General features: G+C 34.1%; 3 protein-coding genes, 1 non-coding gene and 1 pseudogene across 6 annotated transcripts in view; 4 read left to right on the forward strand and 1 right to left on the reverse strand.

The window, feature by feature from the left end:
- The first annotated feature begins 13,280 nt into the window (after positions 1-13,280).
- Positions 13,281-87,693, forward strand: LOC145278251 (RNA cytosine C(5)-methyltransferase NSUN2-like). The gene is made up of 18 exons (XM_080130540.1): positions 13,281-13,306; positions 16,644-16,751; positions 20,716-20,821; positions 23,396-23,467; positions 27,669-27,753; positions 30,593-30,651; positions 36,404-36,456; positions 39,496-39,570; positions 43,456-43,586; positions 45,917-45,990; positions 46,147-46,274; positions 52,375-52,481; positions 56,331-56,520; positions 58,128-58,223; positions 64,668-64,803; positions 66,117-66,197; positions 69,821-69,959; positions 87,455-87,693. Exons 1-18 carry the CDS (start codon positions 13,281-13,283, stop codon positions 87,691-87,693), a joined length of 1,905 nt encoding a protein of 634 aa, XP_079986666.1.
- Positions 21,936-22,052, forward strand: LOC145278360 (5S ribosomal RNA; annotated as a pseudogene).
- LOC145278491 (U2 spliceosomal RNA) lies at positions 24,047-24,244 on the forward strand. Its single transcript, XR_013868370.1, has one exon. It is a non-coding gene; the product is annotated as a U2 spliceosomal RNA (small nuclear RNA).
- Positions 87,694-100,448: 12,755 nt separating the features above from the next.
- On the reverse strand, positions 100,449-126,702 carry LOC145277977 (uncharacterized). The gene is made up of 4 exons (XM_080130115.1): positions 126,496-126,702; positions 111,467-111,611; positions 107,027-107,146; positions 100,449-101,148 (listed from the first exon to the last, which is right to left on the reverse strand). The coding sequence occupies exons 1-4, from the start codon at positions 126,550-126,552 to the stop codon at positions 100,499-100,501; spliced, it is 972 nt and encodes a 323-aa protein (XP_079986241.1). The 5' UTR covers positions 126,553-126,702; the 3' UTR covers positions 100,449-100,498.
- LOC145277976 (tyrosine-protein phosphatase non-receptor type 2-like) overlaps positions 122,050-129,815 on the forward strand; it is a 175,083-nt gene continuing 167,317 nt past the window's right edge. Inside the window, exon 1 of one of the 3 annotated variants that reach the window (XM_080130111.1) lies at positions 122,050-122,542. The gene's annotated coding sequence lies outside the window, so the exon portion shown is untranslated. Of the gene's footprint in view, positions 122,543-125,001; positions 125,380-125,979; positions 126,185-129,815 lie in introns of those variants that run through there. The other 2 variants (XM_080130113.1, XM_080130114.1) reach the window with 2 other exon arrangements.

Consider the following 129,815-nt stretch of genomic DNA (forward strand, 5'->3'; position numbering starts at 1 on the left):
TTTCATTTCACACGAATGCACTTGATGTGGCTGGGAGTGTTCTTATGTAGGCTTTGTATCGGAACACCTCCAATAAGTATAGAAAATTGATAATCGGAAAAATCTGGTTAGAGAAGCGACAGTCTGATGTTTAACAAAAATATCCTTATAAAGCTTAACATCACAAGTGCATTTGAGAATTTATTTATTTATTCTCCTCTTTCTTAGTTGTTGTTTCACAATGTTTCGGCCAACTCTTCTTCTGGCCTTCATCAGGTGGTAACCGCGATGGGATAGGAACTCTGAATCTCCTAACTGCATTCTCAGCAATTACTGCCATCCATAGTTGTCATCTCACCATGTTTTTGGCCAAGTAAGCCTCTGGCCGACTTTGGGTAGGATTGAAACCGCCATCTTCAAACAAAGGCCAGAGGAATAGTTGGCCGAAACGTGAAATAACTAAGAAAGATGAGGATAATAGTCCGCAATAAATAAATAAATTAATAAATAATACTCATCTCAATGAATTCCAATTAAAATATATATGCATTTAAGAAGTTTTATCACCACACAAGCAAGAGGGGCCCGGCATATAAAACCGACAGTAGGTTCTTTTATAAGATCGGTGCATTCAAAATGAATGTTTTCCAATTGAACCGTGATACTTGACTTTTGGAATGTAAACATTGATTCAAGCCATTATATAAAAATTTTATACCATCAAAAGTAGGTTAACTACAGTGCAAAGCAGATTACAATTCATTGTGGACTAAGTCACTGCGAGAAGGCATGTGAAGCTTCTTCCTGGTGCATGGAAGTGGATTTCTAATTAGAGTAGGCAATCAATTGATTTGATTAGCAATACACATGGATGACAAAACGCTTTGGATAATCAGATTTCAAGGGGTTCTGCTAAAATAGTTATATTTTATAAACCAAAGCGCTTTTTTTCAAAATACCACCATTTTGTTCGGAAATTAATATACTTTCAAATGAATTAATAAATGATAACGTACATTATATTTTTAAAAAGTTTAATAAAATGATAAAACATCGTTTTCGGTAAGATTTTGTAAAAAAAAAAAAAAAAAAAAAAAAAACCCTGATTTGTAAACTTTTGAATTTTGAAACTAGCCAGAAGGAATGTCAATTTTAATATTTTTGGGTGTCCGAAATATATTTGATTACTCATTTTTTTGTTATGTTAAAAAAAGATTTTAATATGACGAATTTGGAAAATTTCGAGAAAAAAATTTCCTCGGACACCCACTTTTAAATAAAACAATCTTTTGATTATGTTTATATTTTCGTCTTGTGTTTTTAGCAGATTATTACTGAATGAAAAGTAATCTATCCGATCAAAAAAAAAAAAAATGCAAAATCGATATTTCAATATTTGTCGGAGGTGTTCAGTTACGGAACAAAAACAGTAGAAAAAGACATTTAATTTCATTAAAAATCAAATTCATTCAAAATTTGTGAATAATTTTTCAACTTTAGCAAAAAGTTTTTTTGGTACTTCTATAGTTTATCGCCAAAAATGGAGACGCCATTTTTTCAGGCACCTGTCATTAAAATCAGAGGGAGAAATCAGTATTTTAAACTATGAGCGAAGTAGGAAATAAATAATAAAAAAAAAATTACAAGTGTTTTATTAAAATTGTATTTTCTTAAAGACTTTTCAATAAATGTCTTTACAATTATATTTTCATTTTTATACAATGTTTTGGTTTTCAAATGTCGCTTGCTCAGTTTAAACAATTATGAATGTCATTTTCATTTTCTGTTTTTAATTAAAAAAAAATATAACCAAAATTGTATTTTCAGTACTAGCAGAGAGACCCGAGATTGAATGAGGAGCAACAAATGTTACATGCTTCAAATATTTTTAGTGTCATCAAAAATTGTGAAATGGACCTTTTTTTTTTTTTTTTTTTTTTTTTTTTTTTTTTTTCAATCAAATCAATTGATTGCCTGCACTGGTCAAGAACTACTATTGATTTTATAAAATTGTTTATGTATAATGGCTTGAATTAAAGTTTAACATGATAGTCAAGTATCATTGGTCAATTGTGCTCTATACAGAAACATTCATTTTGAACGATTGAGACAGCCTAAACATTTTACACAATCTCATTATCTCTCGAAAAAACCTGAAAGTGCAACTTTGACTTTTCATTGTATCACAACTTATCAGTGCGGCTAGACCAACGTCTTTACCCAGCCGTGGATCGAACCTACAACCGTCACGATGATAGTCAGCAGTTCTCACTATCGCACCCTGAATCAGTGCCGTAAATATATATATATATATATATATATATATAGCCTTGTTTGGATATGTAAAACAATTTCTAACAAACTATTCTGTTAATTTTAAGCCTACAGGCTTGAAAATTCGAATGTAGGGTATTCGAACCTGTGGAACAAATTCATTTTCGTTTTTAGTCAGAAAAATAGCTAAGATGTTAAAATTGAAAAATTGGCATGCATAGTTTGACACAATCTTTGATTTACGCATGTTCAATTATACTTTTACGTTTTGCTGCGTTAATTTGTCAAGTTTTGATATGCACGTGTTAAGTCAGATGTTAGCAAATATTGCTAAAGATCTAAACATTTTGGTTTCGATTCTAGCTGATGGCACCCAAGTAATTCTTTTTTCTTTAACTTTTAAAATCACTACTATATATTGGGTACAATATGATAATAGAGAATTGGCTCTATAATAAGAAACATGAAATTCAGATAAATTAAAATATTTAAATGTATTTTATGACTGGGCAACGCCAAGCAGAATGCTAGTAAATCAATAAAGACAAAAAAAAAAAAAAAAATTGGATTATGTAAAAACAGACAGAAACCCAATTTGATAATATGGCAAAAATTTTGTTCCTTAAATTTTTAATTTGTATTTTTGGTTCCCCGATTTATCGGAGAGGGACCTATGTTTTCAGTGGCGTATGTCTGTTAGTCTGGACAATTGCCAGATAACTGCCCATTAGTTTTTCCTAAAATTTTGCCACAAATTGTATTTCATTAAATAGATGTGCAGATTAAAAAAAAAAAATTTTTTTTTTGCGGAAATTCCTGTTGCATCCCCAGGGATCAAAAATGACACGTTTTGCCCCATAACATTTGATCCATTAGATTTTTCTGAAACTTGGCCAAAATGTGGAGCCCATTGTTCTTAATATAAATCCAGTATGGGTGAACCTGGCAAAATTCTGGTTCGTGCCCCTGGGGACTTCCAGTGCTGAAAACGCCCCTTTATGTGGCTCTTTTTTTTTCATATTTCTCAAAAACTTGATATGTCTGACTATACAGTGGCTTTTCACGGTGGTCAACTCAAATATACATGTGTTAAGGCCTGAAACTGCACCGTTATCAATTTACACTGGGATTCGGCATCCCTGAGGGCTGAAGAGGTCAAAAATGCCCCAAAATGGTCAAAGATTACACTTTTTGCCCCATAGTGTTTGATCCATCCATTAGATTTTTCTGTAACTTGGCCAAAATGTGAAGGCCATGGTTCTTAATATAAATTCAGTATGGTTGACCTTGGCAGAATTCTGGTTCACATCCCTCTGAGATTTGGGGCTAAAAAAAACATGCCTTTTTGGAGCCCCCTTTTTTTTTCTTTTTTTTTTTTTTTTTCATATTACTCAAAAACTTGATATGTATGTCTATATAGTGATTTTCCATGGTGCTGAATTCAAATCTACAAGTCTTGGAGAGGGGGAGTGCGTATTTGAACAACCAAAATGAGAGCAATAGCCTGAATAATTCAATTAATACAAAAAATAATTACCAATCCTCATCTCAAAAATATATGCACATCCTGTCATTAGGATACTTTTTCCCTACAAGTAAACCCTAACTTAATATTCAAAATCACATAACATTCACAGCTCAAATAAGATCTCCTCAGTATGGCTAACTAACCCACAGTGGCTTATACAAGAAATTGTGAACCTTCAAATGATTTTTTTTTTTTCCCCTATAGCACAAAGCTGGATACTCCATCAGACTAGGTGAATTCTTGTCCTGGAATCCAGTGATACCAAGAGACCTGGAGAAAGAAAAATTAATACTTTTAACTTCTTTACTAACTCAACAGTTAAGACAGTAAAGGAGATTCAATGGAATATTCGAAGATCTATGTATCTTTTTTTTACGCGCGTGCAGTGTCAGTCATAGATGAGTAGATTTGTTTATGGCGCGCGCACGCATAAAAGATGGCCGCCAAAGAATACAATGCATAATACAACTTTTTATATCTCAATAACTACTTATTTCTACAAAATTTCAATGCGATTTTCGTATTCAGCATAGTCGAAAACCTATAAAAGTTGTCATTTAAAAGAAAATTGTGGAGGTGAACCTAATCTGAAAATTTACCAAAATAATTTTATAAAATGTATAGCCTACAATGTATTGTGGACTAAATCATTGTGGGGAGGCATGTGAGGTTTCCTCTGGTGCACTGCGATGGATCCTCAACTAGAGCAGGCGATCAAACGACTTGATTAAAAAAAAAAAAAATGGACGGTTTCACAAATTTTGATGACAATAAAAATATAGGCGTATGAAACATTCGTTGATCATCATTCAATCTCGGGCAATGCAAGTAAAGAATAAAGTAAACTTGCTGTTTAATAGCATCAAGTGATGTTTTAGTATCATTGTGTTTGCTTTCTCTCTTTTCTCTTTATCTTCTCTCTTTTATATAAATAAAACAGATGTATGTATATCTGTCTTTGTGTAAATATTTAACCAATAAACTCTTAAACTACTGATCACATAACACTTAAATTAACAGGAAATAGTAATCATACACCAAGAATGGTTTATAATGAATAACTTTGTTGTTTGGATGGAAAACGTACAGAAGTCGGCAAATTGAAATGTAAAAATGCTCATTTCAACTTGCCAACATTTTTATTTCTTTCTGTGCATGCCCAAATTCAATTCATTTCTTTAGAGCATTTTATAAATCTTTCTAACCTATCTCTCGATAATTACATTGGTAGGAGACGCAGCTGGAGTGCTAAATGTTTTGGTTTCGATGGTAGCTGATGGCACTCGAGTTATTTTATTTTTAAGTTTTGAACTCACTACTATATATTAGGTACAATATAATATTCAATAGAGAATTGGCTCTGTAATAATACATACGAAATATGCATGAATTAAAAGCATATGTTACAAGTCGGCAATGTTAGACGCCCAATGTTAGCTAGACTGGCTAGTTTTCGATAAATATTAACAACCTTAAAATTTTGCTCTGGTATGGAGGATTCAAATAATGAAAATCTAAAACCAAGCTTAGCTTTGGTCCTCATAATCGCTCTCTCTTCTCCATCTGGCCCCAGTTGAAATAAATGGCTCTCGTCTTGGGAAGAACTCTCTTCACAAGTTTCTGGGACTGACCTTCACTCCTGATCTGAAATGGAACACCTACATAAGATGTGTTGCCAAGGCCACTGGGAAAATGGTCGGATCATTCTACTGCTCCAATAAGTATCTTACTGCCGATGTAAGAGTCAAGTATGTCCTAAAATGATGTACTGTTGCCGCATCTGGACAGAGGCTGCTCTGCATGCCCTATCTTGGTTTGATAGTTCAAAACTAGTTTTGAAACCTAGTAGGTGATGCCCTTTTCCCTTCCATGCAGCCTCTTTCCCCACAAGAGACAGTGTGAGTCTGTTTCTGCTCTATCATTATTTTCATGGCAGGTGCTCATCTCAGCTCCAATCTGTGGTCCTTCCTTGCTAAACTTTCACAAAAACACTAAACTAGTTACAACCACGATCAACAATTTCTTCCACTCTCTATTTGTGCCTAAATCTAAATGCAGATTCTATGAACAAAGCTTCTTTCCTAGAACTGCCCGCCTGTGGAACACTGTTCCACGAGCCCGTTTCCTGGCCGATTACAATATGGTAACCTTCAAGTCCAATGTAAAGAAGTTCTTATTGAGCTATCCCCTTAAATAATCCAAATTCTACCCAATTTATACCATTAACGATTGTAATGCTGCTTTACATTCATTAACCTTTGTCCTCCATTCGCCTCTGGGCCTTGATAAGTGGTAACTCCCTTGTAAAAAAAAAAAAATTAAAAAAAAATAGAAAAATAAATTTTAAATGTAAACAGTTAAAAAAAACAATCTTTCACTTTTTTATGTATAAAATTCATGAGTAAAAAAAAAAATATTAAAACATAATATAAATCTCGTCTGTCTGTATGTATGTTTGTATGTCTGCCTAAAACTTCGAAAGAGACAACGGATTTTCACGAGATCAGTATCATTTTGAAGCTCGACCCTTTGGACTACAAATATAAAAAAATTGGCTAAAAACATTAATTCTTTGTCTCTCAACTGGGCACTTTTCTACAGGGAGAGGGTCGCTTTTTTTTTTTTTTTTTTTTTTTTCCCCCCCCCCCCCGATATTTTCGAAAGTCATCCCCTCTTTTTGATTGACTAGCCTTAATTTAAACATTCGTCACTTCTGGTTTGGCGATGGGCGCAACAGCAAAGACGTCACTTTTTCACATTCTTTTTCTCCAGGTTTGAGCCAGCCTGCCTGCCTACTACTACATTTTTTTTTTCTCAACACACACCTCCAAACACCCGGGTACCCAGGCTGCGTGCCAATCTCTGACTCCCGGCCCCAGTACTCGTTACCGGAAGTGACGTCACCAAAGGAAGTTATGTCATGAGATAGTCCATTAATCCCATGGAGGGGGTGTCTCCAACACTATCACTTTCCAAAATTTACTACTTTAAATCCTTGAAACATTAATTTAAGATAATAAATATTGCATCCATAACATTTTCATAATAAATATTGCATCCATAACATTTTCATAATAAATATTGCATCCATAACATTTTCATAATAAATATTGCATCCATAACATTTTCATAATAAATATTGCATCCATAACATTTTCATAATAAATATTGCATCCATAACATTTTCATAATAATAATAATAAATATTGCATCCATAACATTTTCATAATAATAATAATAAATATTGCATCCATAACATTTTTATAATAATAATAATAAATATTGCATCCATAACATTTTTATAATAATAATAATAAATATTGCATCCATAACATTTTTATAATAATAATAATAATAATAAATATTGCATCCATAACATTTTTATAATAATAATAATAAATATTGCATCCATAACATTTTTATAAACACTAAAGTCTCATTTATTTATTACTAGCCTGGGTGCCCAGCGTTTCCGGGTGTTTAGAGATGTGTATTGAGTAAAAAAAAAAAGTGTTAGTAGTCAGGCAGGCTCGAACCCATACCGCGAAGGAGGAAAAGAATGTGAAAAAAAAAGTGATATCTTTGCCGTTGCGTCCACCGCCAAACTGGAAGTGGCAAAGGCTAGTCAATTGAAAAGAGGGGATGACTTTCAAAAATATAGGCAAAAAAAGCAACCCCTCCCTGTAGAATAGTGCCCAGTTGAGAGTGAAGGAATTAATGTTTTTAGCCAATTTTTCTATATTTGTTGTCAGAAGGGTCGAGCTTTAAAACTATACTGATCTCGTGAAAATCCATCGTCTCTGTCGAAAGTTTTAGGCAGAGATACATACATACATTTAAACAGACAGGTGAGATTTATATTATAGACTAGCGGAGGTGCCCGGCGTTGCCCAGGTGTTTGTAGGTGTGTATTGAGCAAAAAAAAAAAAAAAAAAAAAAAAAAAATGGTGATAGTATGCAGGCAGGCTCGAACCCGTGACACGAAGACGGAAAAGAAAGTGAAAGAAAACCTGTCATTTTACCGCTACGCCATGACGTGACAGGAAATGAAAGGCGTTCAAATTTAGCGATGTCAATCAAAAAGTTGACTTGCAGAAATAAATAGTTAAGTGAAGGAGTTCACGCAGGCGCAGAAATGAACGGCTGGCTTTCTGCCATTTTATTTATTAGTTTCCTCATGATGTTGGGGAAAACCAGCGTTCAAATTTAGCGATGAAATCACGCACTTAAATCTGATGTAGGCCAATTAAGCTTTCAGCTTTCTGCCATATTTGGTTTCCCCCACAATGTTGGGGAAAACCAGCTCCCCAAAAAGGGGGGAACTCTGGCAGTGTCCAAATGAATAGTAATTGTTTGATATGAAGGGTTTCCCCACGTTGATCAAAGCTGATTGCATTTTTGGACATCCCGGCCGGGAAGGCCAGGTGAATGTATTCGCTTCAATCAGTTTTGCTTTATTTATATGTAAAAGACAAACAAACATTGGAAAGGACGGGACAGAGGGAATTTTTTAAAAGTCGATCAAAATAAATCTAGAGATGATGTCTGTTTGCAAATCTGAGATATTATAATCTAGGAAGTATAAGGAAACTTCTCCAAGTTGGTAATTTCTTGGACATACAAAAACGCTTGCAGCTGTTTTGCCTTTTATATATATATATATATATATATATATATATATAGAGAGAGAGAGAGACTAGCAGGGGTGCCCAGGGTGTTTAGAGGTGCAAAAGAACAAAAAAAATGTTTAAGTAGGCAGGCAGGTTCGAACCTGTGACACAAAGGCAGAAAACGTGAAATTTTACCACTATGCTACGACGACAAAGTGAAAAGCGTTTAAATTTAGCGATGTCAATGAAAAGCTGTTGACTGACTGATAATTAGGTCAGGAGTCGGCGAAGAAATGAAATCTCACTGTATTTATTTTCTTCACCACGAGGTCGTTACCAGCTCCCAGGTGTCCGAATGAATAGCAGTTGTCTGGCATGAGGGGTTTTCCACACACTGGATGCCCGGCCGAAAAGATTCCTATGCTTTCAATTTAGTTTTGTTTTTACACCAAGAACACGAACAAACACGCAAGAAGACAGAAAAGCAGGAATTTTATAAAATAAGTCTCTCAAATAAAAGACAGACGACCTTTCGTAAATCATAGATATTATAATCTAGGGAATATATAAAAACTTCTAAGAAGTGGTCCCCCCCCCCCCAAGCACCCCCTCAAAAACCTTTGCCGGACATACAAAAAAATTGCACACGCACACATTTTCGCTTTTATATAATAGACTAGCAGGGGTGCCAGGCGTTGCCCGGAGTGCTTGGAGGTGTAAAAGAAGCAAAAAAAAAAAAAAGTGTTAGGCAGGCAGGTTCGAACCCGTGTGACGCGAAGGTGGAGAACCTGAGATTTTACCATTGCGCTATGACGACCGTCCCTTAAAAGCTGTTGCCTCACTGATTATTAGGTTAGGAGTCGGTGAAAAAATGAAATCTCTTGTATTTATTTATATATATATATTTTTTTTTTTTTTTTTACTACGAGGTTGCTCCCAGGTGTCCACTAGACATCCGTGGCACGAAGCTGGAAAACTGCCTTCGCTGTCGTTAGTTTCGCTTTTTTATACAAAAAACACAGGACCACAGGATAGCGTGACTTTTATAAAATAAAAGTCGCTCAAATAAAAGATAGACACGGCCTCTTTCATAAATTGGAGATATTATAATCTAAGGAGTATATAAAAAGATGTAAGAATTAGTGATCTCCCCTTCTCAAAAAAAGCCTTTGCCGGACATACAAAAAAAATTGCACACACACACACATTTTCGCTTTTATATCATAGATGGAAATTGCTTCAGACAAGACTTGAAGCCACTTCATGTAAGGAGCTAATAAGAACAAAAAATAATTATTGCAAAGACAGGCGATGCCTGTTGACCTTAGTCTGGAAAAGACCAACGTTATGTTGGAGAACAGCAGTCAGCAGGAAGAAGAGAGCTCTACAAGCTTGCAGGAAAGAAACTTGTACTGGAATAGGAAGCTGTATTATAATGCAGTATCAAAACAGCAAATTGATGGAGACCAGTAGACCAACAAGTCAAATGAGCTGGAACAAAAGAAGCAGGAAATAGATCAGACAATTCTGAAGAATACATGCCATAATAGTATTTATACAAAAGACCGACACTAGCATATCATGTCTGTGAGAGAGGTTGTAGAAAAGAAAAGGGTAGAGCCAACCAAATTTCTGCACCCTCAGATTGGATAGATTCATCAGCCCAAATATGACAACTATCTACAGTTATAACAGTTTGGTCATTTTAATATCTTTTAAATCAATTTGATTTTTCACTTTAAGAAGTTTAAATTGCGAATTGATTTCTTTTTTATCTCGATTACTTGTTGAAAATAAGCTCAATCTCTGTAAAGAAAAGAATGCAAAATGTTTGTCCTGGAAATAAAACAATATTCCAAAAAAGAACTATTTGGAATATTAAAATCAAAATAATCATTGAATTAAAACAACAAATAAATAAAATGTCCTTTTTCAAAACCAATATGCAAATTAGTTAACCTTGCAACTGATCTTGCATGTACATAAACAGTATACATAAAAATATGGTGTCTTGTTTAAAGTTAAATTAACTAACTTGCAATATGGGTTTGATATTTATCGTTATTGCGAGAAAATTGACTTGATATTTGCATTTATTCAAAGACAGAAAAATAAAAACTCAAAACTTTTTTTTCTAAAATATAAAAAAAAATTTTCTTTGTTTTTGTAATTTAGAAATATGAAGAGGTGGGGGGGGTCTTTTTTTAAAAAAAAATTAGAAAGATGAGGGGAGAGGAGAGAGGGGAGCTTTTCTCCTTTATGGCAAATGTAATAGGCATTATATATGACACGCCGATTCTTGCTAGATCACTCGAGTTAAAGCAACATTGAATCTGGTCCGTACCACATGAGTGATCATATGGGGAATACCAGTATGTAGGAGAAAAGATACAAAAATCAGGGATTCTGCAGTTGAGCCAAAAAACGATTAAGAAAAAATAAATATCAACAAATAAATGGTACCATAACCAATAAAAGTTACTTTTATACCTACCCAATTCATTTTTTTTTTTTTTGTGTGTGTCTTTTAAGTAGTTTTAAATACCTTTTTTTTTTCCATCTCAAACTTGAAATTTTTATGAGATGTTAGCCAACAAAGATGGACGCCACATTCTTCATGTATCAACAGCCATCCTTGTTGGCTAACATCTCATAAAAATTGAATATTTAAGATGAAAAAAGAGCGTTTAAAACTACTTAAAAACATACAAAGAAAAAAAAATGATCTAGATCGGTAGAAAAGTACCTTTTTTATTGGTTATGGTAACATTTATTTGTCATGGAGGAGAATTGGTCCCTTCAAATACGTTAAGGCTTCTGGTGCATTTTGTCAATTTGTCAGCAGTACTTCTTTGCCGTAATCGTTTCGTCCAGATTCAAGAAGCTGTGTTGAATGAGACCGGCCACAGATCACCAAACAGTCACCATAGCCATTTTTTTGGTACAATTTCGGTTTCGGGAAGTGTTGTGGGGCTTCTCCGGCATCCAACTACTCTTCCGAACATTGCATCACACGTCACAATCCGCTCGAGAAATGGGTCGTTTTTGTTGTGCAGAAGTAGAAGGCACCTCAAAACAACAATTTTTTTGATTATCGTCGTACGTTCCCGATTTATCCAAGTTTTTTGATTTCCTTATTTGCTTTAAATGACGAACGACTGTTGAGTGGTCGACCTCGAGTTCAACAGCAACTTCTCGTGTGCTTTTGCGAGGATCAGCTTCAATTAAGGCTTTCAAATATTCGTTATCACCTGCAGTCAGCTGGCCGCAACCATCTTCATCTTCAAGGCTCTCATCACCATTGCGAAATTTCCTGAACCACCTTAGTGCCACACGTTTGTTAGTGGTTCCTGGGCCAAACGCATCATTGATATCACAAGCTTTCTTGGCAGCTTTTTGGCTTAGTTTGAATTGGAACAAGAAAATAGTGTGGATTTGAATTTTGTTCATGCTGTCGAAAAGCCCGCAAAAGTAAATGAAGAGATTGAGAACGGTAGCGAATAACACGATTCGATAGAGCGAAAAACGCGCTTCAAAATGCTATGTAACATGGCCAAATATATCAACGAATTAATTCAGAAATCATGTATAAAAGTAAAAAAGTAACATATGTGAGAAAACAATATTGTTTTTGCACCATAATATTTACTATTTATCATTGGAAAATCGACCGATTATCAAAGGCCAATTTTTTTTTTTTTTTTTTTTTTTTGTTACATTTTCACCCCAAACAAGGCACATTGTCACTTTGGTGTAGGAGGCTACTATCAGGGGCAACAACTACTGGGGTACTATGTAGGGATTTGGGCAGCAAGATGTCGGTTCACGTTGCACTTTAACTTCTGCACGTCAGTACAGTTGGGAAAGCAGTGACCTGGAATGGAATTCCAAAGTCTAGCTGTTCTGGGGAAGAAACTATTGGAGTAGAAAGATCTTTTACATCTAGGGATCTCTACAGTGTGGGGGTGGGATTTAGCAGCCTGTCAGGTTTGTCGAGGGTGTCTACATCATGGGGGCACAAGTGCTTGCAGTTCATCAGAGCATTCATCATTAAAATACTTGTAGAACAGGCAGAGGGATGCAACATTTCGTCGATGGGACAGAGGCTGAAGCTTAGATGCCAGTTCAGGGCCTATCAGATTTGCGACTCTCTTTTGAACCTTGTCAAGGAGCGAGGGACTAGTAGCAGATGCACCAGCCCAAATATGATAGCAATACTCCATACATGGGCGAATGGTGGCCTTATAGAGGTACAGGATACTTTCGGGTGTTAGTAGTTTTCTAGCACGATAGAGAGAGCCCACCTTCCTTGCAGCGGCCCTGGCAATACCTTCAATGTAATTGTTTCAACTCATGGATGTAATTATGTTGAGTATTCTACCAGTGATACCGTATGATCTATTTTTCCTGAGGAGACCCTCATGCCATACCCTGTCAAAAGCCATAGATATATCTAGAGCTACTGCTCCACCCTTCCCCGCTTTGTCCAGTGAATGGTAATCAGTAATTGGCCAATTTGCTCATCAGTGTATCCCTAGTTGTAAGTTTTTGATGGTAGCTGAGATACTTGATTAGAATCTGACTAAAATCTGACTGAATAAGTGCGTTAAATTTTGGAAAGTTAGTAGGTGATGGCTCTATGGTGCTTCAATCCCAAAATCTTGGAGGCTAGAAATAATTAAAACCGTGTCAAAGTTTTGTTTACAAAAAATGTTGCAGACTGCTTTCCCCAAATGGATTTCCTAACTTCTTGAACTTTCCATAAGCTATTTGTCTTACCTGAACTGTCATTTTAAATATGTTTTTTTTTTTTTTTTTTTTTTTTTTTTACATTATATTTCAGAATGGCCATGAACGTAAACAAAATTACAAACTGACAATAAGGCATAATGAACTTTTCCAAAAATATTATCAGGTATGTTACACTTTATTCTGTTCTTCTTTTGAACTGGGTTATTTCTCTGATGCTCGTCATTATTTTTTTATGTCTTTTTTTCCACAAAATGGAAGAGAAAATTAAAATTTAACTTTATTAACTATATTCACCTTATAATGCTAAGTGCCTAGAAAAAGGGTATCAAGTTCCATTTTTTTAGGTGCTACCCAACCGAGAATTGAACCTCGACCATTATCTTGTTCCAATTTAAGCATACCTATTTTGCTGATTGCAGACACATATACTAGCTGATCACACGCACGCACACATATACTAGCTGATCACATGCACACACATAAACTAGCTGATCACAATGATCACATGCACACGCACACATAAACTAGCTGATCACATGCACACACATAAGTCAGAAAGAGTGGCAATCTTGGTTGAAGTGAGTGTCCCTAATGATGGAGATTTGAACAGAGCTGAAAGAGAGAAACAGGCCAAATCCAAGGTAGCTGATCAGCGGCTTGGATCCCACCAGTTTTGACAAATAACAAATAGAATCCTGAACAGAAGTGTGCGTTCTATCCCAACCATTATCAATGGACCAGAGGTCATCTCGTCAGCGTCAGACAAGGCCAAACTATTTGCAAAGAACTTTGCAGCTAATTCTACCCTATGCGACGAAGGCCATCAACTCCCCATATTTCCTCCTATAACACAGAACAAGCTAGGTAACATACAAATATCCGTGCATGAGGTCGCCAAGCTAATAAAGAACCTAGATTCCAGTAAAGCAACTGGCCCTGATGGCATCCCAATTATAGTGTTAAAAAAGCTTCAACCAGAACTTGCTCCCATACTTACGAAACTATTTAAGCGCTGCCTTAAGGAGAAGTGCTTTCCGACTCCCTGGAAGACCTCATCAGTTTGCCCTGTATTTAAGAATTCAGGTGATAAGTCATCTCCCTCTCAATACAGACCAATAAGTCTCCTGTGTGTTATAAGTAAGTTGCTGGAATCCATATTAAATAGAGAAATAGTCAACCACCTCAGCAGGAATAACCTTCTTAGTGACACACAATATGGTTTCCGCTCTGCAAGATCTACCGCAGATGTGCTGACGGTTATATCCCACAGGATTAGTGAATCTCTTGACAAAGGCTTCCTTTCTAGGGCAATTGCTCTCGACATATCAAAGGCCTTCGACAAGGTATGGCATAAGGGTCTACTTCACAAGATTTCCAGCTACGGTATAACTGGAAATGTTTTCTCAATCATTAAATCATTTCTCTCCGATAGGCTCATAAGAGTAGTGGTAGATGGACAAAAATCGGAGGCCTGCAATATAAATGCTGGAGTCCCTCAGGGGTCAATCCTGGGCCCAACTCTCTTCCTGATCTACATCAATGACCTCCCTAAACACATACTTAAATCATTCGTTGACATCTATGCTGATGACACGACCATCTACGGCAACACATCAAAGGCTGTAAATGACAAAGTTCTCTCTGATTCTCTCTCCTCTGATCTCGAGCGCGTGGTTCAGTGGGGGAAGAGGTGGCTGGTTACCTTTAATGCATCCAAAACCAAACTGCTATCCTTACATCATCAACGCTCTGATCCCCATCTGGCATCAATTGTGATGGATGGCTCTCGTCTGGGTGAGGCCCTGTGTTTTGACAAGCTTCTGGGTTTGACCTTTACTCCTGATCTGAAATGGAACACGTACATCAAGTCTGTTGCCAAGGTCGCTGGAAAGATGGTGGGATCCTTCTACCGCTCCAGAAGATATCTCACTACGGATGCAATTCTCTATCTATATAAAAGCCAAGTACGTCCAAGGATGGAATACTGTTGCCATATCTGGGCAGGAGCTGCTAAAAACAGCCTATCCTGCCTTGACAGAGTACAAAATAGACTTCGTGGCTTAGTGGGGGATGCCCTTTTCTCTACCCTGCAACCTCTCTCCCACAGAAAAGACGTTGCGAGCCTGTCCTTGTTTTATCGTTATTTTCATGGCAGATGCTCGTCTGAACTCCAATCTCTGGTCCCTCCTCGCCAATCTTTCACGAAAAACACCCGTCTAGCTGAATCCACTGTGAAAAATTTCCCCCACTCTATATCTGTGCCTAAATCAAAACGCAGATTCCATGAACAAAGCTTCTTTCTTAGAACTGCACGCCTGTGGAACTCTGTTCCGTCTGCCTGCTTCCCTCCGGACTACAACTTGGATGTCTTCAAGTCCAATGTTAACAAATTCCTAATGAACCGCCCCCTTAAGTAAACATTTCAGCAAATCTCCTCACTAACGTAATGTACTTGCAATAACCTTTATCCCTGAGTGGCTTCCGGGCCTTGATAAGTGGTGATCACTGTGTAAAAAAAAAAAAAATATATATCAAGGTCTCATGTATATGAAAAGAAACTGGAATCTTAGAGAGATATCAATCATATCAGTTATTATAGGTGCCACAGGGTTTATGAAAAAGAACCTGAAGTCCTATCTAATATTTCTAGTGAACCAATTGCAAAAGAGATTCAGACAATTGCACTTAAGGGAATAGCGAGGATACTAAAAAGAGCTCTCGGTTGGTTTCAATAAAAAGCAGGGCAATGTTGGCAGCTGGTTTGGCTGCCCCATATCCAGCGTTACAATCTTCAAAGGAAGAAAATTAAAAAAAAAAAAAAAAACTAGCTGATCACATGCACACACACACACAGACTAGCTGATCAAATACACATAGACTAACTGATTACACACACACACACACACACACACACATCCCTCCTGGTCGGTCTAGCTTGGGAATTAAATTAATACAGTTTTAATCATATATGAGAAAGTAAAGTCAGAAAAAAGAAACTTAAAAGGTAATTAATTGCAATGGGGTTGGGGGGCTACCTCTCAATCAATTTTTATCTTTTATAAAATTTTTAATTATTTATTTATTTGAAAAAAAAAAAAAAATTATTTCAGGGTCTTGGAATTGTTCCTGAAGGTGAATGGGATGATTTTTATGAGACTTTGAAAACCAGCCTCCCGATCTCATTTCGCTTTACAGGCCATAAAAGGTTAGAACACATTTTTATTTTTTCACATTCATGTCTTCAATCGTTCGCATTTCTTTATCTTTTTTTTTTTTTTTTTTTTTTGGGTATGCATAGAAATAACAATTCTTGAAAAATTCTGTTGTCGATTTGTATTTGGTAGTTTAATCTTCATGTGCCCTGTGGCACATGCAATGGATCAATTTTTTATAAGTCAGATTTCTTTATTTGTTAATTTTAAAATAATTGAATTTACTTTCATTTTTCTTTTTTTTAATTAAATTAAATTATCATTTGTAATTTCCTTTTTGCATTAAAGACAGTCGAAAGTATTGCTGAATGTCATCAAAACCAAATACTTTGAAAAAATCCTCGGTGCTCAATGTGAAGATGGACGACCTGTTGATCCACCCAAGTGTTTGCAGTGGTAAATAATTTGCAACATTTATGAATTTTGAAATATTTTGTTTTCTTTTGTTAACTAAATGGGGGGAGGGGGCTAGGTGGCACTGACTGCTAATTTAAGTGGTTCTTGTTGAGCCTATCCTCATCTTCAAAAGTCAAAACATTGTGAATTTATATTCACAATGTTTTGACTTTTGTAACCTCTGACCATATTCTAGTACAACTTAAATGTGGGAACATGCATAAACTTTTGAACTGAACCATTTTTTTTTATTCCTGGAAGTCGATTTTTCTTATTCTGGTAACCTTTACCGAAAAACTGGAATCTTAGGAAGATCTCCATCATTCCAGTAATTATAGGAGCAACTGGACTCATGAAAAAGAATTTCAAAAACTACTTGGCAGATATACCCGGTGAACCAAGTGCAAGAGATACAAAAATTGCAGGGATGGTTTGAATCTTAAAAAGATCCCTCGGTTGAAATGTATGAGATAGTGAGTAAATATCTGGTAGGATGCCTCATCCTCAGCTAGGACCAAATGATAAGAAAATTAAAAAAAAAAAAAAAAAAAAAAGGATAGAAGTGTTACTTTATTTGGATTCTTCAGACTACTTTTATTTTATTTTATTTTTTTTACATAGGAGTCACCACTTATCAAGACCCAGAGGTCACTCGAGGATAAGGATTAAAGAGTGTACAGTAGTCAAAGAGACAATACCATAGGTATCATTAGTAATGTCAATTTAGTAAATTGAATTACTTAAGGGGAATGGCTCATCAAGAACTTGTTTACGTTGGACTTGAAGACAACCCTATTGCATTCATCTGGAAAGTAGGAAAACAGAAGACAATTCCACAGGCGTGCAGTTCTAAGAAAGAAGCTTTGTTCATGGAATCTACGTTTAGATTTAGGCACAGATAAAGAGTGGGGGGAAATTATTGACACTGTTCTCAATTTTGAGTGTCATTTTAACAATGTTTTGGTCAATGTAACCTCCAACCTTCTTCCAATGTATCTTATTGAACTTGGGAATTGGGACAGAATTTCAGGTGGAACCTTTTTACTTCACAGGGATAGCATGCTTTTGTTTCGTGAGCCATGACTAGATAGAAATTCTAATTTGCAATTGTATTTCTCGGTCGCCCACACTAAAAATTGAACCTACAACCTTTGAAAGAATATCACTTTTACAATTGATTTTTCCAAGCCCTCTAACAACTGCATCGCGGATCCTTCCAAGTAGTAGAAGAATTCAAATAATACAAATAATGAATCCTTATTTTAAAAATTCAGGAATGTGTTACTTTGTTATTTTTAGTTATTACTGTGGCGATATCATGGATCCCAGTCAAAGTCAACCAATCTTGCTGGTAGATTCTCATGAATCATTTATTGCTAAAAAAAGAACTAGGAAAAAGTTTAATTTCAAGACAATAAGTCAAAAAAAAATTTTTTAAATAGCTGGTAAAAACAAAAGGAGTCATTCAGGTTAACTGGGGTTTATTATTTGAAGAATTACTGAAAGATATTTGCGGTTAAACTAACATAAAAAGAAGCTATATATTTACAATTTTTTCTGTTTTGGAAAAGAGAGAAAGAAAAAAAGAAAGCAACATTACTAAATTAAAATTTCTATACACAAGAAAGGAGTCCAACATTCCTTGTGGAAGAGGAAGATAGCACATGATTATTAAAAGAAAAAAAGGGAGATATGAATAAAAGTCGTTGTGGTAGATATAGTAATGGCAGTAAGAAATGAGAGAAATAAATTGCCAAGGAAAGCAAGGATTTTCAGATGATTAAGAGTCTCCTTTGCGGTTTCTGACAAATCCACACTTGTGCAATCGCAATTGATTCAGACTTGAGATCAAATCACCAACCAAACTTCGCCCCAAGCTACTAAGAAATGTTAAATTGAAAACAAAAACTCTAGACAATTCAGAAGGTGTTTCATAAATCAGAAAAAAAAAGTTTTCTTTATTTATATATATATATATATATATATATATATATATATATATATATAACTGAATAATTATTTTTTATAAAAAAATGATTACCAATGACTTGTTAATTAGTTTGCTTTGCCTTTTTTGTGTTTTGAGAGTGATTCAACTTTTCACAAATATCAACAAACCAGACCATTTCCAGCAATAAGAGTTTTCAGACAAATGGTAACCTTCTGTGAGAGAAGAAACTACTAGTAACAACTAACCTCGGAGTCATCCCAGAGAGTGATGGTCCTGTTTTATTATCTCTGAAAACCCGTTAATGTAAAAATTGTATTGCCACATAGACTTAGTGGCCTGCACGTTTTGTGCACCTCGGAGCTAAAACTGACGATATGTGTGGTTCCAGTGTTCAGTGCCTGAATACATTTGAAGGGTCCGAGAATGGACGATGTTACATTTGTGATCCCGCGATTGAGGCTGACATTTAACCTGTAATCCAATGCTGCTGTCATGGGAGTGGTAGGTTTACATCATTGATTGTAGTAAGAATTGAACCTTTAGAAGACTGCCACGTAGAATGGATTGTTAACCAATGCTTTCAACCATCTGGAGGTTGAAGGTTCAATCCTTACTCCAGGTGATAATAACTGACAAAAAAACAAAGTAACATTTTCACTTGGTCACAGTTGACAGAACAATCTACTCCTGTGGATAAAGGGAACTTGGATGAAATTTGGGATTTGTAGATTAAATAAAAGGTTCACAAATTCTTTATTCCTGTATTGGTTCCAAGCTATGTTAGGGTCCGCAATAATGGATGTTTACTTCCATTTAGCACAACTTGATCATCACAGGCTTGATTCGGGTGAAGGTTGGTTTTATGGAGATCATTTTGTGCGGAGCATTTGCCTTTCTCATCATTGACTTGCATCTCGGTCACTTCCCAATGATTTCAAATTTAAATGTGAGTTTTGTAATGGGTTTACAGATTATTTCATTAAAATGACTGAATTGTATTCTAAGAAACTATCCAAGTTCTTCAATTGACATTAAGATTCCCAAGTTTGACTAGAAGGTTCCCAAAATCAAAAACATGTAGCAAAAGAAGGTTATATTGTAAATAACTGTGAAAATGTTTTTGATGAATGTGGAGGGTATGACTTCCAAAATTTGGACAATCTTATTTATAACTACGTGTTAGGACAACCAACCACTTAGAAGCCTCTGAACTCCTTATAAAAATATCGAATTTCGGATTCCAGTCAGTTCGCTATCAGTCTCCGTCTTGACACAACTAAACCGACCGGACTACATTGATTCTTCAGCGACTGGATCTAATGTCGCCAGATTTCTTCTAGAGAATTACTCAACACGCAAGATCATAACTGCATTGATTCTTTGCCGATTGGATTTACTACTGCCATCTTTGTTCAACATAATGGCTAAACACTTAACAGGTTATGGGCCCAGCCATTGACTTTGCTTAGACGGATTGGAATCTAAATTCGGATTGTGGCAGCTGAAATTTATGAGGTTGAATACTTCGCCACGTTTTCACAGACAAATTTAATGACAATTAAAATTTTATCGCAACTTGTCGCTGAATGTAATTTAAAAATACATTAAATGGATGTAAAAATACTTATTTAAATGCTCTGATTGACTGTGAGATTTATATTTATACCCCCCCCCCCTCCCCAGGGGATTTAAAATGAAAAATAAAAGTTTTGTAAGGAAACTGAATAAATCACTTTATGGTCTTAAACAAAGTGCTCACAATTGAAATCTAACACCCCATAATTATTTAATAGAAAAAAAAATTCAGGCAGTTTCCCCGTAGATGTGTGCATGTATACCAAAAATATAAGTAATAAATTGTTGATTAAGATGAGACTAGTAGTCTGAATAATTGAAAATCATCAAAAATGATAAAATATAATTTATAGTTTCAGCATTTCGATGTTCTTTGTTTTAGCTTTTTTGAATTACATTATTTTTTACTATTTTGGTATTTTCTCCTATTTTTCTTAGGTACCCAGAGGAAATGGCGTGGCAGCTAAATTTCACCCGCAAAGAAGTGCGTAGTACTCCTGCTCTGGAAAAACTCCATAGCTTTTTAGTTTCCGAGACTGAAAGTGTAAGTAAGATTCTCCGCATTTCTCATAATTGTTTTGTTTCTAAATTAATCAGCTTTGCTTGAATTTCCAAGGTTTCATATGTGAGGGCTACTTGAACCTCCAGTTTATATGGTGCTTCTACAGAACAATTTCCGATTAGACTTCTCAAACAATAGCATTATTTTATAGATCATGCTTTTCTACCGACTGACATCATGGACAATAAATGTTATCAGTTTATTTCTTTCCGAAATAATTCTTTGTTTTTTATTTTCATTTCAAATTCATTTAGAGATGGGCTCAAACCCAGAAACTTCCTAATAACATTACGGATGAAAGACCAATTTAAAAAAAATATATATATTTTTTTTTTTTTTTTTTTTTTTTTTTTTTTTTTTTTTTTTTTAATGGAAACCGTTCGATACTAGGCATGAAGCCACTTGATGTAAGGAGCTATCGAAAAAAAAAACATTTTTAAGGTCAAAAACTAGCCAACAACAAATTATATGTATAGATTTCAACCCAGAAAACAATAATTCTTCCTCCTTTGTCAGAAACATATCTCAGGGAATGTAGAGACTAATGACAAAATAAGGAAAACAAGAGTTGCAAAGTTACTGAAATTAAGCTTATGGTCCACTTCCTACTCTCCTTTTTTATCCAAATGTTACTGCCATCATTTCTTATCTGAAAATGGAGAGGTTTATTATTTGGGACTAGTTTTCTCCTTAAATATCAAATTATTATACACCATCTTGGATTCTATTAACAGTAAATGAAAGATTTAATTATCCGTTTTTATTTATCTTTTGCACCATTTCATTTTTTCATCATTGCAAACAGCCTTATTAAATACCAAAATACTTTTTTTACCAGCAGTGCTTCAAGCAAACTACCATATGCTTTTAATATTTTATTGTGTTTTCAAAATGTCAAACCATATTAAAGCGAACAAACTTGGTAATGTTACTAGATCTAGTACAGTAGAATCCCGGATATGGCATTAATCCGTTCTGGGGTTGGGATCATGAGGTGAAATCGCCGTATGGTGAAGCCTAAGCAAAATTTTATACAGTACGTATTAAAAATTAGTAACAAAATACAGTGCAGTATATGATACACATGTATATAATTCAATATGGCATAATTGCGTTGACACACCGGTTCTCATCAGATCACCGAAGTTAAGCAACGGTGAGCTTGGTTAGTACCAGATGGGTGACCATTTGGGAATTCTAGGTGCTGTATGTGCTCTCCGCTTATCTCAGCATTTATTTCTAGTCATCCTGTACAGACACTTCACTTGCCACTGGTATTTAACAATGTCGACTCAAGAGAGGTGTGGTTGGAGATTGCACACCTCTTGCCACAAAAATTTCACGTGCAGGCACCCCTTTGTGGGTATCCATAGTCTGTTAAAGACTGAAGGAGCCCTTTTCTATAATCAAATAGCATCAAATAACACCATAAGATGAGGCAAATATAACCAGGGGTGGGAAAAACATTGCATTCTGCATAGTAATCTGAAAAAATAAACGTATCAGAGCTACCATATCCTGGGGTTTTATCGAGTTGATTGTAAGAAAAAAATCTTTGTAGGTATTAAAAAAAATGTTTTTATGTTAAATATTATATGAGAAGTCAGTTTGAGTTAATATTTATTTTATTTTAAGCATCTAAACACAAGAAATACAATACACAATTTAAATAAGTAAACTTTAATATTTATTTATTTTTTTTTTTTTATTCAATTTTCTCCCCAAACAAGGCACAGTGCCACTTTGTAGTAGGGGGCTACTATCGGGGACATAAGTTGTAGGGATATTATGAAGGGAGATGAGCAGCAAAATGTCTGTTCACATTACACTTGAACTTCTGTATGTCAGTACAGTTGGGAAAGCAGAATCCCGGAAGGGAGTTTCAAAGTCTTGCTGTTCTGGGGAAAAAACTATTGGAGTAGAAGGCTTTCTTACACCTAGGGATCTCTATTGTGTAGGGGTGGGATTTAGCTGTTTGTTGGGTTTGTCGGAGGTATTTTTGTTGTAGGGGTACAAGTGCTTGTAGTTCGTCAGAGCATTCACCATTAAAATACTTGTAAAACAGACAGATGAATGCAAAATTTTGTCGATGGGACAGAAGCTGAAGCTAAAATGACAGTTCAGGACTTATCAGGTTGGCGACTCTCTTTTGAACCCTGTCCAGAAGGGAGAGACTAGTAGCAGATGCATCAGCCCAAATGTGACAACAGTACTCCATACATGGGTGAAACTAACTAACATAGTTAATATAAAGCATCTTACAAGCCAACCATGTTAGTTTTAAAATACTGTTTACGTATTTAAATTGTGTATTTCTCACATTTGGATGCTTAAAATAAAAATAAATATTAACCCAAAATAACTCCTCATATAATAATATTTAACAAAAGACATTTTTAAATGCTTACACAGATTTTTTTTTCTCGCAATCAACTCGATACTAGATTTAGTGACATCACCACAAAAACTCTTAAAGCTTTTAGCTTAAAAAGTTGATAAAAAAAAGTTTGGAAATTATCTTGCAATTAATTCTTGAAAACGTTTTTCTTCTTTTAGGGAAATATCAGTCGTCAGGAAGCTGTAAGCATGATTCCTCCTGTTTTATTAGACATAAAGCCACATCATAAGGTTTGTTATTTTGATTATTCATTAGCTTTCAGTTTTTTTTTTTTGATTTCTTGTTTCCTTTGAAGTAGCAATTTCATCTCCGAATTAATGATGTTGACTAATAGAAATGCAATCAAATATTGAAAAATGAAATAATTTATCACCCCCAGAAATGTAAGCATGCTGTCATAAGAAAATTTAATCACAAAACTCTTAAAGATAAGTTTGGACATTCTGGGCACTAAAAAGACAATAATTCTAAATAAAGAAGGTAGAAAGATTTCCGAGTTTTACACGATACACCTGAAGTAGGTCAGAGGTTACTTTGACCAAAACGCTGCAAATGAGAACAATAATTTGAATCCAAATAATACAAAAGATGACATTCTCTAATAATAGAAATAATTGTGTCAAAGACAACACCACATTTGAAGAACGCCATCCAATGTTATAATGATGCAAATGTTGAAGTTTTTTTTGTTTTTGTTTTTTTTGTCGCGTGCAAGCGACTCTATAAGTCACTCCGTCGGTCCGTCCGTAACACTTTTGTGCTTGGCCTTTTTGGTTAAGATCAAAATAGATGCTGTTCTTAGCTTTTTAAGCTTTTCTTGGCCTTTTGGCCAAGATCAAAGTGTAGTATCTATTCTTACTACATGCTGTACTTATTGTGATATAAAAGGGGGATCACTTTTCTGTATTAATTTAATGTAAAATGATCACCCACTTTACAACCAGTCAGTCTCAAAGCCATTCAAGTTGTTTTTGAAGGATTCCAGTTCTTTTTTAAGCATTCAATTCATCCTTAAGTTTATTAAAGTCATTCTAAGTCATTTACTTTTTATTTATTTAAGTCATTTCAGCCCATTTTTCGGTCATTTTAGTTTATCTTTAAGAATTTCATGTCAATCCTACATTCACGCATTCACACGAGAGCACGCGACTTATGGCTATCAGCCTTGTTTTGATTAAAGATGAAAGAAAAAAACAGAAGACTTGAACACCAAAAAGATCAAAATCAAGTAAAATAACAATTCATAAACTAGCACATAGAATAAAATGGAGTCATGAAAACTGTCGGCAATATATGAGTTAAAGAATTTTTTTTTTTTTTTTTTTTTTTTTTTTTTTTCAAGTCCATGAGTGTAGTGTGTGAATTAAAGTTGCAGTTTTAGTCCCCCCCCCCCCCGATTTTTCAGTAGCGTCCGTTACTTCAGAAGATTGCCAGATAGCCGTCCATTAGTTTTTCCTGAAGTTTTGCCACAAATTGTTTTTCATTAAATAGGTGTGTGCACAGTAAAAAAAAATTTTTGCGAAAATTCCCGTTGCTTCTCCAGGGGCTCAAACGAGGTCAAAAATGCCCCAAAGTGGCCAAAAATGGCGCGTTTTTGCCCCATAACTTTTGATCTATCCATTAGATTTTTTGAAACTTGGCGAAAATGTGAAGGCAACGTTGGCCCTTCACATTTTTCACATCATTTCTTCACTATTTTTTGTAGAATCATCTCACATGCAGCACGAGAAAGGGATTATGCACGTGCGCCTTGTTTTTTGTTTTTTTTTGTTTTTCAGAAATGTAATTCTATAAAATAAAAACTTTTCATCTCTGCACATTTGGTTTATCGGTGCTTTTATGTTATCAGAGCAAAATTCTAAAATTGAAATCATATCCAAAAATTACGAAAAAGGATACAGTCAAAAAATTAATTATTAATGGAAATAGTTTTTGAAGAAAATTAGTGAAAATTGTGTTTTGATTAAAAAAAAAAAAAGTTCAAATCGTAATAAGGGAGGTAATTATTTTCTGAAAACTGAAAATCTTAGGCCAATTTCGCAAAGCTCAATTTTTGCTAATCTTTGAACACTGTATCAAATGGGTGATCATTTGGCAATTTTGATGGACTATGTAGGAGGACAGCAACACCTTCCTTGAAAAACTGAAAAAAATAAATAAAGTAATCATCTCCCCTAACAGGGATATACACGTGATTATATTCCCATGAAACTTCCTACTTTTAAGAAAGCCAGTTTAACTCGTCTAGAGCGAGTGCTACTTCAGTACAGTAGCACAAAGCAAATTTCAGTCCTTTAACAGATTTAGCACTAATCCAATTCTTGTTTCTCACCTGCAACAATCGTTATATAAATTATTTTTATTTATTTTTTTATTTTTATTTTTTTTTCAAAGGAGCCACCATTTATCAAGGCCTGGAAGCCACTCAAGGATTAGGGTTAATAGGTGTACAGTAGTCAATGGGACAATATTGTAGTAATCGTTAGTAGTGGAAATTTGGTAAATTGGATTACTTAAGGGGAACAGCTCATCAAGAATTTGTTTACGTTGGACTTGAAGACAACCATATTATAGTCAACTAGAAAGCAGGAAAACGGAAGAGAATTCCACAGGTGTGCAGTTCTAAGAAATAAGCTTTGTTCATGGAATCTGTTTAGGCTAAGCACAAATAAAGAGTGGGGGAAATTATTGATAGTGGTTTTAGCTAGACAAGTGTTTTTCTTGAAAATTTGGCGGTGGCGGGGCATAGATTGGAGCTCAGAAGAGCTCTTGCCATGAAAATAAAATAACAATAAAAGAGACATGCTCGCAACGTCTCTTCTGTGAGAAAGAGGTTCCAGGGAAGAGAAAAGAGAATCCCCTACTAAGCTACAAAGTCTATTTTAAACTCTGTCAAGGCAGGATTAGGTCTTTTTAGCAGCTCCTGCCCAGATGTGGTAACAGTACTCCATCCTTGGATGCTCTTATACACATAGAAAATCGCATTGACAGTGAGATATCTACTGATGCAGTAGAATGATCCCACCATTTTTCCAGTGACCTTGGCAACGGATTTGATGTACGTTTTTCCATTTCAGATCAGGAGTAAAGATCAGACCCAGAAGCTTGTCAAAACATGGAGCCTCCCCAAGTAGAGAGTGATTCATTTCAATTGATGCCAGACGAGGATCAGAGTGTTGGTGATGGAAAGATAAAAGCTTGATTTTTAGATGCATTAAAAGTAACCAGCCAATTTCCCCATTGTACCACTTGCTCAAGATCAGAAGAGAGAGAATCAGAGAAAACTTGGTCATTTACGGACTTTGAAGTGTTGCCATAGATGGAAGTGTCAGCATAAATGTCCACGAATGATCTTAGGATGTGATTTGGGAGATCATTGATGAAGATCTGGAAGAGAGTTAGGCTCAGAATTAACCCCTGAGGGACTCCAGCATTAATACTGTGAGCTTTTGATTTCTGCCCATCAACCACTACTCTCATGAACCTATCAGAGAGAAATGATTTAATAATTGAAAAGACATTCTGTAGCTGGAGATCTTGTGGAATAGACCTTTATGCCATACCCTAACAAAGGCCTTTGATATGTCGAGCAATTCCCCTAGAAAGGAAGCCTCTGTTGAGATTCAGCACATCTGCTGTAGATCTAGCAGAACGGAAACCATATTGCATGTCACTGAGAAAGTTAGTTTGGCTGAGATGGTTGACTACACAGATTCCAGCAACTTGCTTAGGACACACAGGAGACTTATTGGTCTGTACTGAGAGGGAAATGAGCGATCACCTAAATTTTTTAATGCGGGACATATTGATGAATTTTTCCAGGGTGTTGGGAAACAATTCTCCTTTTGACAACGCTTAAACAGCTTTGTAAGTATGGGAGCTTTAAATTTAACGACAAACTGAAGTTTTGTTGTTTTTTTTTTGTTTTTGTTTTTTTTTGTTTTGTTTTTTTCACTAAAAATCAAGTGGTTTGACATGCAAAAAAGTGGATATGCTTCAAAGTTGAGAAACGTTTTTCGTACTTTTTGTATATGTTCAATACTGTGACATGTCAATTAAGTAGATATCATTGGTTTTACCTGAAATTCAACATTTCGATTTTTGAATTTTGCTTTAATAATGAAGAATCATTAATCTACCTAAGCCAGGCTTATTAGAATAGAACGTATATTTTAAATAAAAACCAAAGTTGTATGAATCAGCTGCATCATATGTCAAAAAGAAGTGCTTCGTCAGGAAGCTGTAAGCATGATTTCTCCTGTTTTATTCAACATAAAACCACATCATAAGGTTTGTTGCATTTGTCGCTACCGATCTCCATATTCTCCAACAGGCATCACTATTTTCCAGTGTAGCCGATGTTAACTTTGTGAAATTTCAATGAGTACAAGTTGTGTTCAAAATTAAATCAATGTTTTCCTTTTTCTACAGGTGTTGGACTTATGTGCTGCCCCAGGTTCAAAGACTGCACAACTTATTGAATATTTACATGCCGGTGATGATACGCCTGTTCCAAGTAAATATTGTTTTATTTTTTTTTTATCCTCAAAGACCATAGTATTTGGTGGATTGAGTTAAGTCTTCTATCTTTTACATATATTGTGCAATCCTGTAAAGAAAATGACGAAACTCAGCAACACCGCAATGAACACTGACATTTTTTCAGTTCAAACTTTTTCTCCCAGCTGTCAAAAATGCAACTGCCCGTCTTCCCTAATTCATACTTCTTAAAGCAGTTGTTCTCCTCATATGCAAAGGAATGCTACCTATAAAAAATCTAACTACAAACTGAAGTTTTTTTGTTTTGTTTTTTTCACTGAAAATCGAGTGTTCGACATACGAAACAGTTCACACACTTTAAAGCTGATAACTGTTCATTTTATTTTCCATTATTACAGTAGGCAACATTTAATCTTCCTTTAATATTTTAAACCATGTGTGTGTTGTAGAAATCAATATGTTGAGCATTAAAATAAGTTTTGGTACTTGTACATTTTGCAAAACAGATTTCTGTAAATGTTTGCTCGGGTTAGCCCAGTACATGACGTAAACTGCCAGAATATTCCAAGCAAATCTTAAAAATGCTAGAAAACAGAAAATAATATTCATTAAATACGAATTACAATCCAAAAAAAAAAAAATTGAAAAACAATAAAATAAAATATAACATCCTACTGTAAGTTTTATTTTTGTTTTAAATAAATAGATACATTTGGTAATTGAGCATAACACAGTAGCTTAACTTTCAAACACGTTGCTAGAGGGCGCTCTCATAACTCAATTGACATATTGAAGCACAAAATGGAAAAAATACCTCTGCTTTTCTCCAAAACTGCTTACTTGTATATTGGGACAAAATATTAAGATATTTTAACGTTAATATATTTATGTTTTAAAATATATTTATTAACAGAAAAATGAAAAAATAATGTGTCGCAAAATATTGTTTTGAATTTGTAAAAAAAATTTATCAATATTTATTTATTTATTTATTTTTGGCAAACTATTTAGATATTTTGAAAATGTATTTATTTACAAAAGCATGAAAAAAACAATGAATGTGTTGCTAAGTATTGTTTTGAATTAAACATTTTAATCAATTTTTATTTTTATTTTTTTTTTGGCAAACTATTTAGATATTTAAAAAATATTTACAAAAACATGAAAAAAAAAACAATGTACGTGTCACATTTTTACAGTTTAAAGTTACAAAACGGTGAATGCACAATAAAAAATAGCTGAACAGTTGTACGAATAATCTTATTAGAATTCAAAACAATATTTCATGTTTTTATAAATATATTTTCAAAATATCTAGATAAATGAAACAAACACTTAAAAAAAAAGCTTTAAGCTAGAACTCAATGCGGCACATTCATTGTTTTTTTTTTATATATTTCTGTAAATAAATATATTTTGTTAAATATCTAAAGAGTTTACCAAACTATATAACATTAATTTAAATAAACAGTTATTTAAATGAGTAATAAAAAATAAGCAGTTTGGGAGAAAAGCGGAGGTATTGTTTCCGTTTTGTACTTCCATACCTCAATTGATCTATGCGAGCACCCTCTAGTGACATGTTTGAAAGTTAAGTTAAGCTACCATGCTATGCTCAATTACCAAACATTTTTTCTTGCGTGATTAAGTGGGGGGGGGGGGCGTTAGTTCCTTTAAAGGTAACAGTATGTTTCAAGCCCACCCAACATTCTCTTTAGAATTTTTTTTTTTTTTTTTTTTTTTTTTTTTTGGCTATGTCCTGCACCTCATTTCAAATGCTATCAGTTTGTTCTGTTGACAGTACTTTAGGACTTGCTCTGGTGTCTGTACTAAATTTGTCCAGCATAGTTAGATTAATTGCCGTGTTCTGCTCCATTACTGACTAAAAGAAATTTCTTTTTCTTCCAGTTTATCAAAAGTCGTCTGCTAATTATGTTGCTTCACATTAGGCAATCACATTTGTTGTCATTTTCTGATTGGCTAATCATTTTGATCAGAACTCAGCATATTCCAGTGGTTTGCGAAGTTTCCGGCCAAGCCTTACGGGACATTTACAAAAATCTAGTTCACAAAATGCATTAATATCTATGTTTCAATAAGTGTTAAATTTGTCAAAGAATCTAAAAACCCATTTTGTAAATTTTTGCTTTTTGTCTCAAATACCTTTCTATATTTAAAAAAAAAAAAAAAAATGTGTATGATGTACGTACCTGTTATAAAACAATAATATAATATTCTAAAAAATCATATAAATTGATCAAGTTGTTTTAAGAAAATCAAATTTTATGAGTATCTGAGGAGTGACTGTTTTGTAGGCCATTTTGAAAAAAAATCTCCAACAAAAGGAGATAACTCAATAATAATTCATACTTGCTAGATTTATGTTGTAATATCCTACTATTTCTCGTTAATCATTTAAAGATGATTTTCTTTATAAAAATAAAACTACTTCATCAGTTTATGCGATTTTTGGAATATATTTTCCTTCCATCATGGGCATGTACATCATTAAAAAAAATTTTTTTTTTTTGCAATCAAAGTCACCTAACATGCTTCCAACATCAGGACTCGATAAACAACATTATAGTTGATGATGAACGATTTATTTAGCTACTGATCATCCAGTAGGCTGAAAGATCAAGGAAGTAGAGAGGCAGAGAGTCAATTACATTTTAAGCACATGGCTTAATTATTATTAAAGTATGCTAAATGCATCTATATTATTATTAATGTACTTTCTCATAAATCCTAGCTCAAATCAAATATTTAAAAACTTTGTGATTCCTTAAAGGAAATCTTTTCCTTTATTTATCTAAGCAAATACCTGTTGCAAAGTTATTGTTTCTGTTTTCCAGAGGGTTTTGTCGTAGCTAATGATATCGACAACAAACGATGTTACATGATGGTCCATCAAGTGAAACGTTTGCAGAGTCCTTGTTGTATTGTAGTCAATCATGATGCAGCAACAATGCCAAATTTAAAAATTAACTCAGATGTAAGTATTTATAATTTTACACTTTTTTTTATCCTTGCTACCTCTCTCGTGCTACTAGATAAGGCTGTCTGAAGATATTGACTTCCTGACTCAAATTCACCATGTATTAATTTTATTTTTATTTTTTTTTTTCAATTTCTTTGCAAAACTTAATAATGTTCTGTAGAGCAAAAAACAAAAACAATAATGCGCTCCCCTCTCCCTTTTTCTTTCTTCCCTGCTTTTTTTTTTTTTTTTTTTTTTTTTACATAGGCATCGCCTCTTATCAAGGCCAAGAGGCCACTCGAGGATAAAGGTTAAAGAGTATACAGTAGAAATTGGACAATATAGTAATCGTTAGTAATGGAAATTTGTTAACTTATATGGAACGGTTCATCAAAAACTTGTTTACGTTAGACTTGAAGGTAACCATATTGTAGTCAGCTGGAAAGCAGGAAAACGGAAGATAATTCCACAGGTGTGCAGTTCTAAGAAAGAAGCTTTGTTCATGGAATCTATGTTTAGGCACAGATAAAGAGTGGGGGAATTAGTGATAGTGTTTTCTGCTAGACGGGTGATTCTTGTGAAAGTCTGGCGAGGGGAGACCATAGATTGGAGCTCTGCTGAGCACTTTCCATGAAAATAACGATAAAGCAGAGACAAATTCACAACATCTCTTCTATGAGTAAGAGGTTGCAGGGAAGAGAAAAGGGCATCCCCTACGAGGCTACAAAGTCTATTTTGAACTCTATCAAGGTAGGATAAGTCCTTTCTAGCAGCTCCTGTCCAGATGTGGCAACAGTACTCCATCCTTGGACGTACCTAGCTCTTATATAGATAGAGAATTGCATCAGCAGTGAAATATCTACTGGATCGATAGAAGGATCCCACCATTTTTCCAGCAGCCTTAGCAACAGATTTTATGTATGTGTTCAATTTAAGATCAGGAGTAAAGGTCAAGTCCAGAAGCTTGTCAAAACATGAAGCCTCCCCAGGGCGGAAGCCATTCATTTCAATTGATGTCAGATGGGGATCAGAGCATTGATGATGTAAAGATAAAAGCTTGGTTTTAGATGCATTAAAAGTAACAAGTCACCTCTTTCCCCATTGTACCACTTGCTCAAGATCAGAGGAGAGAGAATCTGAGAAAACTTGGTTGTTTATGGTCTTAGATGTGCTACCATAGATAGTAGTGTCATCAGCATAAATGTCTACGAATGATGTAAGGATGTGATTTGGAAGATCATTAATGTAGATCAGGAAAAGAGTTGGGCCCAGGATTGACCCCTGAGGTACTCCAGCATTAATACTGAGAGCTTCTGATTTCTGTCCATCAACCACTATTCTTATGAACCTATCAGAGAGAAATGATTTAATAATTGAGGAGACATTTCCAGCTATACCGTAGCTGGAGATCTTGTGAAGTAAACCTTTATGCCATACTCTTTGATATGTCAAGAGCAATTGCCCTAGAAAGGTAGCCTTCGTCAAGAGATTCTCTAATCTTATGAGATATAACTAAGCACATTTGCAGTAGATCTAGCAGAACGGAAACCATATTGCGTGTCACTAAGGTTATTTTTGTTGAGATGGTTGATTACTTCTCTATTTAACAGATTCCAACAACTTACACATGACACACAGGAGACTTATTGGCCTGTACTGAGAGGTTTCTTAAATACGGGGCATACTAATGAGATTTTCCAGGGTGCCGGGATGCAATTCTCCTTAAGACAAAGTTTACACAGTTTTGTAAGGATGGGCGCTAGTTCTGGTTGAAGTTTTCTGAGTACTATAATTGGAATACCATCAGGGCCGGTTGCTTTACAGGAATCAACGTTTTTGATTAGCTTGGCCATATCACGTACAGATATTTGTATATCACATAGCATGTTTTCTGATACAGGAGGAAATATTGGAGGTTGGCAGCCTTGGTCGCAAAGGGTAGAATTAGCTGCAAAGTTCTTGGCAAAGAGTTTGGCTTTGTCTGATGCTGACGAGATTACCTCGGGTCCATTTATGAGAGTTGGGATAGAACGCACGCTTCTGTTCAGGATTCTGTTTGCTATTTGCCAAAACTGGTGGGAACCAAGCCACTGCTCAGCTACTTTGGACTTGACAGACTGAGCATACAACTCTCTCACATTCTTTATTACTTTTTTACAGTGGTTGCCGGCAGTCCTGAAAGTGACTTTAGTCTCAGTACATCTATTACGTTGGAAGCAATGGAAAAAGTGATTTCCGTGCGCAATGGCAGCAGCATATTCTGGAGAGAACCACGGCTGGCTGTTAGGTTTTTGCTGGAATTTTTTTGAGGGTATGAAACGGTTTATACCTACAATTAACCATTCCGTCAGGTGTGATACTATAGAGGACACATCCTTGTTAAACATGGAACACAGAGGTAGATCTGATATAAATGAACGGAAGCTATCCCAGTCAGCCATAGAGTATCGATATACTGTACAATGGAGAGGTACATCTGAGGATTTATTACATTTCATTTTTATTTTAATTGATACAACAAAGTGGTCGGAAGATCTAAGTGGAGACAGAACGGAAGCTGAACACAGTTCAGGGTAAGTTGTGAGAAAAAGGTTTAGGAGACTTGCATACTGGCCGTCAGTGTCGGGCACACGGGTGTGTTCGTGAACAATCTGAGTGAAGTCATAAGCAATGGAGAAATCATGACAGAATCTCCCCTCATCATAGTTCTTGTTTGAGTGAGTTAACCATTTCACATTGTGAACATTGAAGTCTCCACAGACATGTATATTAGCTGAAGTATAAGCAGATAGGACATGGTCAATTTTCTCAGATATGCTTTTAAAGATAGTAACTCCGCTGTTGTGTGGGCGATAGAGAGCAAATATAAATGCAGTAGTTTGAGCAAGTGCAACCCGGGAGCACATATAGGGTAAGTTAGTATCTTCTCTGGAGATGTCCCTACCACATGGAAAGCCATCTTTCATATAGGGACATATTCCATGCCCATGGCGATCTTGGTAAGATTTGGAAGTTAAATTAGAGTATCCTTTAATTACGCACTCATCTAGGGAAATGGTCTGTCCAATGCCAGTTTCACTTAGAAATAATATGTCTGGTTTAGTCTCCTGTAATTGGGTTTCAACGTCTGGAAGGTTATAACGTAGACCCCTGATGTTCAAGGAGGAGACATGGTAGTGGGGGTCTACGCTAGAAGTTGGAGATCCGGATTTAATCGTGTATTTTTTATTGAAACTTTTCATGGAGTTTTGGGATTTGTGGACTAGGTTGACAGACTTGCTTGAAGTAGGGCAGAGAGGGAAAGTAAGAGAGAAATAGAAATGAAGAAATTTATTTTTTTTTGTAGCACATGAAAAGGTAAAGCCGTGACAATTAGCCGTAAATTGCCACTAATATGGCATCGAGAGGCCCCACCAGAAGCTACTGCATGATCCAGAATCCATTCGCCAAATGGCAATACAGCAGCCCCAGTACTTTTCGCCTGCTGATAGGGCAGTCTCCTTAGTGGTTAGTCCAAGGTTTGGGTCCCTGGCGATCAGGCGGATAACGTCAGCCCAGATAAAACGTTTACCTCCAGCACCCTTACTAGTGACATGGCTACAAGGATAGACATAGAAACAGAAAATTTCCGACATCTCTGGCGGCTGTTTATGCAAAATACTGCCAGCCTAGAATACAGCTTTTTCTTCTCCTTTTGTCAGAAAAATGCTTCTTTATGTAAAGATACTGGCTTCCTGACTTAAAACATTTTACTTTTGAAAACAAACTTTTCAAGAAATTAACATTTTACTTTTGAAAGCAATAACGAAAGGACAAAAAAAATATTTTGATAAATATTCCCTGTAAACTATTTTTTAAGATCAAATAGATTTTTCTTTTAAATGCTGGTCTTAAACGACCCTTTAGAGGTTGGTAAGCTGCTGAACACTACCAACCAACCTTACTTTCTTGAAGTACTTTTTTTGAACCATCTGAATGATGAAATGAGAAAAGTTAGAAACCAAATCACTATTCAGATTTATTTTTTATTTTTTTAAATAAATGAAAACAATTATAGAAATAAAATCTTTCATGAGGCTGAGATATTTGATTTATATAATTGCTTTCATGTATTTTGAAAAAAATTTTGGTGCGTGTTAAGATAGTCGACAGATTGATTTTTTAAAAAATATGTGGTTTTAACCAAAAGCAACAGTACTTACTAGTTATGTCAAAAATATATCCAAAAATTCATCTAGTAGAACAACTGCTATTGCGTTTTTTAGTAAAAAAAAGTCTATCGCTATCATCTAAAACAAAGCATCAGTCATTTAAGTGGCGAAAAAGAAGATAAGCATACTCCCTATATTCATAATCTTCAAGGTGTTCAAATCTGGGGAAAATGCAATTTCCCCCAATTTTCAGTAAAAATTACTTTTAACTATATAAATAATTTTCTACTCAATGAATTTTCATAACTTTTGGATATATTACTATTTTCAATATTATAAGTAAATACTGTTTTTGCTTAAAATGAAATATTTGAAAAAAAAAAAAAAAAATCATTCTGTTGACTCTATCTGAACAAGCACCAAATTTTTTTTTTTTAAATAAATCCTTTTGCATAGTAATTTAGTTTCTATTTTCGCATATTTTCATTGAGGTTTCAAATATTATATTGAGTTTTAATAACTATACACATGACAACATTTTCACTACAAATATCAAAATATTTAAAGACCGTCAATAACAATGGAGACATTAGATATTGATATGAAGAAAAAAAAATTAAAATTGTCTATATATTATTAAAAAGATCTTGTTTAGACTGAAATATTTGATTCATATAGAATTTTTTTTAAAATTCTCTTTCATTTAAAACATAAAATAACTAAATAAATGTTAGTGTGTATAAAATCTTTATCGTAAAAGATTTATTTTGCTCTTCCTCAGTTTATTTTTCTCTGTCCCTCATTTTTCCACCCTTCACCCTCAACCCTCCCTTTATCTCCAGCTCAGCCCATTTCTCTACCTAGTCTTAATAGGTTTGATAAATTGTAAATAATATTAATTTACTAGAGCAATCCGTTTTAAATGTAATACTGCAATCTTACTTTTATTGCTTCTGGACAACGCTGAGTAGAACAAAACACAATGGCATTTTTTATCCCAGGTAATTCCGTTCCTCCCATTTGCTTTCATGATAGTATAAATAATAAAAATTATGTTGATATTGAAAATAGCTGGAAGGGATTAAAATGTAATCTAATAATTTATATCTTGCTCCTAGGCAACTCCAAGGAGAACAAAAGATTTTGTTACTCTCCTCTCACACACATGCAGGTCCTGGATATGACCTTAAACTATATCCAGTGGTGAGGCCCCAGCTTGCGGGCTTTGGGGAGTGTGGAGCCACCCTTTAATTGCCATTGCTCCCAGGTCCACTCTGACCCGGAGTGGTAGTACCTGTTAGGGTCCCAACTATGGGTTAAATAGAAACCGACTCGAAAACAACAAATATATTCTATTAAAAAATTTTCTTCAAAATCTTCGAATTCGGCATTAAATAACCTGAAAAGAGTTGATATGCCGTAAAACAACAAACCAACCACACACATGTGCACATACTCACACACACACTCACATAAACTTAACCAAATATAGTGCAGGAATGTTAATGACAATTTTATTTTTTTTTAATTTTCAGAATTGTCGTGATCTTGTGAGTTATGATAGAGTTTTGGCTGATGTTCCGTGCAGGTAAAATTAAACTTTTATTTTAGAACTTGTTGACTCTGTCAGCTTATTTTTGTTTTGCAAATTTCACTACTTGAAATATTGAAGCATTGGTTTAAAATAATAAAAACAAAAATGGATGTACATATGTTCAACTCGTTTCAATAATTATGTATGCAAATTTATTTTATGAGAAAAGAAAGAAAGGCTTAATCTTAATAATATGATGCCGATGTCTCCGTTCAGTCTTAAGAAACAATGGATACCCCATGTAAGGGTAGCCACGCATGTAATTGTGAAGCAAGGGTTGTGCAATCCCCAACCACACCTCTCCTGTATTGGTAATGCTGGAGTCAAGTGGCAACGAGAAGTGCTAGATGACTGGAAACAATGACGAGATGAGCAGAGAGCACATACAATATCTGGAATTCCCAAATGGTCAACCATTTTAGTTCTGACCAGGCTCAACGTTGCTTAATTTTGGTCTGTCAACATGATTAATCTTGATAATAACTGATAATAATAAAAAAAAATGAAAAGAATAGTTATATATGCAAATTTAATTTTTTGTGAGCAGAGGTGGTTCAATCGCAATAATTGATGATAAAAAAATAAAATATTTTTTTCACTTTTAATAGACACAAAAAAATATTCCCTTGTTCCTAATATTTTTATGACTAAAATAGGTATGCAAATGATTTCTTTGTAGATTCAGGAGAGAGGGAGGGAGATAGCGGATTATTGGAGACTGTCTTTAAATGTCTTGATATTTGTAGTGAAAATGCTGGCACATGTGTAGTTATTGAAACTCAATTTTATAATATTTGAAACGTCAGTGAATGAAAATATGGGAAATCAAAACTAAATTGCGATGCAAGATGATTTATTCAATTTTTTTTTTTTTTTTTTCAAATACATGAAAATAATTATATGAATCAAATAATTTGACTTCATGAAATATTAAGTTGCCCCAAAAGTTTGTAAACACTTGCAAAAAATTGAAATTTTACTCAATAGGTAATAACAACAACAACAACAAAAATTAATCCTCAAAATAAAAACCATCATTTTCCCGACTTTCTGCCATCGATCTGCAAGTTTTCAGATCTGGTCAAAGTACCATTCAGTTTCGAATCAAAGAATTTTTGACAAGCTTCCTTGACTTCATCAAATGAGTTGAATGGGCAGCCTTTCAGAAAGTGTGGCATTGAGCGAAAAGGTCGTAATCTGATAGAGTAGTCAGGACTGTTGGCTGGATGTGGTAGAACCTCAACGTCGTCCAGCTGTTCAAACTCGTCTTTGGTCTTATTCGCGGTGTGTGGCTTGGCATTGTCCTGCTGCATCACAGTGTGCTTTCGGTTGATCAGAGCCGGGTACTTTTGCTTCAACTTTTTGTAGACCCGCTTCAGCACTGATTGCAGGATCATTTGGAACCAACTCAAAATGCATAATTCTGTCAAAGTTCCACCAAACGCACAACATAACTTGTCAAATTAATATTGTTTTGGAACCGACAGTGTCTCTTGTACTTCCTAAACCCCTTGCTTGTCTTGATTGTGCTGGACCTGATAGACCTATTTCTCGTCTGATGTCACAATGCACTTCTAAAAACGCTCGTCCAATGGATTGCTGAGCAATTGACAGCAAATTTCAACTTGTCTGCAGTAACGAATCAAAACTCGCTACTCAATTTTATCAATTGTCATCTGGAATAGAAAACTGTAGATCACTATAACAATATAAATGCAAAAAAAAACAGTTAATAATAGTATAAAAATTCAATTTTTCGTGTTTACAAACTTTTGGGACAGCCTAATATTTGATTTATATGAGTGTTTTCATTTATTTGAAAAAAAAATCTGCTTGAATTATGATTTGAGTTTTAACTTAAATTTCATTTAATCATTGAGATGTTTTAAAAAATACTTTTAGAGAAAATAAACATGGTTGGTTGTGTTTAACGGCCTATAAGTTTTTGAAATAAAATTGATTTTGCAAAAAAATTGATTTTTAAAAAACAAATTATGTAAAATATTATCCGCGTATTTGTTTAAGTAAGGTTTAACTTGGGTTTTTAAGTGTTTCACTTCTTGCAAAGATTTACCCAGTGGGAAACCAATTGTTTTTGATATAAATAAATTACTAAATAATCGTAATGCTGTGTAGACCTGCTAGTTTAAAATGATACATTGCATTCATTAATTTTTTTTTTTTTTTTTTTTTTTTTGTAAATATGAAACATTCACATTTTAGTAATTTCAAACAGATTTATGTACATTTTTTTCTTCTTGATGTAAGCGTTTCTAAAATTACAGATTTTATTCTGATATATTTATTTTTTAATTGTGATCGTAAGGCAAAGAAGTCATCAATATGCCTTTTCACTTGCAACTTGTTTTTCAACAAGTTGGTCCCCTCTAAAAAGCTAAAGATTTTTATCCTCGGGCCTCCAAAATTAAAGATTAGACCATTCCTATAATGATCTGGTCCCAGTTGGTTTTTGTGGTGGGAGTTAAGTTCCGTGCAGTTCTAGGAGGTCCACCCTTCCAGGCCTTGACTTTCCTTTGAGAAGGTGTTAGTTTATTGCTACTTGCCTGAGGTGCCCTTGCCGGGGAATGCCAACAAGGCTCTCCCCCCCCCCCCCCCCCCCCCCCCCGTTAGGAGAGAACTAAACATTCCCCTCTAAAGAAAGAAGCATTTCAACACAAATGCAAAATATTTGCCCATGAAGTAAAATAGTCAGAAATAGAACTATTCGGTGGATCACATTTAAAGCAATCATTGATTAAAAATAAAAAAAAAACAAATAATAGTTAATTAATAAGAATTCCTTTTTCAAAGCCAATATGCAAATCGTGACTATTGAATATACATTATGCAGTGAATAAAAAGGATGGTGCGTCTATTGTGTAAAGTTGGATTAATTTGTATTAGGTTTTGACTGTTTAAAAAAATAAGCCTAACTTTTGTATTTAGTCATTTACATTTGGAAAGGGCTGAATTATTTTGAAATTCAGCCATTTAATAGTTTGTGTATGTTTAAGTTACTTATTTTATTTTTAGTGGTGATGGAACTTTACGTAAAAATCCTGATATCTGGGACACTTGGCATCCGGCACATGGATCGAGTTTACATGGGTAAGTTTTTTGTGGAAATGTTCATCTCATAAACTAGTTTTAAATGTTATGTCATGTTAGAGAGACTTAATAAAATTCTCTTAATCAATAAAATCTCATGTTAGGAGTTATAGTCAGCTAACGTACTTCCTAACTTCTGGCGTAGTGCTACTGGAAGCAGTGACAAGGCAAATCAATTTCTTCACTTTTATTGTTCTTCAGTATTTCTATTCTGAAGCGATTTATTGAAATAAAATATAAAAGGAGATTATCAAAAGATATACAATAGAAATTAACAAAATTATACAGATAAAAATAACACAATTAGTCTTTATTAAATATTTAATTGCTTAAAAAGATTTTTATAAAGTGTTTTTAATTAGTTTTAAAAAAAAGAGTGCAAAAAGTGTTTACAGTAATTCTTAAAAAAAATTAAATTAATTTCAATAATTTTTAATTAAAATAAGACCGAAAAAAAATTTCAATGATTATTAAATAAAAAATAGTGATCAGGAAAACGTAATAAAAAAAAAAAGAAGAGTACATGCACATGGGAGATACAGGCATGAGAGAAAAAAAAGCGAAGGAACTGATTTACCTTGTCATAGCTTTCTGTAGTGTTACGCTGAAAATTAGGAAGCATGCTAGCTGACTAGAAGTGGTTTTTGCTTTGGATGGCATATCAACCTTTTCTTTTTTATTTAATAATGAAGCACATCTATTCTAATAAATTGACTGTATACATTTAATGGAACAAATGTTGCTATTTTGCTTGTAAAGTTAATGTAAAGACTTAAAAAAAAAAAAAAAAAATTTGAAGTAAAGACTGAAAAAATATATTTTGATTATAACTTATTGTATTAAAAATAAAACCATTCTGAAAAAGAAGCATTTTTTTATGTAAAGTTTTTAAATTAAATTGGAATTTACATAAGTATTAATCAGAAGGGACTTTTCCTCGGTGTAGCACTGGCAGGACTTTAAACAGAAAGCAGAAGTTAAAATGACATGAAATTATTTAACTTAACGTGGAAAAAGGTTGTCTTTTGCAATGTGGAAGATTCCTTCCCTAAAATTCCTCAATCTGGATTACTTTTAAAAAAAAAAAATTTTTTTCTACATTTCTGGTAAAAAACGTTAATGAAAATTCAATTATGGAGAAGCAGAAGATTTTAATTTTGAAGGCAAATCGGTACTTGTACAGTTTAATCAAGACATTAAAAAATGAAAATATCGAGAGAGAAAAAAAAGGTTATATTATAGGTATCTGTTATGGAATGAAGTTCTCGGAAAAAAATTTCACTTAATTTCATCAAGTAGTTTTTTTGTTTTCTTTTAGAGAGAAAAAAACAATTTGTTATAATACTGAGCAAAAGGTTCAGTTTTTACGAAGAAAAGTTAGTATTTAAGATGGGGAAGGAGTGTCGACGCTTAAAATTGAGTTAGCTTCCCGTGGCATGTTCAAAATTTCCAAGATGGCTGACTCCAATGTGCTCTCATAAAAACGTGTTTTTCCGCTGAAATAAAAAAAACTACTCAATCAAATTCAGTGAAAAAAATTTTTTGGAGATCTTCAGTCCAAAACAGATACGTACAATATAACCTTTTTTTTTTTTCGATAGTTTCATTTTTTAATGTCTTCATTAAACTGTACACGTACAGTAAAATCTTTTTTTTATTGTTTTTTTTTTGGGGGGGGGGGCTTTTTATTCTTTCCCTTTTTACCCCCCCCCCCCCCCCGAATAACCGAATAAGGATTTGTTAAAAGAAAAGAAATCAACTCAAAATGCATAGTCAGATTCAGTTCCTGATATTAAACTTTATCCGTAATATAAGAGTTTCAGTTTCTCAAATTTAATTTACTAGCAGGCCGTCCAGTGTTGCCCGGTTGTAAAATATGCATAAATATTATATTTTAATTAATGTAGAATTCTTTATTACAAACAGAAATACCATAGGTATTAAAAGTAACATTGAATTCCTTAAAAAAAAAAAAAAAAAAAAAATGAAAATAGAAAGAAACTGAGACATGTGCATGATGCAAGTAACATATTTTTTCTAAACAGTATAAATATTATATTTTAATTTGTATACAAACTGAGATATGTGCATGTGAGTATTGTTCTTTCTAAACAGTTCACTTGTAAGTAAAAAAAAAAAAAAAAAAAAATATTCTCGAGCTAAGATCAAACCCAAAATCTAGACAGTGAGTCAAGTATGATAACCATTATGCCAACTTGACACGTCTTTAAAGTGTTTTCAAACCTACTTATTCTTGATGACCGACCCCCCCACCCCACCCCCCACGCAAAAAAAAAAATCAATTTTTCAATTTTGATCCCTTAGTAACTTTTTCTCTGGATGAAAACTGATTAAAAAGTTTTCCACATGTCTGAATACCCTATATACCAAATTTCAAGTCTGTAAAATTTGTTGAGTATATGGGTTGTAAAGTGTCCTCTCACACACACATGGATTCTCACTTTTATAGATATGTAGATTTATTAAATTATTAGGTGAAAGTACAAAATAGTTAACAAAATCCTTCCCCTTGCCGTGTAAAGAATAGCTTTCTAAATAATAATGTTATTATTCCAGCGCGATAAGTAAATTGCAGATTATTTTAAATGCCATGCTTAACATGGAGAGATGGGAAAGGGGAGACTTTATTAACTATTTTGTACTTTCTCATCATGATTTAAATAATTAAATTAATAAATAAAAATTAGAACGAAACTTGCCAAACCACAAGAGTAAGCGACTCAAAACAGGAACTGAATCTGACGAAACACCGGTTACTTTAATTTGGACGTTCTTTTGGTTTGCTAAAGATTTTATGTTAAGTTTCTGACAGACAATTGCAGATGCAAAATATAACTTTTGTGGGGAGCGGGTAACTATTTCTACATTTCAAAATGGTAAGAAACATCGGTTTGAGAATATTCAATCATTTTTTGTTTGTTTTGTTTTCTATAATTTAAAGTTAAATTTTCAAAAATTAAACATGAAATTTAGAACTATAAGCTGTTTACATTATACTTGATCTTCTGCATGTCAGTACATCAGGGAAACAGGGACCCGGAACTGAATTCCAAAGTCTAGCAGTCCAAGGAAAGAAACTATTAGAGTAGAAGGCTTTGTGGCTTCTAGGGATCTCCGCGGTGTAAGAGTGGGATTTATATACTTGTCAAGTTTGTCATGCGTATTTACGTCGAGTGGGTACAAAGGCTTGTAGTTTGAAGCACCTACCATTAAAATACTCGTAAAAGACAGACAGACTGATGCAACATTCCATCGATGGGCCAGAGATTGAAGCTTAGATGACAGTTCAGGACCTATCAGGTTGACGACTCTGTTTTGAACCCTGTCCTGTATCCCATTGTTGCGACAGAATTGAAAAAAAAAATTATTTTTTAATTGCAAGAAATAATTAGACGCTCTTAAAAAAACCTTTTTTTTTTTTTTTTCTTTTCTATTTCTTTCTTTTTACTTTTGTTGTTAAATTTTGTTGTTGCATTTTGGGTGCTTGTGTAGTATAATGGGATTTTAAATTAATGTATTTCATGTAAAACATTATGTACTTAAGTGTCATGTCAAAAATAGTCGAATAGAAAAATAATTACAAGTAAAAATAAAATTCACTTAATTGTAAAAAGAGCAAGGGGAGGTAACTGCAGTCTGATTTTGACAAAATAATTGTAATCTGTCATTTCAAAATAGAAAATGGTGGACAGCTGGTATCCGTTTTTTTTTGTTTTTTTTTTTTTTTTTTTTTAACCTCTTGCTTGATCATTTTTCTTTATTTGTGGAAGTTCTTAGTGTTTTTTGGGTTTTTTTTTTTTAAATCCCATTATACAGCACAAGCACTGATTTTTGTTGAACTCTTTTTTTGTTTCATGTTATTAGGTTACAATCTCGCATTCTGAAACGAGGCTTGGAGTTACTTAGCGTCGGAGGTCGACTTGTCTATTCAACATGTTCATTTAATCCTGCTGAAAATGAAGCTGTTGTTACGTCCATGTTGCAGAAATGTGAAGGTAGAGAAAAAGTTTTCAATTTCGTTTTAAAATTCATAAACTGTGGTATCATTTTTAAAACATTCTTCCATTCTTGTCCAGAATTTCCCCATATTAAAAAAACAAATGAAGAAAAACCTGTATTTACCCATGGCGAAATGAAAATATCCTATTCCAAAATTTATGTAAATGAATTAAATAGTCTTATTTTTATAAAGAAAATCATTTTTAAGCAATTGATGGGAATTCATAGGTATTAAAACATCAATCTAGCATGAATTATTGTTGAGTTATCTTCCTTTGTTTTGTTTTTTTATTTATTTATTTTTATTTATTTTTTTTTTCAAAGTGGCAGGTGAAGCGGTCACTCTTCAGAAACTCATAAAATTTAATTTTCTTATTTGAAAAATAAAAGTACTTGATCAATTTACGTGATTTTTGAGATATGATCTTTTTGTTTCATCATAGGTTTGTACATTATACAGATTCTTCCTTATTTTTGTTTTTTAATATAGGATGAATTCTTAGCATGAACCCATTTTTCTTACATGACTAAAAACTCTTTACTTCTATATTAAGAAAAGAGATGGATGAATTGCTCAGTTTATTTTAAATTAAGGATGATTAGTACAGTTAAAACAAGTGTTTTTCAAACATAACTCAATTCCATAAGTAAGTTATATTTGCGTGTATCTTGTGTTATTAAAGTATTAAAAATACTTTGAGGAAAGAAGTATTGATTAACTAATTTAGTATGATATCCTTTTTTATTTTGTTGATTAAATCTATGTTGATTTTTACTGATATCTGTTTGTCTCTGATGAGCTGCCGGATGAAATAAGGATAATATTTTCCATCATAACGATGAAACATGTAAGAGAGTAAAGAAGAAAATTCACCTAAATTAAAATGTAAATAAAAAAAATATAAAAAATTAACAAAAGTTATCATTGTCTACTAATTCTTTTCTTTGGTCATTAGAATGTAATTTACCAGTATTATCTGTATAAAGCTAAGCATACTTATATATATATATATATATATATATATATATATATATATATATATTCGTATAGGATTTACCCCTAAACAGATTAACTAATTATGAATTTTAGAATATAATTACTAGCCTTATAATTATAATATAATTAGAAAGAGTGTATAATGTGGGATATATTTAGTTTAATTTATGCAAGAGGGGAAATAGGGGAATAGAAAGCTCTATGGAAATTCAGATAATTTTTGTGAAATTTTAACGATACGTTTTAGCTATCGATTAATATTCTCCAAATTTCAGGGTTTTTAAAAAAAAAAATTTTTTTTTTTTTTTTTTTTTTTTTTTAGGGGGCATAATAACCAATACAACCTTTGTTTGAAAATTTATCCATAAGTATTAGACATTAAATAAGCAAAATTCTTGAATTTCAATTTTTTAAGACTCCTTAAGCCTTAGATTTTAGACATTTTCTAGAATTAAAAATGTGTAATGGATGTTGATGAAAATTTGAAGTACAGTTTAGTAGCATCAGTATTTTCTTACTTTAACTGCAACTCCACATTCACCATTAAGTTAATGACTTTTATAAGTTTTAAGGTATGCTGAAAACGAATATCACATTTAAATTTGGAGCAGAAATAATTTTCTGGATATTAAGACTTATCTAATGTAATCCCTTATATTATCACTGGCAGCCACGTTTTTTCCCAACTGAACAAGTACTAGTGCGCATGCGTGTTATCCCTCCCCCACCCCCACCACTACCACTCCCCACGATGTTAAGAATAGCAGCAGTCACTAAAATTCATGAAGTTGTACATTGGAAAAAAAATGTCTTAATATCCATAAAACTACTTATCTGCCCAAAATTTGAAAGTGATCTTCGTTTTCAGCAAATCTCAAAAGTCGTTAGGTTAAAGGTGAGTGTTAAGTTGCAGTTAAAGAAAAAAAATTTCCTCCGTACAAGCTATACTAATCATACAATCACAAATTACCCAGTCATAACTAACGGAACGAAAGCAAGTATCCAACCTCCAACTCCCCATACACACAGATTAAATAAAGTGTTCCATTCAAAATTCCATACAGATTCCCAGGTTTGGCAAAATACACCTGAAGAAGGTTGGAGGTTACAATGGGCGAGTTGTTGTGAAAATAACATTTAAGATGAGAATAGTAGTCCGAATGATCCTCATTTAAAAAAGTTCTGAAATACAGAAAATTGGCTAAAATAATATTTTTTCCTTTCCTAAAATCCAGCAAAAGTTGTGATTGATGGTTGTGTATATTATTCAAGGAGCAGTGATCGCAAGGGGAGACAACTTGTTTTATTTGCTTTTATTTTCTCTTGTAGGTGCTATAGAACTGGTTGATGTCAGTGATAGATTAAGAGCTCTTAAATCCACACCTGGTCTGCTCACATGGAAAGTAAGTATTGTTTCATTTTTGACAAACTTGTTTTGTTTTATTTTTTGTTTTTTTTATTTATTTATTTATTTTTGTTTTTTTTTTTAGTCTTGATTGTATTTCTCGTGTTTAAAATTAAAAAAAAAAAAATCGTTTTTTCTTCTTTTCTTTTAAAAGTGTATGAGCAGAAAAGGTGACTGGTACAGTTCATACGATGAGGTGCCACAACATCTTCAGACTCAACTCAAACAGTCCAATTTTCCTCCCGGTGAAGAAATTACAAAGAAATTGAAAATTAACCTTTGGTATGTGTGTGCACGATATGCTGGAAACTACTTATTATAATGGATAGATGTGGTGTTGGTGGTGGTGGGGGTATCATGTTCATTACTTGGAGGATGGGGGGAGGGTTGATCGCTGCGATCTGTATGCTTCAAATCAATTATACTTAAATAATTTAGCTGTATGTTAACAAGCCTACATATAATTCGAATAACCATATTTACTGTAATGTTATCTCAAGAAACGCCATTAGCCATTAAGTTTCAGGGTATCTAAATTCCCCTGAGCTATGTTCAAGTTCCGTTCTGTTTCCTCTGGGATCTTCTGACCACTCTGTTGTATCAGTTAAGATAAAAACGAAATGCAATAAGTCTTCAAATGTATCTCTCCACCGTACTGTATATCGATACTCTACGGCTGGGATAGCTTCCGTACACTTATATCTGATTTACTCCTGCATTCCATGTTTAAAAAGGATGTGTCCTCCATAGTATCAGACCTGACCGAATGAGTAATTGTAGGCATAGACCGATTCATACCATCCAAAAAATTCCAACAAAAACCTAACAGTCAGCCATGGTTCTCCCCAGAATGTGCTGCTGCCATCGCGCACAGAAATCACTTTTTTTTCATAGCTACCAACGTAATAGATGCACTGAGACTAAAGCTGCCTTCAGGACTGCCAGCAACCACTGCAAAAGAGTAATAAAAAATGCGAGAGAGCTATATGCTCAGTCTGTTAAATCCAAAGTAGCTGAGCAGTGGCTTGGTTCCCACCAGTTTTGGCAAATAGCAAATAGGATCTTGAACAGAAGCGTGCGTTCTATCCCAACCATTATCAATGGATCTGAGATCATCTCGTCAGCATCAAATAAGGCCAAACTATTTGCCGAGAACTTTGCAGCTAATTCTACCCTATGCGACGAAGGCCATCAACTCCCTGTATTCCCTCCTATAACGGACAACACGATCTACAACATACAAATATCTGTGCGTGAGGTCACCAAGCTAATCAAGAACCTTGCTTCCAGTAAAGCAACTGGCCCTGACGGCATTCCAATTGTTGTGCTGAAAAAGCTTCAACCAGAATTTGCTACCATACTTACAAAACTCTTTAAGCGTTGCCTTAAAGAGAAGTGCTTCCCAACACCCTGGAAAACCTTATCAGTATGCCTTGTATTTAAGTTCAGGTGACAGGTCATCTCCCTCTCAGTACAGACCAATAAGTCTCCTGTGTGTCATGAGTAAGCTGCTGGAATCCATATTAAATAGAGAAGTAGTCAACCACCTCAGCAGAAATAACCTTCTTAGCGACACACAATATGGTTTCCATTCTGCCAGATCTACAGCAGATGTGCTAACTGTTATATCTCATAGGATTAGCGAATCTCGACAAAGGCTTCTTCTCTAGGGCAATTGCTCTTGACATATCATAGGCCTTCGATAAGGTATGGCATAAGGGCCTACTTCACAAGATTTCCAGCTACAGTATAACTGGAAATGTTTTCTCAATCATTAAATCATTTCTCTCCGATAGGCTCATAAGAGTAGTGGTTGATGGGCAGAAATCAGAGGCCCTCAATATTAATGCTGGAGTTCCTCAGGGGTCCATCCTGGGCCTAACTCTCTTCCTGATCTACATCAATGATCTCCCAAAACACATACTTAAATCATTCGTTGACATCTATGCTGATGACACGACCATCTATGGCAACACATCAAAGGCCGTAAATGACAAAGTTCTCTCTGATTCTCTCTCCCCTGATCTTGAGCGCGTGGTACAGTGGGGGAGGAGGTTGCTGGTTACTTTTAATGCATCTAAAACCAAGCTCCTATCTTTACATCATCAACGCTCTGATCCCCATCTGGCATCAATTGAAATGGGTGGCTCTCGTCTAGGGGAAGCTCTGTTTTGATAAGCTTCTGGGCTTGACCTTTACTCCTGACCTGAAATGGAACATGTGTATCAAGTCAGTTGCCAAGGTCGCTGGAAAAATGGTAGGATCCTTCTACCACTCCAGAAGATATCTCACCCCTGATGCAATTCTCTATCTGTATAAAAGCCAAGTACGTCCAAGGATGGAGTACTGCTGCCACATCTGGGCAGGAGCTGCTAAAAACAGTCTATCCTGCCTTGACAGAGTACAAAATAGGTTTCGTGGCCTAGTGGGTTGCGAACATGTCTTTGTTTTATCGTTACTACCATGGCAGGTGCTCGTCTGAGCTCCAATCTCTGGTCCCTCCTCTCCAATCTTTCACGATAAACATCTGTCTAGCTGAAACCACTGTCAAAAATTTTCCCCACTCCTTAACTGTGCCAAAATCAGTTTCCTGTTTCCCACCTGATACAATCTGGATGTCTTCAAATCCAATGTAAACAAATTTCTGATGAACCGCCGCCTTAAGTAGGACACTTTATCAAATCTCCAATACTAATGTACTATACACGCAATAACCCTTATCCTCGAGTGGCTTCCGGGCCTTGATGAGTGGTGACTATCTTGTTAAAAAAAAAAAAAAAAAAAATTAATGTAGTGATGAAAAATAGTTTTAGAATAAGATAGCTTCCTTCAATCTTGACAGACTATGGATATCCACTGTAAGGGTGCCTGCGTGTGGAATTGTTGTGGCGAGAGTTGCAGTCTCCAACCACACCTCTCCTGAGTTGGCATTGTTGAATACCAGTGGCAAGTGGAGGTTCAGGATGACTGGAAACAATGTCGAGATAAGCGGAGAGCACATACAGCACCTAGAATTCCAAAATGGTCACACATCTGATACTAGCTAGGCTCATCGTTGCTTAACTTCGGTGATCTGATGGGAACCGGTGTGTCAATGTGATTATGTTGTATGGTTTTAGAATACACAAATTGAAAGTAAAAAGTTATTTATTGGTCGCCAATAAAAAGAAGGTGGACCTGTAAATTCACCCTTGTCCATTCGTCTGTCCGTACTTTTCTCAATAACTACGCCTTGAAATTTTTGAAAATGTTGCACAAAGATTAAACATGATATAAGTAAAAAAGTAACAGAACGGATTTTCCTGGAAAACTCCGGTGGTCCACCTAGGGGTGCCTTTCGGCTTAAAACTAGCGAGCGAGGTTACCCGGCATTGCTTAGGTATTTGAAGGTGTGTGTTGAGCAAAAAAAAAAAAAAGTTTTAATAGGCAGATAGGCTCGAACCTGTGACATGAAGGCGGAAAAGAAAGTGAAAGGAAACGCAACATCTTACCGCTATGCTACGAAGCCATAGGAAGTGAAAAGCATTCAAATTTAGCAATCAAAAAGTTGACTTGTTAAGTGAATGAGTTCATACAGGTGCAGAAATGAACGTTAGATGAAGGCCAGTTCAGCTTTCCGCCGTTTCATTTATTTGTTTCCCCATGATGTTGGGGAAACCAAGCTCCCCCCAAAAAGGGGGAACTCTCAGATGAGTAGCAATTGTCTGATATGAAGGGTTTTTCCCAACATTGATCAAAGCTAATTGCTTTCAAGATGTCCTGGCATGAAAGGCCGCTGACAGCTTTCCTTCGATGAGTTTTGCTTTATTTATACAAAAAAGACCAACAAACACACGAAAGGACGGAATAGCGTGAATTTTTTAAAAGTTAATGTAAATAAATGTAGATGCAACATCCGTTTGCAAATCCTAGATATTATTATTATTATTATTATTATTATTATTATTAGTTGTAAAAAAATAACCCTTTCGAGAATTCCTCCGAAAAGGCCTTTCTTGGACATACAAAAATGTGCATGCTACTTTTGCCTTTTATTTATTTATTTATATATATATATATATATATATATATATATATATATATATATATGGCTAAAATTAACACTTTTATACTTATTAAAAAAAATTAATGCCTTGGATTTTTATAAAACTTTCTGAAAAGTTGTAATTAACTGATTTCTATATAATTTTGTTTGTCTATACTTCACGATAACTCTTTGGTGTGCCCCAGGGGCTCTTTTAGGGCTACTAAAAACACCCCATTTTTGGGACTATTTTACCATATTTGTCCAAAATTTTCTATGTATGTCTATTTAGTAGTTTTCCATGGTGCTGAACTCAAATTTATATATATTAAGGACTTGGCGACTTTTGGGGCTAAGTGGGGGGGGGGGGGGGGTTGCAAATGATGGACTAAGTCCTTTTTTTTTTTTTTTTTTTTTTTTTTTTTTTTTGCATGGTGTGGAACTCAAATTTACATATGTTAAGGCATCAAACTGCACCGTTTGTTCCTTTTTACCAGGATTTGAAGTCCTCTGGAGACTTTTGGGACTAAATAGGGGGCAAATGCTGAACAGTCAATTTTTTTTATATGCCTCGTTCACTGTGCACTCACGGGGGACTATGCATGCTTCACTTGTTTTATTTAGAAAGTGAAATATTGACTGCTCTATAAGTGGGTACATGTGATATATTTTAAAAATCAAGGCACGATACATTCAACATAAAATTTACACATTATAAGGAGCAAAGCAATTCACACAAAAAGTTACATTGCAGTTTTGCCAATAAGTTAGTGGGACTCATTTTGACATCGTCATTGTTTGTTCTATTTAGCAATTATGTGACCTTCCAGGTCAAATCTGACATCATTTATCAGCCTAAAGAATATGGTTAAGCTTCTTTTTGCTGTAGAGTTTCTTGCCACAGCTCCTTTCAGGTATGAAGTGTATCTATACTTTTTAAAATCAAGCAAAGTTTTTATTTCATCATTTCCATTATGAATTAGTTTGTACAATGGTTATTCCAACTATGATGCACTCAGTATTTTAACTTAAAAAAAAAAATTTTCAAGAACTATGAAGACAGGAGTAGTACCATTAAAACAAGGAATCTTTTGTGCTCCAGAAGTTATTTTTCTACGTAGTCTCATTCTCAATGCACTTTTACCAGCGATGAGGTGGTGGCTATGCATGGGTGTCCAGAACACGCTATGTCACTCACACCTTTGTCACTGTTCTGAAATCAAAAATTTCTATATAGAGAAATTCAATGACACATTTTCTGCTTCTGATGTACATTCATGACAAGGGTTGCTTCACACTGTCAATATCTGCAACGGATGAAACTTTCAAGTCATGAATATATGATCCACTTGGGTGAAATAATTTAAAAAAAAAAAAAAAGAGGAGGCATTACTTTTAGAACATGCATTTACTACATCCATGTCAAGAACTTGTGTGAACAATGGCCAGTACCACGTCTAGATGAAGATATTTTGCCACAACCCCATCATGTTTTTAAACGCCTCCCATGCATGCAATTTGATACCATATATACATGAAGTTCATACATCATCGAACAAATTTTAGCAAATTTCACAAGAATTTTTGAGGGTTCCAACAACTCTTGGGAAGAAATTGATGAATATTATAGGGTGGTCCAATTAAAAGTAGCCCGATCTCACTAATCTTTTTCTTACAGACCAACTGACACCATAAGACAAAATGCAATTCTTTTTCCAACAAGATGGTGCTACATGCCACACGTCTCACAGATCACTGGCACGAGTTCATGACATGTTTATGGAAAAGTGAACAATAAGCCACCACGTTCCCCAAACTTGACATCATGTGATTTTTATCTTTGGGGGAGTTTAAAGCAAAAAGTTTATGCAAATAATCTTCACAATCTAGACCAACTAAAGTAGAACATTACCAACGCTAGGAGGAGAATCACCAGAGAAGATCTACAGGCAGTATCTGCAAACGTTGTTAAACGTGCCCAGAAATGCATAGATGTCAACCGAGAGCACTATCAGCATCTCTCTCTCTCTCTCTCTCTCTCTCTCTATATATATATATATATATATATATATATATATATATATATATATATATATAGGTAATTTAAACAATAAAAGAATGTTCCTCTCTACTACATTTTCTGGGCTACTTTAAATGGGCCACCCTGTAGATGAATTTTCATTCTTCAAAGTAATTATGCAATAAGTAGTGCTATTATGTTATGTTACAGATTTAAAAAAAAAAAAAAAAAAAAAAATTGGTGTTTTCTTTATAGGACACTGGGACACAAGGAGTTAAAATCTTATATGCATAAATCAGATAAAACATCTTGTTAAAATTATCTTTTTCTTATTGCAGTCTGCGTGTGTTACCTCATCATCAAAATACTGGTGGCTTTTTCATCGCTGTTATGGTTAAAAAGCAGCAACTACCTTGGTTAAAAACAGATGACCCAATAAATATGGGTAAGTTTCTTTTTAAGATATATATCATCACGCAGATGATTAGTCGAGTCATGGTGCTCTATCCTACGATGTAGCATTTTACACTTAGTGTGGAAAGTTTCTCCACAAGTGGTTCATGGACTACATTTTATATTTATATATATATATATATATATTTGTCGTACAGGTGGTCGGGTTTTAATCCTGGCCTGAGGTAGTTGCCTGTCTAGCCGCACTGATGAGCTGTGAAACAGCGAAACATGTGGATGACTATATATATATATATATATATATATATTCAACAGTGCTGAATACATAAGTAGAGTTAGGTAGTAAGTTTTTAAAATATATATGGCAATTGAGCTAACAGAATTTTCTGCGTTTCATCCTCGTGAGGATTAGATGTTGTTAAATATTTTCCTATATGTTCAAAACTTAACACCTAGCAACCCTAAGTAATTCCCAATTGTGTTTTTAGTGTCAAAAGATTCCCGAGTTTGACAAGACGCACCTGTAGGTTAAGGATTACATTGATCAAAACGTATAATCTAATATATTAAATGCAAAATGGATGCGAGCATTTATGTATGTCGACGAAAGCCTTTTTGCGTCGGGGTTCTCGCGTCGGTTAGATTCCGGGGAAAAATTTTCTTATATTTCTTAGATTATAATGTCTTAGATTCAACGGACACAGTTTCTTTTATTTTATTTATTTTTTTAAATTAAAAATTTTTTTTTTGATTGAGTTTAAAAGATTTCTCACCGTCCTGTCCTCTCGGCTGTTTGTCCTTTCCTTTTAAATAAAGTGTAACTATTCGAACGCAACCACCAGCTCATGGCCTTCACCTGGGTAGTATCTGTTCTGTAATTCATCCTTGGTCAATGTAGGGAAACTCTTCATACCGAGACAATTATTATTTATTTGGATACGGCCAGAGTGACCCCTTTTTGAGGGGAGCTGGTTTTCCCCAACATTAAAAACGATTTTGTGTCTAATTTGCTTTCGTGGGGAAACAAATAAATAAAATGTCAGAAAGCGGGAAGCTTAACTGGCCTCCAGCCAGATTTAAAAGCAATGTTCATTTCTGCGCATGCGTGACTACTCCTATGATTCTTAAGTTAATTTCCAACTCATTAATTTCACTATCCACTATGGTGTAATGGTTAGCGAGGAAAATTAATTACCCTATGTTTTCGAGTTCGATCCCACCTTTCTCTATCTTTTTTTTTTATTTTTTATTTCATCTTTGTGCCAATATCCTCCACCCAGGCAAAACTCATTTAATTTACTATCCTCTTTTCTTTTCTTTTTTCATGTTCTTTTCCTCCTTCACGGTACGAGTCACGGTGCTGCCTACTACCACATTTTTTGTTTTTTTTTGCTCAACACACACCTCAAACCACTCTGGCAATGCCAGGCACCCCCACTAGTCTAATATATAAAAAGCAAAATTGGCACGAGTGTTTGTGTATTTTCGCGAAAGGCTTTTTGCGTCGGGGTTCTCGCGTCGGTTAGATTCCGCAAGAAATTTTTGCATACTTCCCAGATTGTAATATCTTGCATTCGCAAACAGACATCCTTTCTTTCCCTTTTTTGAATTGAGTTAAAAAAAATTCTCACCGTGGCGTTGTCTCAAATGTTTATTTGGCTTTTTCGTATAAATTGAAACTGTTTGCGACGGAGCATTTAAATACCCAAAGCATTTAGATTATCGTACATTCGATTGACTGTGCTTAAATTCAACGCTCACAATTTCCGCTTGCACGATATCGACATTGGTTAACACATTACGTTTTTTTTTTTTTTCACCTTTTCCTCCTTCACGTTATGGGTTCCCCCTACTACCACTTTGTTTTTAACACCCCCCCTCTCTCTCTCTCTCTCTCTCTCTCTCTCCCCCCCCCCTCCCACCGGGTTGCTTCTTATTCCCACCCTTACTGCATCACCACAACACACCCGGCAATGCCGGGTACCCCCTAGTCTATCTAACTATCTATCTATAAGGCAAAACAGCAGCGCGTGTTTTTGTCTGTCCAAGAAAGGCTTGGGGGAGTGCTCTCGCCCACGTTACTATTTTTTTAGAATTTCCCTTATACTTCCTAGATTATATTATTTGATTATACTTCCTAGATTATATTATATTATTTGATTATACTTCCTAGATTATATTATATTATTTGATTATACTTCCTAGATTATATTATATTATATTATTTGATTATACTTCCTAGATTATAACATCTATGATTTATATGAACGTCGTCTCTACTTTTATTTTGATCGACTTTTATAAAATTCCCTTTATTCTGTCCTTTTGCGTGCATCTTTTACGTATAAAAGCGAAACTAATCGGAGCAAAATAGGCCACCTGGCTTTCCGGTTGGGACCTCCAGAAACGCAATAAGCTTTGATCAATGTTGGAGAAACCCTTCATATCAAACAATTGCTATTCATTTGGAGAGCTCCCCCTTTTTGTGGGGAGCTGGTTTTCCCCCAACATCGTGGGGAAGCAAAAATTGACTATGCTTAATTTAAATGCTCTTGGCTTCCAGTCGCGCCATGAAGACATTGGCTAAGGACGTCAGGATTTTTTTTTTTTTACCTCATTTACTTTACGTGTTAGAGCCTGCCTGCCTACTTCCACCTTTTTTTTTTTTTTACTTGACACCCCTACTAGTTAATACTAAAAAGGAAAATACCTGTGGTGCAGTGGATAAACTACTTAGTAAAATTCAGTTGTAAAAGTCACACTCTTCTGGAGGTTGAAGGTTCAATACTCAGTACAGTCGACACCCAAAATACAATTGTGAATTACTTAAAACTTCTACCCAGTCATGGCGAACAGAACAAGAACATGCAACCCCAAGTTTGAGAGAAAGATTCCAAAGTTATAAACGATACACCTTTCTTTTTAATTGCTTTTTCACCCCAAACAAAGCGCAGTGCCACTTTTATGTAGAGGGCTACTATTGGGGGACATAATTTGCATGTATACTATGTAGGGAGTTGAGCAGCAAGATGTCTATTTATATAATGTACATTACACTTGAACTTGTGCATGTCAGTATAGTCAGGAAACCAGAGACCCGGAAGGGAATTTTAAAGTCTAGCTGTCTGATGTAAGAAACTATTAGAGTAGAAGATCACTACTGTGAGGGGTAGAATTTTACTGTTTGCTGGGCGTATCGGGGGGTATTTACGACGGGTGTACATAAGCTTGGATTTTGCCGGAGCATTTTCCATTAAGATACTTGCAAAATAGGCACACAGATGCAGCATTTTGTTGATGGGACAGAGAGTGGAGTTTGATTGACAGAGTGGGACATATTAGGTTTGCAATTCTTTTTTTGAACCCTGTCTTTAAAAAGGTTTTAGATTAGATTTAGCCAAAACATGAAAATAATACTAGTTATAACAATAGTTCAAAGAATCCAAATAATGGAGAAGGTAAAATGTATATGGAGGATGATCCATCCATAGCCTTGGAGGGGCATAGGCGATCCACAACTTTGTAGATGCTTTTGTAGCAAGGAGTTCTTTTTTTCGGGGTGAGGATGCTGGCCCCACATCCAACCTTTCTAGAAGGTACATACAATGCCTTTCCAAATGTTCACCCATCTGGTACTGGCCAGGCTCAATGTTGCTTAACTTTTGGTGATCTGGCGAGAACCGGGGTGTCAACATGATTGTGCCATACATATGTAGGATCAACATATCCTAATTTATAAGGTGTCAATTCAAAAATGTTTTCAATAAAAATTAAAAAATAAAAAAAAAATTAATCAAATTATAATTGCTCATGTGTTATGTTGCAGCTCAAAAAATTGTGGTAAAATTTTTGTGATGACCAATTTTTATCCTCAAACCAGATCTCCTGAAAAGAATTGATGACACTGCACCAAAACCAAAAGATATGACCCCACAGATTGAAAAGAAAGAAGAAAAACCTGCAGAGGTCTCAGAAGTAAAATCCGAACAGCCTGCCGAAGAGAAAAATTCCACTGAAAAGGAAGAAAATTCTTTGGCAGGCAAAAGGAAAGTAGATAATGAAGATGACAAGTAAGATCTTTGTGGAATTTCATTCAATATTTTTTGCTTATGCATAACATCGTTCCCCTAATTTGAAACGGAGAGAAAAGAAAATTCAAGACAATTTTAAGAATCTGAATCAAAGCAAATATTTTTGGTTTTTATCCAGAATTTTTCCTGGTGTAAGTCCACAGAGTTCAACTTAATAAAAAGAACAAAAATAAGGAAAAAGTCCTTATATAATGTACATATTCATTCTAGAACGAAAATATGTTCTGAAAATCACGTAAATTGATCAGGTAATTTTTTTTTTTTTTTTTTAAGAATATCAAATTTTCTGAGGGAGCGAGAATGTGGTGTCTTGATCCACTTTAATAACTAAAGGGAGACAATTGAATTAAAACTATTAAAATCAGTCTTTTAATAGCTACAATTTACTGTAAAAATTGTTAATAAATCATAATAAAAAAATGATTTTCTATATAAACAAAAGCATACTTTATCAATGTATGTAATTTTTGTTTCACAATGAGTACATATATCAAAGATTTTTCTGTGTTTTTTTATTAAGTTGAACTCTGAACATGCACCTTCCCCTTATATTAAAAATCAAAAATAAAGAAAAGTCTTTATAACATATGTACCCTTGACAAAATGAAAATGCCATATTTAAAAAACCACATAAATTGATCAAGTAGTTTTATTTTTATAAATAAATCATTTTCAAGTGATTAATTGGAATTCATAGGCATTACAACATAAATCTAGTAAGTGTTAAGTATTTTTGAGTTATCCTTCATTTGTTTCATGAGATAGTTTTCTAATTGGCAGATGAGACTGTCACTTCGTCCTGATATTGTCTCATTTTTTAGCCACAAAACTTGATTTTCTTATTTAAAAGAAACTACTTGATCAATTTGCATGATTTTTGGTGTGTGATAGTTTCTTTGCATCACAGCTACATACATCATATAGATTTTTCTTTTTTAATATAGAGGAAATTTTGGAGAAGCACCTAACAATTTTTAAATATCAATTGAAAAGAAAAAAAAAATTCATAACAATGAACCAACAGATGCTGAAAATGAACAATGGAAGTTTTTTTTTTTTTTTTTTTTTTAATGTAGTTTTTATTTAGCTATTTTGGTCAACAAAATAAGGGGAAATCTTACTTTAATTTTTTTTTTTTTTCTTGTTTAAACTGGGAATGGGTAATCCTACCGGATGCCAGACATTTACCAGCCATCCCAACCGAAAGATTTTATTTTAAATTCTAACGCTCCCTTTAAGTGCAATTGTTTAAATCTCACTTGCACTTGGTTCACCGCGTATATTTGCTAGGTAGTTTTTGAAATTCTTTTTCATGAATACAGGAATGATAGAAATCTTCCTAAAATTCCTGTTTCTTTTCATGTCATAGATAAAACCTTGGTAATTTGTTATCTTTTCCTTCTCATCTCTCTTTAATCCAGTATCATTGCGAACACTAACTTCTAAGGTTGCTATTTTCTCCTCCTTGTCCCATTTCACTGTGTCAGATTTGATAGCTCTGTTTTCTATATCCATAGCTATAGGAATTGTGTGTATGTATAAATCCTAGTAAATTATGACATCGAATATTTTTTTCTCTCTTTTAGCAATCAGTTGAGCAAAAAGAAGTCTCGAACATTTGGATACAAAGAAGACCCGTTCCTATTTCTTAAAAGAACAGATGATGTATGGCCACCAATTCAGTAAGTTATTATGAACTTTGTCATTTTTTTTATATCTTCTCTATACTAATAAAGTGGCTGCAGAAATTCCCCTCTGGAAAAATGTATTGTAGGTTTGCAACACCAGATGCCACATACAAATTCAATGCAGCTAGACTAATAGCCACTATCTTACATAGCTTTCGAACACCTTTGCAGACACATTCAACCATGATAAGAAAATACTACATTACATCCTAGGAGCCACACCATCACAATTGCAACATTGATAGAGGAAAGGGTACCTATTTTTCTCTCTAAATATTTAGACCTACCACTAACGGCTTCCAGTATCTGCCACTGGAAAACAATGCCCAACAGTGGAAACCAAATTATTTCATTTGGGCCATGGCCGCCAGTATCTGCTATTTTCTAGAGACGGCAGTGGCCACTAACAATAACCATAGTTTAAATGGGGGGGTAACAATGTTGTTCTGGATCTGTGTCATGCTTCCATCAGGTAACGCCGGTTAACAGGTCCTGCTACTAAACAATAAAATAAGACAAATATTTGATGCTGATTGAATTTTGTGGGACGGGCTGTGATTAACCAAAGTACGAGTAATAATTTTGTTGGTTTGAAACATTAGCAGTTGAAGGACGATTATCTTCTCTTGGCTTCAGAAATTACAATATTTATATTAAGTCAAATAAAAAAATCTTATACTCTATAATAAAGATTATTGTATATTTATGTGTATGCACACACACACTCCTTGTTCAAGCTTCTAGGTTTAAAAATCACAGTACCATGAATTGGAACAAATACATTGAAGTAATTGCCAAAGCTGCTGCAAAAAGGTGGGCTTTCTCTATCATACTAGAAGGTTACTCACACCTGAGAGTATCCTGTATCCACGATTCACTTAATGCATGGAGTATTGTTGTCACATCTGGGATGGGACATCTAGCATTAGTCTCCCACTCTTAGACAGAGTTCAAAAAGGAATCGCAAACCCAATAGGTCTTACACTGGCAACCAAACTCCAACCTCAGTCCTATTGCCTAAATGTATGTCTGTGCCTGTTTTGTAAGTATTTTAATGGAAAGTAGTTTGACAAACTCAAAGGACTTGTAACCCCTCAACTTAAATGCCCCCGACAAGCAGCAAAATCTCACCCCTACATTGTAGAGATCCCTAGATGCTGGAAAGCCTTTTACTCAAATATCTTTTTACCTCAAACTGCTAGACTTCAGAATTTCCTTTTTGGTCCCTGCTTCCCTGACTGTACTGACATGCTGAAGTTCAAGTGTGATATGAACAGATATCTCGCTGCCCAACTCCCTACATACTATCCCTGTAAATTTGGTCCCAAGTAGTAGCTCTTACATCAATGGTAAAAAAAAAATATTTCTTTGATGGGAGTGGGGTGAAGGGCTTAGGTCCTCCTAGTTTAAAAAAAAAAAAAAAAAAAAAAATTGTATGCCTTTATAATGGAGAGGATTCAACAATCGTTTTGACAGAAACTCTTGTTTTTTAGCTTAAGTGAAAACATCACAAAGAGTGCAAAGTCATCAACAGTTTTGTCTTTTCAAGACTCATCAGTGTGGCTAGAAATAACAAACATCAACCCAGGATTTGAACTCTTTTAGAGGCGGCAAAGTTTAAATCAATACCTCTACTTTCCTTAATTGCGGATTTTGCAACTGTCGGTTATTTTGAGTTCGGCTTGGTTTGGCAATTCATCATGAAGAGACTAACGCCAGAGCAGCATTTGCAAATTGTGCAAATTTATTTGGAAAATCATTTTGAAACATTTGATGAACGAATAATTTCATGAAATAAACTTGTCAACTGGCCAATTAGTTTGTGCAATTTAACCTCATTTGATTATTTTCTTTAGGGATATGTAAAGTCCCATGTCCATGTTGATTAACCAGAGAGAATAGACCATTCGGAAGACAATATTTGACATGTTATTGCCGAAATATAGTCTAATTTAATGCATACAGTTTGTGAAAATTGGACCTAAAAATTATACCACGTATGCACGAGCCACATGTCCAAAATCATATTAAAATTAGAAATGCCAAAAATTAATCTAAAAAAAAAAAAAAAAAATCACATATTTGTATAATAAAAATATTTTTGTGATCTACTTTAATTTAAAGTTCGCCGTCTCTAAAAAAAAAAAAAGAAAAGAAAACGCACTCACACACACATATATATATATATATATTAGCATGGGTACCCAGCGTTACCTGGGTTGACATGAAGTTCTGTTTGAAACACACCGGTATACTAATCATTTTCATCATGGGCAACGTGGATACCCCCACAACAAAAATAAAAGAATGGATGAAAACATGTAAATGTAATCGCCCAAAAAAAGAAGTATGTGATACCCTCTCCACCAGATATTTCGGTAGAAGGGCTACAAAGAGAAGAAACTATTCTCCGGATATTGAGCACTGGAAAGACCCCCCCCCCCCCAAGAAAAGATAATTAAAAATAAATCATTACAACTTTTGTTTGAATAAAAATAGCAGTGAATGCCCGTGCGATCGCAAAAAGAAAAGAAGAAAAAAAAAGATCTACCAAAAAGTAATTCCAAAAACAATTAAATAACATTTTTCATCATTTTATATTTCTAATGTAAGCCTACCCCCCACCCACCGCAAAAAAATTGAATTTGTCATATTTTGGGGTTCGTTCTGCTTATAAAATTGTTAGGTGAAAGTACAGAATGGTTTCATAAAATTAAATAAATTTATTGTTATTTTATGTTTCAAATGTAATTCCCCCCCCCCCACACACACACACACTACAAAAAAACTTTTTAAAAAAATTGTATTTGTCATGTCCCCCCCCCCCCCATCACCAAATTTGAAAAAAATGCTAGAGATTACATGTCTAGTTGAACGCTTTGTGGCCAAACAGTGGGTACTCATTTTACATTAAATTTATATAGAAAAGTTATCCCCTACGCTAAAATGTTAAAAAAAATTTTTTCCAAATTTTTCACATTATTTATAAAGACTGCTTAAACGTATTAGGCCACAAAAAACCAGGTCTTAATTTTTGGAGTCAATGTCAAGTTTCTTTCCAACTCCCTCAAAAACTTTAAAATGACGACTTTATTGATTTTCGGTGGTGCTGAAAACGAATATTACGTTTAAATTTGGGGCAGATAAGTAGTTTTCATGATATGAAGAAATTACTTTTTCAAAAAGTGGGGGATCACTTTCTTATATAAATTTAATGTAAAATGAGCACCTACTTTCTGGTTACCTAGTAATTTCTTATCAAAACAAATTTAACTGTGATATTTGTTTTCAGCACCCCCGAAAATTGGCGCTTTTTTTTTTTTACTAAAAGATGCGTTCATTTTTTCATCTCATAATTTAGGACGCTAATTATGCTGTTAGTAATTTTACAAAAGCATACTTTTGTTTTTCGTTCTTTTTTCATTATATATAACTTGTATAGTTGTGAACAGGTGCCTCTGCAGTTTAATATTTCACAAAATTTCTGTTTACATTAGGAGGCGGTTAAGTAAACTACAGAAGCACCTAGTAAAATCTACAAATTCTATAATTGAATACCCACCTCAAAATAAAAAAAAAAAAATGAAAAACAAAAATATATTTTTGTAAACCGACCACTTATGTAAACTTACTGACAGCATTATTTACGTCCTAAATTATGAAAAAATAAACAAATTTCTACGTAAAAAAAACAGCGCCGGTTTTCGGTGGTGCTGAAAACGAATATCACAGTTAAATTTGTTTTATGATATGAAGAAATTATTAGGTGGTTAGAAAGTGGGTGCCCATTTTAAGTTAAATCTATATAGGAAAGTGATCCCCCACTTTTTGAAAAAGTAATTTTTCATATTATGAAAACTACTTATCTGCCCCAAATTTAAATGTGATATTCATTTTCAGCACTATCGAAAACCATTAAAAGTCATCATTTTCAAGTTTTTTGAGGAGTTGGAAAAAACTTACATTGACCATTTTTTTCTAGGGGTTAAACGACGCTGGGTCACGTGATAAAAATTGACCATTTTTAATTTAAGATATTAAATACATTACAAAGAAAATCTGTTTCGCAGGCAATTAAACACACTTGCTATGGTATAATTATTATAATACATACGATTAAATTTTATAAACAAAAAAAAGAGCAGGGGATGATGGATTTTGTCCACATGTCTCTGACTAACTCTGCCCTCGTGAGGATGCAAGTAAATAAGGACATTAGTTTTATTTTTCTCTAACAAATAAAAAGGTTACTTAAAAATTAAGAATAAGCGAAAAAAAATCTCCGAATTAAAAATAACAAGGCCGATAGGCATTAGTCGCGTGCTCTCGTGTAATGAATGAATGCGTGAATGTAGGATTGACATGAAATTCTTAAAGATAAACTAAAATGACCAAAAAATGGGCTGAAATGACTTAAATAAATAAAAAGTAAATGACTTAGAATGAATTGAATGACCTTAAGAATGACTTGAATGCTTAAAAAATAACTGGAATCCTTCAAAAACAATTTGAATGATCTGGAGAATAACTTGAATGGCTTTGAGACTGACTGGTTGTAAAGTGGGTGATCATTTTACATTAAATTAATACAGAAAAGTGATCCCCCATTTTATATCACAATAAGTACAGCATGTAGCAAGAACAGATACTACACTTTGATCTCTGTTCTTTATATTTATATATGGCCTTTATATTTCTTTGGTCATTGGTAGTTGTGTACACACACACACGAACGCTACTATATATATATATATATATGTGTGTGTGTGTGTGTGCTACAAAAATACTTGTCCTAGGGAGTGTAAAATGTATTAAAAGAAGTTTTGTCTCTATTTTAATGTCTCAAAATCAAGATATAAAATCTTTACCACTAAACCTTATATCTAGAATGCTTATTCTAATTTCATTAAAATCTATGACACCATTTTGATTCTAGAAAATGTCTTACATGTAATGCTTAAGCTTGAAGGAATTGAAATTCCAGAAATCTTGCTTAATTGCTTTCTGATGACAATGGATCAAATTTAATGCAAACCTTATTTCAATTTTTGAATGCGGTTAAAATATTCAAAAGAAACTGAAAATTGTGGAATATTTATTAATTGATGTCTTAATATCTGTTCTTAAAATTTCATTAAGATTGGAGTTATCTAAATTTTTACAAAAACACTGCGACCTGCTTTTTAATCTCTATATAAAACTATATTAAAAGAAATGCAGTTCACATTTAGAAGAACCCTTACACCTAGCAGCTGTCTTCCAAAATTCATAATGATCAGTTAATTCGTTTAAGGGTGAATCCTATACATACAAATAAGTATATACACATACCTAACTTTATATAGACGCACGCGCATACACACACACACACACTTAAAACGGTGTTAATCAATAAAAACTAAAGAAAAATGACAAATGGTAAGAGATTTAAGTGTTGACTTTCTCTTCTGGGATAGTCCATATTTGTAGCCACATTTTGACCTTTGTCTATTCATGGTGTGTAATAACTTGAATGGTGACCTACTGATGCTGATTTGTATTTGTGATGCTAACAGGATTTTCTTGTTTGTCAACCTGGAAGATAAGACTTACCAAAGTCCAAGTCAGGCCTATACTGTGCCCTCCCAATTTGTCCCCTCATCCATTTGTGAAAATTAAGTCATTGTAAACGTAACTAATTTTTCTTCTTCTCATCTTTTCTAATGCTGATAGATAAAGCTTTCTGAAGATACTGGTTTCCTGAACTAAAATTCACAAAACATTGTTGTTTCTTTTTTTTTTCCCTTTGCTTTTACAAAACTCCAAACTTCTGAAAAGTCCCAAACAACTTTCTTCTAAAAACAACCAAATCAACCACCACAATGTACATATTTGGAGATATGAAAAACTTGAAACATAAAATTTTTTTAAGGTACTTCTACATTATGCAAAAAAAAAAAAAAAAAAAAGTTGGATTTCAAGGGAAACAAATGGTACCTACGTGATTGTCATGTCGCAAATAGTAACATATCCAAAAATTACAGAAAACGATAAGGTAGAAAAATATTTATAAATAAAAAAACTGTTTTCGGGGAAGTTTATATGGGGAATAAATTTTGTCTGACATTGGTAATTACATTCATCACGTGATCCAAGCAACAGAATTTTAATTATCTCCCCTGACAATTTTTTTTTTTTTTTTTTTTTTAGTAAGCATAATATAGTGATTTCGCTTCCTTTCACAAATTTTTTTTGGTTGATAATTTTTCTACCTTATCGTATTTTTGTAATTTTTAGATATGTTACTATTTAAGACCTAATAATTACGTATTTACCATTTGTTTCACTTGAAACTCAATATTTTTATTGTTTGTATAATATAGAAATGCCCAACTAAATCAAACCATGAATCTTATAATTATTTCTTTTTTTTTTTTTTTTTTTTTTTTTTTTTTACAGAAACTTTTTCAAAATTTCTGATGATTTTCCAGCTGAACAACTGATGTATCGCTGCGAAACTGGCAAAAAACGTACTTTGTATTTTGTTTCAAAAGCAGTACTTCAGGTAGTGAGGCACAACTCAGAAAGAATCAAGGTGAGAATTGACAAACGCATTTTATTTGTTTATACTTTTTGTTTTCTTTTCTTGTTATCTATTTACAGAAAAGACATTCGATATCACTATACATATTTTACAGAATGAATTATTAAAAGGAGCCTGTGTTCACTTTTGGCAACCTTGTAACTCTTCCTTACATGTCCTTTAATCTTCGCATTCCATGAGCAAGGTTTCTGACAAAGGGGGCAGAATTGCTGCTTTGTAGGTCGGAATCTATCCATCTAGCATTTATCATTAATTAGTTTTTGACCTTCAACTAGTGTTTTTGGAGCCAGGGGGTGTTTTTTAGCACAGTACATCAAGTGGCTTCATGCCTCGTCTGGAGCGATTTAACAAAAAAAAAAAAAAAAAATGTTTTGTAAGTGATCTATCTTGCCACATCATTCTGAGATAAGACCTACGGTAGAAACCCGGGATGTGTTGGCTCCAGGATATTTTTTTTTTTCGGATTGCGATATGGAATACGATGTTTTTCTGACCCCTAGTTATATTTGCCTCACCTTACAGTGTTATTTATAATGTTGTTTAATTATATACTTGTATATAATATATTGTACTGTATTTTGTTACTAATTTTTAATATGTACTGTATAAAATTTTGCTTAGGCCCCCACCATATGACGATTTCACCTTACGATCCTAACTCTGGAATGGATTAATGCTGTATCCCTGGGTTTTACTGTATCTCAAATATTGTACAGCTTTTGGTAGTGAAAAGTGATAGATTTAAGTTTTCAGTTTCTGCTCAACCTTCATTATATTCTTTTTTTTTTAATTTGATAAAAAAAATGAAACCGTTTTCCAGGAATAGTTTGCTTTGAAAAGAAGTGTTTGAGTTAGTGGTGGGATGGGTCTTTAAGGTCATCTCCTATGCAAATTCTTCACTCTAAATCAGAGTAGGTGAATAGGCTAAAAAATACCTGATTTGGGAGTCTTTGTATGTATTTGTTTATAATATTACACGAGTTCAGATCAACATGGGAGCTTCAGCTTGAAACCTAAGGTACCATGTTGGTAAGTTTCATTATATGTCCTGCTAGCTTGGCAGGCTCAAGGCATCTCTGTTTATATGTATAACAAGGCAAGGTCTTTGTTAACTATTCTTTACTGTGAATAACATTTCAAGAAATAGTAGGCAATTAATGAAGTACTCTTTTTCAAAACCAGTATTCAAGTATCAGTAAGTTTCATGGGATGTCTTGCTTGTTTCAAATTAAAATATAATTTTTTTTATTGTTTTCTCTTTTCCAATTCTCATATTATAACGATTCCAATTTCTTTCATTCCAGATCATAAATGTGGGCGTTAAAATGTTTGGTCGAAGCCCATCACCAATTGTACCTGATTGTGATTTCAGGATAAACCAAGAGGTATGCATGGGCCATTTTTTAGGCAAAATTTCTTTAATTTTAGCTATTTTTTCAATTTCTGTTTTATTCAACTTTTCTTTTTTTTTAAATCCAAATGTGCATAAGTTGTCTCATCTTTGTGATCACTATCACTTGAATAAAAAAAAATCATCAGAATTTTTAGTTCTTGTTTTGTGCAAAAACTGGAAATATTTGTAAAAAAAAATAGAAATGCATAAAATTTTACCATTTGGGTCATTTTCAGTACCGAGTAGGAGAAGGCAGAGTTTTCATTGATTTCTAATTAAATGTCCAAACGGCATAGTGATATGTTTTCATTTAATAAAAAACATATATGGGCTTGTTCTATTAAAATCCACATTAATTTGAAGAAGTGGTCAAAAAAAACAACTATATAACAAATAAATCTTACCAAATTCAAGATAAATTACGTTTCTACCTAACTGTATAAGTTTTTAGTGTTTTTATTTAATGTAAAATGTTTATTTGGCTTGAAAAACAAGTAATGTCCAGTGGTATACAAGCATAAGAAAAAAAAAAAAAATGACCGTGTAACAAATATGTTGTAGCTATTTTTTCTTTGTGCTCATGTACCGCTTGACATTACTTGTTTTTCGAGCCAAATAAACATTTTATATTAAGTAAAAACACTAAAAACTTATCCAGCTAGGTAAAAGAGTAACCTATCGTGCCTTTGGTAGCGTTTTATTAATATATATATATATATATATATATATATATATATATATATATATATATATAGTTTGTTTTTTTTGTCCACTTTTTCAAATCAATGTGGATTGTAAAACAAACCAAAACTGGACACTCACAGCTCGCACACATTCCCCACTGCTACTATATATAAAACCTGACAGCACTACTTGCACTAATACTCACACAATCCTCCTGAAGGTGTTTCCTCAGAAGATGAAAGGCAACACTGCGGCCAACTTTAAACTACACATGGAAATTATATATATTAAAAAAAAAAAATCATCATAAAAATTGAAAAAATAGAAAAAAAGATCTTATCAAATGAAGCTCTCTGTTGTCTTTAACGTTTGTTTTAACATATATATATATATATATATATATATATATATATAAAATAAATCGTTTTATATTTAACTTAATCATTTTTTATTTATTTTTTTTCCCCCCTCTCTCTCTTCCCTGATCTGTCTTATGTTTTTGTCTCTGAAGTAGAGTGAAAAGCATATCTTATTTTTCTTTTATTAATATTTTTGGAATCTTTTCTTTATTCCGTGTACACATTTTTATGAATTATTCCATGGATTTCTGCCTTTGGATTATTATGGACCATCTTCTTCCAAATATGGGATTTCCTGGGATTTTACTTGTACAAATGGAAATTCTGTTAACTTTCTTGAAGATTTACATTTGGATTTTACCATCACTGGATTTTTTATTTTCCACCAGACTATCCATGTGTAATCACCTTTTTCTTCACTATATTCCCTCTGCTTCACTTTTTTTGTTTTCAAGTAAGATCTTTGACTTACTTGTTGTTTCATCAAATACTTTTGCATGCAAAATCCGATCCCGCATGTTGCTAATTCCTACCCTCTGATGAGAAGGAAAGTATTTCTTCAAAACTCCACGGATTAAGGACTATCCATTTATCTAGTGTTTCCTTTTCAGATTAAATATGTTTTTAACTCATTTCAAAGTGTTTTTAACATATTTTATTAACTATTTGCTCATATATATATATATATATTACTGTTGGGACGATTAATCGAAATCAGAAAAATCAGAATATTTGGGGATATCAGATTCGGTATTGGAATCGGAAAAATTTGTGCCTATTTTCTGATGCCAAAATGATTCTTTTAATTATCTTTTTATTTGATTCTATTTAAAGCAAAATGTATAATTGCTGGTAATAATGATAAAATAGTAAATATTTATTGATTTTAAATAACCAGTAAAACTACGATTGATAGTTCACCCATTCCGCAAGTGTATTTTTACGCGTAGGAAAATATCAGCACATTCAGCATGTGTTTTTACGGTAATTAGGGAAAAATAACAATTTTATAGCTGAATATTTAGAGATTTATAGAGAATCGAAATCGGTAATTGTATCGGAATCAGGAAAAATATTGGAATCGTCCCATCACTAATATATATATATATATATATATATATATATAAGTAATTAGAAAGTGGATTCTGGGTTTACTTTTGTCATTCTTCTCTCACTTTCCTTATTTTGTCCTTTAGTCCTCACATTCCACAAACAGTATTTCTGATAAGCGAGAAAAGGTGGGAGAATCATTGTTTTTTTAAATTGGTTGTTGTTCTGAATGGTTGATGATCATCATGATAGTTTAACGCCCATTTATCATGTTAGCATGTCTTGGACAATATTTAGAAATTGACTGTCAAACTAACCTATCTCTGTCGAGGTCATTTCATAACCTGAAATGTGACAGATGATCTTTGGCAGTTGAGGCAAAATTTTTATAGACCAGATGCCCTTCCTGGCGCAAATTTGAAGTGATAGGACCAATGTTTTTATCAAGGCATCATCTTCATATGATTGCCAACAAAGGTTAAAGAGTGCTTCGCCTGCTCTAACTTGATATGTGATTTTGAGTCCTTTTGTGGTGTTCATCATTCGACTGTCACTTTATCCATCTCATTATCCTTGAGAGGCTTATGAATCCTTAGTTTTTTTTTTTTTTTGTTGTTTTTTGATTTTTGCTATTTTAAATTTAAAAAAAATAACACTGCTAAAGAAACACACTGTGTGTTTAAATCTATTGGAGGACCACGCCATAATAGGGTCAAATCGATTTCGAAATCTAGTGGGATGGGGGATGATCTCTTTTCTACAACTCACAGGAGAGACATTGCTAGACTTTTTCTACTTGATCATTATTTCCATGGAAACATTACTGCAAAACTGCTTCCTTGCTGATTACAAATTAGTACTCAATTGCTTCAATCTTTATAAAACATTCACAGCAAAAACTTGCCTTATTACCATAACGGAAAAACAAAGACTTTCCTTTTTTCCTCCATGTGCCTAGCATCAGGAGGACTTCCCATGAACAACACTTCTTTACAAGGGCTCCCTGCAACCATTACAGCAAGACTGATTCCCTGCTGATTACAACTTAGTTATCTTCAAATCCAATATCAACCAATTATTGTCATACACCTTCCCATAATTAAACATAGTCCTTACCACTGATCAATGTTAATACTCCCATAGTGTTCATCTTTTAGCTAACAATCATTCCGACTCATTAACTTTTACCCTCGTGTGACTATTGTCTTTGATAAGTAGTGATTCAGTTGTTGAAATATATGCTACCACCGGGCAACGGGCCCTGCTAGTGTGTGTGTGTGTGTGTATATATATATATATATATATATATATATATATATATATATATATGTAGTATCTTTGATTTTATTGGTATGTGGATATTTCTGAATTTTAATACATAAAAAATTTTGGTTAAAAAATATTAATTATATATATATAATTGACTAATGTTTCAATCTTGATCACTCATGGTTTATTGAATTAATTTCATGTTTTTATTTATTACGCATGATTTTCATTTTAATTCATTTTTGTATTTCAGGGTTTAATGTGTCTTCACCATTATTTCCCTACCCGCCGTGTAGACATTACCAAGGAGGATGTGATCACATTGTTAACTCAAGAAAATCCTTACCTCACCAACCTTGGAGATGTAGCTTTCCAACAGCTCTCGTCATTTGGTAAGAAGCTCAGCTATTTCAACAAGATATATTTTCATATTCCAAGTGTGCGTTTCTTTTTTTTTTTTTTTTTTTTTTCCATGTGATACTATTACCCCCCCCCCCAGTTTTAGGAGTAGAAATAAGTTTATCAGCAGAACAAAGGTATAGGAATTTGTTCACCAATGCACACAAAAGGAACTAAAATAGGATTGTTAATCAAGATGTGTCAGTGAACAAGAACAAAGGAGGTTAATATGTTTAGTTAACAATCAGTTTTAGGAATGGCAACAAGTTTTCTGGCAGATTACAACAGTTAGAATTTGCAGTGGTTGAAGGCATTGTCTAATCTGTGTCAATTGGTGGCTCGGAGATTCTTCAAGAGAGGTCGGATTGCCTGGAGTCAAAGCGAGTTGGGTAAGAGTTAGATCGAGCTGAGAAGAAAATTACTGGGAAATTATGTGACCAGACAGCTAGCAATGGACAGCAGTTGTTGTTTCTCCTTCTACGCTACATGAAGGCATCCCACACACACACAGAGCTTTACTGATTTACATCAAGTATTTATTAATACATGGCACAATCGTGTTGACACATTGGTTCCTGCTAAATCGCCAAAGTTAAGCAACGATGAGCCTGGCCAGTACCAGATGGGTGACCATTTGGGAAGGCTATATATATATATATATATATAATTATTAATATTTTTTAACCAAAATTTTTTAATATTAAAATTCAGAAATGTCCACATACCAATAAAATCAAAAATACTAATATATATATATATATATACTAGCAGGACCCGTTAACCACTGTTGCCCGGAAGGCTAGGTGCTGTATGTACTGCGTCGAGTTATTAGAAATTTCCAAGTTGGTATCTGGAGGCGCATTAATTCACTGGGAGAGATGTACTCCTAGTCTCAGTTAAGACATGCGTCTAGGAGAAGGTAACTCTGATGACGTCGGCAGCAGGATGTTGGAAAGCCATAGAGGAGGATGAATCTCTAGCAGATAAACGGTTCTATAGTATTAAGAGTTACGTTATTCGACTGCAGCTTTGCAGATGATCTAAGGACAACGGATAGGTGCAAACAGGAGAGTCTGATGCCACTGCGTTGGGGAAGGTAATGGCAATCCACCCCATGTATTCTGCCAAGTTCAAAATCATGTGATGTCTTCAGAGGAATCGGACCGAAGCCTGTGGAGGGCACTAACCATGATTTCATTTATTGCATGGACATGCCACGTTACTAGATAGATGTATTTGGTGTTGTTTTATTGTTGCATGATCACAAAGATGATCATCGGATTACACTCATCTTGATATTATTCTCATGTTTCGGCCTATAAAAAAAATCTGGAGACCATCTTCAGATGCATCTTGTAAAAGTTGGGAATTTATATGGAATTTGGAACTGAACTTGATTCCTAAGTTTGGAATAAAGTTTCCTGACTACAACCTGAAGAATATTGGAGCTTACATTGGCTGAAATATGGTGAGAATAACTTACCAAAATGGGAACAAATTATCCACATCTTAAAAAAAAAAAAAAACATCTGAAACATAAAACATTCATTGTTTTTTTCACGTAATGTATTTTTTTCACGTAATGTATTTTTTTCACGTAATGTATTTTTTTCACGTAATGTATGAACAGAAAGACTTTTTTTTTTGTTGTTACAAGCTTGGTTTGCATTATCATGGCCAGTCAACGACTTCTGTGGTTATTTAATACAATAACAAAATATTTTTAATGATTATAAAAACATTTGGATATTATGGAGGATTACCATACAGGGAGTAGATGGAGTTTCATGATGAAGGTAAATACATTTAAGGAAGAAAGTAGAGAGCAGCTCTGTTGGATAGAGGGAGCTTGTTGGTCCTGTACAGCAATTTTCTAGTGATGGTGTCACACACGAAACAGTTGCTTTCAGTTTGTCACGAGCCAGTATGGAAGTAGTAAGGATCAGAAAACTGTCAGAAGTGCATCATAATGTCTACTAGATACTATCCTCTAAGACAGGGTTTCCCAACCTTTTTCGGCAAACCCTCCTAGAACACTTTGATAGCTACTGCCGCTCCCCTCTCTACATGACTGTTATTTAACTCATAATACATTGCAAACGTACATATTAGTGATGAGACAATTCCAATATTTTTGCAGATTTCAATACAATTACCGATTCTGTTCTAAATTCCCGATTCTGAGTGCTTGTCTGAGCTTCAATCTATGGTCCCTCCCACACCAAGTTTTCACAAAAAGCACTTGTCTACATACAATCACTATTAACAAGTTTCCCTACTCTCTATCTAAACAAAGCTTCTTTTCTAGAACTGCCCACCTGTAGAACTCGGCTGCACTGGCATGCTTTCTAGCTAACTACAGCATGGTCGTCTTTAAGTCCAATGTAAACAAGTTTTTGATTTCTCACCCCCTTAAATAATCAAATTCTACCCAACTTCCACCACCATTGATCACTAAGCTGGTGTCTCAGTGGCCACTCATTAACTCTTATCCTGAAGTGGCGCTTTGGGCCTTGGTTAACCAGTGACTCCCTTATTCAAAAATTTCTGATTTCACTTAGTTTAAAATCTCTGAATATTTAGCTATAGAGTTTTTTTTTTTTGTTTTTTTTTATATCTTCAGGTTACCCAGAAACTTGTGTAATATGTGCGTATATTTTTGCAATTGTAAAAATACACTTGTGGGGCAAATGATCTATAGATTTTAGTTTCACTTGTAGTTTAAAAATCAATAAATATTTATCATTTTATTATTAGTTCCAGCAATGGAAGTTAACATTTAAGTGTATGTATGTATATATATATATATATATATATGTGTGTGTGTGTGTGTTTCCTATGTCATATAGTATATATTTTTCTCTTTACAGACCCAGGGAGCTGTATTTTTACTTATAAACCAACAGAAAAGTAAGTTATTTTCTCAATCTTGATTCATTGATTTTTGTACAGTCTCTCTCTCTCTCTTATATATAATGAACTGAACATTTTAACATGTTGAAAGAAAAATGGACATTATCTTGAAATTTTGAGTATAGACCTTTTGTCGTTTATTTGTATATGTTCTGTAGTTACATTGAGTTATATAAATTAAAGAAGGAATATAATTGAATAAGTATACTTTTCCTATAAACATATATATATGGGAAAAGTATACTTATTCAATTATATTTCTTCTTTAAGTTATATATATGCTGTTGTCTCCATCTTTAAGAAGGTAGACAAGGCAAACTGTGGGAACTACCGGGGCATTTCTCTCCTCTCTACCACAGGGAAAGCCCTAGCTCGGGTTTTGGCCAACAGGCTTACGCTCCTTGCAGAAACTATCCTTCCCGAGTCCCAAAGTGGCTTTCGCCCAAATAGAGGCACGATGGACATGATCTTCATTGCTTGTCAACTCCAAGAAAAGTGCAGGAGCAAAATTTACCATTATACATGGCTTTTATAGACCTTACTAAAGCCATTAACTCGGTGAACCGTCAAGCCCTTTAGCTGGTTCTTGCAAGGTTTGGATGCCCAGAGAGGTACATTCAGGTACTGAGACTGCTACATGACAATATGTCAGCTACAGTCCTCAGTAGTAGTGGAGATGAAACAGGGATGTGTCATTGCCCCAACCCTGTTCTCCATCTTCATTACTGTTATCCTCCATCTCACGGACAAACATCTTCCCCGTGGAGTTTGGATTATGTACAGAACTGACGGGCGACTTTTTAACATCAACAGATTCAGGGTCGAACGAACACCATATCCATTATGGAGCTACAGCATGCAGACGATAACGCCCTTGTAGCCCTCTCAGAAGAGGACCTACAGTGTACACTGGTTGCCTTCACGAGGGCGTACAAACAGCTAGGACTAACAATCAATATAAAAAAAACTCAAATCCTCCATCAATCACCACCAAACAGTACTCCAGTCTCACCCCCAAACTTTCCATACCTAGGCAGCATCCTATCATCAAAAGCCAACAAAGATGATGAACTATAACACCGTCTCAGCTGTGCCAGTGGGGCTTTCTCAAGGCTAAGGAAGAGAGTATTTGAGAACCGTGACCTGGCAAAGACCAAAATCATGGTATACAAAGCTGTCTTGCTGCCCACTCTTCTCTATGGATCGGAGACCTGGACCACATATGGGAGGCACGTAAAAACCCTGGAGACGTACCACCAAAGATGCCTCCGAAAAATCCTCAGAATCAGTTGGAAGAACCGACACACCAGCATCCTGAGTGAGGCTGACATTCCTACTATCACCGCTACTCTTGCTCAATGCCAGCTCAGATGGACTGGTCATGTTGTCCGAATGCCAGATCTTCCCCCCCCCCCCCCAAAAAAAAAACAGATTTTCTACTCTCAGCTTGTTGAGAGAAAGCGTGCCCAGGGTGGCCAAAAGATGAGGTATAAGGACAACATCAAAGTAAATTTAAAACGGTTTCACATGGACCTTGAGACATGGGAGGACGTGGCTGGGAGCAGGTTGGCATGGAGGAGCGCTGTCCACGAAGGTGCTGCGCTTTATAGCAGTGACCTAAATCAAGCTGCTGAGGATAAACGCAAGCACAGAAAGGACAGATTATCAACCAGACACACCCAACCCCACCCCACCACCACTACCTTTATCTGCCCAAATTGCACAAGAAAAATTGGGTCTAGGATTGGGCTCTATGCTCACCTGAGGACCCACAGAACCCACAACAGAGGACAGTCTTACTCTGACACGAGTGACCACCGATGATGATGATGATGATATATATGCATGTGTGTGTGTGAAGCAAATCTCTGAGTTAAAAAAAAGCGGGAGACCAGTACCCTCATTAAGCTGATCTGCAGTTTGACTTGTTGCTGGCTATCTTGCTCTTGCTTGTTGTTGGATGTCAATATTTTGAACCGAGAGAGAGAGATTTAGCTGTCGTACGAAGCTAAAACTCTGTAACACCATCAGGTATAGATACTCCCTCAGGCATTATATGTATCTATGTATGTTTATGTACATGTGTGTGTATATGTATGTGTATGTATATTGGCATGTGTATTTATACATGTGTGTATGCATGTAGATGTATGCATATATATGTGTATGAGTATATATTTATGTATGTATATGTAGGTAAGTGTATGTATATATGTATGTGCGTATGTGTACGTATGGGTATATGTATGTATGTATTTGTTTTGTGTATGTATGTATGTATATCTGTATGTATGCATGTGTGTCTGTATATGTATGTATGTGTATTATTCCTGGTGTATGTATATATGTGTGTATGTTTACAGATATGTATGTGTAGATATGTATATTTGCGTTTATATATATGTATGTATGCCAATGACCGTCTTGTGTATGTTTATGTATGTATAAGTATGTCTATGTATGCATATATGTAACGTATATGTATGTATGCATATATGTGGGTTATTTGTATGTGTATATATGTGTGTATGTATATATATATATGTATATATACCAGTGACAGTCTTCAGTGTCATGTCTGCTTGTGCGTGTGAATTTTGCTGTCAGGACTAAAGTCATTTTTGGCTCATGGACTTTCAGTACCTGAGGGAGTGGCACTCGTCTGACAAGACGTTGCAATCATCATCATCATCATATATATATATATATATATATATATATATACTCATGAGTTTTCAAAAAAACGAAACTTCCATCAGTGATTAGCATACAAGTCAAGCTATATATTATACTAGCATGGGTGCCCGGCGTTGCCCGGGTGTTTGGAGGTGTATGCTGAGCAAAAAAAAGGGGGCAATTTTTTAAACTTTGACCCCTATTATGACCCCTGAAAATTTATTGTTTTGGGCTCAAATCAAGTTATTAAGTTAGATTCATGTCCACGGAAGCTATATCTAAAATTTAAAGTGTGTAGACCCAAAATTGTCGGAGAAGTTTGGTAGAGTTCTCAAAGCTCAAATTGTTGAACTTTGACCCCTTAATCGCCAAATTTCTGGCTAAAAACCGATCACATAGATTTTTCCAAATCTCAGTACCCTGTATATCAAATTTCGAGTCTGTAGACTAAAAATTGACAGAGTTATTTCGTAGGGAAATGGACACACACACACACACACACACACACACACACTTTCACTTTTATAGATATATAGATTTAAAATTTGAGTCTGACAGAATGACAAAATTATATTGCAAACCGATATATTAAACAAACGAACTTCAAAGAGACAAATGAACACATAAGTAAAAACAATTTGTATTATAAAACATTTATTATTCCACGTCTTTTTTTTACAGACCTGACGACTGAGGTTCGCTCTTAATAAAAATTGTTTTTTATAGTCTTAATTTTGACTTCCTTTTTCATAAAAAACTAAAAAAAAAATCAAGAAAGAAAAGAAATTTAATTTTATTTTTTCATTAATTTCTTTCTGTGCAAAGCAATTCTTTCAAACTTACTCTGTTTCCAAAATGTTTTTATTTTATTCCCCTCCCCCTTCATTCATTTTCCTCCGCATCCTGGCAAGATTACTGTACACATAGATTCGAAAAAATAGTCAAAAACAAATATATAAATAAATGTTATCAAAGGCAAGATAAGTTACTTTTCTACCTAACTGGATATCTTTTTTGTGTTTTTATTCAATGTAATATATTTATTCAGCTCGAAAAACATACAGTGTTTACCGATGTGTTGGAAAATTCAAGATGGCGTCTCACACCCTCTTTAACACCGTAAGTTTGGGAAAAGGTGTTATAAATAAAAAACTATACAAAATACTATTAAAAACCCGCCGAATATATGTCAACCTATGTCACGGTAACATATATTGAGCGAGTTTTTAACAGTATTTTAACAGGGCACATCGTAAAAACTGACCCATTAATTTTCCTGAAGTAAAAACTATATAGTTTTTAAACTTTTAAAACTGTACATTATAAAAAGAAAACTGTTCGAGTGATTTTTTTTTTTTTTTTTTTTTTTTTACATGGGTGTCACCACTTATCAAGGCCCAGAGGCCACTCAAGGATAAGGGTTAATAGGTATACATTAGTCATTGTGATTTTAGCATAGTAAACAGTGGGAATTTTGTAACTTGGATTACTTGAAAAAGAAAACTGTTCGAATGATTGAAAATGAAAACAAAATAACAATGTAAATATATTGATAAGAAAAAAAAACAAAAACAAACGAAGTTTCCGTTTCAGGAACCCGAGTTTAATTTTATGTCGTAATCATTCAACTCGTTAGCGGTTTTATTCAGCGATTAGGGATAACCATACGACATATCTAATTACCAAAGCGATTTTTTTTAAATTTTTTTTTTTTATTATTAAAACTAAACCTGTTTAGTTTTAATGAACCAATTTTTTTAAAGCCAACACTTTAGTTATTTTGAGAGCGTGCAACTGCACCCGAAAGGTTGATTAGGAAACTCCAAATCCTTTTATGACTCGGAAAAAAAAGGGCTTTTTATCGGCTTAAATGATAAACTAATGTTAAATATTAGTATTTGCCATCGATTCTGAAATAAAATGAAATCCTGACATTGTGATCATTTTTGCAGGTGTTATGTGCCAAATATTGAAATAAGAATGTTTAAATTCAATTATTGTAATTTAAGTCTTTAATTTTAAAGTCGATTTTATTTATAAAATATCTTTTTAGAAATCAATCTCAAAAACAATCTGAACAATAAATCTCTTTTGTTATGGCTAAGTTTTTGTCAAGGGTAGAAATTATAATAGACAAGTATTCATCCATGATGACATTTTACCGATTTCCTGGTTTACAGGTATTCTTGCTAAATTTCTTCGAAAGAATTGACATAAACAATACTTCAACTAAATACGTATATTTCATGCAATAATGACTTTTATTTCTTCTGACTTTTCCTAAACTAAACATAAAACATCGGTTAGGGTTAGTTTAACATTCTGTAAAAGTACCTTCCGTTTTTTTTTTGTTTGTTTTTTTATTTTGTACTTCTGCAGAGAAGGTAAAAAACCGATAAAAACTGGATATATTTTTCGTGTTTTTATTCAATTTAACATGTTTATTCAGCTCGAAAAGAATACAGTGTTTACCGATGTGTTGGAAAATTCAAGATGGCGTCTCACACATTCTTTAACACCGTAAGTTTGGGAAAAGGTGTTATAAATAAAAAACTATACAAAATACTATTAAAAACCCGCCGAATATATGTCAACCTATGTCACGGTAACATATATTGAGCGAGTTTTTAACAGTATTTTAACCGGTTTTTTATTTATTACACCTTTTTCCAAACTTACCGTGTTAAAGAGAGAATCGGCCGCCATCTTGAATTTTCCAATACATCGGTAAACACTGTATGCTTTTCGAGCTGATTAAACATGTTAAATTGAATAAAAACACGAAAAATTTGCCTTTGATAACATTTATTTGTTATATATTTGTTTTTTGGCAACTTATTCGAATCTAATTTAAGACCACGAGTGAAATGAGAAAAAGAAGTCAGCGGGTTTGGTTGCCATAACAACGTGACGGTAGTGAACGTGTGTGTGTGCGTGTGTGCGCGTATTTCGTGTAGTTTAGTTTCGCATAATAGTTTCGTATTTTTTTAATTTTTAAATAACAAGTTATTAAAAAATTAAACCCTTCCAAGATGGACAATAAATAAAGCCATAATATTTTATGGTAAAGGTAAGAGCGTAGAAACGATTGTTTTTTAGGAGATGTGATTATTGGATTAACCAATCAGAAATCGTCTGTGGCACACACATCTCTGTTTTTATAGATATATAGATTAGCTGTGCTTATTGGTGTATGTCAAGATAAGACAAAAGCCAAAACATTGTTGCATATATATTTTAAGTAAATAGTGTAATTGTAGAGAACATGAACCACTCTCTCCACCAGGCAAGTAATGACAACAAATGCATAATGTGTGCTACATGATGCCTATAACAACTATCCCCCCCCCCTTTTTTTTTTTGCATAATCTCACTTTGCTTGCCACATTGTCAAACCTTGGTTTGGTGTAAAATTTGGTACTTGTCCAAAATTCCCCCATATTAAAAAACAAAAATATGGAAAAATTTGTATGACTTATGTACCTGTGACAGAAAAAAAATATTGCATTCCAAAAATCATGTAAATTGGTTGAGTAATTTTATTTTTATAAAGAAAATCATTTTTAAGCAAATTTCAGTTTTTCCAATGCCTCCATGATGGTGTTGCAATATTGTTGCTGTTCGTTTAGCCGAAAAAACTGGATTTTCTTAAAAAAATAAAATTACTTGATCAATTAATGTGATTTTTGGTGTATGATATTTTCTTTCTGTCACAAGTACATACACTATAAAGATTTTTCTTTATTTTTGTTTTTTAATATAGGGAAAATTCTGGACAAGCACCTAACGTTTTAGTTTTAAAGGAGTTTTTTTTTTTTTTTTCAGGAACAGGTCTAGGTCTAAAATTAAATAACCCATTTGTCATTCTCATAAAATATAGTTTTTTTTAAGTGAATTACGTTTTTCTAATACGTTAATCCTGAGCTATGGCAGCATTCACAATGATGGATTTTGTCTCAACTCTAGTTGATATAATCACAGGCTTGATCCAGATGAAGGATTTTTTTTTTTTTACAAAGTAGTCACCACTTATCAAGGTCAAAAAGCCACTCGAGAATAAAGGGTTGATGAATTTAAGGTGGTAGTGTAGTAATCATTAATGATATAGATTGTGAAAAATTTGGATTATTTAAGGGGACAGCTCAACAAGAACTTGTTTGTATTTTACTTCATGGCTACCATATTGTAATCAATGTTCCATTTGAAATCTTGATCAGTGGAAACATTTCCAAATTTAATAAAATACACTTGGAGAAGATTGAAGGTTACATCAAGCAAAACGTGAAAATGAAATCCCAAGATGAGAACAGTAATCAGAAGAATTCAAATAATATAGATATTATTCTAGATGTGGCCTACAAAATTTTCCTGGGTCTCATTAAAATGACAACCTGTGCATCATGGAGACTCACTGCAATAAAAACTTCTTTGCATGACTGTATCTAATTATTTTTTATACTTTATACCAAAACAATAATTTAAAAGTTTGATATGCAAGCTATTATTTGACTGTCATCTTAATTTGGTTTGTTTCAAAAAAACTTTTTCTTTTTAAGAAATCCAGATCCCGACTGCGAAATGATATTCTGTGGATGGAAGGGCAAAATGTCTGTGCGCTCTTTTGTTGGAAAACATGCACGTTCGCATTATTTGCGACTGTGTGGAGTTGAACTTGAAAATATACGTAAGTTATCCAGTTTTTTTTTTTTTTCATCTCTGATCCTAGTTAGTTGATTTAATCATGTGACATAGAAATATTTATTAGATCAAAATTTTAGACCCCCCCCCCCCCTCCTCATGTGCTTCTGAAGATGGCCAGATGCAACCCAAGGTTGAGGAAAATGGATTCATAGTTAATTTTAATAAAGTATATTTTAAGATGAAGAGGCCACGGTGAGATATTTTAAAAATCTAATCGGAATATGATCCCTGAAAGTTGGGATATTCTATTTATAAACGCTGCCGATTAGAACTGACGAATCAAATTGAATCACATTCTGCTATCAACCAATCAGAAACAAGAATTGCTCCATAAAAATTGAATCTTTTAGCATTCCAGCACATAATTTCTTTCGTGTTAATACGAGAAGGATCTTTTGCTTTTTGGCTGCAAAATTATAAAGTCCAGAACCTGTACAGAACAGCTACCCACTGGAATATCTTCATCTCCAGGACTTGTATAAAATAACTATCCATCGGAAACTCTTCTGAAATTAAGCATGTTTCCAATTCAAGAGGTTATGAACTCGGCGTAAGACTTTGATGGATCAGAATCAAAATTCGAATTGTGGCAATTGAAATTTTTAGGATATTTACGAATCCAAAAGTTACATAAGGTAATTCAAACACAACCTAAAAACAGAAATGACCCTGAGTTTATTGAAAAGAATACTGGTAAGGCAAGAAGCCTTAGACAATGGCTGTAAAGCCTTGAACATTTGAACATAATAAGGAAAACCCCAAATTATCTCTTTATATACTGAACTGACATCTCTAAAATGTTTGGAAGCCAAGACAATTACAGATTATATTATAAGAACTAAAACAACAGCAAATTCATTAAAAACGTCTAGCAAAGTTATTGGTGGCAGTCTGGTAATCTCTATTGTCCTTAAAGGGTTGCCGAGTGATTTTAAGCTGTTTGCCACCGTGAGAACTCACAAAGAAAAACCTGTGACTTTTAGTCAATTCAAGGTAGCGCTTAGGAGTTATGAGGAAACTGCTAAAATGATCACAGAAAAAAATGAATCTACAAATATCATGAAATTTAAAAATGCACACATAAAAATACCAAAATTAAATTATACCTTTACCTCGAATAAAAACTGCAACTTTTCCAAAAACAATTTTTCTTCTAAGAAAAGGACAAACGTCATTTGCTATAATTGTGGGCAACGCAATCACAAGAGTTTCCAATGTAGACACAAAAATTTCAAAGGGGACTCCATTAAAAATGTGGGGAGCTCCATTAGTGGACATACATTTTTATTTTCATGTATGTTTAACACTTCAACAAACTAACAACTTTCTTGTCGATTGTGGGGCAACGGCGCATATAATTATGAAGGAATCGGATTTTATCAATTTTGATCCCAACTTTAACCCTCAGTCACTTTGTAGAGCTAGCCGACTGCAGTCGAATAAATTATATCATTTTGGCGATGCTAAAATTTTGCTAAGGAATAATAATGGTGAACTTTGTTTCTGTATTCTGAAAAACGCTCTTCCAATCCTGAAATTTAAACAAAATATATTTTCTGTACAAGCCGCCACTAAACAAGGTGCAAATATAGAAATCAAAATTGATGTACCTAAATGAACTGTATTCAACATTAAAGAAAATGGAAGACTATATCATTTAAACAGCATAGTCCCATCAAAAACCGCTTGCCATGATTCACAAACCTGGCATAAAATTCTTGGGCACTGCAAGATTCCAGATATCAAAAAGTTGCTGAATTCAACTGACGAAATGAAAATAAAAACTTGACAAACTGCAACGTTTGTACAAAAGGTTAAATGGCAAAGTATTAAAACAAGATGCCAGACAAGAAGGCTACGAAAATCCTATCACTAATACATTGCGACTTGAACGGTCTCGTGGAACCGATGGGCAGAGAAAACTTCAGGTATGCATTAAATTTTGTAGAAAGTTATTTCGGTTTAATATTTTTTAAAGAAAAAACCTGATACCTTGCTAGCAACTAAAAATTAATTAGCTGACATGGCACCCTATGGTGCAATAAAGAGTATCCGCTCTGACAATGGTACAGAACTCACTAATAAAGACTTTGAACTTTTATTAATTACCCATCGTATCAAGCATGAAAAATCAGCCCCTAATTCACCTCACAGAAAAGGAACTGCAGAAAAGTCATGGCGGACACTTTTTAAAATGGCAAGATGTCTTAAACTCCCCAAAAACCTCTGGATGTATACACTCAAGATTGCTGCATATATGCACAACCAGTCCTTTAACAAAAGACTATCTAGAACCCCATATGAAGCTTTCTGCGTAGAAAGCCAAATTTAAGCAGAATGCATGTATTTGGTTCAACTTGCTTCACATTTATAAATAAGAAAAGTAAATTAAATATCAAAACCGGTTGAGGTATATTCTATGGGTATGACAAAAACAACCCAGCCTACTTAATATTTTTTCCAGACAAAAGTAAAATAAAAAGAATTTGATGTGTAAAATTCAGACATGTTTAAATTCAAATAAATAAATCCATCATGTGAATAGGATGAATTAATATTTCCCCAAATTCATGAAACAAGTGACAACAATGAAGTCACTGACGATGAGGACCAAAGTATTAATAATGATGACAATGATGATGCTGATGTTAAAGTCGAAAATTCATCAGAATGTTACCCAAAAAGAAGTAGAAAACAACCCGATTTTTTTTTTGTGTGGTCGACAATTTGGAAGACTATCAAGTCGACTATTGCTATTCCATGGATAAAAGCCAAAAAGCTTTAATGAAGCAATTAATTCAGAACATTGTCAGCAATGGAAAGTAAAATAGATGCTTTAATAGAAAGTAGTATCTATTCGGTAGTACCTCTCTCAAAGGATAAACACATCATTTCTTCTCGATGGGTCTTTACAAAAAAGACTACAGTGTCAGGCGTTGAACAGTACAAGGCGAGATTTGTAGCTGAGGGATATTTTCAGATTTATGCTATAGAATATTTTTCTACGTTTGTACTGACTACAAACCTAATCGCAATCAGAATTTTATTGCAAATCGCATCACAATATCACCTTAACATCCATCAAATGGATGTAAAAAATGCTTATTTAAATGCCCCGCTAGACTGTGAAATTTATATTACTCCTTCAGAGGGATTCATAATGAAAAATAAAAATTGCGTGTGGAGGCTTAACAAATCACTGTATGGTCTAAGACAGAGTGGTCGAATTTGGATTACAGTATTTCATGATTATTTGATTGAACAACAATTCAAACAATGCCCAGTGAACCCCGGTTTGTATATCCAGAACAAAGACAATAAATTACTGATTTTAGTTTTATGGGTTGATGACATTTTAATTGCATCAAATTGTGACATGTTAACCAATGTTAAGAACAGATTAAATATAAAAAAAATTCAAAATGACCGATTTTGGCCAGATATGGTTTCTGGGCATACAATTTACTCATGAAAAAGGAATTATTAGAATGGATCAATCAAAGTACATTGATAAAATCCTATTAAAGTTTGGAATGCAAGAAACGCTCTACACCAGTCAAAAATAATATCAATAAAAATACAGACACAGGATCTGAAATAATTGACGATAAACTATACCGAGAGATAATAGGAAGCCTTATACACTTAAAGCTACGAAACCTGACATATGTTACACAGTAAAAAAAAACTATCACAAAAATTATCAAGACTGACCATGAAGGATTTAAACAGAGCTAAACAAATCCTTTATTTAAAAGTAACTAAGGAACAGCATTTAGTATTCAGAAAATCAACAAGACTCCTAAAATTAGAAGGGTTTCCAGATTCAGATTGCAGAAATGAAAATCGAAAAAGTATAACTGGACATTGTTTTTAGACTATCAATTATTGGGCATATTATTTCATGGAGATCTAAAAAAACAGCAGATTGTATCTTTTTCTACATGTGAAGTGGAATTTATAGTGCCTACACATTCTGCACAAGAAGTGCTATACCTGGAAAGTTATTTTAAAGACTGTTTTGAAAGCAGAATTAACTGAAACTTCCATAGTAATTCATTGTGATGATCAAGTCAGCACAGACTTAGCGCTGAACAGTAATTCACAAAAAAAATCTAAGCATATAAATATTAAATATCACTTTATAAGAAATAAAGTAAAAAAAGAATCCACTATTGCAAATTACATAGCATCAGAACAAAATATCGAAGATATATTTACAAAACCAGTGACAAAAATAAAGTTTAAACATTTTGCCTCTAAACTTGTTGGAATTTGACTTTAAATAACTTTTCACAAGCTCAGATATATCTAAAAAAATATTGTTCTGAGCAAGACGTTAAAACTGCATCCATTTTGTTTGTATTTACACTTTTAACATACTAATGCCTACAAATGTTAAACTTTTACTAAAAAATAAAATTAAAAAATAAATGGAAAAAAAATCACTTTTTTGAAAACATTTTCTTTGTATTTTTTGTTACACATTTTTACATGCTTATTTCAGGGTGCACATGAATTAAAAATTTACTTTTATTTTATGCACAATACTCCTTTTCTAATATAATTTTGTGCACAATACTCCTTTTCTAATATAATTTTGTGCACAATACTCCTTTTCTAATATAATTTTGTGCACAATACTCCTTTTCTAATATAATTTTGTGCACAATACTCCTTTTCTAATATAATTTTGTGCACAATACTCCTTTTCTAATATAATTTTGTGCACAATACTCCTTTTCTAATATAATTTTGTACACAATACTCCTTTTTTAATATAATTTTGTGCACAATACTCCTTTTTTAATATAATTTTGTGCACAATACTCCTTTTCTAATATAATTTTGTGCACAATACTCCTTTTCTAATATAATTTTGTGCACAATACTCCTTTTCTAATATAATTTTGTGCACAATACTCCTTTTCTAATATAATTTTGTGCACAATACTCCTTTTCTAATATAATTATGTGCACAATACTCCTTTTCTAATATAATTATGTGCACAATACTCCTTTTCTAATATAATTTTGTGCACAATACTCCTTTTTTAATATAATTTTGTGCACAATACTCCTTTTTTAATATAATTTTGTGCACAATACTCCTTTTCTAATATAATTTTGTGCACAATACTCCTTTTCTAATATAATTTTGTGCACAATACTCCTTTTCTAATATAATTTTGTGCACAATACTCCTTTTCTAATATAATTTTGTGCACAATACTCCTTTTCTAATATAATTTTGTGCACAATACTCCTTTTCTAATATAATTTTGTACACAATACTCCTTTTCTAATATTTTGTGCACAATACTCCTTTCCTAATTTACTGAAAATTTAAAAAGTCTTTCCTATTTTCTCTTTTTGCTTTGTTTTAATTTTACTTAACAAAAAAAAAAAAAATACTTGTTTACAGATACATATTACATCTGTATGTGTGTGTGTGTGTGTGTTTTAACAAAAAAAAATAAATAAGGTCCAAATCCAACAAAGTCAGTCGACCAATAAATACTTTTTTAACAGATTCATATTAGATGTGTGCGTGTGTGTGTGTGTGTGTGTGTGTGTGTGTGTGTGTGTGTGTATATATATGTGTATGTATATTCTGATGAGTTAAGGGCATAATAGATTCACTGGTTAATATATTATTAAGTGATTGATTTTGCGCTACGAAATAGATACTGTCAAGAATTGTATAAGTCAACTGAATTAAAGGAATAAATTATAAGATGGTCAACATCATTAATTTTGGAATATAACTTTTTGTCATTTATTCTCTATATTGCTCTGTAATTACATTGAGCTTATATAAGGATTGATATATAATAAGAAAATATATTTCTACATAAGTATATATACACTAGCTGACCGCACAATACGCTTAAACATGATATTTTAATTTATGCAGATTGCGTATGTATTATTATAGAATCAATCCTCTAGTGATTATTATATATTACGAGGAAAAATTTGCTCAGTGGACTAATTCGCAGAAAAAAATCTTTAAATATGTCGTTCATCAAATTCCCTCTGTGTTTGTTTACAATATCATGTCAGCTGATATTTGGGCTTGATGAAGATGAATGCCCTGGAAAAGTCATGTCTGATTAATGTTTAGTTTTAAAATATGCAAACGAAGAAATGATTTGCAGTGATTTGAAATGGTACCTCTTTTATCGTAAATTGAAACTCATTAATAAGAAAAAATAAAAATAAAATAGTGAGGTACACCTGGGCTTGAACAGGTCATTAGATCTGAAGTCGAATACTTTATCACTAAGCTATATTTTCAGATGACAATAAATTTGTTTTGTTTTTTTTTTAGAAGAAGAAATGATTTGCTGAGATTTTATTTCCTTTGGCCAGTGTAATGTAAAATATTTTTTTTTTTTTTTTTTTTTTTTTTTTTTTTTTTTTTACATGGAAGTCACCACTTATCAAAGCCCGGAAGCCACTCAGGGATAAGGGTTAAATGAATCAACAGAATCAATATTTATACATTGTTACTTATTTTATCTCCATTTTTGTTACGTCAGATTGTTATCTCCCTAACTTTTAACCATTATTACAAAATATACACCCATTGAAACACAAAAGTTAAACTTTAGAAACTTCCAAAATTTACCTAAAATTTTAAATAAAACGTTAATTTTCATATCTTCATGCGTGCACAGATAAAACGGTACATTTTTTTTGCTATAAAATAGACAAATATGCATGAAAGGTAGAAACGAAAATTCCTCATAAATAATAAAAAAAATTCCAACATAGTGAAGTGAAGAGCAGAAGAGTTGGTAGAAGTAGTTGTTGGCAAGTAGAAATGTTCAGATTCTTTCATAAGTTGATGGACCCTGGCAGCCACGGAGAGCAAAGTAACAACCATCCCGAACTAATAATAATAATTAAAATATAATATGCATATTTTACAACCAAGCAATGCCAGCCAGCCTGCTAGTATGTATTTATGTGTGTGTGTGTGTGTATATGTATATATATATATATATATATATATATATACACACACACATATATATATATATATATAGATATATATATATACACACACACATATATATATATATATACACACACACATATATATATATATATATACACACACAAAAATATTCAGTTTTTTTTTTTTCTATTTCTCTTTTTTTATTGCTGTTCTTTATTTTTAAAATTGTAGAAAAAACGTCCACTGCAAACAAAATGGTGAAAGAAAAAGATGAGGGCAAGGATGCTGATGATTGCATCAAAATGGACAGTGAAGAAGATGGAAAAGATGTTGATGGTTGCATTAAGATGGACAGTGATGGTGAAGAAGAAAACTCCCAAGCAAAAAACCATGAAGAATCCTCAACGAAATCTGAAAATTGTGATGCAAAACAAGAAACGGCAAAGGAAGGAGACGAACCCATGAAATGAAACATTTTGCTACGGTTTTTCTGTGATATCACAATAAAAGAAAAGCTTTCATTTGCAGTCGTGTGTCTGCCTTATCGATCATCACCAGCTATGCGTATAAAATAGCAAAACATGTCCAACATTAGACACTTGTACAGTTTAATCAAGACATAAAAAAATGAAAATATCGGAAAAAGGTTATACTGTACATATCCATTTTGGACTGAAGATCTCCGAAAAAAATTTCACTTAATTTGATCGAGTAGTTTTTTGGATTTTATTTTTTACAGTGTGTTGAAGGTAGACATCTTTGAATTTTTTTTTAACACACCACCGGGAAATAACTCAATTTAAAGTGCTGACACTCCCTCCCCATCTTTAATACTACCTTTTTTTTTTTTTTCCTAAAAATCAAACATTTTACTCAGTATTATAGCAAATTGTTTTTCCGCTGTAAAAAAAAAAAAAACAATTAAATACTTGATGAAATTAAGTGAATTTTTTTTTTTTCGGAGAACTTCATTCCATAACGGATACATACAATTTAAACTTTTTTTTTTCAATATTTTCATTTTTTAATGTCTTGATTAAACTGTACAAATACACAACAATCTTTCTTTCTTCTAATCTAATTAATAATGTATTTTATTAACTCTCTTTGTTACAAATAAAATACATCTTTCAAGCTAGCGCAATGATGTAGATGTGTTTATCTAAAGAATCTGGTGCAGAGATAGTTTTAGAGATAACCTGGGTTTATATAAAATGAGGCCGTAATACTAATAACATTTTGTGCTGCTTATTCAGATTGTCATTTATGGCGGCAATTAAAATGAAAGAAAATACAGAAAAGTCTGTATAATGTACGGCACGAAGATTAAATATTAAAAAAATCAGGTAATTTGATCAATTTTTTTTTTTTTTTTTTTTTTTTTTTTTTTTTTTAGTCAGGAATATCAAATTTTATTCTGTTTCGATGAGGGTGAAAAAAAAAATGAAATCAACAAATCTGTGGACAAGAGTAGACAACCCTGATGCATGTGGAAACTCATAATAATCACTGATTACCTCCCCTTATGTTCTCTAGAGAAATGACATCGTCTGTCACTTATCAGTAAAAAATGGCAAATTTGTTTTTCGTCAAAAAAAAAAAAATTTGATCAATTTTTTGTGATTTTTGGAATATACATTCTTCATTCTGTGACAAGTAGGTACACGAAAGTTTTTCCTCAATTTTGTTTATCGCTATAAGTGCCAATCTGAATAAGCACCCATTTTCTTACTATCATAATGGAGATAACATTAAACAAGGCTATAATAATGTTACTATAATAAACAATATTAAACAAGACTAATAATATTACTATAATAAACATAATATTAAACAAGACTATAACACTAATAACAAACTATTAAGACCATCATGTTTTGTTACTAACATATATACTAGTGGGACCTGTAGAAATTTCACAGCGGCATCTTTCATATGTAATATTGACATTCTGTGGACGTTCAGTGTGAATAGAGACCTTGTGATATTATTGTAGCCCTTTTGTTAAAACTAAAAGTATTTATCAAATTAATCTATTTAATATAGTTGTCAGAATATATCTTATCATTACAGTTTATTTTCTAATATTGAAGTCTGTGACATATTTCCATTGTATGGACGCCCAGCACGAATGAAAAACCCACACTATCATTAAACCATCTTTAGACAGAACAGATACTAATCTTGGATGGTAGCCAGACAACCAAGAAAGTCTATTTTAGTTTCAAGTACAGCTTAAAAGCGACATCATATTTAAAAAATTTTAATTTCTTTTTTTACATTGTGCCTTCAGTGATCGGGAGATCCTATTTATTTAAAAAAAATAAAAAAAAAGGGGGATAGGTGATAACCTACTACGAACATTAAATTACATTATCTATATACTAATTTAATGTTCGTAGTATGCTATCGCCTTTTATCCTCCTTTTTAATAAATAGGATTTCCCGGTGGAATAATTCATAATCTGGAAACCATGACACACATACGTACGTATGTTAAAGGTGCTATGGTATTAATATATAGATAACCTCAAAAATTATGATAGCACTACTAGCATTTTGTTATTATGATAATAGACAATATTACAAAAAACCATAACACTAATATTTTGTTATGATAATAGACAATATTACAAAGAGCCATAACACTAATATTTTGTTATTATGATGACTTAATCTAATTTATAAAACTCACTATATCTATTTGTCTGTCTTCATATTTTCAAACTCTATCTCTTCCAAAACTCCTCAAATGATTGCACTTTTTATGGGCCATTAGCGAGTTAAAATAGTTTTTAAGGGGCCAAAATTGAAAAATTGTTATATATTTTGTACATTCATCTTAGTTTATTTTTAATCAGTTTATGTGTGTGTCGCAGTATAGTAGTAATGTCACCAGCTTTGAATGTTAGAGTTTCGGTTTCACTTCCAGCTGATGGTGTCCAGATCCTTTTTTTTTTTTTTTTTTTTGATTATTTGTGAAATCACGACTCTATAATATTATATTCGAAATCTAGACAAATTCAAATATCATATCACACTTTCCAACTGGGCAAAGCTGAGCGACCCCCCCCCCCCAAGCCAGTAGTAAATAAGACTATAGCACTAATTAAGAAGTGCCTATTAAAAAAGTTAGATGATGAATCTGATTAAAAAGATATAATGGAAATATAAAATATAGTCCAATACTTATTAATAATAGTATTTATCTTTATTCATAAAAAATAATTTTATTCATCAAAGCAGATAGCCTGTCTGCCCCTTTTTTTTTTTCTTTTTTTTGGACGAAAACGCTGCCTATCGAAAATTAAAAAAAAAATTTTTTTTTTTTAAGCTCCATAAAAAATAAACTATTTTAGTCACATAATTGTTTTTTTTTTTTTTTTTCTTTTTTTTTTTGCGCACGATAACAATGGTTTAATTTTGTAATAATTTACCAAAAAAAAAAAAAAGAAATAAAATAACTACCAAATCTAAATTCAGTTGAGAACAAAAACCAACATCAGCTTAACTAATCGCCTTTCAAAGTTAAAAGCAAAACTAAATTTAGAAACATGATGTCTGCATCTAAAATGGATTTCAAATATAAGAAATGTTATTCGTACATTTAAATGGGATGCTATAGAATCCCCCCTCACACACACACACACTTACACACGCACAGCTAGTAACACTGGAATAGATTAATTATGAAAATGAATGACAATTACGACTGTCAAATCCATTGAACTTCACAGATCAGTTATGCCATAACAATTATTTGTTGATTTTCTGGGTGGCCAGATAACAATGGCAAAAGTAAATGGATGCCATCTTCAAGAATAAATATATTTGGAAGACACTGACTATTGAAGGAGAATGAACTTGGCAAGTAATGAAGAAGGGTTGAATTACAGTTTTAGCTGAGGCTTGGAGGGTTGACAAAAATTTAGCTTAGATGTAGAGACACTAATGATGGAACCCCAACAAGTCACTTGTATAAAATGTCTGTATCTGTAGATTGTTTGGTGGTTATCCAGAACACCTATATTAAAAAAATAAAAATGAAGGAAAATTTGTATTATATACATACCTGTGAAAAAATAAAAAATAGCATATTCCAAAAATCACATAACTTGAAGTAGTTTCATTTTTAAGTAAGAAAATCAAAATTTATGAGCATTGGAGGAGTGATTATTTTGACTGCCATTTTGAAAAATATCTCGAAAAAACAAAGGGACAAGAACTCAATAATTCATGCTTACTACATTTATGTTGTAATGCATATGAATTCCCATTAATTGCTTAAAATGATTTTCTTCATAAAAATAAAATTACTTGATAAAGTTATTTGATTTTTGGAATATGATATTTCCAGTTTATCACCGTTATGTACATCATACAGGTATTTATTTTTTTTTATTTTTTTTTTTTTTAATATAGGAGGAATTCTAGACAATAATTGCTTGTTTTTATTATTATTATTATTATTATTATTATTATTATTATTGTAGCCCTAACAAAGGGTCATAAAGAAAGATGTGACCAAAAGAATATATTTTACAAGAAAATGAATACAAAGAAAAGTTGTCAGTATTTCTAACTGTTAAGTTAAACGATCAGTAGTCTCGCATTATCACGATAATTTCCCCACAAGAGTATAAACTCTTGAGGGTTTTTATAATGTTAGAAGAGTCCATTATGAGTTAATGGTTAAGAGTCGCCATAACAATTTTGTATTTAAATTGTGAACTGTTGCTTCCTATTCAGCAAACACTAACACTAGAATTTGGATGTGGGCAATAAAAAAAAGGAACCAGAGCGCGTGTTCTGGATAAGGCAGGTAGTTGATTGGAGGCACTGACATAGCTCCACACCTATATATAATATCTATAGGAAACTAGTAGGGAGACCTGAAAATGACTAAACTACTTGGCCTTCCGGACAAGATCTGTTCCGGCAGATACTGCAAGCAAAAACCATATGTGGGGGAAACCCCACATATAAGACCTTGGTCAGTGTAGGGGCAACCCTTCATACCAATTGTCACTGTCTAGCTCCCCTACTCCCCGGGGAGTTGGTCCCCATTTCCCCTTCACTCCTCACTTTAAAAATCGGCCTTGTGCCTAATTTGTTCAGTGGGGGAGCAAATAAATACTTAAAAGTGTAGTATCTGTTCTTCAGATGCTGCACTTCAATTTCTTGTTCTGTCAGTGGAGGAGAAATCCTTCACGACTGAGACAATTTTTATTTTTGTTCCTTTTCTCCACGTTAAAAAACGACCCTGGTGTCTAACTCTGTCCCGTGAGGAGGCATTGTAAATAGGAACTAGTAGGGAGATCTGATGTTGCCTAAGGTTTGAATGATGATCAACAAATGTTTCATGCTTCCAATACTTTTATTATCGAAATCAGTGAAAACACCCATCTTTCAATCAAATCGATTGATTGCCGGCTCTAGTTGGGGACCCACTGTAGTGCAACCGGAGGAAGTTTCACATTTCTCATGACAGTGACTCCATAATAGATTGTAGTCTACATTCCACTGTAGAGAACCTACTGTTGATTTTATAAAATTATTTTTTTTTATTTATAATGATTTGAATTAAAGTTTAAAATGCAAAAGTCAAGTATCTTTCTTCTTTTTTTTTTTCCCCACGGTGGTCACCACTTATCAAGGCCCGGAAGCCACTCAGGGATAAGGGTTATTGCAAGTACAGTACGTTAGTGTGGATATTTGATGAAGTGTTTACTTAAGGGGGCGGTTCATTAGGAATTTGTTAACGTTGGACTTGAAGACATCCAAGTTGTAGTCAGGAGGGAAGCAGGCAGATGGAACAGAGTTCCACAGGCGTGCAGTTCTAAGAAAGAAGCTTTGTTCATGGAATCCACATTTTGATTTATGCACAGATAAAGAATGGGGAAAATTTTTCACAGTGGATTCAGCTAGACGGGTGTTTTTCGTGAAAGATTGGCGAGGGGGGACCAGAGATTGAAGTTCAGACGAGCACCTGCCATGGAAATAACGATAAAACAAGGATAGGCTCGCAACGTCTCTTCTTTGGGAGAGAGGTTGCAGGGTAGAGAAAAGAGCATCCCCCACTAAACCACAAAGTCTATTTTGTACTCTGTCAAGGCAGATAGGCTGTTTTTAGCAGCTCCTGCCCAGATATGGCAGCAGTATTCCATCCTTGGACGTACTTGGCTTTTATATAGATAGAGAATTGCATCAGTAGTGAGATATCTTCTGGAGCGGTAGAATGATCCAACCATCTTTCCAGTGACCTTGGCAACAGACTTAATGTACGTGTTCCATTTCAGATCAGGAGTAAAGGACAAACCCAGAAGCTTGTCAAAACACGGGGCTTTTCCCAGACGAGAGCCATCCATTTCAATTGATGTCAGATGGGGGTTAGAGCGTTGATGATGTAAAGATAGGAGTTTGGTTTTAGATGCATTAAAGGTAACCAGCCACGACTTCCCCCACTGAACCACGCGCTCGAGATCAGAGAAGAGAGAATCAGAGAGAACTTTGTCATTTACAGCCTTTGATGTGTTGCCATAGATGGTCGTGTCATCAGCATAGATGTCAACGAATGATTTAAGTATGTGTTTAGGGAGGTCATTGATGTAGATCAGGAAGAGAGTTGGGCCCAGGATTGATCCTTGAGGGACTCCAGCATTAATACTGCAGGCCTCTGATTTTTGTCCATCGACCACTACTCTTATGAGCCTATCGGAGAGAAATGATTTAATGATTGAGAAAACATTTCCAGTTATACCGTAGCTGGAAATCTTGTGAAGTAGACCCTTATGCCATACCTTGTCGAAGGCCTTTGATATGTCAAGAGCAATTGCCCTAGAAAGGAAGCCTTTGTCAAGAGATTCACTAATCCTGTGAGATATAACCGTTAGCACATCTGCGGTAGATCTTGCAGAACGGAAACCATATTGTGTGTCACTAAGACGATTGTTTCTGCTGAGGTGGTTTACTATTTCTCTATTTAATATGGATTCCAGCAACTTACTCATAACACACAGGAGGCTTATTGGTCTGTACTGAGAGGGAGATGACTTATCACCTGAGTTCTTAAATACAGGTCATACTGATGAGGTTTTCCAGGGAGTCGGAAAGCACTTCTTAAGGCAACGCTTAAACAGTTTCGTAAGTATGGGAGCAAGTTCTGGTTGAAGCTTTTTTAACACTATAATTGGGATGCCGTCAAGGCCAGTTGCTTTACTGGAATCAAGGTTCTTGATTAGCTTGGCGACCTCATGCACAGATATTTGTATGTTACCTAGCGTGTTCTGTGTTATAGGAGGAAATATGGGGAGTTGATGGCCTTCGTCGCATAGGGTAGAATTAGCTGCAAAGTTCTTGGCAAATAGTTTGGCCTTGTCTGATGCTGACGAGATGACCTCTGGTCCATTGATAATGGTTGGGATAGAATGCACACTTCTGTTCAGGATCCTATTTATTATTTGCCAAAACTGGTGGGAACTAAGCCGCTGATCAGCTACCTTGGATTTAACAGACTGAGCATATAGCTCTCTTGCATTTTTTATTACTATTTTACAGTGGTTGCTGGTGTTCCTGAAAGCAGCTTTAGTCTCAGTGCATCTATTACGTTGGTAGTTATGGAAAAAGTGATTTCTGTGCGCGATAGCAGCAGCACATTCTGAGGAGAACCATGGCTGGCTGTTAGGTTTTTGTTGGAATTTTTTAGATGGTATGAATTGGTCTATGCCTACAATTAACCATTCGGTCAGATCTGATACTATAGAGGACACATCCTTTTTAAACATGGAATGCAGAGGTAAATCGGATATGAATGTACGGAAGCTGTCCCAGTCAGCCATAGAGTATCGGTATACAGTACGGTGGAGGGGTACGTCTGGGGACTTATTATATTTCATTTTTATCTTAACTGATACAACGGAGTGGTCGGAGGATCCTAGAGGAGAATGAACGGAACATGAACATAGCTTAGGAGAAGTTGAGAGAAAAAGGTCTAGGAGGCTTGCATATTGACCAGTAGTATTGGGCACACGGGTGGGTTCATGAACAATCTGAGTGAGGTCATAAGCAATGACAAAATCATGAAAAAACCTCCCCTCATTGTCAGTCTTATTTGAATGGGTCAGCCATTCCAAGTTATGGACGTTGAAGTCACCACAGATGTGGATGTTAGCCGAGGGATGTGCAGACAGGATATGGTCTATTTTCTCAGATATACTTTTAAAGATAGTAACTCCGCTGTTATGGGGCTGATAGAGTGCAAATATAAATGCAGTGGTGTAAGCAAGTGTAACCCGGAAGCACATATAGGGCAAATTAGGATCTTCTCTAGAGATATCGCTGCCACAGGAGAAGCCATCTTTAATGTAGGCACATATTCCATGCCCATGGCGATCTTGGGGGTCAGATTTAGCTGTTAAATTAGAGTATCCGTTAATTATGAACTCATCTAGGGAAGTGGTCGGCCCTATTCCAGTTTCACTTAGAAAGAATATGTCCGGTTTCGTCTCCTGTAATTCAGTTTCAACCTCTGGAAGGTTGGAACGTAGACCCCTGATGTTGGAGAAGGAGACCTGGTAGTAGGGGTCTACGTTGGAAGATGGGGTTCTAGGTTTATTCGAGTTTTTTTTTCTGGAGATAATTCATGTTGAGGTTTTGGGATTTGTGGAACAGGTCGACATACTTAGTTAGAGCAGGATAGAGAGGGAAAGTAAGAGAGAAAAAGACAGGAAAAATTTTTTTTTTCTTTTTTTTTTTTTTTGTAGCACATGAAAAGGTAAAGCCGTAACAATTACCCACTAGTATGGCATCGAGAGGCCCCACCAGAGACTACTGCATGGTCCAGAATCCATTCACCAAATGGCAATACAGCAGTCCCAGTACTTTGCGCCTGCTGATAGGACAGCCTCCTTAGTGGTTAATCCAAGGTTCGGGTCCCTGACTATCAGGCGGATAACGTCAGCCCAGACAAAACATTTACCTCCAGCACCCTTACTAGTGACATGGCCACAAGGATAGACATAGAGATAGAAAATTTCCGACATCTCAGACCAAGTACTACCGACCTTTAAAGCAGCTTTTTCTTCATGGTTCAATAGTGTTCTAAACGGAAACATTTATTTCAAATGTGTCCATTCTATCAAAGAACCTACTGTTGACTTTATATGCCGGGCCTTTCTGCATGTGTGGTAATAAAACTCATTTGCATTTGTGATGCCCATTAGTATAAGGTGTTATCTTTCTTCAAAATTGCTTGTTTCTTCTTTCATCAGATTTTTTTTTATTATTGATACTTATCAAAAACCTATCTAAGAACACTGCCAGATATGTGAAATTTCATAAAAATTAGCCCAGCCATTTCAGAGTCCATAGGGAACGAACACACGCAGAAAAAGTTCCTTATATATGGAAAAATGGAACAATTGCAATATAGAAAAGACAGATTCAAATTGAAAACATTTCTGAGTAGAAGAGATTATTCACATCATTGAAAACATTATTTTGTAAAGTTCTTTAGAGAATTTGTAACGTCAAATAATGTTATTCATTTTCTTTTTTTTTATTAAATGAATAAAAATCATTAGAAGAATTTATTTTCTTAGACTTTCAACAATATATGTCTTTTTTTCAAAGTAGACTTTTCGTCTTTATTTTTTTTACTTTGTTTGACCCTTTCTGACCTGGTTGAACTAATTCATCAACGGCATAAATAAAATAGGAATGAATTCAAACACGCCTTGTACATATTAGTTTAGTATCTGGGTAAGTGTCAGATACCTCCAGATTGCAACTGTCCATTGCTTACATTCAGTTTCCGCCATCTGTCTCAGAGGGGGTGGAGGATTTCGTTTGTTGTCAGAAACACACTTTTTTTTTTTTTTTACATGGAGGTCACCACTTATCAAGGCCCGGAAGCCACTCGGGGATAAGGGTCATTGCGTGTACAGTAATCAATGGGATAGTATCGTAGTAATCGTTAATATTGGAGATTTGATAAAGTGTCTTAAGGGAGCGGTTCATCAGGAATTTGTTTATATTCGACTTGAAGACATCCAAGTTGTAGTCAGGTGGGAAACAGGCAAACGGAAGAGAGTTCTACAGGCATGCACTTCTAAGAAAGAAGCTTTGTTCATGGAATAGGTAAATGTTTATGAAATGCAAAAAAAAAATCTCAGTGGTAGTTTTACTATTGAACCTCATAATTTTTCCAGTTTGAAGACAATCATAGTATCATTACCCTCTAATCTATTAGGTTGGTGCAAAAACAATATCGTTTTCTCACATATGTTACTTTCATATGTGACTAGCAAGGGTGCCCGGGTATGGTGAGGTGTGTTTGTGTGTGTGTGTGTGGGGGGGGGGTTTAAATCAAAACAATAATAAAATGGAAAATAAAGAATAAGTGAACATAACCCTGTATAAATACTATAACATTTATTTATTTTAATCAACCCCCCCCCAGCAAACGTGATTCAAAATAAAGAATAAAGTAAACAAAAAGGAAATGGCATAATAACCCTGTTTAAATGTTAAACTTCTTAAAAGCATCGGGGAAAAAAAAAAAAAAAAAAAAAAAACGGCGAACGTGATGGAAAAATTTTTTTAAAAATGAACGAAAAAAAATGACATAAATAATCCTGTTTCAATATTAAAACTTTAAAAATCAAAAAAGAAAATATATCTGATATCTCGGCTTGAACGTGAAATCTTAAAATAACAACGCACCACTATAACCATTGATCTACGATCACGTGAGCGAAGTTACGTTGTTTTTTTTTAATATTTAACCTAATTCAAGAAAACGTTTTTTGCGCATGCATGTTTGGCTAAATTATCATGAAAGAACGATTTTTTGCTACCCTCCTCCATTGTGAACAACTATTTCTAATAGGAAATAACTGACTGTTTTTTTTCTAATTTTCACATATTATTCGATCAAGACATCGCCCTTTCAGACGGTACTAGTTTCAACCCGGTCCGATGCCGCTGAGAAAAGTTTTAGGCAGACATACAAACATACATACATATATACATTTAAACAGACAAGTAAGTGAGATTTATATTATAGACTAGCGGGGGGGGGGGTACCGGGTGTTTGGAGGTGTGTGTTAAAAACAAAAAAAACGTTGGATAGGTAAAAGAAAAGAAAAAAGTTTTAGTAGGAAGGTAGGATTGAACCCCAAACCCTTGATACCAAGGTGGAAATGAAAAGGAAAAAAGCCAGACACCTAACTCATAAGTGAAGGGTTATAAAGCGAAATAAACTGTGCGAGGAAGTGGCATGATGTCTGACTTAGTTTTGCGCTGCAAGCCAGATCATTCACTTTTCGAAGACGTAGCGAGCTGGTAAAAGTCGGGCAAATTAAATAGAAAGGCGACCCCCGTTGTTAAGTTGTAGATATTATCATTTAGACGTGATATAAAAAGTTTTAAGAATGAGTGATTCCCCCCCTCCCGAGAAGGCCTCAGAAAAAAGCCTTTTTGCAGGCATACACAAAAAGCGAACATACATACGTATACACACACATTTTCGCTTTATATTTATAGATTTTTAAATTAATTTATTAATATATATAGCTATGTTATATATCATTTTGAAGCGTGTTCTTCGCTCTATCGAATCGTGTTATTCGTTACTGTTTTCAATCTCTTCATTCATTTTTTTGCAGGCTTTTCGACAGCATGAACAAAATTCAAATCCGCACAATTTTCTTGTTCCAGTTCAAACTAGGCCGAAAAGCTGCCAAGACAGCTTATGATATCAATGATGCGTTTAGCCCAGGAACCGCTAATAAATGTGTGGCACAAGGGTGGTTCAAGAAATTTTGCAATGGTGACAAGAGCCTCAAAGATGAAGACTGTCACAGCCAGCCAACTGCAGTTAATAACAAACATTTGAAAGACGATCCTCGCAAAACCACTCGAGAAGTTGCTGTTGAACTCGAGGTCGACCACTCAACTGTCGTTCGCCATTTAAAGCAAATTGGAAGTTAAAAAAGTTGGATAAATGGGTGCCGCATGAATTGAACAATAATCAAAAAAATCATTTTGAGGTGTCTTCTGCGCAATAAAAATGACCCATTTCTTGAGCGGATTGTAACGTGTGATGAGAAGTGGATCCTTTACGACAACCGACGATGTTTGGTACAGTGGTTGGATGCTGGAGAAACTTCATAACACTTTACAAAGCTGAAATTGGACCAAAAAAAGATTATGGTGACTGTTTGGTGGTCTGCGGCCGGTCTCATCCATCACAGCTTCTTTAATCCGAGTGAAACGATTACGGCGGAGAAGTACTGCCGACAAATTGACGAAATGCACCAGCAGCTCCAACGTATGTGCCCGAGATTGGTCAATATGAAGCGATCAATTCTCCTCCATGACAACACTTGCCCAAATGTTGCTCAACTGATCCTGCAGAAGCTGAACGAATTTGGCTATGAGACTCTGCCTCATCCGCCTTATTCACCGGACCTCTCGCCCACTGATTATCACTTTTTCAAGCATCTCGACAACTTCTTGTATGAAAAATGCTTCAAAAATGGAGATGATGCTGAATCAGCCTTCAATGACTTTATCGCTTCCAGAGCTCTAGATTTCTATGCTAATGGGATAAATAAACTTGTTTCTTGTTGGCAAAAATGTGTTGATTCTAATGATTCTTATTTCAATTAATAAAGTTTATTATGAAAGGAGTTATCTTTGGAAGTGGAACATAAAAAAACGACATTATTTTTGCACCAACATAATAACTAAAATGAATAAATATTTTTTAAATCGGCTACATCATAATTCAGGTCATAAAGGGTTAACTGGAAGGTTTAACAATTTATGGATACAAAAATATATATTTGATCTTGTTGGAGATTTGTGGAGAAATGTTAGGCACTTTTTGGCCCACGTCTTTCATAGGGAAGTGTAAGGCACTTTTTGTTTGCATTGGCATCACCTGTCATGGGGAAGCGTTTAGCACTTTTTTTTTTTTTGTCAGCCCACAAATTTCATAGAGAAGTTGACCTTTCCTTTTGTGGGGAAGTGTTAAGCACTTTACTGTTGGTTCAACTATTGTAGGGAAGTGTTAGGCACTTTTCTCTTCTGTTTGCTCACAAATTTTGTCATAAAATCTTAAGCAACTTTTCATTTTTGTTGGCACCATATTTTGTAGGGAAGTGTTAGATACTTTTCATTTCTGTTGGCACCACCTTTTAGGAAGAAACTGTTAAGCACATTTTTCTTTCATAAAAAAGTATTAGACAATTATCTCTCTTGACACCACATTTATGGTAGCAAAAAAACATCTGATAATTCAAGGCAATAATTTGGCAGCGAGAGGAATTCTTTCATTGTTTCCGAGATAGGAAGAGACTGGAAGGCAGAAGTTTTGTAGTGGTATATCATTCGTATTTGCAGCCGACAAATGTGGGATAACCTTTTTGGGTTGCGGGTGGCATGTCTAAGCATGTGGATGAACTGTTGATCGGGGAATGTCTTTAAGAGATGACAGGAGCAACGATCTTCAAAGAGCATTTTTTGCCAGCAAAGATCGGTTTGTATATCGTAGCCTGCCCTCACAAGTAATCTTATGCTATTTTTATGCTCCACAAGATCAGAGCCAGATTCGTACGAGAGGAGGATCCCAAGCGGGGTCATACCAGCATGATTCATGTTGTTTGCTATGGCACCGCACAGAATTAGGTCCTTAATGATAAACGGATTGTAATAATCACAGGCTATGTGCAGCGGGGTCTCCATGAATCCATTTAGAATGTTGGGGTTAGCAGAATTTTCTAGCAGAGCCTTCACGACCTCCACTTTACCATACTGGACAGCCCAGTGTAGACAGGTGTTTCGAACATCTTTATAATCAATGCTTCCCCCTTCTTCCTCTTCCATTTGATCCCCTGGCAACTGACTGTTGACATCGACCCCTGAAAAGGAAGCAATAATCATAAGTTTGTGTATGCCTATAAAAACTAAAATATACATTTTAAAAGCAAAGTTAAAACATTGATAAAACAATTCTTAATATTTATCCCTTCTTTTAAATTGAACATTTTGTCAACTGGTTGGTTGGTTGGTCTGTCAGGTGTGAGTTTGAAATACCATTTTTGTCAATATGTCATGCTTAAGTTTGAAAAATACATATTTGGAGATCCTTTACAATTAAATTTGAAATGCCATTTTCATTGATTTGTCACAGATCAGTTTTAAATAACATTTGTTGGTCTGTCACAGATAAATTTTAAATAATATAATTCTTGGTCTGTTACAGATCAACTCGAAATAGCATTTTTCTTGGTCTGTCACAGATCAGTTTTAAATAACATATTTCTTGGTCTGTCATAATTTAACACAAAATAACATATTTGTTGTTTCGAAGCATTGTTGAGCAAGCTTTGAATGGGTTATCTGAAGAAGTGGCTGTATACGTTGATGATTTAATGTTTTGACGATTAAACAATGGAATGTCTACTTGTTAAGTTAAAGACTTGCATGAATACTATGGAAAGCAAAAATCTCGGAATGAATATTACCAAAACCAAAACTAACGATTAACAGCTGTAGTTTTGGAAAGACCCTGAAAAGGGGAAAGTTCCCCGGCTAAGGTTTGTTGAAAGGGAATCGGGTGCAACTTAATATTTTGCAGTACTTGTAAAACTTGGACAAACACGAATTACTGGAAAGTTGGAGAGATGATAAACCAGTTGTTGCACAAGAAGTGTAAGACAATTAAGACGCGTGAATATTCAGATGTGCAGAATGCATATACGAATGGCAAAGTAATGATGACGATGATAAATTCACAAGGGTTGGTTTGGTTGTTTTACACTATAGTTTCCCAAAAGTATCTTTACCCACCTCTACAGGAATGATGGAAAGGTTAAAAAAAAAAGTGTGAAAAATATAATAAAATAAAAATTATGGTGCTTCTATATTATAATAACGAAAAAAGAAAATTGAATTTCAAGTCAAACAAATGGTACCTACATAATTTTCATCTCACAAATAGTAACATATCCAAACATTATAGAAAACGATAAGGTTAAAAAAATAATTATTCATTACAAAGTGTTGATAAGGGTAAAAACAGTTCAATATGGTCACATGCTGGGTCCGACATATTGGGTCATGTGGCATAAGCAAAAGTGACTCAGTTGAAACAATGTGTAGCAGACAGAATTTATTCGGAAAACAAAAATAAACATAAGATATTGATTGTCTGTATAAGATATGTATATAATTTTTGAAACTTTTAAAAATAACTGGTAAGTTGGAGAGATGATCACCAGTTCGTGTGCAAGAAGTATAAGACAATGAAGATGAGTGAAGATTCGGATTAGTAGAAAGCATATATGAATGGCAAAGTGCATAAATAACGATAAATCCACAAGGTTTGGTTTGGCTGTTTTACACCATAGTTTCCCAAAGTGTCTGTACCCCTTTCACATCTACAGGAATGATGGAAAGTTTAAAAAAAATAAAAAACTCATATAATCGATTAATGTAGGTCACTTTGATAAAGAATTATCGTTGTTGTTCATAAAAAAAGCCTTTGTTCTCCTGTCGTTTAATGACCCTTGTTGCACCAAAATATTATAGGGATTTGTCTAACGGTCCATGCTAAGATGGGCTCCTATAACAGAGGTCTGTAGATTTTATGCTCTGATTGGATGGAGAAAATTACTGATCTCATTCTACATGAAAAAGTGTCTCAACTGGTATGGTTACGTCACCTGCCATCAGTCAGCGTTCTAAAGTGAGTCTCATATTAATGTTGATGGCTCAAAGGTACACAGCAGGCTGCTGAAGACATGGAAAGGATCAACTGATGACAACCTAATCCTGTTCAGGTGGCACAATCGAAATAGCAGCAGACAGGAAAAGTTGAAAGTCATTCAAGAAACATCTAATCTCAAGCATGAGAGAAAATGACAATAATAAAAAATGAAATAATTATAATAATGAAATAATAAAATTAAATGATAATGAAATAATAAAATAAAAATTAAATGATAATGAAATAATAAAAAATGAAATAATTATAATAATGAAATAATAAAATAAAAATTAAATGATAATGAAATAATAAAAAATGAAATAATTATAATAATGAAATAATAAAATAAAAATTAAATGATAATGAAATAATAATAAAATATAATAATGAACAATAATGAAACATTGATTGAGATTGTCGGACTGACTTCCTCATCTTGGTTGTTATAGTCACAACGCTTCGGTCGTTTTGCCCTCCGGCCTTCGTCAGGTGTTTTGTGTCGAACTGGGGAACCGTTTCTTAGGAGTCTCGAACCCAACCCTTTATTATTATTATGGCAGGCCTAATCGCAGATGGTAGCTACGGTAAAATAAAGAAGGACCCAACTTTGAAAACCGAAAGAAAGCTGTTACAAATCCTTACCAAAAATAAGGAACACATCACTCCAATGAGATATAGACAGCTGGTCCAGCATTACAGTAAGCTACCACATATGTACGGTCTCCCCAAGATACACAAAGACGGTATTCCACTCAGACCCATAGTGAGCTGCCGAGGCTCAGTATGCCATCCACTGAGCAGGTACCTTGTGGATATAATAAACCCATTAGCAGGCAAGTCAGCAACACATGTAAAGAATTCTGCCCACTTCACAGAACTGATCAAGGGAGCACCCATCAGTACAAACCAAATGGTAAGCCTAGATGTGGTTAGCCTGTTCATTAAAGTCCCAACTAGTGGGGCACTAGCAGTAATTCAAGACAAACTAGCTGCGGACCTCTCCATAGAAGAGCGCACATGTGTACCATTGCCAAACTTAATGGAAATGCTGACATTCTGCATAGAAACAACCTACTTCAGAATGGGTACTGACCTATATCGACAAGAGGAGGGGCTAGCTATGGGCTCGCCATTATCACCAGTGATTGCGAACATATACATGGAATACTTCGAAGACAAGGCCTTAGGTTCAGCTCCCTTAAAGCCCACCATGTGGCTAAGATACGTTGATGACACCTTCATACCCTGGCCCCATCAGGAAGACATCCAGGCTCTCCTAGACCATGTGAACTCAATAAGAACATCGATACAGTTCACAATGGAGAAAGAAAAAGATAACCAACTGGCCTTCCTTGATATACTCATATCACGCACAGAGCATGAGTTTAAGACATCCGTATATCGCACGCCTACCTTCACCGGACAATACCTAAACTTCAACTCCCATCACCCATACAGTATCAAACATGGAATCGCACGCTGCTTACAACATCGAGCAGAGACAATAAGTAGGGACACCTTTACATACCATCAAGAAATGGTCAGGTTGAAGAATACCCTCCGCCGTAACAACTACCCTGATAACATACTATCCACCAGACGTGTTAATAGTATAAGAGAGGAGAATGAAACCCAAAAACCTCCAACGGTCTGCCTACCATACATACGAGGCATCTCCGAAAAGATTCAGAGAATATGTGCCCCCTACAACATCAAGACGGTATTCAAGAGCGAGTCAACACTCAGATGACACCTGGAACGAGTGAAGCCCCGCATGGAGGAGAACATGACCAAAAACTGGATATACTTCATCCCATGCAGTTGTAGAAAGGTTTACAAAGGTGAAACAGGCCGCCCCCTTAAAGTAAGGATGGAAGAACAACGAAAAGCGGTAACTAAAGGGGAGACGGAAAAATCGGGTATAGCCAACCATGTCTGGATGGAGAGGGGGGACCATCTCCCCCTATGGGATGAAGTAAAAATAATAAACAGAGAGACCCACTGGAAAGTGAGAAAACTTAAAGAAACAGCTCACATGCTCGGACATAACAACCTACTGAGCAAACCAAGCATAGAGCTGAATACAATTTGGACACCCCTGATAGAGAGAGAAAACCTTGAATAACAACATAGGTTTAACATTAACAAAAAAAAAAACTAAGAATTGTCCTAGTGACATATGGCCGAGTGGTCCTAGATGTTGTATCAAAGTTTACAGTTACCCAAAGGTGCTGAGTTCAATCCTGAACGAAGGCAGTGAAAAAGTAACATTCAAAACAGAGAATCAGCAACTATGTCCCAGAGCCTAGCTGGAGTCCGAACACGGTACCCCCGTAATAATAATAAAGGGTTGGGTTCGAGACTCCTTACAAACGGTTCGACACAAAACACCTGATGAAGGCCGGAGGGCAAAACGGCCGAAACGTTGTGACAATAACAACCAAGACGAAGAAGTCAGTCCGATAATCTCAATCAATGAAAACACCTCATCTCAAAAATACAATACAAATACAAGAATAATGAAATAAAAATAAAATAAAAATTAAATAAAAATAAGTTAAATAATAATGAAATAATAAAAGTTAAATAACAAAAATGAAATAAAAAAATTAATCAAAATTAAATAATGAAATAATAAAAATAAAATAAAAAATATTAATGAAATAAAAATTAAATGATAATGAAATAATCAAATAATAATAAATTAAATAATAATGAAATAAAAAATAAATTATAATAATAATGTAATAATTAAAAATAATGAAATAAAAATTGAATAATAAAAATTACTCATGAAATAATAAAAAATAATGATCAAACAATAAAAATTGAATAATGAAAAATAAAAATTAAATAATATATTATTATAATTATATTATACATAATAATATATTATAATAATAATATAATAATACTATTATATATATAATATTATACTATAATATAAAAATTAAATAATGAAATAAAAAATTAAATAATAATAAAACAATTAAAATTAAATTATAAAAATGAAATAACAATAATGCAGTAAAAGCAGTTTGTTGTGACTCTTAAATACCTTTTCACTTTAACCTCTGAACAAAATAAATAATGGTTGTTTATTTTTAGCACATGTTTAAACTTCCTATTAATGTAGATGGCCCAAAGCCATTCAGCAGGCTACTGAAACACTAATCGATGCAGTTGGCACAAGTAAAATGGCAGCAGATAGGAAAAGCCGGAAGTCATTCACAAAATGTTTAACCTCAGCATAAAATAAGACACCGAAAAATGCAAATAATAATGATAATAAAATTAATAAAAAATTTAAAAATAAGATATATAAATTTAAAAAAAGCATGAATTTCTGCTGATGCCACACAAAACATCTGAAGAGTGGAAAAATTAATGAGGGAAAGCACTAACTAGACTTCCACTGTAAGAGTGCAAACAGGACTGGGACCTTGGGGAGGCTTACTGCCACCCAAATTCCAGTGGAGACCAATCGTTGCTGGCAGCAAGAAATCAACAGTAAGCGACTGTTGCAATAATGCAAAGTCAGTTACAAAGGTTATCGAATGAGATGGAGAGTGCTGGAAATCTGGGGAGACTTGTTGTCACTCAGACTCCAAGGAAACACCACCGATTATTATCAGTGAGTGTTCTCTGATGATGAAAAGTGTGAGAACTCCTAGTGAGTACATAATAACGTCTTTCCTCAAACTACCTGCCAGTGGAATTCCATCTCTGCTTCTTGTCTTCTCAACCATACCAGCATGCAAAAAATTCAAATGCATTGTAGTAACATTTTGCTGTTAAATTTCCTAGCTATGTAGCCTCCATAAAATCTGGCCCCTTTCACAGTAGCAATATAACTTTTTGGGAGTAAAACAACCCCCCACCCCCAACCAAAAAAAAAAAAAAAAAGGCACATCGTCAGCAATATTATCCCTATCATCAATCCAAGTAGAAATAAGTATTTAGATGGCGGAGATTCTACATCAAATATCAGAAAAAGCAACAACAAATATTTCATTGGTGATACGAACCAGCTTCGATTAGCATCTTTAAGATATTGATTTTCTTCCCTTTACAGGCCAAAGAAAGAGGGTTGAAATGTTCTTTCAAACCATTTTTTGACATCCAGCCTTGACAGTTTGTGTTGCAACCTATAAAAAAGGAACAAATATATATATATATATATTAGACATTAAGAGAAAAAATATATTTATATATATATATATATATATATATATATATATATATATATATATATATAACTACTTCATTTATTCACATAAATTTAATATACGAAAGTATAGATTTATGCGTAAACTTTAAGTATTTACTTCAAAAGTGCTCAATACGTAGGTAGAGCTAGTTAGTAATTCATAAAATATAAATGGCGATTAAGCTACACTGAATATTCTGCGTTTCATCCAACTATAGGATTCGTCAGGCTTATGCGCGAATTCTGTGGTTGCTTCTTGTTTTTATATATGTTGAGGATTTCTAGTTGGCCAATCAGCTTTCTAGTATCCACCGCGCCCCTTCCTATCAGCCAATGGGCATGCATTTTATCAAACAAAGGATCTGTTTTAGAACTAGGTTAGTGGTTTTAGGTAGACGTTCTCCTTTTTTTTTTTTTTTTATACATATAAATGAAACGCAGAATATTCAGTGTAGCTTAATCGCCGTATATATTTTATAAATTACTATATATATATATATATATATATATATAAATACCCGTTCACATACACTTTTCCATGATAAAGCTAGAACACAGAATTAGATGGAATCAGGCAATTACATCGACAACGGACAACGTCAGACCCAAAGTGGGTTTCGATGTATTGCATCTCCTCAGTGACGTGTTCCGACATAGGCGCGAACCCAGGTCGTCACACACATGAAGTGTGCGATATTGACAACCTAACCATATGCGCCACAGCGCAATCTATTGGCTATGCCTCGATTTTAATTTTTATATTTTTATCTAATTTCAGTTAATGTTCGTAGATGTGATATCTACCGCCTGCAAAGCAGCAGTATCTATCTTAGTTGTATATGGCACGTTACTTGTCACATAGTAGAATGTAAAACTAGATAAAAATATGAAAATTAAAATCGAGGCACAGCCAATAGATTGCGCCGTGGCGCATATGGTTAGGTCGTTAGTATTGCACACTTCATGCGTGTGACGATTTGAGTTCGCGCCTATGTCGGAGCACGTCACTGATGAGATGCAGTACATCAAAACCCACTTTGGGTCTGACGTTGTCCGTTGTCAATGCAATTGCTCGATTCCATCTAATTCTGTATTCTAGCTTTATTATGGACAAGTGTATGTGAACGGGTATTTATTTATATATATGTGTGTGTGTGGTTGTGTGTGTATAATTTAGATGAAATACTGAAATGCCAAAAAATTACAGGTTGTATAATACTGTAAACATAAATTCCAAAGAAATATTAATATCATATATTTATAAGACAACCTCAAGCAGATAAATAAAGCTGAATATGCGAGATAGAGCAATAATATAAATGGAAATTCCGAGTTAAATTATGTAGAATTACAACAAAATTCATTGTTTGACAAAGGAGCAAAGATAAGTATTAAAGTTTTTTCCCTGGATTTCTAATAAATGGCTCATCACATCAGAGGAAATGTTATTAGCAAAATAGATAAGGGTAATTATAAATTTTGCTTATTAGCACATAGATTGAAAATTAAATTTGAGGTGATGGTATAAAAATCATAAAACAACAATGAGAACATTTGTGATTTGTGAATATCTTTCTCTTCATTTATTTAATTATAATATAATTCACTTTTAAAAATTTCAATATAGAAAAAAAATATATTAATCTTCTATAATATAAAAGGCAAAATTTGTGTTAGTATGTGCACATTTTTTGTATGTCCGGCAAAGGCTTTTGGGGGGGGGGTTGCTCGGGGCGGTCACTGTTTCTTACAACTTTTTATATACTTCCTAGATTATAATATCTCCGATTTACGAAACTAGGTTACGTCTATCTTTTATTTGAGCGACTTTTACATGCTATTTTCGCGATATTTTTTATTTTCTGTGTGTTTTTTTTATTTGGCTTTTCCATATATAAGCAAAACTGAAGCCGTAGCAAAGGCAGTGTCCTGGCACTTGTGCCGGGACGTCAAGAAAAGCAATCAGTTTTGATCAATGCAGGCAAAACCCGTCATATCAGACAATTGCTATTCATTTGGACACTTCCCGTTTTATGGGGAGCTGGTTTTCCCCAACATCTTGGGAAAACTGGCTTGCAGCCAAAGTTAAGTGCGAGATTTCATTCACTCATTGCGTGATATTTGACCTCATTAAATTTATGCATCTGTCACTTAAATTTATAATCGTTTAATTTCAACCATTTTCAATTCCGCTGCCCTTGTAGCGTTGCGGTAAGCTATTCACGTCAAAGCTTCGGGTTCGAATCTACCTGCCTACCAAAACTTTTTTTTTCCTACCACACCTCTAAATACCTGGGCAACACCGGCCACCCATGCCAGTCTTCTATAATATAAATCTCACCTGTCTGTTTAAATTTATGTTTGTATGTTTGCCTAAAACTTTCGACAGAGGCGACAGATTTTCACAAGATCAGTATCATTTTGAAGCTCGACTCTTCGGACGACAACTATAGAAAAATTGGCTAAACACATTAATTCCATCACCCTCAACTGGGCAATTTTCTACAGGGAAGGGTTACTTTTTTCACCGATATTTTCAAAAGTCATCCTCTCTTTTCGATTGTCTAGCCTTAATTTAAATCTATGTCACTCTCAGTTTGGCAATGGGTGCAACAGCAAAGACGTCACTTTTTTCACATTCTTTTCCTTCTTTGCGGTACGGGTTCAAGCCTGCCTGCCTGCTATCACTTTTTTTTTTTTTTTATTTTGCTCAACATACACTTCTAAACACCCGGGCAATGCCAGGCACCCAGGCTAGTTTAATATAAATTAACTTCAGAAGAAACTTATCAGCTAAAAATACATAAAAAATGGCTTTTCAGTTAATTCATTCAAGCATTTTGCCTGCATTAATATCGAGCTATTTAATGGATTTTTCAAAGGATTCTACAACATCGGAAACGATAGATTACGAAATATGCATGACTTGGATTTTACTTCCCAGTCTGGAATATGCAATTAAAAAAAAAAAAAATGCAATTGATTCTAGAATATACCAGTATTTGTTGAATTTTATAACTTTTCATTGTTTCGATTTTGAAGATCATTTTTACACTATCACCTCAATTTTAATTTTCAATTTATGTGCTAATAAGCAAAATTTATAACTACCTACATCTATTTTACTAATAACATTTCCCCCGATGAGATAAGCTATTCATTGAAAATCCATGAGTTAAGGATTCCCGAGTTTGACAAAAATATTTCAGAGTTCAACAAGACACATTTCAAGAAGGCCGAAGGTTACATCAAACGAAACGTTGTGAGAATAACATTCAAGATGAGAACAGAAGTTGAAATAATCTATATATTAATACGATAGCGTGTGTTATTTTTTTGTGTCATGCTTACATCCGGGTCGTTTAATTGTTATGTTCTTCTATTTCTTGTAATAAACAATTTTACCAAGAATTCTTCATAAGTTTTGGTTTCGATTATAGCTGATGGCACTTAAGTCATTTAATTTTTTTATAAATAATTTTACTAAGAATTCTTCATAATTTTGGTTTTGGTTTCAATTATAATTGATGGCACTTAAGTCATCTATTTTTTTCTTATAAATAATTTTACCAAGAATTCCTCATAAGTTTTGGTTTCAGTTTCGATTATAGCTAATGGAACTCCAATAATCTATTTTTTTTAAATAATTTTATCAAGAATTCTACATAAGTCTTGGTTTCGGTTTTGATTTTAGCTGATGGCACCTTAGTAATCTACTTTTTTTTTTATCAAGAATTCTTCATAAGTTTTGGTTTTGGTTTCGATTATAGCTGAAGGAACTTAAGTTTTATATATATATATATATATATATATATATATATATATATATATATATATATATATATACACACACACACATACACATCATGGCTCTTGTTTGGGATTCAGTTTCGATTCAAGCTAATGAACACAAGTCATATGGATATATATTTTTTATTTTTGAAATCGTAACTTTATAATATATAAAAATCAATAGAACATTAACTCTATAATGATATATACGAAAGAATTAAAATATTATATTTAAGTGTATTTTACGACCTGGCTATGCCGGGCGTCCCTGCTAGCTTGGATAAATACTTTTGAAATTTTAACAAAATAGCTACAGAGCATCTCCATTTACGCTGAACATCTACAGAATGCCAACATCAATATATCACATATGAATCAGTCCTCTGTGGAATTTCCACAGGTCCCGCTAGTCAAAATTATACAAATTATCAATCCTTATCTAAAAAAATTCAGAAACATCACTGACCTTTGCTTATTAAATACTCTACGATATCGCTGTGTCCGCATTCAACTGCAAAGCAAAGTGGTGGCCATTTTGCACAGGTATCATTTGTTTGGATGTGCACAGGTTTATCAAGGCTGCATCCGTGATCACGCCACAATATATCTATCTAAAGAGAACAAAAAGAAAGAAAAATTGTATCGATATTATATTTGTCTTAGTCTATTTGTTTGTCCGTTCCACTTTCTCTCGGAACCTACTGGACCAAACTGATTGAAATTTTGTATGGATCTTTGCTATGATACGGTGCAGCGAACTAAGCATTATGGTATCCGTTCAATGCACAGTTAAGTATTAATAGAATTAGTATTTAATGCAAAAATGAGCACAAATTTAACCATATTCAAACATCAATCTATATATCTATAAAAGTGAAATTGTCTGTTTGTGTGTGTGTCTACATTTTCCTACCAAATTACTCTTAAATTTCTAGTCTACAAACTCGAGATTTGACAAAAGAGTTATTGAGATTTGGGAAAAATTTTTTCATTGGTTTTCAGACAGAAATTTGGCTGTCAAGGAGTCAAAGTTCAATGATTTGACCTTTGAAAACTCCTCTGTCAATTTTGGGTCTAAACACTTGAAATTTTAGATGTAGGTTCCTTGGACATGGGTCAAGCATTTTAATTTAATTTGAGCTCAAAACAATAAATGTTAAGGGGTAAAAATTTGGGTCAAAGTTAAAAAAAAATTGATTTCTGTGGTCTCTACCAAATTACTCAGCCAATTTTTGGTCTAAACATTTGAAATTTTTCATAAAGTGTATTCAGACATAGAGCAAGCTTTTTATGTAGTTTTTGGGCGAAAATTTGGCTGCCAAGAGGTCAAAGGTAAAAGAGTTGACCTTTGCAGACTCTACCAAACTCCTCTGCCAATTTTGGGTCTAAACACTTGAAATTTTAGATGTAGGTTACCTGGATATGAGTCAAACTTTTTAATATATATATATATATATATATATATACATATGCACATAAAGTTATGAACAGTACATAGGGCCCGAGCAAAGCTGGGTTGAACTGCTAGTTTGGTATAAAATACTCATTCAAGTCGACGGTTTATAACTTTTGCCAGTTTTTAACAGTAACATGAGAATGATCCTGTTTAGACACGATTTATTTCATGTAATTACAAGTATATCTGGATGGTTGAGATTGTCAAAAAGTTTTGTTACCTTGGTGATATCATTGGAGTATAGAGTGGAGCAAGTGCTAGTGTGATTACAAGAGTTAGGAATGGATGGATTAAGTTCAGGCAATTCTGTCATTACTAACCAGCAGAGCGTTACCACTGCTGAACAAGGGAAGAGTCTATCACACATTGTGTACACAGTGTGAGGATGTATTGAAGCAAAAACTGGCCAATGAGGGTTGAAGATATTGTTGCATGAACAAAAATAATATAATAGATGTGTAATGCGAGTCTTAAAGATGGGATTAGTTTTGGTGACTTTTGGGGATGATTAAATTTTGGACGGTATAAGAAGATATGCGCAGAACAGGAGTCATTGATAGTATGGTCACGTTAAAAGAATGGATGATAGTTTTTGGTTCAGTAGATGTAGAGCAATTAAAGTAGCAGTTCCAGCTTGTAGGAGAAGACCAAGGAAAATGGAAGTTATAAAAAAGGAAGTTATAAAAATGGATGAGAAAAAAATAAAAAGGATAAATAAAGACCTGGTCAGAGATTGGTTAGTTTGATTTGAAAGTCAATTTCTTAAAGCATATAAATCGAATGTTAAACCGATGATGTAAGTGTTGAGCTTGATATGACGATGATGATGATGACAGAGGTTTATTTGTTTATGTTTAACAGCCTATCAATCTTTCTATGGTCATTTAAGGTCAGCAAATTTTGGTTTGGTTTGGTTTGGTTTGGTTTGGTTTGGTTTTTTGATGATGACAGACTTACTTGATGCATTAAGTGTTTTGCTAAAACTGGCTCTAAAATCTTCCCCTATAAACTAGAACCCTAGAATGGGTCTTCCAAACAGTAATAAATGAAATACCTTTGTCCTCCGCGGCTTTTTAACTGTTTTTTATTTTCGGACACATGCAGTACTGTCAACACAATGATTCTCGGCAGTCTTCATGTATGCTGAGAATTAATTTCTCTATACTCGCATTGCTAACTTTGATGGAATGAAATATGAAATATTATTATTCTTTATCTTACATTAAGTGCTACATGAGAAAGAAAATGGTTCGCAAACCTTAATTGGAACAGACCAACAACTAAACTTTGGAATTCCCTTTCATTTTGCCTGCTTCCCTGACTGTACTGATATACAGAAGTTTAAATGTAACGTAAACCAACATCTTGTTAATCTTCCCTAAGCATGGTCCGAAATAGTAGCCCCTTACACCCAAGCGGCGTTATGCCTTGTTTTTTTTTGTTGTTTTTTTTTTTACTTGTAAGTCACCATTTATCGAGGCCCGAAGGCCACTTCAGGATAAGGGTTAATGAATGTAAGGTGGTAGTTTAGTAATTGTTATGGTGTAAGTTAAGAAGAATTTGATTATTTGTGGAGACGGCTCAACAAGAATTTGTTTACATTGGATTTGAAGGCTACTATGTTGTATTCAACTGGGAAGCAGGGCAGTGGAACAGTGTTTCACAGGCGTGCACTTGTGGGAAAGAAGCTTTGTTCATGGAATGTGCGTTTAGATTTAGGCACAGATAGAAAGGGGGGGATTGTATATAGTGGTTGTAGCTAGTCAAGTGTGTTTTTTTTAGTTTGGGGTGAAAGTGAAAAAAAAAAAGAATTAAAGGAGGCTGCAGAAAGACTCAAATATCATTTCATTCAGATTGAGCAAAATTAAATTTCCAGAATAGTTAAGAGAGCAAAAATGGGTAAAAAAAAAAAAATAAAATAAAAATCAACAAGTAAATGTTACCAAAGGCAAGCTAAGTTACTCTTCTACCTACTTGGATAATTTTTTTTGTGTTTTCACTTATTTTAAAGTGTTTTTTACTTACAAATGAAGGTAGTGTAAAGCCTGTCGAGTTAGAATGAAAAACAAAATGATCTCATTCGAGCCGTAGTAAAAAAAAAACAAATCACAAATTAAACAAAATATTGGAAGAACATTACATTTTCGCTGGTTGGTGACATTTATTGGACATGTTTCTATCAGTATCTTGTTTAATTTTCGATTTTTGTGTGTGATTGTTGAGGCTCAACTATAGCTTGACTGAGACTGCCATTTTGTTTTTCGTTTTAACTCGACAGCCTTTACACTATCTTCATTTTTACGTAAAACAAGTGAAGCATGCATGGTCCCCAGTGAGTGCACAGTGAACGAAGCATAAAAAAAATGCCCCCCCCCCCATTTAGCCTCCACAGTCCCCAGAGGACGTCAAATCCTGGTGAAAATCAACAAACGGTGCAGTTTTAGGCCTTAACATATGTAAATTTGAGTTCTGCACCATGCAAAAAAAGAAATGACTAAGTCCATCATTTGCTCCCTCCCATTTAGCCCCAAAAGTCCCCAAGGCCTTCGCATATTTAATTTTGAGTTCAGCACCATGCAAAACTGCTAAATAGACATGCACAGAAAATTTTGGACAAATATGGTAAAATAGTCCCAAAAATTAAGTGTTTTTATTAGCCCTAAAAGAGCCCCTGAGGCACACGAAAGAGTTATCGCAAAGTATAAACAAACAAAATTATATAGAAATCAGTTAGTTACAACTTTTCAGAAAGTTTTATAAAAATCCAAGCATCAATGTTTTTTAATAAGTACAAAAGTGTCAATTTTAGCCATTTTAACCTGAAAGGCACCCTTAGGGGGGCAATCGGAGTTATCCCGGAAAATCTGTTCTGTTACTTTTTTACTCATATCATGTTTAATGTTTGTGCAAAATTTCAAAAAATTCCAACACATAATTATTGAGAAAAGTGCGGACAGACGAACAGACTAGGGTGAATTTACAGGTCCACCCTCCTTTTGTTGGGGGACCAAAAAAACACTTTAAAATAAATTAAAACAGAAAAAAAAAACATCCACATAGGTAGAAGAGTAATTTATCTTGCCTTTGGTAACATTTATTTGTTGTGCATTTGTTTTTATTTTTGTTGTTTTTTTTTTTTGGCTTTGTTGATTCTTCTGCAAAATCACCGAATCAAATGTTAAAAGGATGACAAAGATTTATGTTATACAAAATCCCCAAATCTGACACGGACTTATTTTTAAACAGCATTCACTCAATTTGCATAGTCACTTAACAAAACTTTAATAACTTAACAAAACTTTAAAATATTTGACCTTCCTGAATTTCTGCTGAGATCATGGTCAAAAAGACTATTTTACAGGACATGATGGATTATAAAAAGTTGTCCATCTATCATCAAAATGAAATTAGACAAGGGAAGCAGTTTATTTTTAAAAGATTGACTGAACTTTGTACAATGGAACAATAGTGCAATCATATTTGGATTATCTATATTTCAATAAAAGTGAGAATGTGGGTGTGTGCGAAGACAATTCTCAACCTATACACTCAACAAATTTTTGATCGACAGTCTTGAAATTTGGTATATAGGGTATTCAGACATGTGGAAAACTTTTTAGTTGGTTTCCATCCGGAAAAAAGGGCTACTAAGAGATCAGAATTGAAAAATTGGTATGTAGGAGTCGTCGGATATTTATCTGTTTGTCAACTGTTTCACGACTGCACATGCGTGAATTGTTAAGAATAAGCAGGCTTGAAAACAATTTTTAAAGATCGTGTCAATCTGGTCTAATGGTTATCATACTTGACTCATTATCTTTAGGTTTTGGTTTCGATCTCAGTTTGAGTATTTCTTTTTTTTACTCACAAGAAGTAAACTGTTTGGAAAAAACATACTTGCATACACATATCTTAATTTCTGTATGAAGTAAAATATAATATGTATGTGTATTTTATGACCGGCAACGCCAGGCAGCCTGCTAGTGTTGAATAAATTCATTTCATTTTCTGTTTTGCCGAAGTCTTGTCAATGTATGCCAAAGAAAAGTCTCTTCTGATTAACGCTTATGTAATTCCAGTTTAATTTTTAAACTCTACATAGAAAACTAGTCTTTACTTTGAAATGGTTCTTTTTCGTAATAGCTTTATTTTTAACTAGCGGTACCTGGCCACGCGTTGCTGTGGCTTAGTGGAAATGGAAAGAAAATGCTAACGGTTACGGAAATGCCCCCCACCCCCTCTAAAATCCACACAGGACACCTGGTTTTTTTTTTTTTTATCACGGTAATCGCATTGATTACAAACGTAACACGCAAAAAGGGAAAGTTTTTTTTTTTTTAATATTATTTTTATGACTTTAATCGGTGAGTCTGGTGTTTTTTTTTTTTTTTTTGGTAAATGTGACTACCGGGATACCCTGGCCCAATCACCGCTAATAAAATACTCCACGTTCATCAAACATAAAGACCTGACCGGAAACTTGAAATAAAATGAAACGAAAATTATTTATTTATTTAGTTAAATGGAATTGTAGAAGGCGGTACAATGCAGAAGTAACGGAAAGACACAAGCTGAAGCAGGTGAGAAATTTATTAATACAACTTATAAATACATGTGTACATATTCATATTTCATATACGCAGTATATTTATATTTGCACAGTGGTTACCAGGGAAAGTCGGTCTGGTGGTATGTCCGTGTAATATAATATTTCGAGAAAGATCTCTTCGTCAGATATTTACTTTTGTCAAAGTCAAGTAAATATCTGACGAAGAGATCTTTCTCGAAATATTATATTACACGGACATACCACCAGACCGACTTTCCCTGGTAACCACTGTGCAAATATAAATATACTGCGTATATGAAATATGAATATGTACACATGTATTTATAAGTTGTATTAATAAATTTCTCACCTGCTTCAGCCTGTGTCTTTCCGTTACTTCTGCATTGTACCGCCTTCTACAATTCCATTTAACTACATACTATACAATGCTTCAAGCAAACTACACCCACCTCTTATTTATTTGTTTATTTAACTATTATTATTGGCTCACATGGAGCTTTCACACAGGTCATCAAAGATCTCTGATTGAAAACCTGTGGTGTTCCCTGCGAGCTGAGTGACAACAAGTCTCCCTAAACGTTCAGCATTCTCCAACTCCTTTGATAGCATTTGCAAATAAATTTGCATTATTGTAACAGCTCCTCACCATTGATTTCTCGCTGGCAGCGGCCATTGGTCTACACTTGGATTTGAGTGGCTGAGTGGCACTAAGCCTCCCCAAGGTCCCACTTCTCTTTGTGCTTGTCCAGCGGAGGTCTGGTCAGCGCTCTCTCTCCACGGCCTTTCCATCCTTCTTGATCCTTCTTGGCTATTTGGTATCACACTTTTGGGAGGGGGCAGTGATGGGACAATGGGAGGGGATGGGTGATGGGGATGTAGAACTTGTAGATATACAGCTTTAGTGTTCTTCATTCCCTGTAACACTTCTTCATGTTTTGCCTCTGAAGCAGTTTGTCTGGCTCATGCATGTGGTTCATGTGTATTATTCTCCGCATTCAAGGGTTTTCCTTAATATTTCAGCCGTTTTCATTATCGTTAATCATTGTATCTTTGCAGCCATTCCACTGATTCCAATTTCTCCCATTCTATTTTCAAAGTTTTTTGGAATTGTTCCTAGTGCTCCTATTATTATAGGTATTATTTGGATTTTCTGCATCATCCAAATCCCTTTTAACTCTCTGCCAAGCTCTGTGTATTTGCTCTGTTTCTCCCTTTTCTTTCACCCCGTGATCAGCTGGGACAGCAAAATCTATGATTTGACAGGATTTTTCTTTCTTGTTAATTATTATGACATCCAGTCTTCTTGCTTGGATAGGTTTATCCGTCTGTACGTCCATGTCCCATAGGATTTTGTGGTTCTCGTTTTCAATTACTGTTGCTGGCTTATGTTTGTACCATTTGTCTGTACGCTCAAAATGCAGTCGTTTGCATAATTCCCAGTGTACTCCCCTCTTCACTTGGTCGTGCCTATTCTTGTATTCCTTTTGAGCCAGTTTGACGCATGCACTTACTATATGGTTTATCGTTTCGTCTCTTTGTCCACAGAGTCTGCATTTGCTGTTTTTTTGTGTTTTATCGATCTTTGCTTTGATATGGTTGGTTCTTATCGAGTTATCTTGTGCTGCAGTTGTTAGGGATTCAGTTTCTCAGTTTACATGTTGTCCTTTTCGCATCCATATCCAAGTGTTTTCGTTATTTTCATCTTTCGTCATTCTTATGAATCTTCCGTGTAGTTGTTTCTCTTCCCATTTCTCTTTTCTCGTTTGTCTCTCTGTTTTCTGTTTTGTTGATTTTTTCAGTGTCTCTCGCTGCCATAATTATCCTTTCCGCATGTCTTCATTATGTATTTTTCTAGTTCTTTTTTGTGTCATTTACACAGTCTTCTATGCAGACCAGTCCTCTCCCGCCGCCATCCTTTTTCACGTAAAGTCTGTCAATATCATCCTTTGATGTGCATTGTGCATGGTCATGAGTTTCCTGGTCTTTTGATCGAGCTGTCTCAGTTCTTCTTCTGTCCACCCTATAAACGGTCCAGAGTATCTTACTAGTGATACTGCCCATGTATTTATACCTTTTATTAGGTTTCTGCTATATAATTTCATTTCCAGGAGTTTTCTTGTTCTCCTGAGATATTCCTGTCCAATTAACTCTTTCATTTCTGTTGCTTTGATTGTGTCTGCTTCCAGAATTCCCAAGTATTTATAGTCGTCTTGTTCCCCTAGTGCCCTCATTTCTGTTTGGTTGGGTAGTTCTATGCCTTCTGTCATTTCCAGTTTTCCCTTTCTTATAACTAGTAGTGTGCACTTTTCCATTCCAAATTTTATTTGGATATCCTGACTGAAGATCCTGGTAGTGTTAATTAGTGTCTCTAGTTCCTTTTCGGTCCTTGCAAAAAGTTTCAAATTGTCCATGTACATCAGGTGGTTCATTTTTTCCTCTGCATTATAGAACTTGTATCCGGCTTGGCACTTTTTCAGAATACTGTTTAGGGGCATCATGGCTATGATGAACAGCAATGGTGATAGTGAGTCTCCTTGGAAGATGCCTCTTTGTATGTTAATTTCTGTTATGTATTGTCTATCAGCTGTCAATTCCAGTCTCCATGTTCTCATTGCATTTTCTATTACGTTGGTGATCCTGCTTGGTATTTTATACATTTTTAAGCATTCTATTATCCATGCTTGGGAGATCCTGTTGTACGCTTTTTTGTAGTTGATCCATTCCATGGCTAAATTTTTTCTCTTTCGTTTTACCTCCTTTGGGATCTTTTGATCTATATATAGCAGATCATGTGTTCCTATTATTATTATTATTATTATTATTGGCTCACATGGAGCTTTCACACAGGTCGACAAACGATCTCATTGGAAACCTGTGGTGTTTTCTCGAAGCTGAGTGACAAGTCTCCCCAGACGTCCAGCTCTCTCCACCTCCTTCGATAGCATTTGCAAATGAATTTGCATCATCGCAACAGCTACTTACAATTGATTTCTCGCTGGCAGTGGCCATTGGTTTATACTGGAATTTGAGTGGCACTCAGCCTCCCCAAGGTCCCAGTTCTCTTTGCGCTTACCCAGCCGAGGTCTGGCTAGCACTTTCTCCTCAGTCTTTCAGTCCTTCTTGACCCTTCTCGGCTCTTTGGTATCACTCACTTTTATTGGGGGGAGTGGTGATGAAACAATGGGGAGAATGCATGATGCGGGTGTAGAACTTGTAGATATGCAGCTTCGGTGTTCTTCATTCCCTGTAACGCTTATTCGTTATATTGTCTTCTTGTATTATTCGCCGCATTCAAGGGTTTTCCTTAATATTTCAGTCATTTTCATTATCGTTAGTTGGTGTACTTTTACAGTTATTCCTCTGATTCCAATTTCTGACATTCTTTTTATGAAGTTTTTCGGAATTGTTCCTAGTGCTCCTACTATTATTGGTACTATTTTGATTTTCTTCATCATCCAAATCCCTTTTAACTCTCTGGCTAGCTTTGTGTATTTGCTTCGTTTCTCCTTTTCTTTTATACTCACCCTGTGGTCAGCTGGGACATCTGGTCTTCTTGCTTGAATGGGTTTGTCCGTCTGTATATCCATGTCTCATAGGATTTTGTGGTTCTTGTTTTCGATGTTATTATTATTATTATTTTATTATTTTTTTTTATTATTATTTTGTTTTTGCTGCACTTTTTTTTTATTTAGGTATGCATTTACAAGAAAAGAACGAATTACTGTTTCGTTATCCTTCTTACTAAAATAAAATTGTTATTTCTTGTATTTTTTCCATGTGTACCTGCTCAAATTAACATTACGTTATCTTTCCTACTAAAATTAAAATTACTAATTAGTTTATTTTTTCCATGTGTACTTGAATAAAATGCACCAAAAGGAAACGAAATACAAAAAGGAAGAACACAACACTGAAACAGTAAATAAAATGATGATTTGGTTTTTGGACCAAGGTTGAAAGTGTAGTATCTGTTCTGATGCTGTACCTTTATGCAAACATAACGAATACATATGTACTAAGAAAACACACATATGCATACACACACATACATGCAAGCAAAGTTTAATGGCACACACACACACACACACAAGCAAACAAAAACAAACACACACGCACATGTGTATACCGTAAAGTGTTCGAAAGAGAAAGTTTTTTTTTTCTTTTTGGTGTCAGATAAATATATTTTAAGCAATTTTTTTTTGTTTGTTTATTGAAAAAAAAAAAGTTTTTTTTATTGTGTCAAAGAAACAATTTGTAAGCAGTTTTTGTGCAAGCAAATAAGTGTTAGCAAAAGTGTTTGTCTTGACCAATAAATAATGTGCAGGAAATGAGTTTTGATGGTTTTTTTTCTGTACGAGTAGTTTTATTTGTTACTAGCAGTTTAGTCTGGGCCCTGTGTACTGTTCATAACTTACGCTATGTGTGAAAATATGGGTTTTTAAACTCTGGCTATTCTGATCAATGCTTTGATCACCTTGCAACTGCTGTCGTCAAATGTCTTCTTTAAGATCAATGAGTCATAATATTACAAGTTGAAGAAATTAACAAGTAAATCAGGTTTGATATTTGAACATTTACAAACTGTACACTTCATTAATAAGTAAAATGTATTGTTGCCATATTTGTACTGTTTTTGCTAAACATAATGATTATAATCCAAATGTAGTGGTCTTTGCTTCTAAATCTCACTTATTCTAATGGCACCTATATGGTTCCCAACACAACATATAAATTGGTGCTTATTTTTAACGTTCAAATTGGCCAGCATTTGCACACACTTTTCTCGCAATACATTTTTAAAAAATATGGCGGACATAAAAAAAAAGAAACTAAAAAAGAAAAAAAAAATGCATTCAGCCTAGACACCGGCAAAATGGCTGGCAGAGAAAATGATGAAAACACCAACATGATCCTTGAACACAAACAACAGCTGGTGAAGATGACATTCCGCCCAGACTTGACCAACCACACTATTGAATATCTCAACAAACTCAACCCAGAATCAACACCAACCCTTGACTTCATACTGGATATAAAAAGCCAAGCTTAGCAAGTATCAGTGATTCCCTTCAAGGCCTACCGAGTCTCTCTGACACAGATGTAACAACCAAACTCTCACAGACATACATCAAGCACCATAAAAATCTACAAACATCACCAACAACTATGATAGAAAAAATTGCACCAGTTTAATACGAGTTAAGCTGCAACATGCATGTTGAAAAATTCAAGAACTGGATGTTGGATGATTCAGTCAACCCACAGGAGACCCGATTACTTTGAACGACATGCAACAACACCAGTACAGACCCACTTGCGAATTTTACACAACTGACTTCGACCATAATGTAACAATTCAATCCACAAGTGCAGACTAATTTGCACTCATCAGCCTTGTTCACCCAATTTGTTTTAGCCTCTGGCTATCTGGAGGGAGAGTATTGTGGGAAACGGATTCGCAAGCTCACACAGAGAGACACGCCCGCTAGCAACTTCCAGTTAATAATAACTATACGGTAAGTTGTAGTTGTCACCCTTGGTTGGTTGCATAACGCTTATAATCGCTGCTGGTGCTTATGGTTCCACTAACTTTCTTTTACTGGTCACGTTAGCAAAAACGATCTCTTTGCAAGTTTTTAAGTTCTGGCTATTCTCATCAATGCCTTGGGCATCTCGCCACTGCTGTCGCCGGATGTCTTCTCTAAGGTCAACAGGTCATAATCGTGCAGATATCCTTATTTATTGTATTTAAAGTTAACGCTGAAAAGAAATAGATGATAACTTGGAACTTTTTTTCACCAGGAGGTGTGAAACCGTCTACTTCCCGCACCTAGCGATGATTACAATGAGTTGATACGTTGCACTGCCAACACATCAAAGTTATGGAGGTGGTGCAAATTACGGCATCAGTGAAAAGGAGTGCTGTAATCTCTATTTAGATCACAAACTATCTTGGCAAGAAAGTAAACTTTATAAACTATTTTAGACTATTTTTATGTAAAATATTTAAAAAAAAAAAAAAAATTTTATGATGCAAAACCGTTTTGGAAAAAAAATATTTTTTTTACTTTCTTTCCACCTTTAAATTGACGACTTTTATTGATTTTTAAGTTTGCTGAAAACAAATATCATATTCAAATTTGGGGCAGACAAGTAGTTTCCTGGATTTGAAGACATTTTTTTTTCAATGTATTACTCAATAAATGTCAATGGTATTCACCATTCTTAACATGAGGAGTGTTTTGTTACATGCATGTGCATTAGTACTTTTCAATTACAAAAAAACATGGCCTCCAGTAAAAACATAATGGATTACATAGGATAATAGAGGTATTAATATTCAGAAAACTACTCGTCTGCCCCAAATTTGAACGTAATAATGGTTTTCAGCGTACTCGAAAATCTATAAAAGTCCTTGATTTAATAGTGAATGCTGAGGTGGAAAGAGAGTAAAAAAAAATTAAATAAAGACTAAAATATAAATTAATTAGAACGTATTTTATTAAAAACTAGCAGTGAGACCCAAGGTTGTCCAGGAGTGAATGAAGATCAACAAATATTCCACCCTCCCATACTTTTATTGTCATCGAAATCGGTAAAATGCGCCCAGTTTTTAATCAATTCGATTGATTGTCTGTTCTGGTTAGGAACCCCTACAGTATACTGGGAGGAAGTTTCACATGTCTCCTTGCAGTGCCTTAGTCCAGAATACATTGTAATCTACATTGCACTGTAGAGAATCTACTGTTGATTTTATAAAATTATCTGTAAATAATAGCTTCACTTAAAGTTTAAAATGCAAAAGTCAAGTATCATAGTTCAATTGTGCACTAAACAGAAACATTCATTTTGAACGAGTCCCTGTCATATCAAAGAACCAACTTGATTTTGATCACTTGAATTAAAGTAAAACGCACAAAAGTCAAGTATCATGGTTCAATTACGCTCTAAACAGAAACATTTATTTCGAACGCGTCCCTATCTTATAAAAAATCTACAGTTAATTTGATAGGCTAAGCCTTTCTGCTTATGCAATACTAAACCTTCTCAAATGCATTTGTAATGTTAGGTTGTATAAACATCTTTGATAAAAAAAATTGGACTTTCTTCTTTAATCGGAATTTTTCGATTGTCGATACTTATCAGACGCATTCTGATACAAAACCTACGTAAGAACACTCCCAGACACATCAAGTACCTTCGTGTAAAATTTTTAACAAATATGTCCAGCTGTTTTGGAGTTTCTAAAAAAAACGACACACACACACACACACACACTCACAAAGTTCTTTTTATATAATAGAAAGATAGAGATAAAACAATCTTCAAAAAGAAACATCTCAAAGTAAAGACTACTTTTTTTATGTAGAGTTTTAAAATTAAACTGGAATAAATATTAATCAGAAGGAACTTTTACTCGGTATACACCGGCAAGACTTCAGCTAGACAGAAAGCAGAAGTCAAGATGAAATAAACTTAATTGACATAATCCGTATTTGATTATATATATATAAGTTTAATTTATTCCATCTCCAATTTTTTTTTTCCTTCCGATATTCAAATCAGGACGTGTCATGAATTTCCCAAATCGTCGTTGTTTAATTCTTTTGTTCATCTTAGCCAGGAAAAAACCTTGGCACATTCGGATTCTCGGGTCCGATTGTTGAGGAAACCCGCCCCTTTTGTTTTAATGACATATAGTGTGGTTCGGCCCTATCACCTCTTTCTAAAGGCAAGTGTTGCCGAGCGAGCGTCCCTACCAGGGAATGCCGACGGGTTTATTGTCAGTTAATTCTGTACTCTTTCAGATTGTCTCATATGGAGAGAGAGGGGGGGGGAATGTTAACACATCAAACTGATTTAAGTGGGAAATAAGTAATCCCTTTGCTTTGAATACCGAAGAGATCTTTCCCGGCATCTTGGATTATTATTATTTTCAGTTTTACCGATTCCTAGCAAAGCAGCAGCCATCTTTGTTTAGTTAGTAACGTAAAATAGGCGCGTGCTTCTTTTCTTAGAACTGGGATTTAGGCCAATTTTAAAATGCTAAACTTTTATTAAATATATTTTTGTTGGTAAATTTCAACTCGCACGTAGTTTCTCGGTGTTGCAATGCAACACCGAGAAACTACGTGCGAGTTGAAATGTTGCACTGTTGCATTTACACGCATGAGCGCGCACCCGCGTTTACCAAGATGACCACCAGCAGAAGCAATAACATAAGACGTGGCATTACGTAATATTCGGAAAACTACTTATTTGCGGAAAATTTAAATGCGATATTCGTTTTCAGCATACCCGAAAACCTCACAAAAGTCATCATTTTAAAGGAAAACGTTAAGGTGGAAACCAGGTAAAAATTTACCGTTTTGTTTTAACGCAAATAGGTTACAAACCAGTAAGTAAAGCAAAATAAGCCTTTCTGTTTGTTCTGCAGAGCTGTCGGCTGCAAAATGATACGAGTTTTTTTTTTTTTTTCTTCTTTTGTGCAAATCGTATACATATATATTTACATAAGTAGACGAATAAAAAATTGTAAATCCAATTTTCGGTATTTACCGTATTGAAATAATAAGGAGAAGGAAGTGTTTTATAACTATTTTGTACTTTTACCTAACAATTTAATTAAAAAAAAAAAAAAGAAGAAGATATCATGAAACTTGATTTTAATTTGAAAATACTTTGTGTCTAACTTTTCCCTCGTGGGGAGGCGAGTAAATAGGTACTTGAAAATACCATTTTGAAAATAACAAGCTAACATAAATCCATAAAGTACCCAATTTTCTCCAAACTATTTTTCCTACATATTTTTAATCTGTTAAAAAAAAAAAAAAAGTTATTTAAATATATGGCAAATTATTAGGGTTAGAGACGGGAGTGAAAATATTGAGTTTTATCATAAAGCTACTTGGGGGAGGGGGTATCTAGTTTTCTTCCACTGTAAGAACTAACTGTGATACCAGGGTCTGAAAGTGGATTGAGAAGTCCGCGCTCCCGAGTAGGGGCACTCTAACCTGCAAAAAATGCCTGGGCAGCCCCATCGGCGATTAGCAATAAACTAACTCCTTCTCAAAGCCTTAGAGGATAGACCTCCTAGAACTGCAACTGCACAGAACTAAGCTCCCACCACAAAATCAACAGAGACCGGATCATTACAGGTATGATATAATCTCTGTTGGGGTTTTTTTTTTGGGGGGGGGGGAGCAAGGATAAGCCTTCTTATTCAATTTTCTTTTTATTAGGCATAATAATAAAATAATGAAGAAACAAACGGTGCACGCGCAGAGCCGTAAATTGTAGGGGGTTATATTTACCTAGTTTTCTATCTAATTTACAGTAAGTTTTCTATCAACTAATGAAAAATAAATTATCAATTCTTCCATGGACACGCATTTGATAAACAAACCACAATTAATTTGGTGTGAATTAATCAAAGCTTTGATTAAATAAACCAGAATAAACAATTTACCTGATTCAAGTCACCTGCCGAGATTAAATCGAGTAAAAAACGTTGCTTTTTATGCATTATTTACAAACAAATGCACACACAACAAAAAACAGCAACTAATAAACATGTTTTTTTTTTTTTTTTTTTTTTTTTTTTTTTTTGTAAATAGGAAAATACAGACAAAATCGGTTGAAAAAGATTAACAGCACGAAAACAGAATTATCTCCCTTGTTTATTTTCGATGAGGTTGTTTTACGGCATATCAACCCCAGAAAACTATTTAAAGGTTCTTGTCTAGAATTTCCCCTATATTAAACAGCAAAATTAAAGAAAAATCTGTATGATGATGTAGTACCCTGGACGAAATGAAAATATATTAAAAAAAAATCATGTCAAATGATTAAGTAGTTTTTTTGTTTTTTTTAGTTTAGCAGCACTGGTTGACAACGGCGATAGCGCTGAATGGAGAGAATCAGATTCTGATGAAAATAGTGGTGGTTACTGGTTCCCTGTCTGAGAGTGAGGGAGGGGATGAACGTACTTTGGTTTACCTTATTCTGTTACCAATTCACATCCTAATACTTCTGCTGCTTTAGTCAGAGAGTAAGAAATAATTCTCCCACTACAGAGAAGTACCAAGAGTAAAATGACTAGCCATCCATTGTCACTTGTTTGAACGATCAGAAGGAACTGTGGCAACTTACCAGCTGAAAATTGAATGCGTTGTTTTGTATGTCGTGACTGTCCATCTGCTAGATTAAAAAAAAGGGGATTCTCTTCACAATTGTAAAATTTTATAGTTGGATATGTGAAGAACTTTAGGGGATGTGTTCCACACCAGTTTTGTTTGTTTTTTGTTTGTTTGTTTTTTACTGTTTTGTAATAGGTGAAGTATTTTTGGATGGGCCTGATTCAGAGAAATATTTTCAGTGAAAAAGGGTTGCAGGGTTTGTAATTAATTGTAAGAATACAAGAGGCATGTTATATGGCAATGGTAAACAAAACAAAATGATGAGTTTCGAAGTCATATATTCACAAAAGAGATATTTTACATATGTTTAAAATGGAAGTTTACAGCAATAGGAAAAACATAGAATGTTTATGAATATTTTTAGAGTTCTTGTAAAAACAAGGGGAATTCATTAGACATTAGAAGAAGTCTGGATCGATTAATTAAGAACCGTATGTTACAGAGGTCAGAAAAATTGTAATAAAAATTTCTCTACTCATTTATATAAATTATAATTCATTGAAAATTGTTTATAAGAGTCAGTGTTCATTTGATTTCATATTAGAAAAGAAATTCGGTGATAAACATTGGAAATATTTTAATGAATAATGTTTATACAGATTGCCAGACGATAATGAGTCATGTGTGTCTGTGTGTTCGCTGATGTTTGTGTGTGTATAAGTGGAGAGAGAGTTTGTAGAGATGAATGCCCAACAGAGGGGGCCTATGATCTTGGGTTAACTGATTGAAGAAATATCTGGCTTTTAAAGGACTTAGGTGACTTCCAGAAAGAGCATTTCGAATGAATTCAGAAAGTTCTCTGATCCAAAATATAATTATTTGTTTTGTTCAGGATAGTGTATACACAGACAGTGTGCCTACAAACGAGTTTATGCATTTTGATTTTGGATGCTGCAGAACTAATTAGCATATTCAAAGACCAACAGCGATAAATGAAAGGACTAATGGAAAACAGTAGATGGATTTTCAGAGCTAAGAGAAAATGGTGGTGCTGGAGATCTGTTGGAAAGTTAGAAAGTTGGATTGTCTTTGTACATCCAAGGATGGAGTACTGTTGCCACATCTGGGCAGGAGCTGCTAGAAGCAGCTTATCCTGCCTTGACAGAGTACAAAATAGACTTTGTAGCTTAGTGGGGGATGCCTTTTTCTCTTCCCTGCAACTTCTTTCCCACAAAAGGGGCATTGCAAGCCTGTCTGTTTTATTGTTATTTCCATGGCAAGTGCTCGTCTAAGCTCCAATCTCTGCCCCCCCCTCGCCAATCTTTCATGAAAAACACCTGTCTAGCTGAAACCACTGTCAATAATTTTCCCCATTCTTTAATTGTGCCTAAATCAAAATGTAGATTCCATGAACACGGCTTCTTTCTTAGAATTGCATGCTTGTTTCCCAGCTGACTACAATTTGGTTGTCTTCAAGTCCAACATAAACAAATTCTTGATGAACCACCCCCTTAAGTAATCCAATTTACCAAATTTCCATTAATAATGGTTACTACAATATTATCCCATTGATTACTGTACACTTAATAACCCTTAACCTTGAGTGGCCTCTGGGCCTTGATAAGGGGTGACTCCTATGTAAAAAAAAAATTCTATTTTTCTTATGGTTAGATTACAAGAGAATAAAAAATAGTGTATTGTTTTTGCTCTTACATTGGTTGAAATATGAGATGAAACTCATCACAAATATTTTGCAGCCATTACACAGCTAAAAAATTTGAGATAACAAGAAAAAAAAAAAACATAAATAAAAATATGTTATGCAGAGATTCTGTCAAATAAGTTGAAAAAGGATATTTACAAAATGTATTTAATTGAATTCAAAAATATTTTTTCAAATATTGAATTTTCCTCTATAAAAATTTTAAATTTATTATAAGTGATAAAACCGGAAGTCGAAATTTAAAGATAAGTGTTAAGACAAAATGTGTCCCTTTCTTTGTTGCATATTCTGAGGTACTTTAAATCTATTTGATCCAAAAAACAAAATTGATCAACCTACACGGGAAACATGTGCCGCACAACATGTTGTGGTGGTGTGTACGAATGACAAACATTGCAGGTGATAGATGCTTAGGAGACCTGAAAATATCTCTGGCTGAAGATATTTGTTTAAAGTAAATGAATGTTTCATACCGGGACCGATTTATTTGAGAAAAATGATGAACAAGATTATCTGCAGAGAAGCCTATTTGAGCCGAGACTGTCTGGCCATTATCTCCAGTGAATACCTTGAGTAGTTAAGTTCTGGATGGTCGAATGGTAACCACTAACAAAGGTCAGAATCAGTCAGGGATAAAAAGATTCCAGGAGATAGAAAAGGGAGGTTTTCAGAGTTGATCTTCTGGAAGAGGAGGAGTTGGAGTTAGATTTTTTGAGGACTGCCGGACAGTTGGGTCAATATATTCCGTTGGGGCAGGTTAAGTCTTTGAGACTTTTGGTTGAAGGACTGTGTTAATGGAACTTATGTATTTCATTTTGGTCAGGCAAAATTTTAATTTTGCAAGTTTTGCTGTTTAACTTAGAAAAGTGATTATCACTTGTGTTCCCCCTCCCCCCCGCAAAAAAAAAATAAGCATCTATTATTTGT

The sequence above is a fragment of the Euprymna scolopes genome, chromosome 6, assembly GCF_053919585.1.
Source record: "Euprymna scolopes isolate OS-2025 chromosome 6, ASM5391958v1, whole genome shotgun sequence".
Classification (NCBI taxonomy): Eukaryota; Metazoa; Mollusca; class Cephalopoda; order Sepiida; family Sepiolidae; genus Euprymna; species Euprymna scolopes.

Coding starts and splice junctions, on each gene's coding strand:
- LOC145278251 (XM_080130540.1), top strand. CDS start 13,281: ATGAACTTTTCCAAAAATATTATCAG. Junction 16,752..20,715: donor CCACCCAAGTGTTTGCAGTG/GTAAATAATTTG, acceptor TATTTTTCTTAG/GTACCCAGAGGAAATGGCGT. Junction 64,804..66,116: donor ACAACTCAGAAAGAATCAAG/GTGAGAATTGAC, acceptor CTTTCATTCCAG/ATCATAAATGTGGGCGTTAA.
- LOC145277977 (XM_080130115.1), bottom strand. CDS start 126,552: ATGCATAAAAAGCAACGTTTTTTACTCGATTTAATCTCGGCAGGTGAC. Junction 111,612..126,495: donor CGGCAGGTGACTTGAATCAG/GTAAATTGTTTA, acceptor TGTTCTCTTTAG/ATAGATATATTGTGGCGTGA. Junction 107,147..111,466: donor AGAGTATTTAATAAGCAAAG/GTCAGTGATGTT, acceptor CCTTTTTTATAG/GTTGCAACACAAACTGTCAA.